At 45.2% G+C, this 126,213-nt stretch overlaps 3 protein-coding genes and 1 long non-coding RNA gene across 11 annotated transcripts; 2 read left to right on the top strand and 2 right to left on the bottom strand.

Moving 5' to 3' along the window:
* The first annotated feature begins 22,635 nt into the window (after positions 1-22,635).
* PCSK1N (proprotein convertase subtilisin/kexin type 1 inhibitor) lies at positions 22,636-28,620 on the top strand. Its single transcript, XM_073541328.1, has 3 exons — positions 22,636-22,789; positions 26,096-26,682; positions 27,064-28,620. Exons 1-3 carry the CDS (start codon positions 22,724-22,726, stop codon positions 27,359-27,361), a joined length of 951 nt encoding a protein of 316 aa, XP_073397429.1. The 5' UTR covers positions 22,636-22,723; the 3' UTR covers positions 27,362-28,620.
* Positions 28,621-47,337: 18,717 nt separating this feature from the next.
* LOC141046713 (LHFPL tetraspan subfamily member 3 protein-like) lies at positions 47,338-54,344 on the bottom strand. Its single transcript, XM_073541327.1, has 4 exons — positions 53,987-54,344; positions 51,470-51,858; positions 51,030-51,266; positions 47,338-47,480 (listed from the first exon to the last, which is right to left on the bottom strand). The coding sequence occupies exons 2-4, from the start codon at positions 51,846-51,848 to the stop codon at positions 47,458-47,460; spliced, it is 639 nt and encodes a 212-aa protein (XP_073397428.1). The 5' UTR covers positions 51,849-51,858; positions 53,987-54,344; the 3' UTR covers positions 47,338-47,457.
* Positions 54,345-56,859: 2,515 nt separating this feature from the next.
* Positions 56,860-92,694, bottom strand: HDAC6 (histone deacetylase 6). Of its 7 annotated transcripts, none has more exons than XM_073541319.1 (29): positions 92,657-92,694; positions 85,880-85,984; positions 85,623-85,748; positions 77,243-77,328; positions 75,872-75,956; positions 75,753-75,793; positions 75,157-75,253; positions 68,951-69,048; positions 68,433-68,537; positions 68,289-68,357; positions 67,933-68,059; positions 67,511-67,576; positions 67,372-67,431; positions 67,196-67,285; positions 63,642-63,748; positions 63,353-63,420; positions 62,981-63,170; positions 62,776-62,904; positions 62,428-62,596; positions 62,168-62,310; positions 61,283-61,351; positions 61,013-61,205; positions 60,775-60,924; positions 59,942-60,116; positions 59,308-59,867; positions 58,795-58,884; positions 58,567-58,713; positions 57,742-57,870; positions 56,860-57,533 (listed from the first exon to the last, which is right to left on the bottom strand). In XM_073541319.1, the coding sequence occupies exons 1-29, from the start codon at positions 92,663-92,665 to the stop codon at positions 57,468-57,470; spliced, it is 3,549 nt and encodes a 1,182-aa protein (XP_073397420.1). In that variant the 5' UTR covers positions 92,666-92,694; the 3' UTR covers positions 56,860-57,467. The 7 variants fall into 7 exon arrangements, with proteins under 7 accessions (XP_073397420.1, XP_073397423.1, XP_073397424.1 ...); XM_073541322.1 differs by having other exon boundaries at positions 58,588-58,713; XM_073541323.1 differs by having other exon boundaries at positions 58,600-58,713.
* Positions 86,442-112,465, top strand: LOC141046714 (uncharacterized). Of its 2 annotated transcripts, XR_012219634.1 has the most exons (4): positions 86,442-86,563; positions 86,677-86,713; positions 105,102-105,288; positions 111,888-112,465. It is a non-coding gene; the product is annotated as an uncharacterized lncRNA (long non-coding RNA). The 2 variants fall into 2 exon arrangements; XR_012219635.1 differs by lacking the exon at positions 86,677-86,713 and having other exon boundaries at positions 86,460-86,563.
* Positions 112,466-126,213: the final 13,748 nt, after the last annotated feature.

Raw genomic sequence — 126,213 nt, 5'->3', positions numbered from 1 at the left:
GCCACCACTAGGGGGAGCTCCCTGTACGCAGAGATACATAATAATCTTTATTTTTATATAGCGCTAACAAATTCCGCAGCGCTTTACAGTTTGCACACATTATCATCACTGTCCCGATGGGGCTCACAATCTAAATTCCCTATTAGTATGTCTTTAGAATGTGGGAGGAAACCGGAGTACCCTGAGGAAACCCACGCAAACACGGGGAGAACATACAAACTCCTTGCAGATGTTGTCCTTGGTGGGATTCGAACCCAGGACAACATCTGCTAGCCACTGTGCCACCCAGATACATAAGATTCTGTCTGCAGCCACCACTAGTGGGAGCTCCCTGTATACAGAGATATATGATAAGGTTCTGTCTGCAGCCACCACTAGGGGGAGCTCCCTACATACATATACATTGTGATCTTAATAACAAAACACTGCAGCAGATTCCCTCCTACTGGTGGAATTATGTATTTCCAGTGATGTAGCTGTAAACCACATCTATAAAGACACTAAGAATCAGCACAGACATTAATGGACCATTTCTATGATTACCGGACACATCTGCTAAACAGTTTATAGTGGTTGATTTCTTGTGTTGCATGCTCCGTCCCTGTGCACAGTGGGGGTTGTAGTGTTATTCCACTGACCATCAGATCAATATTTCCTGTTACATCAATGGAAAATAATTATTTCCCATACAGAATTGTAATGACTTGGGTGGAGACAAGCAAATCTCTGTATATTAGGAAGAGGTGACAGATCTGATCTCTGTATATTAGGAGGAAGTGACAGGTCTGATCTCTGTATATTAGGAGGAAGTGACAGGTCTGATCTCTGTATATTAGGAGGAGGTGACAGGTCTGATCTCTGTATATTAGGAGGAGGTGACAGGTCTGATCTCTGTATATTAGGAGGAGGTGACAGGACTGATATCTGTATATTAGGAGGAAGTGACAGGACTGATCTCTGTATATTAGGAGGAGGTGACAGATCTGATCTCTGTATATTAGGAGGTGACAGGACTGATCTCTGTATATTAGGAGGAGGTGACGAGTCTGATCTCTGTATATTAGGAGGAGGTGACGAGTCTGATCTCTGTATATTAGGAGGAGGTGACAGGACTGATATTGGAATATTAGGAGGAGGTGAAAGGTCTGATCTCTGTATATTGGGAGGAGGTGACAGGACTGATATCTGAATATTAGGAGGAGGTGACAGGACTGATCTCTATATTAGGGGTAGGTGACAGGACTGATCTCTGTATATTAGGAGGAGGTGACAGGTCTGATCTCTGTATATTAGGAGGAGGTAAAGGTCTGATCTCTGTATATTAGGAAGAGGTGACAGGTCTGATCTCTGTATATTAGGAGGAGGTGACAGATCTGATCTCTGTATATTAGGAGGAGGTGACTGGTGTGACCTCTGTATATTAGAAGGAGGTGACAGGACTGATCTCTGTATATTAGGAGGAGGTGACAGGTCTGATCTCTGTATATTAGGAAGAGGTGACAGGTCTGATCTCTGTATATTAGGAAGAGGTGACAGGTCTGATCTCTGTATATTAGGAGGAGGTGACAGATCTGATCTCTGTATATTAGGAGGAGGTGACTGGTGTGACCTCTGTATATTAGAAGGAGGTGACAGGACTGATCTCTGTATATTAGAAGGAGGTGACAGGTCTGATCTCTGTATATTAGGAGGAGGTGACAGATCTGATCTCTGTATATTAGGAGGTGACAGGACTGATCTCTGTATATTAGGAGGAGGTGACGAGTCTGATCTCTGTATATGAGGAGGAGGTGACGAGTCTGATCTCTGTATATTAGGAGGAGGTGACAGGACTGATATTGGAATATTAGGAGGAGGTGAAAGGTCTGATCTCTGTATATTGGGAGGAGGTGACAGGACTGATATCTGAATATTAGGAGGAGGTGACAGGACTGATCTCTATATTAGGGATAGGTGACAGGACTGATCTCTGTATATTAGGAGGAGGTGACTGGTGTGATCTCTGTATATTAGGGGGAGGTGACAGGACTGATCTCTGTATATTAGGAGGAGGTGAGAGGACTGATATCTGTATATTTATTTAAATCAAAATTGGCAATTATAAACTGTGCAAGAACAAAATGCCTACATGGCATATCAATTATTAAAATAATATAAAAATATCCCTGAGAGCGGTCAAATCATTTGAATCAATATTTAAATATTTTCTAAATATATAATGTATATATACAATTCATATCCTCATACCGCAATTATATATTAATAGAACATATATTAGTGAGCACATATATATTTGAAGTGATATTGTAAATATTTTGAATAAATATACCGCAAAATATCACACAAAAGAGTGATTACAACCACCAATAAACTGCACAATCTTCATATAAATGGTAATACAATGTGTAAATACTATTTAATATATTAAAAGTGCCATAATATTCGTATTCACAAGTAACTGTGTAACTGTGAAAAACCAAGGTGTGTGAACATTCAGTGATATGTGAGCTAATATAGACATGTGTTGCATACCAGCGATATAGTGACAGCCTCGAATGGTAATGCCAGGCACTCCCCAATGCGTGTTTCGGAACCAGCGTCCTTCGTCAGGGGGGTGACATACTTCTCAAATGCCCCAGTTTAAATAGGGATACATCAGGTGGAAAAAATAATGACCGGACGACAACGGCGCATGCGCAGCAGGGGCAACCCGGAAGTCCATGTACAGAGCGGCGTCATGTGACCTGACGCGTCAGGGAAGCCCCGCGCGTCATACACATAAAGACGCCCACTGCCATGGCTCCAGGAGCACATACCGCGCACGTCCGATCATGATGCAACCGCTATGATTACTCCGTGAACAAACACATATACGGAGTTCACGCTACAACTTGGCCATATTAATGTGAAACCAAAAATTAATATAAATAATGCAAACGTGCAATTGAGTAATAGATGTGTAAAGTGACACCAATGAGTGAAATCAAGAAAAATTACATTAAGTGAAATTTTATTATAATAAGTGATAACATAGAAAAGTGCAATGTATGAAAAAGTGCATATATATCAATATATAACCACAATGATATATATGAAAAATCTCAATATACCTAATAAATCGTATCCAATTTATATAATATATTCCATAATTAACTTATCCGTCTTCATATATGATCATTATTATATTCATACTTCATCATTATTGTATTCATAGAACAATCATTATGTAAATCTAACAATATACATAAAAATAAAATTAAAGAAAAGAGAAAATAAAAAATTTATACAAATAAAATAATAGAAAACAAAAGTATATAAAATAAAGTATAAAACAAATATAAAAAATGAAAAATAATAAAATAAAAAAAATATATAAATAAAAAATACAAAAATAAATATACATAAATTACATAATAATCACATCTCTCATGTTAAATTCACATGAATGGATCTCCTCAAATTCCTCAACAATTGATATTACAATATACTGTATAATATAATGATAGTCCACCATAGCCGTACATAAAGCACTTTTTATTAATAATAAAACTATTAAAATTCTTCACGATCCTTTTCAATTAATCTTGCGTATATGCAATATTTTCCAAACGATACACCATCATAATCTTGATCGCATTCTTCCACTAAAAAAACTAGAATAAATATAAAAAATAAAATCAATCAATAAAAGAAGTATATAAAATGCACATATATAGCGTATTTAAGAACTTCTTCCATGAAAATTCCCCCTAATATAGAAAGAATACACTCATGAAAAAATTCCCCGAAGAAACACCGGTTATAAAAATGGGACAAAAGATATATTTTCATTGACCCCAAATGGGGACACAGTATTTAATGTCCAAATCTACTTGGTCTCAAGTCTAGCTAAGGATGTGCTGACATTCCCTCCTCTCATTGTGGGTCTAATCATGTCAATCCCTCTCACTTTCAAAAGTGATGCATCAATTTGATATGTTTTGGCAGAGTTTTTAACACAGAAACATCCTGAATTTCTTTAGCTGCCAAAATCCCAAGGACATGTTCCCTTACTCTAACTTTTAGCTGACGAGTCGTCATGCCTACATAAATGAGTGAACAGGGTCATGTAGCATAGTATATTACAGCTTTGGATAAACAATTGATGGAGTGTTTGATCTTAAAAGATTGAGATTCATTTGCATTGCTAAACTTCTGTGCATTGATAATATTAGGACAGGCTACACAATGCACACACGACCTACACCCCAAAGGAGATTTTAATCCAGAAAGAAATGTAGTATTGTGTTCCCCAACATAATGACTCTTAACTATACCATCTCTTAAATTTCGTGACCTTCTGAAAGTAATACATGGGCGGTTCCAATGTATTCTGAAAGAATGGGATCAGCTTGTAAAATTGGCCAATATTTCTTAAGACAGCGTCGCAATGCATCTGCCTGTCCAGTATACTGAGTAATAAAACGGACAACTTTATTTGATTTTCGACTGTGGGTGCTATATAAAGCATTATGTTTCGTATATTTGGCTGTATTGTACGCTCTTTCTATAGAGCGTCTGCTGTATCCTCTTTCTATAAATCGAATTTTCAATTCCTTCGCCTGCCTTTCAAAATCCAAATCGTCTGAACATATCCTTCGTAGTCGTAAAAACTGACCTATCGGAATTGAATTAATCAACGCTGGTGGATGTGACGAGGAAGCTTGCAATACAGAATTGACCGCAGTGGATTTCCTAAATAAATCAGTCAGAAGACAATTGTGTACGTCTTTTTATTTTATCATCCAAAAAAATCAACTGTTTCATGATTATGGTGGCATGTCAGTTTGATATTTAAATTATTAAAATTTAACTCATTAATAAACTTATGTAGTGATTCTGAAGTGTCTTGCCAGACAAAAAAAGATATCGTCAATGTAGCGCGCCCAGAAAGGGACGCGCTCCATTGACAGCAGCTGGTCTGACAAAAAGAGGTCCCTCTCCCACAGCCCCAGGAACAAATTAGCATATGCGGCGCAAAGGAGGCCCCCATAGCTGTTCCCTGGAGCTGAAGGTAGAAGGACCCCTTAAAAATAAAAAAAATTGTGTCAATGTAAAATCTAAAAGATCAATAATAAATTTAATAAAATTGTGACAGTGAAGAATGTCGTAAAAAATAATTAACTGCTGACATGCCATCCACGTGGCGAATACTAGTGTATAATGATTCAATGTCGCACGTGACAAGAAAAGAATTTGAATCAATACACATACCATCTATTTTTTTTCAGAAAATCATTCGTATCCTTGGTATAGGATGGTAATGATACTACTAAAGGTTGCAGGATCGAGTACACATATTTGTTTGTTTTCCAAATAATTATTGCGACCTGATATTATTGGTTTTCCAGGTGGAACTGACATTTTTGTGAACTTTTGGTAATAGATAAAGGGTGGGAATAGTAGGTTCTTTAACTTGAAGTGCCAAAAACAGCTCATTAGAAATTATATCATTGTCCCTTGCATTTGAAAGGATTGCATTCAATTCTATTTGATATTTCACTAGAGGATTAAATGTCAATTTTTTATAGTATTTTGGATCATCTAGTTGACGAAATGCTTCTGCTTCATACATTGTTTTTGGCCAAACTACTATATTCCCACCCTTATCAGCAGGCTTGAAGATCACATCCTCCAGACCCTGAAGCCTTTTCAAACCATCTTTTCCTTTCTGATTCAAATTGTACTCACTAGGAAACCGAGGGATTTTTTTCGATTTCTTCTTTACAGTTTTGACAAAAATGTCAATTGTTGGACATGTAGATAATGGAGGAAATTTATTAGATCGTTTTTTAATGTTAGATGGAATCTTACCTCCAATAGGTGTATTGTGTTCAATTGCCAACTGCTCTAAATCCGCTAACGCCTCCTGTTCCGTTTCTGTTGGAAAATATTTCAAGAGATCTCCATCAGGAAAAAATCTTTTAAATAATAGCTTCCTCACAAACAAGTGTGGATCCTTTCTTGCGATGAATCTATCAAAATTTGAAGTCGGACAGAACATCAGTCCTCTATTTAACACACTAATTTCATCTACTGAAAAAATTTGAGTGCTTAGATTGATTACCTTAAATTGATCACTGTATATTACGAGGAGGTGACAGGTCTGATCTCTGTATATTAGTAGGAGATGACAGGACTGATCTCTGTATATTAGGAGGAGGTGACTGGTGTGACCTGTATATTAGGAGGTGACAGGACTGATCTCTCCATATTAGGAAGAGGTGACTGGTGTGACCTCTGTATATTAGGAGGTGACAGGACTGATCTCTCTATATTAGGATGAGGTGACGGGTCTGATCTCTGTATATTAGGAGGAAGTGACGGGTCTGATCTCTGTAAATTAGGAGGAGGTGACGGGTCTGATCTCTGTATATTAGGAGGAGATGACAGGACTGATATCTGTATATTAGGAGGAGGTGATGGGGCTGATCTCTGTATATTAGGAGGAGGTGACAGGACTGATATCTGTATATTAGGAGGAGGTGATGGGGCTGATCTCTGTATATTAGGAGGAGGTGACAGGTGTGATCTCTGTATATTAGGAGGAGGTGACAGGACTGATCTCTGTATATTAGGAGGAGGTGACAGGTCTGATCTCTGTATATTAGGAGGAGGTGACAGATCTGATATCTGTATATTAGGAAGAGGTGACAGATCTCTTCTCTGTATATTAGGAGGAGGTGACGGGGCTGATCTTTGTATATTAGGAGGAGGTGACGGGGCTGATCTCTGTATATTAGGAGGAGGTGACAGGTGTGATCTCTGTATATTAGGAGGAGGTGACAGGACTGATCTCTGTATATTAGGAGGAGGTGACAGGACTGATCTCTGTAGATTAGGAGGAGGTGACAGGTCTCTTCTCTGTATATTAGGAGGAGTTGACAAGGTCTGATCTCTGTAATATTAGTAGGAGATGACAGGACTGATCTCTGTATATTAAGAGGAGGTGACAGGACTGATCTCTGTATATTAGGAGGAGGTGACAGGACTGATCTCTGTATATTAGGAGGAGGTGACAGGACTGATCTCTGTATATTAGGAGGAGGTGACAGGTCTGATCTCTGTATATTAGGAGGAGATGACAGGACTGATCTCTGTATATTAGGAGGAGGTGACAGGTCTGACCTCTGTATATTAGGCCTGTTTCACACTTCCGTTTTTGACCATCAGTCAAAATCCGCCGGTTTTTGAAAAAAACGGATCCGCCGGTTTTTTTCCCCATTGACTTGCATTACCGGCGGATCTTGACGGATGGCCATCCGTTGGATCCGTTTTTTTGCGGATCCGCCAAATTTTTTGTGTCCGCCAGACATGCCTGGACGGACCCTGCAACGTTTTCTTTTGCTGCAGGATCCACATTTTACAGTGCGCATGCCCAGAGAAAGGATCTCTCTCTCTCTCCCCCTTCTCCTTCCCGGGCAGCGGTTCCTTTAAAATTCTTCATTCGGCGGATCCGTCAAAAAAAACGGATCCGGTGGCATCCGGTCACATCAGTTAAGAACAGATCCGCTTTCTGCCTTTTTGGCGGATTTTGACTGACACAAAAACTGAAGTGTGAAATAGGCCTTAGGAGGAGGTGACAGATCTGATCTCTGTATGTTAGGAGGAGGTGACAGGTGTGATCTCTGTATATTAGGAGGAAGTGACAGATCTGATCTCTGTATATTAGGAGGAGGTGACAGGTATGATCTCTGTATATTAGGAGGAGGTGACAGATCTGATCTCTGTATATTAGGAGGAGGTGACAGATCTGATCTCTGTATATTAGGAGGAAGTGACAGATCTGATCTCTGTATATTACGAGGAGATGACAGGACTGATCTCTGTATATTAGGAGGAGGTGACTGGTGTGACCTCTGTATATTAGGAGGAGGTGACAGGACTGATCTCTGTATATTAGGAGGAGGTGACTGGTGTGATGACTGTATATTAGGAGGAGGTGACAGGTGTGATCTCTGTATATTAGGAGGAGGTGACTGGTGTGATGACTGTATATTAGGAGGAGGTGACAGGTGTGATCTCTGTATATTAGGAGGAGGTGACAAGCCTGATCTCTGTATATTAGGAGGAGGTGACAGGTCTGATCTCTGTATATTAGGAGGAGGTGACAGATCTGATCTCTGTATGTTAGGAGGAGGTGACAGATCTGATCTCTGTATATTAGGAGGAAGTGACAGATCTGATCTCTGTATATTAGGAGGAGGTGACAGGTATGATCTCTGTATATTAGGAGGAGGTGACAGATCTGATCTCTGTATGTTAGGAGGAGGTGACAGGTCTGATCTCTGTATATTAGGAGGAGGTGACAGATCTGATCTCTGTATGTTAGGAGGAGGTGACAGATCTGATCTCTGTATATTAGGAGGAAGTGACAGATCTGATCTCTGTATATTAGGAGGAGGTGACAGGTATGATCTCTGTATATTAGGAGGAGGTGACAGATCTGATCTCTGTATATTAGGAGGAGGTGACAGATCTGATCTCTGTATATTAGGAGGAAGTGACAGATCTGATCTCTGTATATTACGAGGAGATGACAGGACTGATCTCTGTATATTAGGAGGAGGTGACTGGTGTGACCTCTGTATATTAGGAGGAGGTGACAGGACTGATCTCTGTATATTAGGAGGAGGTGACTGGTGTGATGACTGTATATTAGGAGGAGGTGACAGGTGTGATCTCTGTATATTAGGAGGAGGTGACTAGTGTGATGACTGTATATTAGGAGGAGGTGACAGGTGTGATCTCTGTATATTAGGAGGAGGTGACAAGCCTGATCTCTGTATATTAGGAGGAGGTGACAGGACTGATCTCTGTATATTATGAGGAGGTGACAGGACTGATCTCTGTATATTATGAGGAGGTGACTGGTGTGGCCTCTGTATATTAGGAGGAGGTGACAGATCTGATCTCTGTATATTACGAGGAGGTGACAGATCTGATCTCTGTATATTACGAGGAGATGACAGGACTGATCTCTGTATATTAGGAGGAGGTGACTGGTGTGACCTCTGTATATTAGGAGGAGGTGACAGGACTGATCTCTGTTTATTAGGAGGAGGTGACAGGACTGATCTCTGTATATTAGAAGGAGGTGACAGGACTGATCTCTGTATATTAGAAGGAGGTGACAGGACTGATCTCTGTATATTAGGAGGAGGTGACTGGTGTGATGACTGTATATTAGGAGGAGGTGACAGGTGTGATCTCTGTATATTAGGAGGAGGTGACAAGCCTGATCTCTGTATATTAGGAGGAGGTGACAAGCCTGATCTCTGTATATTAGGAGGAGGTGACAGGACTGATCTCTGTATATTATGAGGAGGTGACTGGTGTGGCCTCTGTATATTAGGAGGAGGTGACAGGTCTGATCTCTGTATATTAGGAGGAGGTGACAGGACTGATCTCTGTATATTAGGAGGAGGTGACTGGTGTGGCCTCTGTATATTAGGAGGAGGTGACAGGTCTGATCTCTGTATATTAGGAGGAGGTGACTGGTGTGATGACTATATTAGGAGGAGGTGACAGGTCTGATCTCTGTATATTAGGAGGAGGTGACAGGTCTGATCTCTGTATATTAGGAGGAGGTGACTGGTGTGATGACTCTATATTAGGAGGAGGTGACAGGTCTGATCTCTGTATATTAGGAGGAGGTGACTGGTGTGATGACTGTATATTAGGAGGAGGTGACAGGTGTGATCTCTATATTAGGATTAGGTGACAGGTCTGATCTCTGTATATTAAGAGGAGGTGACGGGTCTGATCTCTGTATATTAGGAGGAGGTGACGGGTCTGATCTCTATATTAGGAGGAGTTGACAGGACTGAACTCTGTATATTAGGAGGAGGTGACTGGTGTGACCTCTGTATATTAGGAGGGGGTTACAGGTGTGATCTCTGTATATTAGGAGGAGGTGACAGGACTGATCTCTGTATATTATGAGGAGGTGACTGGTGTGGCCTCTGTATATTAGGAGGAGGTGACAGGTCTGATCTCTGTATATTAGGAGGAGGTGACAGATCTGATCTCTGTATATTAGGAGGAGATGACAGGACTGATCTCTGTATATTAGGAGGAGGTGACAGGTCTGATCTCTGTATATTAGGAGGAGATGACAGGACTGATCTCTGTATATTAGGAGGAGGTGACAGGTCTGACCTCTGTATATTAGGCCTGTTTCACACTTCCGTTTTTGACCATCAGTCAAAATCCGCCGGTTTTTGAAAAAAACGGATCCGCCGTTTTTTTTCCCCATTGAGTTGCATTACCGGTGGATCTTGACGGATGGCCATCCGTTGGATCCGTTTTTTTGCGGATCCGCCAAATTTTTTGCGTCCGCCGACATGTCTGGACGGACCCTGCAACGTTTTTTTTGCTGCAGGATCCGCATTTTACAGTGCGCATGCCCAGAGAAAGGATCTCTCTCCCCCTTCCCCTTCTCCTTCCCGGGCAGCGGTTCCTTTAAAATTCTTCATTCGGCGGATCCGTCAAAAAAACCGGATCCGGTGGCATCCGGTCACATCAGTTAAGAACAGATCCGCTTTCTGCCTTTTTGGCGGATTTTGACTGACACAAAAACTGAAGTGTGAAATAGGCCTTAGGAGGAGGTGACAGATCTGATCTCTGTATGTTAGGAGGAGGTGACAGATCTGATCTCTGTATATTAGGAGGAAGTGACAGATCTGATCTCTGTATATTAGCAGGAAGTGACAGATCTGATCTCTGTATATTAGGAGGAGGTGACAGGTATGATCTCTGTATATTAGGAGGAGGTGACTGGTGTGACCTCTGTATATTAGGAGGAGGTGACAGGACTGATCTCTGTATATTAGGAGGAGGTGACTGGTGTGATGACTGTATATTAGGAGGAGGTGACAGGTGTGATCTCTGTATATTAGGAGGAGGTGACTGGTGTGATGACTGTATATTAGGAGGAGGTGACAGGTGTGATCTCTGTATATTAGGAGGAGGTGACAAGCCTGATCTCTGTATATTAGGAGGAGGTGACAGGACTGATCTCTGTATATTATGAGGAGGTGACAGGACTGATCTCTGTATATTACGAGGAGATGACAGGACTGATCTCTGTATATTAGGAGGAGGTGACTCGTGTGACCTCTGTATATTAGGAGGAGGTGACAGGACTGATCTCTGTATATTAGGAGGAGGTGACAGGACTGATCTCTGTATATTAGAAGGAGGTGACAGGACTGATCTCTGTATATTAGAAGGAGGTGACAGGACTGATCTCTGTATATTAGAAGGAGGTGACAGGACTGATCTCTGTATATTAGGAGGAGGTGACTGGTGTGATGACTGTATATTAGGAGGAGGTGACAGGTGTGATCTCTGTATATTAGGAGGAGGTGACAGGACTGATCTCTGTATATTAGGAGGAGGTGACAGGACTGATCTCTGTATATTATGAGGAGGTGACTGGTGTGGCCTCTGTATATTAGGAGGAGGTGACAGGTCTGATCTCTGTATATTAGGAGGAGGTGACAGGACTGATCTCTGTATATTATGAGGAGGTGACTGGTGTGGCCTCTGTATATTAGGAGGAGGTGACAGGTCTGATCTCTGTATATTAGGAGGAGGTGACTGGTGTGATGACTATATTAGGAGGAGGTGACAGGTCTGATCTCTGTATATTAGGAGGAGGTGACAGGTCTGATCTCTGTATATTAGGAGGAGGTGACTGGTGTGATGACTCTATATTAGGAGGAGGTGACAGGTCTGATCTCTGTATATTAGGAGGAGGTGACTGGTGTGATGACTGTATATTAGGAGGAGGTGACAGGTGTGATCTCTATATTAGGAGGAGGTGACAGGTCTGATCTCTGTATATTAAGAGGAGGTGACGGGTCTGATCTCTGTATATTAGGAGGAGGTGACGGGTCTGATCTCTATATTAGGAGGAGGTGACAGGACTGAACTCTGTATATTAGGAGGAGGTGACTGGTGTGACCTCTGTATATTAGGAGGGGGTTACAGGTGTGATCTCTGTATATTAGGAGGAGGTGACAGGACTGATCTCTGTATATTATGAGGAGGTGACTGGTGTGGCCTCTGTATATTAGGAGGAGGTGACAGGTCTGATCTCTGTATATTAGGAGGAGGTGACAGATCTGATCTCTGTATATTAGGAGGAGATGACAGGACTGATCTCTGTATATTAGGAGGAGGTGACAGGTCTGATCTCTGTATATTAGGAGGAGATGACAGGACTGATCTCTGTATATTAGGAGGAGGTGACAGGTCTGACCTCTGTATATTAGGCCTGTTTCACACTTCCGTTTTTGACCATCAGTCAAAATCCGCCGGTTTTTGAAAAAAACGGATCCGCCGTTTTTTTTCCCCATTGAGTTGCATTACCGGTGGATCTTGACGGATGGCCATCCGTTGGATCCGTTTTTTTGCGGATCCGCCAAATTTTTTGCGTCCGTCGACATGTCTGGACGGACCCTGCAACGTTTTTTTTGCTGCAGGATCCGCATTTTACAGTGCGCATGCCCAGAGAAAGGATCTCTCTCTCTCCCCCTTCCCCTTCTCCTTCCCGGGCAGCGGTTCCTTTAAAATTCTTCATTCGGCGGATCCGTCAAAAAAAACGGATCCGGTGGCATCCGGTCACATCAGTTAAGAACAGATCCGCTTTCTGCCTTTTTGGCGGATTTTGACTGACACAAAAATGTGAAACAGGCCTTAGGAGGAGGTGACAAATCTGATCTCTGTATATTAGGAGGAGGTGACAGGTGTGATCTCTGTATATTAGGAGGAAGTGACAGATCTGATCTCTGTATATTAGGAGGAGGTGACAGGTGTGATCTCTGTATATTAGGAGGAAGTGACAGATCTGATCTCTGTATATTACGAGGAGGTGACAGATCTGATCTCTGTATATTACGAGGAGGTGACAAGTCTGATCTCTGTATATTAAGAGGAGGTGACGGGTCTGATCTCTGTATATTAGGAGGAGGTGACGGGTCTGATCTCTATATTAGGAGGAGTTGACAGGACTGAACTCTGTATATTAGGAGGAGGTGACTGGTGTGACCTCTGTATATTAGGAGGGGGTTACAGGTGTGATCTCTGTATATTAGGAGGAGGTGACAGGACTGATCTCTGTATATTATGAGGAGGTGACTGGTGTGGCCTCTGTATATTAGGAGGAGGTGACAGGTCTGATCTCTGTATATTATGAGGAGGTGACAGATCTGATCTCTGTATATTAGGAGGAGATGACAGGACTGATCTCTGTATATTAGGAGGAGGTGACAGATCTGATCTCTGTATATTAGGAGGAGATGACAGGACTGATCTCTGTATATTAGGAGGAGGTGACAGGTCTGATCTCTGTATATTAGGAGGAGATGACAGGACTGATCTCTGTATATTAGGAGGAGGTGACAGGTCTGACCTCTGTATATTAGGCCTGTTTCACACTTCCGTTTTTGACCATCAGTCAAAATCCGCCGGTTTTTGAAAAAAACGGATCCGCCGTTTTTTTTCCCCATTGAGTTGCATTACCGGTGGATCTTGACGGATGGCCATCCGTTGGATACGTTTTTTTGCGGATCCGCCAAATTTTTTGCGTCCGCCGACATGTCTGGACGGACCCTGCAACGTTTTTTTTGCTGCAGGATCCGCATTTTACAGTGTGCATGCCCAGAGAAAGGATCTCTCTCTCTCCCCCTTCCCCTTCTCCTTCCCGGGCAGCGGTTCCTTTAAAATTCTTCATTCGGCGGATCCGTCAAAAAAAACGGATCCGGTGGCATCCGGTCACATCAGTTAAGAACAGATCCGCTTTCTGCCTTTTTGGCGGATTTTGACTGACACAAAAATGTGAAACAGGCCTTAGGAGGAGGTGACAAATCTGATCTCTGTATATTAGGAGGAGGTGACAGGTGTGATCTCTGTATATTAGGAGGAAGTGACAGATCTGATCTCTGTATATTAGGAGGAGGTGACAGGTGTGATCTCTGTATATTAGGAGGAAGTGACAGATCTGATCTCTGTATATTACGAGGAGGTGACAGATCTGATCTCTGTATATTACGAGGAGGTGACAAGTCTGATCTCTGTATATTAAGAGGAGGTGACGGGTCTGATCTCTGTATATTAGGAGGAGGTGACGGGTCTGATCTCTATATTAGGAGGAGTTGACAGGACTGAACTCTGTATATTAGGAGGAGGTGACTGGTGTGACCTCTGTATATTAGGAGGGGGTTACAGGTGTGATCTCTGTATATTAGGAGGAGGTGACAGGACTGATCTCTGTATATTATGAGGAGGTGACTGGTGTGGCCTCTGTATATTAGGAGGAGGTGACAGGTCTGATCTCTGTATATTAGGAGGAGGTGACAGATCTGATCTCTGTATATTAGGAGGAGATGACAGGACTGATCTCTGTATATTAGGAGGAGGTGACAGGTCTGATCTCTGTATATTAGGAGGAGGTGACTGGTGTGATGACTGTATATTAGGAGGAGGTGACAGGTGTGATCTCTATATTAGGAGGAGGTGACAGGTCTGATCTCTGTATATTAAGAGGAGGTGACGGGTCTGATCTCTGTATATTAGGAGGAGGTGACGGGTCTGATCTCTATATTAGGAGGAGTTGACAGGACTGAACTCTGTATATTAGGAGGAGGTGACTGGTGTGACCTCTGTATATTAGGAGGGGGTTACAGGTGTGATCTCTGTATATTAGGAGGAGGTGACACGACTGATCTCTGTATATTATGAAGAGGTGACTGGTGTGGCCTCTGTATATTAGGAGGAGGTGACAGGTCTGATCTCTGTATATTAGGAGGAGGTGACAGATCTGATCTCTGTATATTAGGAGGAGATGACAGGACTGATCTCTGTGTATTAGGAGGAGGTGACAGGTCTGATCTCTGTATATTAGGAGGAGATGACAGGACTGATCTCTGTATATTAGGAGGAGGTGACAGGTCTGACCTCTGTATATTAGGCCTGTTTCACACTTCCGTTTTTGACCATCAGTCAAAATCCGCCGGTTTTTGAAAAAAACGGATCCGCCGTTTTTTTTCCCCATTGAGTTGCATTACCGGTGGATCTTGACGGATGGCCATCCGTTGGATCCGTTTTTTTGCGGATCCGCCAAATTTTTTGCGTCCGCCGACATGTCTGGACGGACCCTGCAACGTTTTTTTTGCTGCAGGATCCGCATTTTACAGTGCGCATGCCCAGAGAAAGGATCTCTCTCTCTCCCCCTTCCCCTTCTCCTTCCCGGGCAGCGGTTCCTTTAAAATTCTTCATTCGGCGGATCCGTCAAAAAAAACGGATCCGGTGGCATCCGGTCACATCAGTTAAGAACAGATCCGCTTTCTGCCTTTTTGGCAGATTTTGACTGACACAAAAATGTGAAACAGGCCTTAGGAGGAGGTGACAAATCTGATCTCTGTATATTAGGAGGAGGTGACAGGTGTGATCTCTGTATATTAGGAGGAAGTGACAGATCTGATCTCTGTATATTAGGAGGAGGTGACAGGTGTGATCTCTGTATATTAGGAGGAAGTGACAGATCTGATCTCTGTATATTACGAGGAGGTGACAGATCTGATCTCTGTATATTACGAGGAGGTGACAAGTCTGATCTCTGTATATTAAGAGGAGGTGACGGGTCTGATCTCTGTATATTAGGAGGAGGTGACGGGTCTGATCTCTATATTAGGAGGAGTTGACAGGACTGAACTCTGTATATTAGGAGGAGGTGACTGGTGTGACTTCTGTATATTAGGAGGGGGTTACAGGTGTGATCTCTGTATATTAGGAGGCGGTGACAGGACTGATCTCTGTATATTATGAGGAGGTGACTGGTGTGGCCTCTGTATATTAGGAGGAGGTGACAGGTCTGATCTCTGTATATTAGGAGGAGGTGACAGATCTGATCTCTGTATATTAGGAGGAGATGACAGGACTGATCTCTGTATATTAGGAGGAGGTGACAGATCTGATCTCTGTATATTAGGAGGAGATGACAGGACTGATCTCTGTATATTAGGAGGAGGTGACAGGTCTGATCTCTGTATATTAGGAGGAGATGACAGGACTGATCTCTGTATATTAGGAGGAGGTGACAGGTCTGACCTCTGTATATTAGGCCTGTTTCACACTTCCGTTTTTGACCATCAGTCAAAATCCGCCGGTTTTTGAAAAAAACGGATCCGCCGTTTTTTTTCCCCATTGAGTTGCATTACCGGTGGATCTTGACGGATGGCCATCCGTTGGATCCGTTTTTTTGCGGATCCGCCAAATTTTTTGCGTCCGCCGACATGTCTGGACGGACCCTGCAACGTTTTTTTTGCTGCAGGATCCGCATTTTACAGTGCGCATGCCCAGAGAAAGGATCTCTCTCTCTCCCCCTTCCCCTTCTCCTTCCCGGGCAGCGGTTCCTTTAAAATTCTTCATTCGGCGGATCCGTCAAAAAAAACGGATCAGGTGGCATCCGTTCACATCAGTTAAGAACAGATCCGCTTTCCGCCTTTTTGGCGGATTTTGACTGACACAAAAACTGAAGTGTGAAATAGGCCTTAGGAGGAGGTGACAGATCTGATCTCTGTATGTTAGGAGGAGGTGACAGATCTGATCTCTGTATATTAGGAGGAGGTGACAGATCTGATCTCTGTATGTTAGGAGGAGGTGACAGATCTGATCTCTGTATATTAGGAGGAAGTGACAGATCTGATCTCTGTATATTACGAGGAGATGACAGGACTGATCTCTGTATATTAGGAGGAGGTGACTGGTGTGACCTCTGTATATTAGGAGGAGGTGACAGGACTGATCTCTGTATATTAGGAGGAGGTGACTGGTGTGATGACTGTATATTAGGAGGAGGTGACAGGTGTGATCTCTGTATATTAGGAGGAGGTGACTGGTGTGATGACTGTATATTAGGAGGAGGTGACAGGTGTGATCTCTGTATATTAGGAGGAGGTGACAAGCCTGATCTCTGTATATTATGAGGAGGTGACAGGACTGATCTCTGTATATTATGAGGAGGTGACTGGTGTGGCCTCTGTATATTAGGAGGAGGTGACAGATCTGATCTCTGTATATTACGAGGAGGTGACAGATCTGATCTCTGTATATTACGAGGAGATGACAGGACTGATCTCTGTATATTAGGAGGAGGTGACTGGTGTGACCTCTGTATATTAGGAGGAGGTGACAGGACTGATCTCTGTATATTAGGAGGAGGTGACAGGACTGATCTCTGTATATTAGAAGGAGGTGACAGGACTGATCTCTGTATATTAGAAGGAGGTGACAGGACTGATCTCTGTATATTAGGAGGAGGTGACTGGTGTGATGACTGTATATTAGGAGGAGGTGACAGGTGTGATCTCTGTATATTAGGAGGAGGTGACAAGCCTGAGCTCTGTATATTAGGAGGAGGTGACAGGACTGATCTCTGTATATTATGAGGAGGTGACAGGACTGATCTCTGTATATTATGAGGAGGTGACTGGTGTGGCCTCTGTATATTAGGAGGAGGTGACAGGTCTGATCTCTGTATATTAGGAGGAGGTGACAGGACTGATCTCTGTATATTATGAGGAGGTGACTGGTGTGGCCTCTGTATATTAGGAGGAGGTGACAGGTCTGATCTCTGTATATTAGGAGGAGGTGACTGGTGTGATGACTATATTAGGAGGAGGTGACAGGTCTGATCTCTGTATATTAGGAGGAGGTGACTGGTGTGATGACTCTATATTAGGAGGAGGTGACAGGTCTGATCTCTGTATATTAGGAGGAGGTGACTGGTGTGATGACTGTATATTAGGAGGAGGTGACAGGTGTGATCTCTATATTAGGAGGAGGTGACAGGTCTGATCTCTGTATATTAAGAGGAGGTGACGGGTCTGATCTCTGTATATTAGGAGGAGGTGACGGGTCTGATCTCTATATTAGGAGGAGTTGACAGGACTGAACTCTGTATATTAGGAGGAGGTGACTGGTGTGACCTCTGTATATTAGGAGGGGGTTACAGGTGTGATCTCTGTATATTAGGAGCAGGTGACAGGACTGATCTCTGTATATTATGAGGAGGTGACTGGTGTGGCCTCTGTATATTAGGAGGAGGTGACAGGTCTGATCTCTGTATATTAGGAGGAGGTGACAGATCTGATCTCTGTATATTAGGAGGAGATGACAGGACTGATCTCTGTATATTAGGAGGAGGTGACAGGTCTGATCTCTGTATATTAGGAGGAGATGACAGGACTGATCTCTGTATATTAGGAGGAGGTGACAGGTCTGACCTCTGTATATTAGGCCTGTTTCACACTTCCGTTTTTGACCATCAGTCAAAATCCGCCGGTTTTTGAAAAAAACGGATCCGCCGTTTTTTTTCCCCATTGAGTTGCATTACCGGTGGATCTTGACGGATGGCCATCCGTTGGATCCGTTTTTTTGCGGATCCGCCAAATTTTTTGCGTCCGCCGACATGTCTGGACGGACCCTGCAACGTTTTTTTTGCTGCAGGATCCGCATTTTACAGTGCGCATGCCCAGAGAAAGGATCTCTCTCTCTCCCCCTTCCCCTTCTCCTTCCCGGGCAGCGGTTCCTTTAAAATTCTTCATTCGGCGGATCCGTCAAAAAAAACGGATCAGGTGGCATCCGTTCACATCAGTTAAGAACAGATCCGCTTTCTGCCTTTTTGGCGGATTTTGACTGACACAAAAATGTGAAACAGGCCTTAGGAGGAGGTGACAGATCTGATCTCTGTATATTAGGAGGAGGTGACAGGTGTGATCTCTGTATATTAGGAGGAAGTGACAGATCTGATCTCTGTATATTAGGAGGAGGTGACAGGTGTGATCTCTGTATATTAGGAGGAAGTGACAGATCTGATCTCTGTATATTACGAGGAGGTGACAGATCTGATCTCTGTATATTACGAGGAGGTGACAAGTCTGATCTCTGTATATTAAGAGGAGGTGACGGGTCTGATCTCTGTATATTAGGAGGAGGTGACGGGTCTGATCTCTATATTAGGAGGAGTTGACAGGACTGAACTCTGTATATTAGGAGGAGGTGACTGGTGTGACCTCTGTATATTAGGAGGGGGTTACAGGTGTGATCTCTGTATATTAGGAGGAGGTGACAGGACTGATCTCTGTATATTATGAGGAGGTGACTGGTGTGGCCTCTGTATATTAGGAGGAGGTGACAGGTCTGATCTCTGTATATTAGGAGGAGGTGACAGATCTGATCTCTGTATATTAGGAGGAGATGACAGGACTGATCTCTGTATATTAGGAGGAGGTGACAGGTCTGATCTCTGTATATTAGGAGGAGATGACAGGACTGATCTCTGTATATTAGGAGGAGGTGACAGGTCTGACCTCTGTATATTAGGCCTGTTTCACACTTCCGTTTTTGACCATCAGTCAAAATCCGCCGGTTTTTGAAAAAAACGGATCCGCCGTTTTTTTTCCCCATTGAGTTGCATTACCGGTGGATCTTGACGGATGGCCATCCGTTGGATCCGTTTTTTTGCGGATCCGCCAAATTTTTTGCGTCCGCCGACATGTCTGGACGGACCCTGCAACGTTTTTTTTGCTGCAGGATCCGCATTTTACAGTGCGCATGCCCAGAGAAAGGATCTCTCTCTCTCCCCCTTCCCCTTCTCCTTCCCGGGCAGCGGTTCCTTTAAAATTCTTCATTCGGCGGATCCGTCAAAAAAAACGGATCAGGTGGCATCCGTTCACATCAGTTAAGAACAGATCCGCTTTCTGCCTTTTTGGCGGATTTTGACTGACACAAAAATGTGAAACAGGCCTTAGGAGGAGGTGACAGATCTGATCTCTGTATATTAGGAGGAGGTGACAGGTGTGATCTCTGTATATTAGGAGGAAGTGACAGATCTGATCTCTGTATATTAGGAGGAGGTGACAGGTGTGATCTCTGTATATTAGGAGGAAGTGACAGATCTGATCTCTGTATATTACGAGGAGGTGACAGATCTGATCTCTGTATATTACGAGGAGGTGACAAGTCTGATCTCTGTATATTAAGAGGAGGTGACGGGTCTGATCTCTGTATATTAGGAGGAGGTGACGGGTCTGATCTCTATATTAGGAGGAGTTGACAGGACTGAACTCTGTATATTAGGAGGAGGTGACTGGTGTGACCTCTGTATATTAGGAGGGGGTTACAGGTGTGATCTCTGTATATTAGGAGGAGGTGACAGGACTGATCTCTGTATATTATGAGGAGGTGACTGGTGTGGCCTCTGTATATTAGGAGGAGGTGACAGGTCTGATCTCTGTATATTAGGAGGAGGTGACAGATCTGATCTCTGTATATTAGGAGGAGATGACAGGACTGATCTCTGTATATTAGGAGGAGGTGACAGGTCTGATCTCTGTATATTAGGAGGAGATGACAGGACTGATCTCTGTATATTAGGAGGAGGTGACAGGTCTGACCTCTGTATATTAGGCCTGTTTCACACTTCCGTTTTTGACCATCAGTCAAAATCCGCCGGTTTTTGAAAAAAACGGATCCGCCGTTTTTTTTCCCCATTGAGTTGCATTACCGGTGGATCTTGACGGATGGCCATCCGTTGGATCCGTTTTTTTGCGGATCCGCCAAATTTTTTGCGTCCGCCGACATGTCTGGACGGACCCTGCAACGTTTTTTTTGCTGCAGGATCCGCATTTTACAGTGCGCATGCCCAGAGAAAGGATCTCTCTCTCTCCCCCTTCCCCTTCTCCTTCCCGGGCAGCGGTTCCTTTAAAATTCTTCATTCGGCGGATCCGTCAAAAAAAACGGATCCGGTGGCATCCGGTCACATCAGTTAAGAACAGATCCGCTTTCTGCCTTTTTGGCGGATTTTGACTGACACAAAAATGTGAAACAGGCCTTAGGAGGAGGTGACAGATCTGATCTCTGTATATTAGGAGGAGGTGACAGGTGTGATCTCTGTATATTAGGAGGAAGTGACAGATCTGATCTCTGTATATTAGGAGGAGGTGACAGGTGTGATCTCTGTATATTAGGAGGAAGTGACAGATCTGATCTCTGTATATTACGAGGAGGTGACAGATCTGATCTCTGTATATTACGAGGAGGTGACAGATCTGATCTCTGTATATTACGAGGAGGTGACAAGTCTGATCTCTGTATATTAGGAGGAGGTGACGGGTCTGATCTCTATATTAGTAGGAGATGACAGGACTGATCTCTGTATATTATGAGGAGGTGACTGGTGTGACCACTGTATATTAGGAGGAGGTGACTGGTGTGGCCTCTGTATATTAGGAGGAGGTGACAGGACTGATCTCTGTAATATTAGGAGGAGGTGACTGGTGTGACCTCTGTATATTAGGAGGAGGTGACAGGTGTGGCCTCTGTATATTAGGAGGAGGTGACAGGTCTGATCTCTGTATATTAGGAGGAGGTGACAGGACTGATCTATTAGGAGGAGGTGACTGGTGTGGCCTCTGTATATTAGGAGGAGGTGACAGGTCTGATCTCTGTATATTAGGAGGAGGTGACAGGACTGATCTCTGTATATTACGAGAAGGTGACTGGTGTGACCTCTGTATATTAGGAGGAGATGACAGGTCTGATCTCTATATTAGGAGGAGGTGACAGGTCTGATCTCTGTATATTAGGAGGAGGTGACAGGACTGATCTCTGTATATTAGGAGGAGGTGACTGGTGTGGCCTCTGTATATTAGGAGGAGGTGACAGGTCTGATCTCTGTATATTAGGAGGAGGTGACAGGACTGATCTCTGTATATTACGAGAAGGTGACTGGTGTGACCTCTGTATATTAGGAGGAGATGACAGGTCTGATCTCTATATTAGGAGGAGGTGACAGGTCTGATCTCTGTATATTAGGAGGAGGTGACAGGACTGATCTCTGTATATTACGAGAAGGTGACTGGTGTGACCTCTGTATATTAGGAGGAGATGACAGGTCTGATCTCTATATTAGGAGGAGGTGACGGGTCTGATCTCTGTATATTAAGAGGAGGTGACGGGTCTGATCTCTGTATATTAGGAGGAGGTGACGGGTCTGATCTCTGTATATTAGGAGGAGTTGACAGGACTGAACTCTGTATATTAGGAGGAGGTGACTGGTGTGACCTCTGTATATTAGGAGGAGGTGACTGGTGTGACCTCTGTATATTAGGAGGAGGTGACATGACTGATCCCTGTATATTAGGATTAGGTGACTGGTGTGACCTCTGTATATTAGGAGGTGACATGACTGATCTCTGTATATTAGGAGGAGGTGACTGGTGTGACCTCTGTATATTAGGGGGAGGTGACAGGACTGATGTCTGTATATTAGGATGAGGTGACAGATCTGATCTCTGTATATTAGGAGGAGATGACAGGAATGATCCCTGTATATCTGAGAAGTTGATGGCTCCTTTCCTCTCTATGGCAGTCATCTCCACTCTTGTCTGTAAATGAGGGGTAGGTGTAAGCTGCCTGTGTATTAGGGGCAGGTGGTCCGGAGGTAGGTGCACACCTTCCCGCAGGCTGAGCCCCCTCCCTTGCTTTCCTCGGATGCTGTGACAATGCAGCATGGGGGTGGTGCTCTCCCTCCCCCCATATTCTCCGTCAGATCCCGGTCCTTCCACCCAGCAGTAACAGCATTCTCGTATCAGGGCAGCGTCTTTCTGTCAGGATGGGCCCCTGTATCCTGTTGGTGGCTGTCACTGTCTGTCTGTCTGTCCCGGGCGCTCTCTGTAAGGTGAGTGTCTCTTTATCTGGGCTCATGTCTCCTCTCCATCTGTCCTTTTTATCCTTCACCTCTTCTCCTGCGTCTCTATTCCTCCTTTTCTGCTTCCATCCTCCTTTCCATTCATCTGTGTGATTGCTCCCTGGGGTCTCTTTGCGTCAACAATTCTTCTTCATCTCGGGTTCCATAAATTCCCCTGAGCTCCTGAAGGTGAGGAGTTAAGTTACCCATAGACCTCTGCTGAGGATCATGCAATGGTCTGCGGTCCCCATTGGACAGGACAGCACTGACTGACTGTTTTTGGAAATTCTTGGTTGCTCATAAAATTCACTAGCTCAGAATCCCCCGACCTCAGCCCATTGGGTGATCTGGGAAGATCAGAAGACCTCCCGCTGGTTGGAACATCTCCATGGCACGGCTATGGGCGGACGGCTTTACCCTCCTTATCGTATCCAGGAGACACGGAGTCGCTGCCCCATCCTCCTCTGATCATAGTGACCGTCATGATGAGACGTTTTAATGTCTATCATCTAATCATGTCATTACGAGATCCCCGCCATATGACTCAGCCCTACCCTCCAGCCTGGTGTGTGTATATAATGCCCTTAGAGCCCATACAGCTAGGTTACCTCATTATCAGTAATGACATTTTCTCCTGGGTCGGCTGGGATATTAGTCAGATACAGATATGCCAAGAATTACTGGGTGATTTGTGCTAATTAGAGGAAGCCGCCAAAAACAGAACTGGGGATCTGCTGGGGCCCTGCAAATATAGCGCCGTACCGTATTACATATGTATACTGCCATATTAGAAGATACATATAACACCATACTACAGATATATAGTGCCGTATTACATACATATACTACCATACTACAGATATATAAACACATGGGCCATGCACACAGTGAACAAGTCCGTAGGACAGTGTTCACACCACCAAAAGACTGAAACATATGAGCAGGATTCAGAAAGGTAATGTCCGATGTGGACACGCTGTGGAAGACGGCTTATGTGTGCACGGCCCACAAGGGAGGGGTGGAGACCTCCCTAATCTTGCAGAAACAAGAAACCAATTGAAAATAAACACATGGGCCATGCAGACAGTGAACAAGTGTGTAGGACAGTGTTCACACCACCAAAAGACTGAAACACAGAAAAACACAGTATAACAAACGTATAAAAATACTCTGTTGTAAAAAAATAACGGTAATATAGTAGAGATGGGCAAAAAAAGTATTTAGTGAGCCACCAATTGTGCAAGTTCTCCCACTTAAAAAGATGAAAGAGGCCTGTAATTGACATTTGGCAAGATTTATTTCTGCAAATTATGGTGGAAAATAAGTATTTGGTCACCTAAAAACATGCAAGATTTCTGGCTCTCACAGACCTATAGAGGCTCCCCTGTCCTCCACTCATTACCTGTAGTAATGGCACCTGTTTCAACTTGTTAGTATAAAACCATCTGTTCACAACCTCAGTCACACTCCAAACTTCACTATGGTGAGGACCAAAGAGCTGTCGAAGGACACCAGGAACAAAATTGTAGGCCTGCACCAGGCTGGGAAGACTGAATCTGTAATAGGCAATCACCTTGGTGTAATGAAATCGACCGTGGGATCAATAATAAGAAAATGGAAGACATGCAAGACCACTGATAATCTTCCACGATCTGGGGCTCCACGCAAGATCTCACCCCATGGGGTCAAAATGATCACAACAACGGTGAACAAAAATCCAAGAACCACACGGGGGGACTTAGAGAATTACTTGCATAGAGCTGGGACCACCGTAACAAAGGCTGCCATCACACACTACACTGCCAGCGACTCAGATCCTGAAGTGCCAAACGTGTCCCCCTGGTTAAGCCTGTACATGTCCTGGCCCATCTGAAGTTTGCCAGAGAGCATTTGGATTATCCAGAAGAGTATTGGGAGAATGGCATATGGTCTGATGAAACTAAAGTAGAACTGTTTGGTAGAAAAAAACTCGTTGTGTTTGGAGGAGACAGAATGCTGAGTTGCATCCAAAGAACACCATACCTATTGTGTAACATGGGGGTGGCAACATCATGCTATGGGGCTGTTTCTCTGCAAAGGGACCAGGACTACTGATCCATGTACATGAAAGAATGAATGGGGCCATGAATCGTGAGATTTTGAGGGCAAACCTCCTTCCATCAGCAAGGGAATTGAAGATGAAACGTGGATGGGTCTTTCAGCATGATAATGATCCCAAGCACACCGCCAGGGCAATGAAGGAGTGGCTTCGTAAGAAGTATATGAAGGTCCTGGAGTGGCCTAGCCGGTCTTCAGATCTCAACCCCATAGAAAACCTTTGGAGGGATTTGAAAGCCCATGTTGCCCGGCAACAGGCCCAAAGCATCACTGCTCTAGAGGAGATCTGCATGGAGGAATAGGCCAACAATACACCAACAGTGTGTGCCAACCTTGTGAAGACTTACAGAAAACGTTTGACCTCTGTCATTGCCAACAAAGGATATATAACAAAAGATTGAGATGAACTTTTGTTAATGACCAAACACGTATTTTCCACCATAATTTGAAAAATAAATCTTGCCAAATCAGACAATGTGATTTTCTGGATTTGTTTTCTCATTGTGACTCTCATAGTTGTGGTCTTCCTATGATGTCAATTACAGCCCTCTCTCATTTTTTAAGAGGGAGAACTTGCACAATTGGTGGCTGACTAAATACTTTTTTTCCCCACTGTATGTGTGTGTAACATGCAGTGTGTGTAAACGTGTGTGTCACCTACTGTGTGTGTTTAGCATCCACATTTATAAATACCGGTAGCGCAGACAGGAGTCCATAGGTGTAAACATCAGCAATCACCCAACGAACGAGCAAAATGCTGCCTATTCTTCTGGTTTATTGGATTGCTTATGCAGGAACAGAAATAATTGTTCTCAGCAGCACATTGCCGGCGCACAGTGCTTGCATAACAGTGCCATATAGTGTCCATATAACAGTGCTACATAGTGCATAAATAATAGCACCATATAGTGCTTAAATATTAGTGCCATACACTAACATTTCGTGTCCAATTCATTTGGCTCTGGGCCCTTCTCCTCAGTGTACCGTGATAGGATGACTTATTGTCCAGGTACACCTCTTTTCTGACTGTAAGCTCTTTAGGGCAGTAATGTTAGGTAGTTTATTTGTCATTGCTCTAAAATTGTTATACTGTCTCTCAGGGCTAAGTACTAAATGCATTTCTATGGGTTGTAACACAGCATGGCATAGAGCACAGAAACTCAGTGTTTTCTCTTATTGCCCTTTTGTTTCCACATCCAGCCTCTGGGTGTACTGAGCCATGATGATTTTGGAGTTGCTCGAAGGGTCAGAAGAAGCCTCCCTTATGAGGCTGACATGATGTCCTACATGCCCTCAGAATCGGTCCGCAACGAGCCTTTATATTCTGACCTAAGCCAAGCAATGCTTGCCAGATTGGCGGCCTACCCTCAAGAAGAACTTCTGGCCCAAGCCTTAGAGAGGATGGGAAACCTCCGAAGAGTTGAACCCACCCATGATAGCCCGTCCCTCCAACAGCTGGTAGAAGACGGGCAGAGGAGAGATAAGGAGGCCATGTATCTAGCCAACCTTCTGCACTTGTGGAATCAGATCAACAAGGGTAAGGCCTACATTGACCAACTTCAGGGTTTTCAAGGTCCTGTCCCATCAGACATATCAGAATATCAGAGGCCGTATCCAGACTATGACGAGACTGCATTGGTGGCCAGCCGGATGAGACCACAGATCTCAAGAAACCAGATGGCACAAAGTCATTACAGGCAGAATAGGGCCTATGAACGTCCAGCTTTACACCTTCAACCAGAAGAGACCAATGAAGATGGATATCCCATGGACGAGGAGATGTTAAGGTAAGAGTCAGTATACAAAGCACCAATACTGCCTAATTGGTGGCCATGGGTAGAGTGAGACTGCCCTGGATATCAGTCAGAAACTAATGATGCCACCAAGATTGGGCAGTGACATCACTGCCGCTGTCAGTGGAGAGGTTTAAAGGAGATACACATTTCATTATAATAATTGCTTCAAACTAGAGAGAATCAGGAGCGGGTGGTGCTGATCCGTTGGAAGGTTGTAACTTGTCCATATGTGTGTGACTGTATGTAGTATGTCAGGGACCACATGCAAGGAGAGAAAAAACTAGGCGTCATAGCATAAGGAGCAATGTTTCCCAGCAGCACAGAAATGTATGCACTGTTTTATTATGGTGTTTTTTTCCAATGGTTTCACAGGTACCTTGTAACTCGTGTCCTGTCTGCAATGAACGAGGCTGAAATGTCTCAGCGTCTACAGCCAAGTGTCCCTCGACGCATGCGGCGCTCTTTGGATGATGACCATGATGATGAGGACACACCAGCCAATCTGCTACGTGTCAAACGTCTGGACACCAACAACGCACTCCCTGACTACTCCACTAATGAGCTGCTCCACAGGAAGCGGATGGAAAGTAGCCTCGATATTCAGAGCCGTCCCCAACATTTTACTGATCAAAGGGTTACGGAACAACTACTGAAGTATTTCCCCGAATAACCGTCCACTTAACAACCAGCATCCTGCTCATTCTACACATAGAGTCCTCATGTGACACCACATACATACCTGCATCTGTCCATCCACCCATGGGTCGGATGCTGTGACTTTCTGCCATGTTGGTCTCCCGCTCAGTCATTGAACCAGACGACCACCATGGGGTCACAGCTCGTCCACTGGCTCGAGAATGTCCCGTGCCCAATAGAGAGAGCAAAAGTGGGCCCTCTATTCATCTTCCACCACAATGGCACTTATGAGTGAGCGTCATCTTGGCTTTTTATGAACCCCCAGTATGAAGAACCCACAGTGTTCATATTGAACATTTGATTAATTCCATTAGGTCATAGCCCAAACCCACCAGTCTCTAAGGATTGATAGACCACATGGACTGTCTTAAAGGGCAGCTCCACTTTTGAATTGCTGTCCATGTAAGTGAGAGTGATATTAGAGTAGGACAATATAGGAAAAAATTTAAAGGGGTTGTCCAGTGACCTTAGTGGAGATCTAGAAGCTTGATAAAAGGGTGTGGCTTTAAGATCAGGGATAAGTGGCATCATAACTGTTGCTGATAGCTCTCCGACCATTAAATATGAACACAACGCCCAGAATGGAGAATCCCTTACACTTCAAATTACTAATGTTTAGTGAAAATACTCCATAAGTGGAGTTACCCTTTAAATTGGCGGGCATTACATCTACTCAGACCAAGAAAAGAAGAATGTAAGAAACCATTGAAATCTTGTAATATTTATTTTCACATATCAAATCCTGACACAATCTCCCGAAAAGCTGCTGCAGGGGGTTTTAGTGCCCCCCCACATACACACACACACACACATCTGTCCTTGTACTACCAGCATAATACGGGCCTAATGGATCAAAACCATCTCCAGGGCAAAGTGCTCTTAGCGTCCACAGCAACCAATCAGGACTCTGCTTTCATTTTGTAAACTGCCTGGTAGAAATAAAACATGGACTCTGATTGGTTGCTATGGACAACATGGAACCTTAGATACATGAGGCCAGCTGTCTACAGAATGTATCTCCTCCCATATTCACAGCACTGGCCCCAGAATACCAGACCCATGTCTATATATATCTGCCCCCCCTACGTCCCCATCCATCGTCGCCCTGCTCTGTGTCCCTTTTAATGTGTGTTATTTTTCTATCCTCGCTTATCGCATAGATGTGCACAAAGCAGTAAAGAGACATCACTTATTGTATACTGCTCTGCAGGTAAATAAAATCGTGTATCCATACCTGGCTATTACTCCCTGTGACGCGGTACTACACATGTATATCATATATCATGCGCCGCCAACCCAAGACGTGTGCATCACAGGTAGTACGTGTAGGCCGGCAACCCAAGCCCAAGGCGTGTGCATCACAGGTAGTATATGTAGGCCAGCAACCCAAGACGTGTGCATCACAGGTAGTGCGTGTAGGCCGGCAACCCAAGGCGTGTGCATCACAGGTAGTACGTGCAGGCCGGCGACCCAAGACGTGTGCATCACAGGTAGTACGTGTATGCCGGAGACCCAAGGCATGCACATCACAGGTAGTACGTGTAGACCGGCGACCCAAGGCGTGTGCATTACAGGTAGGCCGGGGAGTATGCATCACAGGTAGTAGGTGCAGGCCGGTGACCCAAGGAGTATGCATCACAGGTAGTACGTGCAGGCCGGCGACCCAAGGCGTGTGCATTACAGGTAGGCCGGGGAGTATGCATCACATGTAGTAGGTGCAGGCCGGTGACCCAAGGAGTATGCATCACAGGTAGTACGTGCAGGCCGGCGACCCAAGGCGTGTGCATTACAGGTAGGCCGGGGAGTATGCATCACATGTAGTAGGTGCAGGCCGGTGACCCAAGGAGTATGCATCACAGGTAGTACGTGCAGGCCGGCGACCCAAGGCGTGTGCATTACAGGTAGGCCGGGGAGTATGCATCACATGTAGTAGGTGCAGGCCGGTGACCCAAGGAGTATGCATCACAGGTAGTACGTGCAGGCCAGCAACCCAAGACGTAAGCATCCCAGATAGTACGTGCAGACAGGCGGCCCAAGGCATATGCCTCACAGGTAGTACGTGTAGGCAAGCGACCAAAGGCGTGTGCATCACAGGTAGTACATGCAGGCTGGCGATCCAAAGAGTATGCATCACAGGTAGTACGTGCAGGCCGGCGACCCAAGGCGTAAGCATCACAGATGGTATGTGCAGGCCGGCGGCCCAAGGCATGTGAATCACAGGTAGTAAGTGCAGGCCGGCGACCCAAGGCATATGCATCACAGGTAGGTGCAGGCTGGCTACCCAAGGAGAATGCATCACAGGTAGTACGTGCAGGCCGGCGCCCCAAGAAGTAAGCATCCCAGATAGTACGTGCAGACAGGCGACCCAAGGCATATGCATCAGTGGTAGTACGTTCAGGCCGGCGACCCAAGGCGTGTGCATCACAGGTAGTATGTGCAGGCCGGCGATCCAAAGAGTATGCATAACAGGTTGTAGGTGCAGGCTAGTGACCCAAAGAGTATGCATCACAGGTAGTGCGTGCAGGCCGGCGACCCAAGGCGTAAGCATCAAAGATAGTACGTGCAGGCTGGCGACCCAAGGCGTGTGCATCACAGGTAGTACGTGTAGACCGGCGACCCAAAGCGTGTGCATCACAGGTAGTACGTGTACGCCGGCGACCCAAAGCGTGTGCATCACAGGTCGTACGTGTAGGCCGGCGACTCAAGATGTGTGCATCACAGGTTGGCCGGGGACCCACGGCGTGTGCATCACAGGTAGTACATGTAGGCTGGCAAAACAAGGCGTGTGCATTACATGTAGTTCGTTCAGGCTTGTGACCCAAGGCGTGTGCATCACAGATAGTACGTGTAGGCTGGCAACCCAAGGCGTGTGCATCACAAGTAGTACGTGCAGGCCGGCGACCCAAGGCGTGTGCATCACAGGTAGTACATGCAGGCCAGCGACCCAAGGCGTGTGCATCACATGCAGACGGGATCCAAGGCGTGTGCATCACAGGTAGTACATGCAGGACGGTGACCCAAGGGGTGTGCATCACAGGCAGTACGTGCAGGCCGGCGACCCAAGGCGTGCGCATCACAGGTAGTACTATGTGTCGGTCAGCGACCCAAGGCATGTGCATGTAAGGGGGTGAACAGGAATAGTGTCATCAGTCTGAAATACACTCAAGAGCCGGAACTATCCGGGCCGTCATCACTGTTGCAGGGGGGTGACTTGCCTGGGTGGGGAGAGCTCGAGCACCTGAAAAAAAAGGGCATAGGGCATGGGAGACTTAAAAGGAGTGGAGCGCGGGAAGGAGACTTGGCAGGAAGACGACTGCAGAGCAGAACGAAGGTTGACTCCCTCTCCTCAACTACCACCACTGACGCCAGCCCTTTACAGACTGTCCCCCTCTCATACCCTTTACCCAGTGCCCCTCCATGAACGAGACCTGTAACGGGTAGTGCAGCATATGTACCAACCTTTTCTGAACGTTGTGATTGTGTACAAGGCCTTGTCACCCCTGTGGCCTGTATGACATTGTGCTCCCGTTGTGTCGCGTCACAATTTAGTAACCCACAGAATCAACTGTATCCCCTATCCAACGGCCCGCAGTTCAACGGACCCAAGTTCGGTGCATCTCGTTTCTACACAGAAGAGCCAGAGACTTTGCTCACGGACTGCGACGCCGTCGGGAACTGTTCCAACCGCTCCCCAGCAAGAACCCCAATCGATAAGTAATTATCTTCACTTTTCCCTTCTTGTTGTGTTTATTGTATAGTTCACTATTTACTTTAACACCTCCCTGTGTAGAGGTTCCCTTGAACTCATATTCACAAATTGCTTAAGTAAACTTTTGTTAACCCCTTCTCTGCCTCCTGCTTTTTCCTGCATCCGACAAACCTTCATATTTTGGCGTAGTCGGCAGGATGCAGTCCAGCAGCACGGAGTCGGCAGAACAGGCAGCCGGGCCCAGGACCAGTAGCTCCTTGGGGGCCATGTTAAGCAATTTGCCCGAATTCACGGGGTCCAACACCATGTTGTGGAGCTGGACCGAGCGCACGAGAGGAATGTTGAGAATGCACCAGATGACTCACGCGCTAGAGGTTGAGGTGGCCATTATGGCCTTGGACGATGAGGCTAGGAACTACGTGATCCTGCGTGCCCCCCGGAACCGTGACACGTTGACCAAAGTACTGCAGATTCTGGAAGCAACCCACGGGGACTGCACTGACATAGGGGAACTTAGGACTCGCCTGTTTAGCCGTATGCAAAGGGAGGGGGAGATGGTGACACAGTATATGAAAGGACAGAGTGAGAATAGGGCAGACAGATGTAATGCTGCGTGATTTGTTGGTGACTGGGCTACAGGACGTCCTGACCTAACAGACCCTGAGGGAGCGGGTACGGGTGGACCCCCGCAACGCATTTGCTGAAATAGGAAGTGAGGCCCGCTTACATGAACAAGAGCAGAGGGAGACGGTCCCGGTAGGGAAGGTCCAGAGTGGGGAAGCAAAAGTGAATGCTGTCACTGAGCCCCTGGGTTGAAGAGAAGAGGAAAGAGCTGCTAAATATCCAAGGAGAATTGGCTCAGATGAAGGAGAAAGTAGAAACTGGTCCGAGCGCCAGTAATGAGGCCAGAAGGTCCTGCCGACAGAGGTCTGTCACCTGCTTCCACTGTGGAGAGATAGGACACATAGCTCAGGAATGTCCGTGGCGGGGCAGACCTCTCACGTAACAGTCGTTAAACTAGAGGGCTCCGAGCTTGGGGGAAGTCACCCGGAGCCAGAATGGAAAGGAAGGAGTAGTGAAAGTCCCACAAACCAAGTGTCCACGTGCCCGCTATTCTGGGCTGAATTTGAAAGGCGAGCAGTGCGATGTGGATGCAAGTTTCTCTGTGCTTCGACTGCTTCGTGCCGCTCAAGCTCAGGAGTCATCCAGCCTTGGAGAAACGTTGGCATAGGTGGCAGTGCCGAACACCGCTAAACTCACCCTACCACCGTGGCAAACCGTACTGACCCTGCCTGTTTGAGCCCACGCCCCGCTGAAGGGAGTGGAGGTACAGTTAGAACCTCCTTTAGCTGAACCACTGCCAGCCGGACTTTTGGTGGCACAAACTCTGGCCGTTGTGCAAGATGGAACCGTACGTGGGCGGTCCCCATCGTGCTGGTACGAAAGAAGGATGGGACATTGAGGTTCTGTGTAGACTATCGTAAGCTTAACGCCTGCCTCAGATTGAAGAGTCCTTGTCCGCTTTGAGGAAAGCCAAATTCTTCTCGACGTTGGATCTCACTAGCGGGTACTGGCAAGTGCCCATGTCAGAGAAGGACTGGGCAAAGACTGCTTTTATTCTACCCATGGGACTCTTCGAATTCAGCAGGATGCCCTTCGGCCTGGCCAACGCTCCTGATACGTTCCAACGTTTGATGGAGAGGTGCTTAGGAGACCTGAACTTTGAGACCACGCTCATATACTTGGATGACATCATAGTGTATGCTTCCTCGTTTGAAGATCACCTGCGGAGACTAGAGCAAGTGCTGAGCCGCCTGCAGAAATACGGACTGAAGGTGAAACCCCAGAAGTTCCCTTGTTCCAAACTCAAATTGAGTATCTAGGTCACGTCATTTCAGGGGATGGCATAGAACCATCCCGGGAGAAGATTAAGGTAGTCCAGGACTGACCAACCCCTGAGACTGTGAAGGACGTCCGACCGTTCCTACCGACGGTTTGTGAAGAACTTTGCCTGTGTGGTGCAGCCCCTGCTGGAGCTCTTGAGAGGGGTACCCCCGAATGCAAAAGGCCGGCCCATCAGCTTGGAAGAGAAACAAGAAAAAGCGTTTCAGGACTTGAAGAAGGCGCTGATTGAAACACCGGTGCTGGCCTACGCGGTCTTTACTGTGCCATTCATTCTCCACACTGACGGGAGCTTACACGGGTTGGGGGCTGTGTTGTCACAGGTGCAGGACGGGAACAAGAAGGTGATCGCTTACGCTAGTTGGTCCCTTCACGATTCCGAATGCAACCCTGACAACTACAGTTCTTTCAAGCTGGAGTTGGTGTGGGCTATGACGGAGAGGTTCGCAGAATACCTGGCCGGCTCGGAAGTGTTGGTGCGCACCGATAATAATCCGTTGGCGCATCTGGAGAACGCTAAGTTAGGTGCCCTCAAACAATGCTAGGTAGCCTGGATGGCGAAGTTTCAGTATAAGGTCGCGTACAGGAGGGGGGCCAAAAACACCCACGCTGATTCCTTGTCCAGAGCGAGGAATGCAACACCTAAACAGAACCATGATGAGATGCTAGAGGACGATGAAGTTTCCCGATTTCTAAAGACTGCTGGGACGATGGCAGCTACGCTGGACCAAATTTGGACCTCCCCGTGCGAAGGAGTGTTGGGAAGGTCCAGGGACGAGTGGGTCCGCTAACAGCAGGAGGACGGTGAACTTGCTCTGTTTCGACAACGGGTGACGGTGAAACAATTGCGCAGACAAGAACAAAGAAGCACTCTGACTCCTGAAGCACTGAAAATACTTCGACAGTGGGAGCGACTCCAAATGAGAAATGGTCTGTTGTGTTGTAAGGTCCAGCTACAGAAATAATTGGGAACCTCTTGGCAGGTAGTGATCCCCGAGACAGTGCTGTCCAAAATCGCAGCAGAAGATCACGAGAGAGGAGTCCACTTTGGTGCGGAGAAAACTTTCCAATGGCTACAATGTTTTGTCTACCATCCTCGCTTGAGAGCAGCGGTTGAGGAAGCTTGCAAACTCTGCTGGACATGTGAATTGGCCAAATCTCCAGAGCGAAGGGCCCAGGCAGACTATTGTGACATCAGCGCCCCTGGAACTGCTGACTGTTGACTACTTGACCATCGGACCGGCGCACCAGGGAAATGACCGCTGTCTGGTAAAGATTGATTGTTCGCTGTGGTAACACCCACTCGAGATCAAATGGCAGAGTCGGTGGCGCATGCCATCTGTAAAAGCTTTATTCAGGTCTACGGATGCCCGCCACGGATTCACTATGATCAGGGAGCCTGCTTCTTAGGGAGAGTCATGGATGAATTACAACAGATCTACCAGTTTGACCGGTCTCACACTACACTGTACCATCCACAAGGAAATGGGGCCTGTGAATGATTCAACTGTAGCCTTATACAAATGCTGAGAACCTTTGGAGGAGGATCGAAAGTCTCTGTGGCCTGAGTATGTGTCTGAGCTGGTATGGATCTATAACAATCGAGTGCACCAGACCACCGGTTTCACGCCCTGCTCTGTGTTGTTCGGCTGCGAAGGGAAAGAAGTCACGTAGCTGGTATTGGACCCGGGACAGGCCTACCCATGGACAGGGTTGTCTACCTGGGTTTAAGAACATCGCCATCATATACAGACCCTACATCGACTGGTGCAAACTCGACTTCAGAAGCTGGAACATCCTGAGAGACTCCCTCTGCGAGGGACAGATCTTTCAGTCGGGGATCGGGTGTTGGTAAGGGAAAAATGTCCACGGGACAAACTGGAGAACCGATGGGAGAGTCGGCCATACCGAGTGAAGCGTCGGGTCGGCGGAAAATGACCCATCTATGAAATTCAACCAGAAGGAGAAGGAGAGGGGGGTGCCCCCACCCGGGTAGTACAACGAAGTATGCTCCGTGTGCATCACAGGTAGTACATGTAGGCCAGCGACCCAAGGCATGTGCATCACAGGTAGTACGTGCAGACCGACGAAACAAGGCGTGTGCATCACAGGTAGTATGTGCAGGCCGGCGACATTTCATGCTCTCGGTCTCAGTGGACCACTCTTCACACTTATCATTCTCATTTCAGGGTCCGAACGACTTTCTGATACTTTTTTTTTGCTGCATGTTTTTCGAAGGCCAAAAAAATGATTCTGCCATTTTTTTCTAATTTTGCTTTCACCGTCCTGGATGAATATTCTAATATTTTGTCAGTTTGACACTTAAGCCTGCGGCAACAACAAAATTGTTCTTTTTTGTATTTTATAGATGGGAGTTATAAGAATGTAATACATGGCTGACATCGAGACCTTCAGTAGGCCACTGGCTGCCATGACAATGCCATTGGCATCCCATTTGCAACTCTTACATGCCACCGTACCTCCCAACTGTCCCAGATCTAGTAGGACAGTTCCAAATTGGGGAGCGGTCACCCCCATGAGGATTGGGTATGTTGGAACTTCAACTGCTGTTCTGTCCTTAGGACACAGACACAGTTTAACATAATAGAAGAGCAGGAACTGATGGATCTCTGCTACATCATTCCGTTCATGTAGAGATCAGACAGACCTTCAGGTCATGTGTCTGGGCAGCAGCTCAGTCGCTGAGGAGCAGGTTAGTGGGATGCTTGTATGAAGACCACTATGGGGGCATTATACGGTGTGTTGGGGTAATGTACTGTGGGAGCATCATATTGTGTGGGGGCCATCATACTGTGTGATGGGCCTGTATGGACATGATAATGTGTGGGGAGCATTATACTTTGTGTGAAGGGCCATCATACTACGTGGGGGGCTGTGAGGGCAGCATACTGGGTATGGGGCATGTGGTGGCATGCTTCTTCGTTTAGATTCCTGTTTATTATGTGTGTCTGTATGCAGGTAATCAGTCAGGACAGGTGGGGAGAGGTTGTAGGAAGAAATCACCACTTCAGGGTCTGCAGCTTCAGTCAGGAGAGGAGGAAGCACAGGACACAGTCCTCTCTTCTGTGCTCTGTCCCAGGGATGACTGCTGAAGGCCCTGGGCTCAGGGGTGGGGAAATTCAGGCTTGTGGACCGTTCACGGCCCTCGATGACCTCTTATCCGGCCCCAGGGCAGATTCCCAAGGATTGCAGTGCTTGGGCCGGCAGCTGTATTTTGATGGCCGCCGGCCCACTAGTTTCTTCTTGCTCTGCGCACGCAGCATTCATGACTGCAATGAAAGATTACATCCTGATACCAGTGCCAGGATGTACTTTATGGGGGGAGTTATGGCGCAATCTGTGCGGCCCCCAAAGGATGATGTAAATATCCAAATGGCCTTTAGCAGAAAAAGGTTCCCCACCCCCGCCGTAGCTGATCCAGGAGACTCTGCATGAGGCCGGGGTCACACTTGCGTGTGTGATGCGAGAAACTTGTGCATCAATACACGGCACTGCCGCCGGCAGTAATGTGAGTGCGCCATATAACGGTATTGTGAGTACAGTATATAGGAGTAATGTGTGTGAGGATACAATATAACGGTATTGTGTGTATAGTACATAGGAGTAATGAGTACTGTATGTGTGTACAGTATATCGGAGTAATATATTTCAGTACACTATATACTGGTATTATGCATGTACAGTGTAAAGGTCTAATATTAGTGTACACTATATCAGTATTATATGTGTACAGTATACAGGAGAAATGTGTGTGAGGCTACTATAACGCTATCATGTGTGTACAGTGAACCATCAGAGCACGCTAGGGTTGTAAATCCAAAAGTTAGGAAAGAAAAATTAAAAGAGGTAGGAAGTAACCGACTTTACCGACCTTCTGACAAAAGATGAAGAACAAAAGCAATATGTCCTGCAAGTTGTAAGCAAATGCCGAGCATTATATTCTGACGTTTCAAAAACTACTTTAACAAAAGCTCTAGAATAGTTAAGGTAACTATGTAAAATTATCAACTCATGTAGGTTAGCGTGCTCTGATGGTTCATCTGTGCTACTGAGCAATTTATTAGCCATTAACAACTTTTCATTGTCTGTAATGGTGGGATCAAAAAACGATAATCCCACCAACTCTGCATTCAAATACCACAAATGGTTCGAAAATTTGGTCAGGGCTATTTCTGCAATGTTGTTGTCACATTCTTTATAGTCTAACAGACTATGCAAAATACCTAAATCTTAAAATACCTCAATTTGGATTTTTTCAAACTTTGAGCGACGAGCGGCACGGGTTAACGTCGTTTGATCGAGCTCAAATTTTGGCTATCTCAATATCTGGAAAGGGGAATCGTTTTGTGGGGTCCAGACGAACAAGATTCTGACATTTTTTCCCCCCCATATGAGATCCGGTCACCCTACAGTATATAGGAGTAATGTGTGTGAACATACTATATAACGTTATTGTGTACAGTATATAGTAGTAATGTATGAGAGTACACTATGTAATGGCATTTTGTGTATAGTATATAGGAGTAATGTGCCTGAGGATACTATAGAATGGTATCATGTATGTATAGTGGTATATGCATGTGCATGATATATATTAGATATATTTAAGAATAGCTTAGTTACTCACCGATAACGGTATTTCTCAGAACCCATGACAGCACCACGGAGACAGGGGATCCGCCCTTCAGGGACAGGAACCTACAGATAAAAAGGGCGGTACCTCTCCTCTGCCTTCAGTTGGTTACAGAGCATCAGAGGGTCTCCAGGTTAGTTAGACAACAGAAATATATACACAATATTATAATACTGCTTACTTATCAAAGCACCGTGCCTAAACGGAAACACTCTACTAACAGTAAAAACATGCTCACCATACTCATGAAGGGGAGGGGAATAAACGGGTACTGTCATGGGTTCCGAGAAACACCGTTATCGGTGAGTAACTAAGCTATTCTCTCTCACCCATGACAGCACCACGGAGAGAATTACAGAGATTGGTAGCTTAGGGAGGGACCACCGCCTGAAGGACCCTTCTCCTGAAGGTCAGGTCAGATGTAGAGGCTAGATCTAATCTATAGTGCCTAAAAAAGGTCGAAGGTGATGACCAGGTGGCCGCCTTACAGATTTGTTCTGTTGATACCTCAGATTTTTCAGCCCATGAGGTCGCCATTGCCCTTGTGGAATGAGCTCTCAGCCCTTCTGGGATGGTATTCCCGCTGGATGAATATGCCAGGGCAATCGCATCCCTTATCCACCTTGCCAGGGTACTCTTGGATGCTTTGAGCCCCCTCCGAGGACCCTGGAAACACACAAAGAGAAAGCCTTCCTTCCTACACTTTTTGGTGGCCTCTAAGTACTGTACTAGGCACCTTTTAACATCTAAAGTGTGGAATTTTTCTTCCCCCTTATTTTTTGGATTTGGGCAGAAGGTAGGAAGGACTACCTCCTGGGACCTGTGGAAATGTGATGATACTTTAGGTAATTAGGCCGGGTCAGGTTTTAGGATGACTCTATCCTCTAGAATTTTTGTAAAAGGAGGCCTTGCTGACAAGGATTGAATATCGCTCATATCGAGCTGATGTTAGTGCCACAAGAAGCACCGTTTTAAGTGATAGGATTTTTAGGGGTGCCGAGTGAATTGGTTCAAACGGAGGCCCTGTCAGTGTTGAAAGTACAAGATTCAGGTCCCATGATGGTATCCTTTGACTGGCTATTGGCCTAGATCTGGTTGCTGCTTTAATAAACCGTGCTACCCAGGGGTCACCTGCCACATCATGGTTATAGAGGGCGCCTAACGCCGCTATTTGTACTTTTAATGTGTTGACCGCCAGACCCTGTTCTAGGCCCTTTTGTAGAAATTCTAGGATCTTATCAATCTGAACCCCGTCCTGAACCTTTGCCCTAGAAGTGGATAGAAATTTTTTCCATGTTCTGCCGTAAGCTCTCATGGTAACCGGTTTCCTACTTTTTTGTAGTGTAGTTATCAGGTTCTCTGAAAATCCCCTGTCCCTCATCAGTGCCCTCTCAAATTCCATGCTGTTAAATGGAGGTTCGGTGCCTGAGGATGTAACACTGGGCCCTGCGATAGCAGGTCCGGGAGATCCGGTAGGATCCATGGGTCGGTTACTGAGAGCATTCTTAGCCAGGAAAACCAGGTTCTTTTGGGCCAGAAAGGGGCTATCAGTAACATTCTTGTCCCGTCCTCCCTGACTTTCTTTAGGACCGCTGAAATGAGCATGATTGGGGGAAAGGCATATGTTATGCTCCCATGGACACAGAGTCTAAGCGCATCCAGAGTTAGAGGATTCCCCCTGGGATCTAGGGAGCAGAAGGCGTCTACTTTTTTGTTTTTGAAATCGGCAAACAGATCTATGTCTGGGGTCCCCCACATTTTTACAATCTGCCGAAAAATGGACCGCTTTAGTACCCATTCCCCCTGTCGTAATTGAGTGCGGCTCCGAAAGTCTGCCCTCTGATTCTCTGTACCGCGGATGTGTATGGCTGTCAGAGATAGCAGGTTTGCCTCTGCCAGTTTGAGGATTTTGGCGGATGTGTCCATTAGGGCTTGGGACCTGGTTCCCCCCTGGTGATCTATATAGGCCACTGTGACTCGATTGTCCAAAAGAATGCGGACATGGTGATTTTGGATCCGGGGTAGGAAGTGTGTCAGGGCATAGCCTACTGCTAAAAGCTCTTTTTGATTTGAGGAGGCTTTTAGTTCTTGATTTCCCCATACGTTCTGAGTCACCTCGCTGTTCATGTGCGCTCCCCATTCCGTGGGACTGGCATCCGTTTGTCACTATGTGTGTTATCTTTGTTACCCAGGGGATCCCTTTGGACAGATTTTCCTGGTTTCCCCACCAAGCTAGGGAATGAATAGTTCTTGAATTTAGGATATTGCGACCCTCTAGGTGTCCCCCTATTGCTGCCTGGTTGGCCAATACGTCCCACTGGAACTGAGCCCATTGAACTGCTGGCAGGCAGGCAGATAGGGAACCCAGCAGTGACATAGCCTTGCTAAGGCTATGTGCACACGCTGCAGATTCACCTGCGGGTTTTTTCCCGCGGAACCGCAGGTAAAGTGTCCTGCGGTTTTGCCCTGCGGTTTCACACCTCTACTATGTTAAAGGTGTGAAACCGCAGCGGAATCCGCAGAAACAATTGACATGCTGCGGAAAAAAAAAAACCCGCAGTAAAACCGCGCGGAAAAAAACGCAGCGTGAGCACAGCAGTTTTGAAAACCCATAGGGTTACATGGTACTGTACCATGTCTGCGGAACTTCTGCGGTTCCGCAGGACCAAAACTGCAGCGGAACCGCAGCAAGAACCACAGCGTGTGCACATAGCCTTAGTGTCATGGAGGGATTTTGGATTGCTCTTGCTGTAATTTGAGCGATCTTCTCCTTTTTGTGGTCTGGGAGGTGACATTCCTGAATGTTTGAGTGTAGTGTAAAGGCCCTTTTACATTTAGCGATGCACCAGCGATCCAACCAGCGATCCGACCCGGTCAGGATCGCTGGTGCATCGCTAAATGATCGCTAGTGAGCTTTCACACAGAAAGATCTCACAGCGATGCAGCAGCGACGCAGCGCACGATACTTACCATTCACACACAGCGATCCTGCGTCCTCCCGCCCGCCTCCACCCGTCGCTGGACGTCACAGCAGGAAGTCTCAGCAGGAAGCGCCCGACGAGAAATGGAGCCCGACATTCTCGCGCGATCAGCGATGGACAGCGGGGGAGCCGGTCGTTGGTAATTATCACACATAGCGATATCACTAGCAATATCGCTATAACGTCACAAAACCGGTGACGTTATAGCGATATTGCTAGCGATATCGCTTAGTGTAAAACCCCCTTTAGGCCCTAGAATTCCTGTACCCTGCTGGGCTCCAATCTTGATTTTTTTAGATTTAGAAGCCAGCCTAGGTCTTGAAGAGTGTTCATCACCCTGTCTCTCTGTTCCCTGCATTTTTGAGACGAGCTGTCCGCTATTAGGAAATTGTCTAGATACAGGATTATTATTATATCTTGTTCCCTTATACGAGCCATCATTTCCGCTACTATTTTGGTGAATACTCGCGGGGCTATCGATATTCCGAATGGCAGGGCTCTGTACTGGAATTCTTTCACCTTGCCCTTTATTGAGACGGCTAACCTTAGATATTTCCTGGAGTCTTTGTGGATAGGGACGTGATAGTAGGCATCGCTGAGATCCAACACCCTCATGTAGCAGTTTGGGAACAGGACTTTGGTGGTAGACTTGATCGACTCCATTTTGAAGCTCTGATTCTTGACGTATTTGTTTAGCTTTCTCAGATTTATAATTGTACGAAAGGTGCCATCTGGTTTGGTTACTAGAAAGAGGGGGGAGTAGAACCCTCTGCCCATATCCTGCAGGGGAACCTCCTGGAGGACTCCTTTTTTTACTAGTATAGAAGAACTTGGCACACACACAGATGATTGCAAGTGAAAAGGGGGTATTTTAATAAGATACAGTAAACGTTTCGGTCACAAACGACCTTCGTCAACGTACTGAAAGCAAAGATAACAAAGGTTTTTTTTAAATTAAACAAAGTATATACAATATAAATAATCTTGGGTACAAATATGCAGAAATTGACAATGTGCCGTGTACCAATAACAATTATAGCAGAAAAACGTAATGTAAGAATTGTTGGTGAACATAGATACCCTAGAAGACTCAAAATTATATATATACGCACGTACCTATAGTGTACTGACTGCACTTGTATACAGGGCAACCTGTTCTATAAAGAGAAAATGTTATATTCTAGATGTTCAATATGAGTGCCCATATCTGAGTCACCTTGTGCCCCTAATATCAAACGGTGCTACATACCATAAGGGAAAGATGCTAGAAGCATAAATGGTTAATTAGTCTCCTTGTAAAAGAGCCTGAAAAATAAGAGGTACTGAAGTGATCTATTTGTGCCAATCGAGTGGACTACAATCGAGTGACTCGCTCCCAGGTAACAACCCGCTTGTAATTAACCTGTCGTCCAAAAGCCTTAGCATAGCGGAACATCGGCTACTACAAAAGGGCCTCTCCTTTTGCCCTAGTTATAAATTTAACACCTTCAACCTTGACATGGACCTACAAAGATTTTATAGATTGCTTAGACTAAAATTACAATTTTCTGATGAGGACAAAAGTATTGGTCCTGATACCATTTCATCTGACATGGTTATTTCTTCAGACAGTCTAGGCCTCAGAAATAAAAGCAATTACAGGCCCCCTCTAGGTTCCCATGCGTTAGAGACGTTTATCTCTTTTATTAACGGTACATTCGAGGGACTGAGGGATGACATCAATAGGGGTAAGGTTTACTTTCCCAGGAACATGTCAGGTTTGGATCAACAAGCATTAGGCAATTTACAGGATAACAAGGACATAATTATCAAACCCGCGGACAAAGGGGGAGCAGTCGTAGTCCTTGACAAATCAGTGTATTTAAAAGAGATACACCGTCAATTGGGGGATAAATCTACATACCAACTGTTAAGAGGGGATCCCATTCATGAGATAAAAAACCTCTTTCAGGAAATTCTCCTGAAATATATCAACAGAGGAATTCTAGACAAAAAAAACTTGTCAATATCTCACAAAAGATTATCCCATTACCCCAGTATTTTATGTACTACCCAAAATATATAAAAGCCTGGACAACCCTCCTGGTAGACCCATTGTGGCCTCCACAGACTATCTTTTCGCCTGTTTCAAAATACCTCGAAAAAATCCTAACCCCCTCATAAGACGTACAACTTCCTTTATACTAGATACGGGAGCATTTCTTGACCAAATACATAATCTAGGCCAGATACCTAATGAAGCCTTATTGGTCACATTTGATATCAAAGACCTTTACACGTCAATACCACACACGGAAGGTCTAAGGTCAGTACGTAGACTATTGGAATTGTCACATTTCTATCCAGAACAGGTGAACCTATGCTGTGATTTACTTTCTGTCCTCCTTACAAAAAATTATTTTTTATTCGAGGACACTTTTTATCTACAAATCAAAGGTACAGCTATGGGCTCAAATACAGCGCCCCCGTATGCCAACTGTTACGTGGCACATTACGAGGAAGACATAATTTATATGGATGACCTTTTCCGCACACATGCAGTGATGTGGAAAAGGTACATCGATGACATATTCTGTATTTGGGGGGGTAATTTAGACACATTAAACTGTTTCTTTTCTCGCCTACGCTCCTCCTGGCCTGGTTTAGATTTTACGATGTCTTATAGTTACCGAGAGATCAATTTCCTGGATACCCTTGTCATCAAGGATGAAACTGGCAGCCTTACAACCGACATCTATGTCAAACCAACTGATCGGAATAGTCTGCTCCATTAGGAGAGCTTCCATCCCACTAAAATGAAAGACGCCATACCCAAATCTCAAATGAAAAGGGTTGAAAGAATACTGGCCAATCAACAAACTCGAGAACAATGCCTGGAGGAGATGCGCCAAAAATTTGTTGAAAGGGGATACCCCAAAAAATCCATGGCACCTCCTACCACCTCACTGAAATCAAATACAAACCATCGTATCCCCTTTGTTCACGATTATCACCCCCTGGCATACCGCCTCCACACTAGCATACGTAGACATTGGCATCTTCTCAGCACGGCACATCCAAACATCAAGGAATTCAAAGAACCCTTCCTACCCTGCTTCAGACGCCCACGCAATATACGTGACCATTTAATAAGAGCTGATATTGGCTCATCACAACCCCCCAAAAAACAGCGATTCCTTATGAATCCTAAATTTGGTACTTTTCCTTGCCTACAATGCACACAGTGCAACAATGTACTCAAAGGCAACCAATTCCTTCATCCTTACACTGGCAAAAGATATGACATCAAGGGTTTTTATACCTGCAACACATCTTTTGTAGTATATTTGATCAAATGTCCCTGTGGACTACTTTATGTAGGAGAAACCACACAGCCTATCAAAGACCGGATTTCCAAACACAAATCCACAATCAGGTGTAAAAACTTACTTCTCCCCATCCCATTTCATTTTATCACAGCAGGCCATAATATTGCTCAGCTAAAATTTCAAATAATAGAGCAGGTTCACACACCACACAGGGGAGGTAATCGTATTTTGCTACTTAAAAGAAGAGAGGCATTCTGGATCCATGAGCTGAATACATTAGCACCCAAGGGGTTAAATAGGGAGTATGACGTGCAATCCTTTCTATCATCATAGATATGAGTCCCGTGAAATGGCTGTCTATTGTGATTTTTATCCTATGAATGCAATGTGATTGTGACACAGATATAATACATATCACTAATGTCATTAATCTTTATTACAGAATCCTCGGAATTGAACTCTTTCCTAGTAAAACAAGGAATCACAATGATCACCCTTCCACTCGATCAGCACAATTCGAGAGCACTTGTACCGCTGCACTAAATCACAACCTGATACATCAGCACGCTAAGTATACCAGAGCCTGAGTTGGTAATCCATGATTGATAGATATTGCACACGCCCATTGCCCACGTCTTTCCTGTCTGTGGAACACACTGAACGGCATCGCTGGACCGCACGCCAAGGCACTTCCGCCTTAGCACTTCCGGTTAGCGGCGATTATTACCGTGTATATAACACAGTCTGTGCGCACTCCTCACACCACTGGGGACAAGCGGTGGAAACCGCGTCTAGGCTATTTACCGAACCACGTTATCACCAACGGTAAGGTGACTTGTTGCTGACATACACTTTTAACTGGCAGCATGGCGCAAATAGATCACTTCAGTACCTCTTATTTTTCAGGCTCTTTTACAAGGAGACTAATTAACCATTTATGCTTCTAGCATCTTTCCCTTATGGTATGTAGCACCGTTTGATATTAGGGGCACAAGGTGACTCAGATATGGGCACTCATATTGAACATCTAGAATATAACATTTTCTCTTTATAGAACAGGTTGCCCTGTATACAAGTGCAGTCAGTACACTATAGGTACGTGCGTATATATATAATTTTGAGTCTTCTAGGGTATCTATGTTCACCAACAATTCTTACATTACGTTTTTCTGCTATAATTGTTATTGGTACACGGCACATTGTCAATTTCTGCATATTTGTACCCAAGATTATTTATATTGTATATACTTTGTTTAATTTAAAAAAACCCTTTGTTATCTTTGCTTTCAGTACGTTGACGAAGGTCGTTTGTGACCGAAACGTGTACTGTATCTTATTACAATACCCCCTTTTCACTTGCAATCATCTATGTGTGTGCCAAGTTCTTCTATACTAGTATATGGATTGGGATCCTACTTGTGCACCCACCACTTTCTAGTTGTGCTACAACGTTTTCATACATAACAGTATAATCCTTTTTTTACTAGGCCTAGGACCTCGCATTCTAGCGCTTCTTGTTCTCGCGTACTGGATCTCAGCGGCGTTGTTACATATTTTTGAGGCGGGAGAGAGAGAAAGTCTATTCTTAGGCCCCCCTGGATTAGGTTTATTCACGAAGATCACTTACCCCAAAAAGGTGCGCGGCTGCAGGTACCGGTTCGGGAGACTGAGTCAGGTCCTGTATAGGCTGATCTCCTGGTGGCGTTTTGCTCCTTGCCGCTGACGTACTACGCCGCTGGAGTGACTGCTGGAACGGCCCTCTATGTTTCGTTCCTTTTGTCGGTGGTGGTGGTGTTGGTGGTGCTGCTGCTGCTTCAGCTGCTGCCTGGCATGCTGCCCCTGTTGTTGGTCGCTATCCTCCATTATTAAGATCGCTTCCAGCCAGGAGTTTCTGCGCCTCACCCTTTTTAAAGTTGCCGCCCCCGTGACGTCACCGCTCCCCCTGCATCGCGCTGGTCGGGGAGCGCGCTCCTGCGCATGCGCCTTGCTCTGGGACCCGGAAGTCACTCCTCTACTTCCGGGGCAGCGGCCTTCTTGGTACTCTCTGTACCATGGCGCTGCCCACGCTCCACCGGGTCCCGATGAGCCCCAATCTCCTTTCCGGAGCGGCGACTCCGGCGTCTCTCCCCCCGCTCACCCGGCAGCCCGCATTGGCCCCAGCGGTGGCGGCTTCGGGCACCGTTCCTGCCGCGACAGGGGCCTCCCCGCTGCCGATTACCGGACAGGCCGGCCCCGGACTCCTTGGATACGCAGGTACGCTGTACTGTGGGTCCCTCCGTCAGGGACAGGAACCCAACTGAAGGCGGAGGAGAGGTACCGCCCTTTTTATCTGTAGGTTCTTGTCCCTGAAGGGCGGATCCCCTCTCTCCATGGTGCTGTCATGGGTGAGAGAGAATATGTTGACATTTCCTTTTGTGCATATTCCAAAGCAAAACCTTGCATTATCCGTCTTCCAAAGTTTTTAATGGGAAATCCACATTTGCTATTCCAATGTCTGGGGGGGGGGTTATACTGTATTGGTGGAAAATCACACTGCGTGTGGGGGATTATACTGTGTTGAGAGGCTGTGGCGGCATCACACTGTGTGTGGGGGGCATGAAAGCAGTATCATACTATATGGGAACACCGATGGGTCTTATCAGGAGCAATATTTCCGTGTGGGTGCATATAAAGAGAGGGGTGAGGTTAGGGAAGTGACTTAGTCAATAACTGATGTACCTGCTCCACAGTATTTCACCCTCGTTCTCTCTTTCACGGGATAGAGATTTTTTTTTTGTAAGCCTCAGCTCCTTTTTCAGCTCGGGTCTCTGGATTGATCTAGCAGATATACAACTGTTGCAGAGTATGCAGACCCCAAAACAGACCACCTAAACTAATTTCACGCTTGAACCTCCAAACAAATAGAAACCTCAGAACCGGCGCAGCCAAGGACAATGAATGTCCTGACTACGGCATCACCTTCTCTTCCACCCTTTTTTCATCTGGTCTCAGCGTTTTGGCTAGAGTAGTGACGTCACATCACCACTGCAGCCAATCACTGAGCTCTATGTAGACAGCATAGGCTGCTGCGCTCAGTGATTAACTGCAGTGGTGAACTGCCAGTCCACATGATGTGACTGCTGCAACCAAAGCACTGAGACTCTAGCAGCGGTGGAAAGCTGGCAGTGGACCAGGGATGAAATAACTGGCTTTTATTATTATACGTATATAAAAGTGTTTAGAATCCACTTTTGTTAGAGTGGAAATCCCCTTTAAGCTCCGCCCTCGTTCTACATAGGAATGACCATTTTATTGAAATCTGCAGAAGCCCCGTCTCTTTGTGGGACCGTGTGGAGGAAAACAGGACTGTTGGGCGACAGGACATCTCCAGTGGATATAATTCACTCTGCGCACTGATGACACCGAAGAAACAATTTAATATTACAAAATAAAAAACATTTTTACATTTTCGGCACAGATATCGAGAAACACTGAAAATCCAAAAGTGGCGGCTCATCCATATGGTCATGTCAATCATCAGGGGGTGTCCGAAATGAACCCTGAAAAAAAAAAAGAAAAAAGGAGGATAACAATAAGAAGAACACAGATATCCTGGGCTCCTAAATGGTGAAGTCATCTATTACATATCGGGAATTATGGATCCGTGTATAGATAAGTGAATGAGCCGTTCCATGCCCCGGGAAAGTTTGTGGCTGCACCTGCGGAGGCTGAAAAGTGGTCCCAGAGTATAAGTCCTGGAGACTCTTGAATATAAATAGATAGAGGACGAGTCAAGGACTAGTGGACATAAGCTGGTGACATTATATTTTAATGGCCCTCGCTCCAGACGTTCCTTCTCTGCTGAGTCACCGAGATCTAATTATTATCTATTCCGTGTGGTGAATAATACAGCCAGCCTCCGAAAGTGCAAGGACAGCAAAGGAAGATGGAGGGTATCACAGAGGAATGAAAATTAATTACAAGGACAATAATAGGACTCATACAGGCTCTCAGCGAAAGACCTGACCATTTACTATAATACTACCCCCTATGTACAAGAATATAGTTACTATAATACTGCTCCCTATGTACAAGAATATAACTAATACTGCCCCTATGTACAAGAATATAACTACTATAATACTGCTCCTATGTACAAGAATATAACTACTATAATACTGCTCCCTATGTACAAGAATATAACTAATACTGCCCCTATGTACAAGAATATAACTACTATAATACTGCTCCTATGTACAAGAATATAACTACTATAATACTGCTCCTATGTACAAGAATATAACTACTATAATACTGCTCTTTTATATACAGGAATATAACTACTATAATACTGCTTCCTATATACAAGAATATAGCTACTATAATACTGCTTCCTATGTACAAGAATATAACTACTATAATACTGCCCCCTATGTACAAGAATATAACTACTATAATACTGCCCCTATGTACAAGAATATAACTACTATAATACTGCCCCTATGTACAAGAATATAACTAATATAATACTGTTCCATATGTACAAGAATATAACTACTATAATACTTCCCCTATGTACAAGAATATAACTACTATAATACAGCTCTTTTATATACAGGAATATAACTACTATAAAACAGCTCTTTTATATACAGGAAAATAACTACTATAATACTGCTTCCTATGTACAAGAATATAGCTACTATAATACTGCCCCTATGTACAAGAATATAACTGCTATAATACTGCCCCTATGTACAAGAATATAACTACTATAATACTGCCCCTATGTACAAGAATATAACTACTATAATACTGCCCCTATGTACAAGAATATAACTACTATAATACTGCCCCTATGTACAAGAATATAACTACTATAATACTGCCCCTATGTACAAGATTATAACTACTATAATACTGCTCTTTTATATACAGGAATATAACTACTGTAATACTGCCCCTATGTACAAGAATATAACTACTATAATACTGCCCCTATGTACAAGAATATAACTACTATAATACTGCCCCTATGTACAAGAATATAACTACTAGAATACTGTTCCATATGTACAAGAATATAACTACTGTAATACTGCCCCTATGTACAAGAATATAACTACTATAATACTGCTCTTTTATATACAGAAATATAACTACTATATTACTGCTCCTATGTACAAGAATTTAACTAGGATAATACATATACTGGGAGACCCTCTGCGGTACACATACTGGGAGACGCTCTGCGGTACACATACTGGGAGACGCTCTGCGGTACACATACTGGGAGACGCTCTGCGGTACACATACTGGGAGACGCTCTGCGGTACACATACTGGGAGACGCTCTGCGGTACACATACTGGGAGACGCTCTGCGGTACACATACTGGGAGACGCTCTGCGGTACACATACTGGGAGACGCTCTGCGGTACACATACTGGGAGACGCTCTGCGGTACACATACTGGGAGACGCTCTGCGGTACACATACTGGGAGACGCTCTGCGGTACACATACTGGGAGACGCTCTGCGGTACACATACTGGGAGACGCTCTGCGGTACACATACTGGGAGACGCTCTGCGGTACACATACTGGGAGACGCTCTGCGGTACACATACTGGGAGACGCTCTGCGGTACACATACTGGGAGATGCTCTGCAGCCCTTTGGGGAAGTTACTGCGCTAATTATTGCTATAAATGAAAAGATGAACAAACAAAACAGGAAGTGAAGGGGGAAGACGTTCTATACGCGCATTTCTCCATTCCTGGCCACGGTTTGTGGCAACCATTAGGGAGAGCTTGCTGCACGATTACAATAAACCCTTTAAAGACTGGGCAATATTTTTTTTGTGTGTGAATTTTTTTATTTCTTCCCCTTCGTCTAAAATCCATAACTTTTTCTTTTGCTTTTCTATCCCCATGCCTACATGACGGCTTGTTATTAGCGGGACAAGTTGTAGTTTTCAATGACACCGTTCACTTTACTGTATAATGTACTGAAAAGCCAGAGCCATAGTGAAGGAATGGCGCTGAAAATTCTGCCAGTGCCTTGTTTTGTACCAGTCAGTACGCTTATGGTGATAGGAAACTTCTGTAGCTTTATCTTTTTTTCTATTTTACTACGTTAAAAATAACTTGCAAAAAAAAAGTATCTTTATGGCTCACAGAATACGGCGACCAAATTATTTTTTTAGTTTTATTTGGAATCATTTCAGGGCTTGCTTTTTGCAGGGTCAGCTAGAGTTTTGGGTTATTTCGGAGCCATAGAACTTTTTTCTCTTGATATTTTCACCCCCATTTTGTCCTTGCTCTTTCCCTACACAGTGCATCGTCAGGGGATTGTATAATTGCTGGTCCCCTGTGATCGTGTTGCAGGGTGGCCATGGATGCCCACCGTCACCCTCATGTTTCTAGCCTCCGAAGTGATGCTACTGTGATTGACAGCAGCATCTAAGAGGTTAAACTGCCGTGATGGGAGCTGGCTCCGATGAGACGTTTCTCTGGGGTGGCGGCTGTATAACGCAACTGGCACCCGCACTCTATACAGTGATCTTGGGGTTAAAGTACTTCATTAAGGGGGCATTCTGTATCATTGTGGGCGAGGTTTCCATAGCGGTCAAACTCCTTTAATTATTCTCTTAGGCTACTTTCACACTAGCGTTTTTTAACGCAGCGCATCGTGCGCGTACATGCGCATGCGTCCTGATCCCCTATCTTTAACATGGGGGCGCATGGTCTAGCGTTTGCACGCGTTCGTATGCGTTTACATGCGCATGCATTATTTTGTGGTGTGCGCCCAGGCGCAACCTGTTGCATTTTTGGTCCGTCCAACCTGTCTCAAAAAAACGCATGCGCACGCCCGCGCACGGAATGCGACTAAATAACACATTACAGCCTATGGGAATGCAGACGTGCGCATGGACATGCGCACGTCAGCGTTTAAAATCGCATGCGTTTTAAGAGTCACTATGGCTACAAACTGGTTAAAATGCATGCGCATAAAATAAGCAAACGCATGCAAAACGCTTGATGCGTTTTTTGTATGCGTTTGGACTGCGCACGCAGCGCAAAAAAACGCTAGTGTGAAAATAGCTTTACCTTTCTTGCCGGGTTTGACATCACTGGGGTTCAAAGCATCATGACGCTTCCCGAGGGTGAACCCCAAAATGGACAGAACCAGACAGTCGAAGGTTCCCAGTATGGCCAGAATAAAGCCCCAATGCACCGAGCAAGTGCCCAGCTGGTATCGGTCTGAGCGGTGGTTACAGAAAGGGCGCACAGCGGGTGAGTCCCAGCCGTCTGGGAACAGGATGCAGGCCAGAGCCTGGCAGAAAGCTGTGGATAGAAGCAGAGAGAATCAATCCAGGCGCAATTAACAACCATTTTACACAACCTCTGCTTGCTGTCAGTGAATGAACACAGTGTGTGCGCCGGCTGAGGGTGTGTAACACTCGTATCCAGTCTAGACAATCCTCCGCAAGCTCCATAATAGAAATCTGCCCCTTGTCCTGAGTGTGAGAGCCCAACCCGGCCATTACCAGCGGTCAGTTGCAGCCAGGCGCAGAGTTTGTAGATGCTGCCCGAGTGACAGAACCACAGCAGGACGATGGAGGCCAGGCTGAGCAGGACCAGCAGCAGTGCCCCCAGCATGAAGCCGGCTGCTGTCTGGAACGGTGGGAGAGGTTCCAGGACGCCATCGGGACCCCGACATTCTGTACCCCAATCTGACTCCTCGCACACCTGGTACAGTCCAAAATGTCCACTGCCCTCTCCGCCTAATACCCAGGTCGGCTGCAGGAGGACAACAATCTCCAGGATCCCAAGAAACAGGGTGCAGGACGCCCATAAAACAGTGACCGCCCGACCGTTCTGGACAAAAGCTGTATCGTATAGATGGACGTGTCCAGGGGGATCCATGGGGGGGGACCTAGAGGGGCAGGAAAAATCAGGAAAGGATTTTATATCAGGTATCTAAATACAGAATACGTCTCGTACATATACATTTCTGATCTAGAACCTCCTCTTTACATGATCCAGAACCTGCCTCTTCCTGTATAGTTACATGATCCAAAATCTGTCCCCCTCCTCTATACAGTTGCATGACCTAGAACCTGCATCCTCTATAGTTACATGATCAAGAACCTGCATCCTCTATACAGTTACATGACCTAGAACTTGCATCCTGGATATAGTTACATGATCCAGAACATACATCCTCTGTAAAGTTACATGACACAAGACCTGTCCCCTCCTCTATAGTTACATGATCAAGAATCTGTCCCCTCCTCTATAGCTACATGATCAAGAACCTGCATCCTCTATACAGTTACATGATCAAGAACCTGCATCCTCTATACAGTTACATGACCTAGAACTTGCATCCTGGATAGTTACATGATCCAGAACATACATCCTCTGTAAAGTTACATGATACAAGACCTGTCCCCTCCTCTATAGTTACATGATCAAGACTCTGTCCCCTCCTCTATAGCTACATGATCAAGAACCTGCATCCTCTATACAGTTACATGATCAAGAACCTGCATCCTCTATACAGTTACATGACCTAGAACTTGCATCCTGGATACAGTTACATGATCCAGAACATACATCCTCTGTAAAGTTACATGATACAAGACCTGTCCCCTCCTCTATAGCTACATGATCAAGAACCTGCATCCTCTATAGTTACATGATCAAGAATCTGTCACCTCCTCTATAGCTACATGATCAAGAACCTGCATCCTCTATACAGTTACATGACCCAGAACCTGCCCCCCCTCTATAGTTATGATCCATAACCTGCCTTCTCTATACAGTTACATGATCCAGAACCTGCCTCCTCTATAGTTACATGACCTAGAACCTGTCTTCTCCTTTAGGCAGATACATCAGCAAAAACCTTCCTCCTCTGCTCTACAGACTAATCAGAACCTGTCTTTACCACTATACTCAGTGGCATGTAAATATTTGGGCACCACTGGTCAAAATTGCTGTTATCTTGAAAAGCTATCACGAGTTATCTATGCAAAGTTATCTATGCATGCTCGTGTGCTAACCGAGTGCCTTCGATGTGCTTGAAAAATATGTTTGAGTCCCCACGGCTGTATGCTCGCGGCTGTTCGACAACCACAACACATGCAAGTGTTGTCTAACAAACAGGCCATCCCTGCATGTGTTGCGGCTGGCTACCATAATTTTGAGCATGCCGCAGACTCAGTTAGCACACGAGCATAGATAACACCTTATCCCAGCACGTTCACACATGACTAATTACGCTACAGATACCCGTGCTAGATCCGGCCTCACATTGAGATAAATTTGTAATCTAGAACCTGTGTACTTCCTATGGATTGCCAAAACAAAATAAAAACACGTTTAGAAATGGTCTGCACTGCCGGAAAGAAGTCTCCTGCTGTGACATTCGTAGGTTCTGTATTGTCCACTACGGGTTTCAGTGCCATACCGGCGTCCTTATTAGGTGTAAAAACCAGGTTCAACCTCATAAAGATGCTAGAACTCCCCCTCCTCACTACAAATACCCAATCTAGCACCTATCCCTTTATTATAAATGCCTGATCCAGAATCTAACTCCTTCCTCACTACAAATACATGATCTAGAACCGACCCCTCATTTAGAGCCTAATCATTTTCACAACTAACTGATCTAGAACCAACCCCTCCAAACTACACTACCTGATCTAGACCCCACCCCTCCTCACTACAACTACCTTGATCTAGCACCTATATATTCATTACAAATGCCTGATCAAGAATCTAACCCTTCCTCACTACAAATACCTGATTTAGAACCCCCTCCTCTAGAACCTAATATCCTCACTATGACTACCTGGTCTAGAACCCATCTCATCACTACAAATATGTGGACACCTGAACTACTATGAACTGATATCTAATCTAGAAACCTCCATACAAGTCATTATCTTTTCTCTCCGGCTCCCTCCATACAGCAAGACCTGACCTAGAACCTTCCCATCAGCGGTAAGGTGCTGCACCCCTACATCCAGCACATCTGTGTGGGCACTGGTACTCACCTGCTGGTGCCTCCAGCCTTAGGGCATCAGTTCTGCAGGAGTCTGTGGGCAGCAGCGGATTCTCTCCTCCCCTTCTCTGCAGAACACAACCTCCCCCTCTGCCTGCAGTGATTCCAGCAGATATGGCAGCCATGCTTACCCTGGGAACTAGACTGATGTATTAACCCTTTACAGATGCAGCTACGATCTCTTTCTAGATAGCTCACATTAGTATAGATTGCCTCTACTCCAATACATAAGTGTTCTTCTGCTCATCATATATTGCATATGAAATCCTCTATGCAGCTCACTGTCCTTATACAAACACATGGCTGCTGCTTTTATATTAAAGAAGCCCTCCTCCTCCTCCCATCAAAAGTTTTATCCCCCTAATCACCATATTATATACCATTGTGCACTCACAATTGCTCATTTCTCCTTTCTACCCAGATAATTCTCTTTTCCATTAGGTCTATGACTTCTCATGATTAAAGACTGACTAGCTGAGTCCTTATAAGCTCAATGCAGAAACAAGGTCAGTTTATAAGTCACTGCAAAAGTCCCTGATGAGAGGACGAGGGGAATGATTTCTGCACGCACAAGAGACTTCCTGTTTCTACATAGAGTAGAGAATTTACTGTGTAGAAAGGCAAAATGAGCAATTGTAAGTGCACAGTGCTATATAATATGGTGACAGCAGTATATTAAGCAGATAACTTTGATGGACGTGCTTCTTTCAAGGCTTGTGGTATGTGGTCACATCTGTGTCCAGTTATTGCCCTATACAGAGTATACAGTTATATACCTGCTCCAGCATCCCCATGACAACGCTTCCTGGCCTGTTCACCACCCACATCAACGTCCATAGATCACGGAAAGCATATGCATGCAACGTCCTCCCATTACTCTGCAGGACGATGGTGCGGATATTGTCGATCAGGCGGTGGATTACACATCACAACAGATTTCTAGTTCATATGACAGAAGCCATGGAGCCTGGCCTTACTGGTCTGCAGGGAAGATGGGTGTCCAGGCCCCAGGTGCTGTCAGGTAGGAACCACCCTGTAATGACTTCAAGGAGTAGCAGAGCAGAGTGATGACCGCACTTCTCATGATTGCCAGTAGGTGTTCTCTGAGGGCAGATATTTATGGGGCAGTGTCCCGTTATATCACAGGGGCACGGAGTCACTGCGCCCTCCTAAAGCTGCCTGTATATGGCCTGATCTCAGCGCTGAGCCTACAGGGGGACTGATGGGATCAGGTTATTTCAGCATCTTGTCTGGATTAGTCAGATAATGCTGCTCCATCATAGACAATGGTGCCTGTCGGCTGAACGGGGCCATGACGGTCACTCTGTTGTCCTGCTGTGGTTTTTTGGCAGATACTACCCACGGCAGACAGAGATTCACCATAGCTAGGAACACCCCCACAAGATCTGCCATATACCAGGACCATGCCACACGACCTGCCGTATACCGAGAACATGCCACAAGATCCACCATATATCGGGAACACCCCACAAGACCCGCTGTATACCGAAACACCCCACAAGACCCCCCGTATACCAAGAACACCCCACAATTTCCTCTGTATACCAGGAACATCCAACAAGAGCCATCGTATACCACTAACACCCCACAATATCTGCTGCATACCAGGGACACCCAACAAGCCCTGCCATTTCCTAGGTACAGCTAACAAGACCCACTCGTATACCGGAAACACCCCAGAACAGCTTCCATATACCAGGAATATCCCAAAGAGCCACAATATACCGGGAACACCCCACAAGATCCACCATATACCGGGAACATCCCAGAAGATCCACCATACACCGGAAATACCCCACAAGACCTGCCGTATACCGGGAACTCCCCACAAGATTTGCTGTATCCCAGGAACATCCCAGAAGATCCACCATACACCGGAAATACCCCACAAGACCTGCCGTATACCGGGAACACCCCACAAGACCTGTTGTATATCGGGAACACCCCACACGATCCTCCTTATACCAGGAACACCCCCACAAGATCCACTATACACCGGGAACACCCCACAACAGCTGCAATATACTGGGAACACCCCACAACAGCTGCAATATACCGGGAATAGCCCACAAGACCTGCCGTATACCGGGAACACCCCACAAGACCTGTTGTATATCGGGAACACCCCACACGATCCTCCTTATACCAGGAACACCCCCACAAGATCCACTATACACCGGGAACACCCCACAACAGCTGCAATATACCGGGAATAGCCCACAAGACCTGCTGTACACCAGCAACACTCCACAATATCCGCTGTATGCCAGAGAAATCCAACAAGCCCTGCAATTTCCTGGAAACAGCCCACAAGATCCACCGTATTACCGGGAACAGCTTCCATATATCGGGAACACCCCACAATATCAGCTGTATACTGGGAACACCCCACAAGGACCCCCAGTATACAGGGAACACTCCTTAACAGCTGCTGTTTTGGACATGTTCTCACCCAGTTTCTCACTGTGGTCCTTTTCTGTTGCTCACTTTTGCTACTTGGCATCACTTTTTCCACGTCACCTGGCAGTGGTTTTTTTTATGGCTGATTGGTGATGGAGATTTCAAACATCCCGACTTGTAGAGTCACATCAGAGGAAAGAAGAAGCGGCACAAGTACACAGGAGACATCATAGAATAAAGGGAGAGGAGCAATGTCACAGGGAACGTCCACTAAGCTCCGAACCTGCAGCCGCACAGGCAGCGCCGACATCCTGGTGCAGCCTCTCCTAGAACAGGATCAGCGCCATCTAGTGGTTGTGGTAGGCTATAACCCACGGGTTGGTCCTCTGAGTACGGTGATAATAACATGTGACACGGCGCCAATAATACACGACACGCCGTCACTTTGTGTCCGATTAAACTTATAAATTTATTAAATAACCAAAAAGGACGCAGAGACGGGGAAGGGTCAGTGTCATACCGCGACGCCCAGCTGACGTCTATAACAGATATGATACCTATCTCTTTAAAGGGCATATTAAGGTATCAGCGCCTCTTCATGATCACAATCTCTGCTTGCTGTCAGTAAATGCTTTTTTGTTAAATCCCAGAGGAAGCTTTGTTATAGTTTTCTCCAGTCGTTGTGCACTAAACGCATTAAGCAGCACAGATCTCTCTCCAGCGCTGACCTTTTGTTACAGTGTATCAGTGCAGGGAAAGCTTGTAACATTGACCTTAGATTGTGTAGACTGGATGACACTAACAAACCCTCAGCTGTATGAAATATTAGGCATGTAATGGTCTGGCTGCCATTCACTGACAGCAAGCATATTACAAAGCTGCAGAACTTTTCATGCACAGTTTGAGGCAAGATTTCAGTATCTGGACAGATAAGTAAATAGTTTAGCTCCTCTGTATAGCAAGGGGTTAATAAGTAAGGAGGGTGGTGGTGGGGGAGTACACAGTGATCGGCAGCGGCTGTGGCCCCTCCTGACCGCTGCTCAACATCTGCTTTACGCTCCGGGCATTTCCTCCCCAAACTTGCAGTGGTAAGCGGATTGCTTTGCTGGAATGAGAACCTGCAGGAAACAAAGACAAGAGCGGCTCAGAGCTTGCGCTCAAGTGAACGGCTTCATGTGAAGGTGGAACAGGTGCAGGACTCGTCACAGCGCCAGGTGTGCTGTAACGTGTCTGACCCAATGCTTCTACGCAGGATCAGCGGCGCCAGTCGTCGGTGGCAGCTGCTTATTTCCCCCCACAATTAGAATAGTCCCCAGGTGCACTCACCTCATTGTGGATGTAGGCATCACAGCCGTAGCACCAGACAGAGAGGTCGGAGAAGCTCAGCACCATGCTGTGGCCGGACGAGGCTCCGTGAGTCATCATATGCTGCGAGATGTACCTTCCACACAAAACCTGCAGGACACACAATGGTGAGAAGCACCCATCCGGACCCTCGGCACCTTCTCATCCCACAAACATTATTTGCTGAAAAGTTCTGCAAGTCTGAATCTAAATCTCTGCTGTCAATGGATGCGGTCTCTTTTCATTCACTGGTGGTTATGTTCCCCTAGTGCTTCTCACCCAACCAATTTCTAGCCTCCAGAACACCCTGACACACTGTAGCAAACTACCAAGAACCAAGGGACATGTGTACGGGCCAGACTGGTACCCAGGACAGATCCGATCCTCTGCAAGGCGAGCGCCGGAAAGCCACGCTGTCCCGACGGTTTGTTACAATGTATCGGTGCAAATTACAAAAAATATTGGTTTATTGAACTCACAGAGGATCTTCTCCTTTGGAAACAACTGTAGCAAACACTCAGTTGTGAGCAGTAAGGGTCAGAATGTAGTCTCAGCTTTGCAATGTAATTAGGATTTTATTAATAATAATAATCTTTATTTTTATATAGCGCTAACATATTCCACAGCGCTTTACAGTTTGCACGTATTATCATTGCTGTCCCTGATGTTGTCTTTGGTGGGATTTGAACCTAGGACCCCAGCGCTGCAAGGCTGCACTGCTAACCACTGAGCCACCGTGCTGCCCATTTTATTCAATGACAGCAAGCAGAAAATCTAGTAAACGGGAACGCCACCATTAACCATCACCTGGTAACACGTGAGACAGACCCAGTTCTCCACCTGTGTGCCACACACTGCGCATGGCTCCGTCACGTCCAGTCCACCAGAGGGCAGTGCACGCACCGACTCCAGGTGAGGACACCAGGGCAGGGGCGTCACAGAGAATAGCTCCCCCTGCCAACAAAGAGGAGAGGTTGTGTGACCCTGGCGGCTTTCCCAGCTGTGGCACCAAATAACAAACAGATCCCAACTTACAGAGAATCCAGGGCACGGGTCTGCGTCTGCTTCATAGGACGGGAAACAATCCCCCCCGGCAGAGTCAGCAAGCGGCACCTTATCTGCAAACTGGAGAGAATGGATCAGGTAGTGACAAATTATACCCCTCAATGTATGTGTGGGGTGCGCAACCCCAAGAAGCAGAACTAAAGGTAAATGGCCATCTGACAACTGATCTTAGCAGCATTTATGGATCCTCAATACGGTTGTCAGAAGCAGGAGGGCACCCACGTGGACTTACGTAGATGAAGGATGAATGTGGATAAGCATACCTACGCCTGGAGGTGACACTGATGGAGGCTCACCCCTGTAATGTGATGCCTCTCACTTCTGAACTAGTTCTTAAAGGGGATGTCCATTACTTAAAGGGGACCGCTCAATGAGAACTAATTGCATGGCGAGATCTATGCAGTCCACGGACTCCAGATACCTTGGTGCACAATGCAGGTGATTGTGAGGCCACTCTACCATCTCCACATGGGCGGACTGTACCTGTGCTCCTGCAGACTGTCTCCCCATCGAGGTCTTTTTCCTTGCTCCTCCGACTGGGGCGCTGTCACCATCAGGAGACTTGACATCTCCCAAGTGCAAGTTTCTTAAGAGATCCTCCACCGAGCCCCCGGCTGCAGGCGTGGACTTCTGTTTCTCCGGGGTCTTGTCGGACATGTGCAGCTCTATGACCAGCTCCAGAGTGTCTCCATCATAGGACTGATCAGGTCCTGCTTCCATGTTCTTGTCCTCCTCATCCAGTCGTTCCTGAAGAGCAGGACTGGAGACAAGACCCACCTTCATAGACTCCACAATGTCCCCTCCAAGTTCCTCCTTTGTCCTGGTGTCTGCATCCTGGATCACAGTAGTTCTGCCTCTTGGTGAACCACCTCCGGCCATCAATGGCGACTGTTCTTGTAGGAAGTCCTCCAGATCCGGCTTCAAAGGAGACGTCGTGGACACAATCGGCTTTCCAAGACTGCCATGATGGGGTGACGACAGACCGGGCTCCACGTTCTTATGTGGTGACAGGACTTCTGCCTCGGATGGCACAGAAGGTTCAGCTGAAAAGACACCAGAAGGCATGAGGCATGGTGGTAATGTCCAATCTGGTCCTCCTCTCTCTTCCATCACTCACCATTTATCCGCAGGGTACGCCAATACTTCTGATGTACCCCTAGCACACTGGAGATGGCACGCAGGGCGGCAGGACGTGGGGCGTGCAGGTCAGATATGATGGGAGGGGGATCACCCAGCAGCGTCCGGGTACACATGGACATGGAGTCAGAGATGGATGTCAGGTTGTATCCACCCTAAAAGCAGAGAGTTAATAAGGGTTGCGGACCCCCCTACTCCGTACAGTTATGGAGGACTCCGCAGGTCTAAGGCTACTTTCACTCTAGCGTTTTTTAGTGCTGTGCATCGTGCGCAATAGAAACGCATGCCAAAAACGCATCATGCGTTTTGTATGCGCTTGCTTATTTGATGCGCATGCGTTTTAACCAGTTTCTAGCCATGTTAACTCTTAAAACGCATGCGATTTTAAACGCAGGCGTGCGCATCTCCATGCGCACGCCAGCGTTCCCATAGACTGTAATGTGATTTTTTTTGCGCATGCGTTTTTTTTTTTTTACACAGGTTGGACGCACAAAAAATGCAACAGGGTGCGTCCGGCGCACCTAGGCGCACACTACAAAAAAGCGCATGCGCATAATAACACGCGCAAACGCTAGACCATGTGCACCCATGTTAAAGATAGGGGCTCAGGACGCATGCGCATGTACGCGCACGATGCGCTGCGCTAAAAAACGCTAGTGTGAAACCAGCCTAATTCATTAATAGGACTATTGTAATATCACACTTCTCCTGTGGTGCTGCTGCTGCATGGAAGCTTAACACTTATTGCAAGGGGATCGCTGCTTTTCTTGCACAATGATTATCATTGAGGATTTCCATTGGCCGAGCACTTACCTCAAGCACTAGCACCACTTTGCCCCCAGCCAGGCCCATCAGGAGATGCGTCATGTGGGCATAGCCCTCCGGACTGACACGGCAGCCTCCGAGTGGGTCTCCGCGGGCGGCATCAAATCCCGCAGAGATCAAAACAAGTTGTGGGTTGAACTGAAGATGAAGGAGGGGGAAGATGTCAACTCTTATCAGAAAACTTGTGATACGGTTTGTACCTCCTTCCACCATTGTTCTTCCTCACCTCATAAGCAATGGGCATAACGATCCTATGGAAGGCCAGCAGGTACTCCACGTCACCCATCTTTCCACCATTCCAGGGGATGTTCACGTTGAATCCTTCGCCTGGGCCGCTTCCTACCTTATTGAACGCGGCGTCATCAGAGCGCGGGAAGAACGTGCCGTCATCATACCGGTGGAGTGATACATACAGGACGCTGGAGGAGGGTAACGAACGGTGAATCTCGGGGGTAGAGATCTACACTGAGCACTGGACAGCGGGGCCACAACTCACCTCGGGTCATCCTGGAATATGTGCTGAATCCCGTTCCCATGGTGAATGTCCCAGTCCAGAATCATCACCCTGAAAGGAGAGAACAGAGAAGATCAACCCTAAAAGGAGCAGTACTACTGTAATGAAGGACAATTAAAGGAGGGTCTGGATTAAGATAAAGCTTCAAGGGATTTTCCACATTAAAAAAAAAAACAAAACACTTTTTGATTGAGGTGTGCTTGTCTAATGCACAGTATCACCTCTACCGGTCAGCTGTACCCTGATCCAGGCAGCAAGTATTCAGTTTGCCTGCACTGCCCCCCATAGGTACAATTTGGTATTACACGAATCTCACTGAAATCAATGGGCTGACCATGTAATGCATGGACATGCTGTGTCCTGCAGACACTTCCCTCGCTGACTTTAATGTAAGAGAGCTGATCTATTCCTCATCTTTTTTCAATCTCTTTGCTCGAAGTCAGTGACTGGAAACTCAGGGAGTTATAAAACCCTCCTCACTCATTGACAGCAGGTGGAGATCTTGGCATTTGTGAGGAACTGAAACAATAGGATACAACAATGCAGACCTTATACACCATGATTAAAGGGATGTTCTCATGAATACAGTCCCCTTCCTAATGACCTATTAAGGTACATGGGCATCAGAAAGAGAGGACTCCAATCAAAATGATGATCCGCTCTAGTCTGTTCTGGAGATCTCGGGCTGTCCTCATTCCGCAAGGACCACCCTTGAAAAGCTGCAATTTAAAACTATTACCGCTGTATATGAAACGCCTGACTGGTGTGGGCACTGCCATGAGTGAGTGGTACCTTGCAGGCATTCTGCAAGGGGCGACTCTGAAACTTCCCCTCTAAGCCTTAGTTACATAAACCTTTAGACTTTACCTTAGCGGAGGCTCTGAAGGGATCTGAAGACTTTGGGCATATCGTGCCGCCAAGGCAACATTGTTAAAGAAGCAAAACCCACATGCGGCGCCCGGCTCGGCATGGTGCCCGGGAGGGCGAACTATGCAAACTCCATTTTGGACCTGTACACAAAGCAATACGTGATGCAGAGGGGGCAGCCACCAGGGGTGACGGGAGGGGAGGGGACCAGCAGAGGTGCATATTATGTACGAGGGGTCATCCAGACAATAGGGTCTCACCTCTCCCTTTACTACGGCCTCCACCACACTGAACGAGGAGCCCGCAGCCAGGCAAGCGCTGTGATAGGACCTGTTGTTGATGTAGATAGAGTTGTACTCGGAGCCCACCCTGTGCAGGTCCCTCGGTTTCATTTGAGAGCTTTTCTCAATCTTCTGTATGTAGGGGAGGCTGCAGGGTAAGGACAGAAAACATGACCCTTAAATACCTGACCAATAGGGTCCCCAGCAGACCCAATAATGACATTACCGGAAGCATGGTAGGACAGGGCTTCCCATTACAATGCGTCTATCCTTCTTGCTGACAGTTTCCCTTTAATGCAGGATACCAGTAGGTTGCCATGCACCTACCTATGGCACATCTGTAGCTCCTTAGTAGTTGCCATGCGATGTGGGAGCCGCGTGCAGCGATCTACCAGCCCCATCTCCTTGTGCCGCTTGAATATCCGAGCAATTCTCTGCGGGAGCTCGGGGTGACCACTGGAAAGAAGGACGACCTTAAACATGGTGGCGAGCACAGGGGTGAAGTGTACAGCACATCATGGCATCACTTCACCTGTCCCACATGTTGTAGTGCTCCATCATCTGCTCGTCGTACACCAGCCCAGTGCGCGACACCGGAAGCTTCCTCATCACTTCCCGCATGGCGGTATCTAGAGTCACCGTCAGGTCTTCCCCTAACTCCACGACACTGTTTTCCTCTGTGGTCACTTTATTACTTCCACTCTCCAGTTTTAAGGTTAAATCTAGAGCAAAAATGAAGATGTAAGGCAATGATAATGGTGGAGGAGCCATTCTGTCTGGATACGCGGGTAATGGCGGGGGACCAAGGAAAGGGGACAACTTCTCCAGAACACAGATGTGCTCAGAACGATTGTTACCCTCATCACAAAATCACAGGCCTTCTTAAAAGGCAAAAGTAACTTACCCTGACCCTGCAGACACCGCCAGTACTTTCTGTGGACAGAGATGGCGCCAGAAATGGAGTCCAGAGCACTGTGGAAATCAATGGTGATCAGTGACTGTCAGCAGGTGCCCCGCCCCCACACCCGCGACCATAACGACATGCGTCACATGATCTGTATGGAGGCCTGATAATCTCGAGATCATACAGTAGTTCTACCTGGCTGGTACTATCCCTGAGAGAAGAGTTTCCTAAAGCATCTCCTAAACACTCTACAGGTGGGAGAATTCATCCTGAACACAGAACTGCTCACCTCTCGCAGGGTCTGAAAGGCTGACGCAGGTGCGGGCACGGATCCCCAAGCAGAATCTTCAATGAGGAGCAGGCACCTTCTGCCAGGGAACGATGGTTGTAACCTCCCTGTGAAGAACGGACCAAAAGATCTACAGCAAGCAAAATGTTACCATGGTAATCCATCACACTACCTGCCGAGAGCTACACCCAGAACTATACTCCAGAGCTGCACTCACTATTCTGCTGGTGCAGTCACTGTGTACGCACATTACTAATCCTGAGTTACATCCTGTATTATACTTCAGAGCTGCACTCACTATTCTGCTGGTGTAGTCACTGTGTACATACATTACTGATCCTGTACTGATCCCGAGTTACATCTTGTATTATACTCCAGAGCTGCAGTCACTATTCTGCTGATGCAGTCACTGTGTACATACATTACATTACTGATCCTGTACGGATCCTGAGTTACATCCTGTGTTATACCCCAGAGCTGCACTCACTATTCTGCTGGTGCAGTCACTGTGTAAATACATTACTAATCCTGAGTTACATCCTGTATTATACTTCAGAGCTGCACTCACTATTCTGCTGGTGCAGTCACTGTGTACATACATTACTGATCCTGTACTGATCCCGAGTTACATCCTGTATTATACTCCAGAGCTGCAGTCACTATTCTGCTGGTGCAGTCACTGTGTACATACATTACTGATCCTGTATTGATCCCGAGTTACATCCTGTATTATACTCCAGAGCTGCAGTCACTATTCTGCTGGTGCAGTCACTGTGTACATACATTACATTACTGATCCTGAGTTACATCCTGTATTATACCCCAGAGCTGCACTCACTATTCTGCTGGTGCAGCCACTGTGTACATACATTACTGATCCTGAGTTACATCCTGTATTATACCCCAGAGCTGCACTCACTATTCTGCTGGTGCAGTTACTGTGTACATACAACCCCTGGCAAAAATTATGGATTCACCGGCCTTGGAGGATGTTCATTCAGTTGTTTAATTTTGTAGAAAAAAAGCAGATCACCGACATGGCACATATCTAAAGTCATTTCAAATGGCAACTTTCTGGCTTTACGAAACACTAAAAGAAATCAAGAACAAAAAATGTGGTAGTCAGTAATGGTTATTTTTTTAAACCATGCATAGGGGAAAAATTATGGAGTCACTCTGTAAATTTTCATTCCCAAAACTAACACATGCATCAAATTAGATCTGCTCGTTAGTCTGCATCTAAAAAGGAGTGATCACACCATGGAGAGCTGTTGCACCAAGCGGACTGACATGAATCCTGGCTCCAACATGAGAGATGTCAATTGAAACAAAGGAGAGGATTATCAAACTCTTAAAAGAGAGTAAATCAAAACGCAATGTTGCAAAAGATGTTGGTTGTTCACAGTCAGCTGTGTCTAAAATCTGGACCAAATACAAACAACATGGGAACGTTGTTAAAGGCAAACATACTGGTAGACCAAGGAAGACATCAAAGCGTCAAGATCGGAAACAAAGCAATATGTCTCCAAAACAGGAAATACACAACAAAACGAATGGGAGGAAACTGGAGTCAACGTCTGTGACCGAACTGTAAGAAACAGCCTAAAGAAAATGGGGTTTACATACAGAAAAGCTAAACGAAAGCCATCATTAACACCTAAACAGAAGAAAACAAGGTTACAATGGGCTAAGGAAAAGCAATCGTGGACTGTGGATGACAGGATGAAAGTCATATTCAGTAATGAATTGCGAATCTGCTTTGGGCAAGGTGAAGATGCTGGAACTTTTGTTTGGTGCCATTCCAATGAGATTTATAAAGATGACTGCCTGAAGAGAACATGCAAATTTCCACAGTCATTGATGATATGGGGCTGCATGTCAGGTAAAGGCACTGGGGAGATGGCTGTCATTACATCTTCAATAAATGTACAAGTTTATGTTGATATTTTGGACACTTTACTTATCCCATCAATTGAAAGGATGCTTGGGGATGATGAAATCAATTTTCAAGATGATAATATATCCTGCCATAGAGCAAAAATTGTGAACACATTCCTTGAAAAATGACACATAAGGTCAATGTCATGGCCTGCAAATAGTCCGGATCTCAATCCAATTGAAAATCTTTGGTGGAAGTTGAAGAAAATGGTCCATGACAAGGCTCCAACCTACAAAGCTGATCTGGCAACAGAGAAAGTTGGAGCCAGACTGATGAAGAGTACTGTTTGACACTCATTCAGTAGATGCCTCAGAGACTGCAAGCTGTTATAAAAGCCTGAGGTGGTGCAACAAAATACTAGTGATGTGTTAATTTTTTCCTCAGAATTGAGTGATTCCATAATTTTTCCCCTATGCTTGGTTTAATAAAGTAACCATTACTGACTACCACATTTTTTGTTCTTGATTTCTTTTAGTGTTTCGTAAAGCCAGAAAGTTGCCATTTGAAATTACTTTAGTTTTCTGCCATGTCTCTGATCTGCTTTTTTTCTACAAAATTAAACAATTGAATGAACATCCTCCAAGGCCGGTGATTCCATAATTTTTGCCAGGGGTTGTACATTACATTACTGATCCTGAGTTACATCCTGTATTATACTCCAGAGCTGCACTCACTATTCTGCTGGTGCAGTCACTGTGTACATACTGTACATTACTGATCCTGAGTTACATCCTGTATTATACCCCAGAGCTGCACTCACTATTCTGCTGGTGCAGTCACTGTGTACATACATTACTGATCCTGCACTGATCCTGAGTTACATCCTGTATTATACTCCAGAGCTGCACTCACTATTCTGCTGGTGCAGTCACTGTGTACATACATTACATTACTGATCCTGAGTTATATCCTGTATTATACCCCAGAGCTGCACTCACTATTCTGTTGGTGCAGTCACTGTGTTCATACATTACTGATCCTGTACTGATCCTGAGTTACATCCTGTATTATACCAGAGCTGCACTCACTATTCTGCTGGTGCAGTCACTGTCTACATACATTACTGATCCTGAGTTACATCCTCTATGATACCCCAGAGCTGCACTCACTGTATTCATACATTACTGATCCTGTACTGATCCTGAGTTACATCCTGTATTATACCCCAGAGCTGCACTCACTATTCTGCTCGTGCAGTCACTGTGTACATATATTACTGATCCTGAGTTACCTCGTGTATTATACTCCAGAGCTGCACACACTATTCTGCTGGTGCAGTCACTGTGTACATACATTACATTACTGATCCTGTACTGATCCTGAGTTACATCCTGTATTATACTCCAGAGCTGCACTCACTATTCAGCTGGTGCAGTCACTGTGTACATACATTACATTACTGATCCTGAGTTACCTCGTGTATTTTACTCCAGAGCTGCACTCACTATTCTGCTGGTGCAGTCACTGTGTACATACACTACATTACTGATCCTGTACTGATCCTGAGTTACCTCCTGTATTACACCCCAGAGCTGCACTCACTATTCTGCTGATTCCTATTAGCCTGCTGGGAGTGCTGACTTTGGGTAAACACTGTGTCTCTACCCTTTCTCACCTCCAGAGAGAGCACGAGCCTTCCTTCAGCCAAACACATGAGCATGTGGGTGAGGTGTGCGAAGCATGCTGGGGTGGCGGACATCTCCCCCTGCAGGAGATACAAAGTATTACAATATAAATCAGTGGCCCCAGGACAACACTACATATAGTTCGCACCATCTTGTCCCTCATTACCTTCGGATCTCCAACCACGGAGTCATATCCGGCTGCGACCAACACAAGCTGAGGCTGGAACTACAAAGAAAAAAAAAATTAAGTTGTCCATAGAAAGTTAATTACACTAGTTCTGATCCCCCCATTCCTATGTACCGACCTCGTAGGAGACAGGCAGGAGGAGGTGCAGGAAGGCTGTGATGAAGTCTGGGTCACTCATTCCAGTCTGTGGGGTACACAAAGCATTAGGGGTTGGGATGGGCACGGTCAATGTCAGAGGAAGGCCCGCTCCTGGCCGAACAACCGCGGTGCTCCTGTGGTGGAGGCTCCAGGTACTGCAGACAGTCCCATAACACTGAGCTGCAGTACCAGGCACGGCCACTACTAACATTAGGGCGCTGTGACTCCGGCACAACGAAGGGGAACCAACTGCTCGCTGTCATATGCTCCGCTAAACCGCGGTGAGGATGGAAGTAGGACCCTTACCCACGGGATATTGATATCCTATTTTAAAGATAACCCCTTTAAGGGCATCCCCGTCAATGTCAATATGCGCAACTATGACCACAGCCTCATTCATACCTTATTCCAAGGCACATTTATGTTATATTGCTCGCCCCTCTCCTTCCCCACAGCAGTGCTGGAAGACTCCACCAGATGTGGCCAAAATTCTCCATTTTCATAGCGATGAATAGAAAAATAAAGGACACTAAACGGAGGACGAGAAATGAGGTCAGGAAGGGACAATTCAGACTAAACGTATGGCGGTTATTATGCGCCAATCCCAGCACAAACGGTTACAGAATAAACTTCTGTCTGCAGCTACCACTGGGGGGAGCTCCGGAGCAGCCTGTATACAGTGTCACCATTCAGCTGAGTGTGTGCAGCCAGCTCCCTCTAGTGGTGGTCAATGAAATAATACCAAGCCACATACACACCTGGGGTCGCTCTCAAATATAAACTGTGTGCCTTGTCCATGATGAACGTCCCAGTCCACAATGAGGACCCTGGAGAGGAGAACACAGGTCAGAGTCTGACGCAGGGGACTAGGTCTAAGTGTCATCAAGCCTCCCCGCACTCACCGCTTCACCCCGTGCTGGCGCTGAGCATATCTGGCAGCAATGGCTAGCTGGTTAAACATGCAGTAACCGTTCATCTGGTCCCTGAAGGCGTGGTGCCCTGGGGGACTGTGAAAAGGAAAAGCAGACATACTTGTAAAGGGGTGTACAGACTTTTGAACCCAACATTTTTATTGTGGTCATCCAAAATAAAAAATTGAGCAACTTAGACAAAAAAGCCTACTCTAATACAACATACAGCTGTGTATACAGCCCTGGCGCAGACCTATGTGTCGCCATAGTTACAGACTACAAACAAGCCCTGAGTAGTTGGTTATTCCACTCCTTATATGTCATCACCTGCAGACAGTAGATGAGATCAGGAAGTGACAACGCGGAGATCGTGTGCAGTCTGTGACCACAGAGACGGGCCAGCAGAAGAGGCAACCTTCAGATTATCGCCTTTATTAATGGCTTCTCAGCATGTGAAGTGTATTCTCCACCAATAACATTACACATATTAGTACATCATCATGGCTTACCGCACCACCGCCAAACCGTTACGGATCTCCCGGCTCACCACCTTATCCACTAACTGCAGCACAGAGCCGGCGGCCACACGGGAACCAGAGAAGGACAGCTAAGGGGAAAGTCAGAAAAGCACTGATTATAGGGAGCTCAATACAATGGAGTGTAAGATGGAACTTGCCACATCGCTAATCCACCCTCACAGTCTGAAGAATGGGGAGCGCAGCTCTGGAGTATAAGGCTGTGTTCACACACAGTTTTTTTTCGCGGTTTTTCCCGCAGATTTGCCAAAAAATCCGCGAAAAAGAAGCTTCCCATTCATTCCTACGCATTTAGCAGTTTTTGTGCACATTGATAATAATAATAAATTGTATTTCTATAGCGCTGACATATTCCGCAGCACTTTACATTTCACAGGGGATTTGTACAGACAATAGACATTACAGCATAACAATAATCACATACAGTAGATTATAACAAATACCAAGAGGAGTGAGGGCCCTGCTCGCAAGCTTACAGTCTATGAGGAAAGAGGGAGACACGAAAGGTGGGTGGTAACAGTTGCCCTGATTGTATGGACCAGCCATAATGTTAAGTGTGTGACAGTACAGACACAGAGGGCTAATGGATGCATAAAGCATGTTGGAACATGATGCGGGGAACCTGGTTATGGTAAAACTTTTGGCTCTGCCACACAGGGATAGATTAGGTTAATGTGTTGAGGCGATAGGTCAGTCTGAATAAATGTGTTTTCAGGGCACGCTTAAAATTGTGGGGATTGGGGACTAATCGTATTGACCTGGGAAGTGCATTCCAAAGAATTGGCGCGGCACGTGTAAAGTCTTGGAGACAGGAGTGGGAGGTTCTGACTATTGAGGATGCTAACCTCAGGTCATCAGCAGAACGGAGGGCGCGGGTAGGGTGGTATACTGAAACAAGGGAGGAGATGTAGGGTGGTGCTGAGCTATGGAGGGCTTTGTGGGTGAGGGTAATAAGTTTGTACTGGATTCTGGAGTGGATGGGTAGCCAGTGTAGTGACTGGCACAAGGTAGAGGCATCGGTGTAACGGTTGGCGAGGAATATGATCCTGGCAGCTGCATTCAAGACAGATTGGAGAGGGGAGAGTTTGGTAAGAGGGAGACCGATTAGAAGAGAGTTACAATAGTCCAGACGAGAATGAATAAGAGAAACAGTAAGAGTTTTTGCAGAGTCAAAAGTAAGAAAAGGTCGAATTCTAGAAATGTTTTTGAGGTGCAGATGACAAGAGCGAGCCAGTGATCGAATGTGGGGGGTAAAGGAAAGCTCGGAATCAAGTATGACCCCAAGACAGAGGGCATGTTGCTGGGGAGTAATAGTGGAACCACACACGGAAATGGCAATGTCGGGTATAGGTACATTAGTAGCGGGAGGAAACACAAGGAGTTCAGTCTTTGACAGGTTCAGTTTCAGATAGAGGGAGGACATGATGTTAGACACAGCGTTTAGACAATCGCCGGTGTTTTCTAGAAAGGCTGGCGTGATGTCAAGAGAAGAAGCGTATAATTGGGTGTCATCAGCATAGAGATGGTACTGGAAACCAAATCTACTGATTGTCTGACCAATAGGGGCAGTGTACAAAGAGAAGAGGAGGGGGTCTAGAACCGATCCTTGAGGAACCCCAACAGTAAGGGGAAGGTGAGAGGAGGAGGAACCGGCAAAAGATACAGTAAAGGAGCGGTCGGAGAGATAGGAGGAGAACCAGGAGAGAACGGTGTCCTTGAGGCCAATGGAACGGATCATAGTGAGGAGGAGCTGATGATCCACAGTGTCGAATGCTGCAGAGAGATCCAAGAGAATTAGCATGGAGTAGTGACCATTTGATTTAGCTGTTAGTAACGTTGAAGCGTTTTTTTACCGCAAAAAAAAACGCATTGCGGTAAAAAACGCAGCATGCTCATTAATTTCGCGGATTTTTCCGCGTTTCTGGCTTGTTCAATGCGTTTTGAAAACGCGCAGGAAAAAAACGCATCAAAAACGGCGCGGAAAACACGAAGACAAAAAAGGCGCGGTTTCTGGGAAGGGAGTCAGGATTTTGAGCAGAAATTTTCTGCTACGTGTGCACTTAGCCTAATACAGGATGTAACTCAGGATCAGTAATGTAATGTATGTACACAGTGACTGCACCAGCAGAATAGTGAGTGCAGCTCTGGGGTATAATACAGGATGTAACTCAGGATCAGTACTGTAATGTATGTACTCAGTGACTGCACCAGCAGAATAGTGAGTGCGGCTCTGGGGTATAATACAGGATGCAACTCAGGATCAGTACAGGATAAGTAATGTAATGTATGTACACAGTGACTGCACCAGCAGAATAGTGAGTACAGCTCTGGAGTATAATACAGAATGTAACTCAGGATCAGTACAGGATCAGTAATGTAATGTATGTACACAGTGAATGCACCAAAAGAATAGTGAGTGCAGCTCTGGAGTATAATACAGGATGTAACTCAGGATCAGTAATGTAATGTATGTACACAGTGACTGCACCAGCAGAATACTGAGTGCAGCTCTGGGGTATAATACAGGATGTAACTCAGAATCAGTACAGGATAAGTAATGTAATGTATGTACACAGTGACTGCACCAGCAGAATAGTGAGTGCAGCTATGGGGTATAATACAGGATGTAACTCAGGATCAGTACAGGAAAAGTAATGTAAAGTATGTACACAGTGACTGCACGAGCAGAATAGTGAGTGCAGCTCTGGGGTATAATACAGGATGTAACTCAGGATCAGTAATGTAAGTTCACAGTGACTGCACCAGCAGAATAGTGAGTACAGCTCTGGAGTATAATACAGAATGTAACTCAGGATCAGTACAGGATCAGTAATGTAATTTATGTACACAGTGACTGCACCAGCAGAATAGTGAGTGCAGCTCTGGGATATAATACAGGATGTAACTCAGGATCAGTACTGTAATGTATGTACTCAGTGACTGCACCAGCAGAATAGTGAGTGCGGCTCTGGGGTATAATACAGGATGCAACTCAGGATCAGTACAGGATAAGTAATGTAATGTATGTACACAGTGACTGCACCAGCAGAATAGTGAGTACAGCTCTGGAGTATAATACAGAATGTAACTCAGGATCAGTACAGGATCAGTAATGTAATGTATGTACACAGTGAATGCACCAAGAGAATAGTGAGTGCAGCTCTGGAGTATAATACAGGATGTAACTCAGGATCAGTACAGGAAAAGTAATGTAAAGTATGTACACAGTGACTGCACCAGCAGAATAGTGAGTACAGCTCTGTTTATAATACAGAATGTAACTCAGGATCAGTACAGGATCAGTAATGTAATTTATGTACACAGTGACTGCACCAGCAGAATAGTGAGTGCAGCTCTGGGATATAATACAGGATGTAACTCAGGATCAGTACAGGATCAGTAATGTAATGTATGTACACAGTGACTGCACCAGCAGAATAGTGAGTGCAGCTCTGGGATATAATACAGGATGTAACTCAGGATCAGTACAGGATCAGTAATGTAATGTATGTACACAGTGACTGCACCAGCAGAATAGTGAGTGCAGCTCTGGGATATAATACAGGATGTAACTCAGGATCAGTACTGTAATGTATGTACACAGTGACTGCACCAGCAGAATAGTGAGTGCAGCTCTGGGGTATAATACAGGATGTAACTCAGGATCAGTACAGGGTAAGTAATTTAATATATGTACACAGTGACTGCACCAGCAGAATAGTGAGTGCAGCTCTGGAGTATAATACAGGATGTAACTCAGGGTCAGTAATGTAATGTATGTACACAGTGACTGCACCAGCAGAATAGTGAGTGCAGCTCTGGAGTTTAATACAGGATGTAACTTAGGATCAGTAATGTAATGTATGTACACAGTGACTGCACCAGCAGAATAGTGAGTACAGCTCTGGAGTATAATACAGAATGTAACTCAGGATCAGTAATGTAATGTATGTACACAGTGACTGCACCAGCAGAATACTGAGTGCAGCTCTGGGGTATAATACAGGATGTAACTCAGGATCAGTACAGGATAAGTAATGTAATATATGTACACAGTGACTGTACCAGCAGAATAGTGAGTGCAGCTCTGGGGTATAATACAGGATGTAACTCAGGATCAGTACATGAAAAGTAATGTAAAGTATGTACACAGTGACTGCACGAGCAGAATAGTGAGTGCAGCTCTGGAGTATAATACAGAATGTAACTCAGGATCAGTACAGGATCAGTAATGTAATTTATGTACACAGTGACTGCACCAGCAAAATAGTGAGTGCAGCTCTGGGATATAATACAGGATGTAACTCAGGATCAGTACAGGATCAGTACTGTAATGTATGTACACAGTGACTGCACCAGCAGAATAGTGAGTGCAGCTCTGGGATATAATACAGGATGTAACTCAGGATCAGTACTGTAATGTATGTACACAGTGACTGCACCAGCAGAATAGTGAGTGCAGCTCTGGGGTATAATACAGGATGTAACTCAGGATCAGTACAGGGTAAGTAATTTAATATATGTACACAGTGACTGCACCAGCAGAATACTGAGTGCAGCTCTGGGGTATAATACAGGATGTAACTCAGGATCAGTACAGGATAAGTAATGTAATATATGTACACAGTGACTGTGCCAGCAGAATAGTGAGTGCAGCTCTGGGGTATAATACAGGATGTAACTCAGGATCAGTACATGAAAAGTAATGTAAAGTATGTACACAGTGACTGCACGAGCAGAATAGTGAGTGCAGCTCTGGAGTATAATACAGAATGTAACTCAGGATCAGTACAGGATCAGTAATGTAATTTATGTACACAGTGACTGCACCAGCAGAATAGTGAGTGCAGCTCTGGGGTATAATACAGGATGTAACTCAGGATCAGTACAGGGTAAGTAATTTAATATATGTACACAGTGACTGCACCAGCAGAATAGTGAGTGCAGCTCTGGAGTTTAATACAGGATGTAATGTAGGATCAGTAATGTAATGTATGTACACAGTGACTGCACCAGCAGAATAGTGAGTACAGCTCTGGAGTATAATACAGAATGTAACTCATGATCAGTTCATGATCAACAATGTAAAGTATGTACACTGTGACTGCACCAGCAGAATAGTGAGTGCAGCTCTGGGGTATAATACAGGATGTAACTCAGGATCAGTACTGTAATGTATGTTCACAGTGACTGCACCAGCAGAATAGTGAGTACAGCTCTGGAGTATAATACAGAATGTAACTCAGGATCAGTACAGGATCAGTAATGTAATTTATGTACACAGTGACTGCACCAGCAGAATAGTGAGTACAGCTCTGGAGTATAATACAGAATGTAACACAGGATCAGTAATGTAATTTATGTACACAGTGACTGCACCAGCAGAATAGTGAGTGCAGCTCTGGGATATAATACAGGATGTAACTCAGGATCAGTACTGTAATGTATGTACACAGTGACTGCACCAGCAGAATAGTGAGTACAGCTCTGGAGTATAATACAGAATGTAACTCAGGATCAGTACAGGATCAGTAATGTAATGTATGTACACAGTGACTGCACCAGCAGAATAGTGAGTGCAGCTCTGGGGTATAATACAGGATGTAACTCAGGATCAGTACAGGGTAAGTAATTTAATATATGTACACAGTGACTGCAACAGCAGAATAGTGAGTGCAGCTCTGGAGTATAATACAGGATGTAACTCAGGATCAGTAATGTAATGTATGTACACAGTGACTGCACCAGCACAATAGTGAGTGCAGCTCTGGGGTATAATACTGGATGTAACTCAGGATCAGTAATGTAATGTATGTACACAGTGACTGCACCAGCACAATAGTGAGTGCAGCTCTGGGGTATAATACTGGATGTAACTCAGGATCAGTACATGATCAGTAATGTATGTACACAGTGTCTGCTCCAGCAGAATAGTGAGTGCAGGTCTGGAGTATAATAAAGGCTGTAACTCAGGATCAGTAATGTAATGTATGTACACAGTGACTGCACCAGCAGAATAGTGAGTGCAGCTCTGGAGTATAATACAGGATGTAACTCAGGATCAGTAATGTAATGTATGTACACAGTGACTGCACCAGCTGAATAGTGAGTGCAGCTCTGGAGAATAATACAGGAATTGCAAGAATTTACCACTGTATATGAAGTAGGCAGAGACTCACTGGGTGCAGGTAGACCGAGTCATATTTGTCTGATAGTGCTCGCAGCTCTTCCTCTGTCATTTTTTGTGTGGATTTCATTAACTCTACATATTCTTTGCTGAAAATTAATAAACAGGAAAAAAAATAAAATTCATGCTTTAGTTTCCTTTGTTCTAATGCTGCTTTCACATTTGTGTCTGTTTGCGCAGCGTTTCAGCCGCAGCAATCCGCATGCGTCATGTTTCCCTGTCGTTAACATGGTGTACGCAGGGACAAGCGTTTGCATGAAAACGCGTATGCATGGGTCGTTTCGTGGTGCGCAGCGTGGTCCGGCAAACGCATCATGTTGCATTTTTTGAGGCGTCAAAAATCCGTCAAATATGCGCATGCAGATGAATCTGTAAAAAAAGCATTACTGTCTATGGAAACGCATGCGTATGCAAGGACATGATTACGCATGCGTTTTTCACATAATCATGTCCGGGAAATGAGACACGCTCCGTAAACATGCGTTTGTATGCATTTTGACATGCGTTTGCGCATGTAGACGATACGCTGCGCACACAAACGCTAATGTGAACCTAGCCTTAGATTGGCAAAAATCACTTATCTCATACCTGTGAACCAGCAACAGCTCCTCCTCCGATGCTTCCCGCGCCTGCAGAGATAGTCACATGGTCACTGTAATGTCTCTTTCTTTCTAATTGAACTTCACTGACCAGACATCACCACTCACCGGCACCGACGTGCAGCGCTCCAACAGCCCATACTCCACTAGTTTTTCCTTCACAGCCAAAAGACGAGAAGGACACTCAGGAAACCTGGTAAAGAAGGAATAAAATGCATGGCCAAAAAGTTTATAGGTGAAATGCTGTATGTGCACTCCACTAGGGGGAGCACACTATATACTAATTATACACTGAACTCAAGGATAATGTAGAATTCAGTGCGAGATCCCCCTAGTGGTGGCTGCTGACATAATCTAATGAAATATCTCCCTCTAGTGGTGACTGCACACTGAATCTTATCATGTATCTCTTTATACATGGCACGCCAACTAGGGGTGACGTCATACAAAATATCATGTACTGTATCTCTGAATGTAGGGAGCTCCCCCAAGTGATGGCTGCAGTCAGGATCTTATCATGTAGCTCTGTATTCAGAGAGCTCCCCATAGTGGTGGCTGCGGCCAAAATATCATCTATCTCTGAATATAGGGAGCTCCCCCAAGTGATGGCTGCAGACAGGATCTTATGTATCTCTGTATACTGGGAGCTCCCCCTAGTGGTGGATGCAGTCAGGATCTTATGTATCTCTGTATGCTGGGAGCTCCCCCTAGTGGTGGCTGCACTCAGGATCTTATCATGTATCTCTGTACAGTGAAATCCACCTACTATTGGTCGCTGCAGACAGCATATTATCATTTAACGCTGTATACAAGGAGCTCCCCCTAGTGGTGGCTGCAGACAGGATCTTATGTATCTCTGTATACTGGAAGCTCCCCCTAGTGGTGGCTGCAGACAGGATCTTATGTATCTCTGTATGCTGGGAGCTCCCCCTAGTGGTGGCTGCACTCAGGATCTTATGTATCTCTGTATGCTGGGAGCTCCCCCTAGTGGTGGCTGCACTCAGGATCTTATGTATCTCTGTATACAGTGAAATCCACCTAGTGGTCGCTGCAGACAGCATATTATCATGTAACGCTGTATACAGGGAGCTCCCCCTAGTGGTGGCTGCAGACAGTATCTTATCATGTATCTCTGTATATAGTGAAATCCACCTAGTGGTCGCTGCAGACAGCATATCATTTAACGCTGTATACAGGGAGCACCCCCTTGTGGTGGCTTCTGACAGAATTGTATCCTGTATCCCTGTATACAGCGAGTTATCCCTAGTAGTGGCAGCAAACAGAATCTTATGTATCTCTCTATACAGGGAGCTCCCCCTAGAGGTGGCTGCAGACAAAACAGCTATGCAGCTGACTTGCAGAAGAACAGGCCTTTTCACACATACAGACATATTAATAGATTCAGTCATATAGAATGTTGGATCTAATTGCAACATAGCGATAAAAGGAGAAGAAATACAATCATGTGCAAAATATTACTTATCATCCCAGAGACAGAAGAATTCAGTCATTCGGTCGTCATAAACCAGGCCTGTTCCTACTGCAGGAAGCTCTGTACCCAGGTGCTGGGAGGGAAGAGAAGAAATATATTCACAAGACGTGAACATGTAAGACAGGTCATCAGATAACCTAGGGGGCTCCACTGAGCGGATACCACTCCTGCATTTCTAATCCCATACAGAGTTACATCCTGTGCTTTACTCCAGAGCTGCACTCATTCTGCTAGCTGTTATTGGAAACAGCAAGTGTTTAGTCAGACACAGCCATACCAACTTGGATACGCTTATATAAAGAAATAGTCAGTTCTATGACTCATGGAAATCACCAGAGAAAGCTCTGCGCAGACAATCTGCAATATCAAGAACATTTCATCTCTCAAGCCTAATAAAAAGTGACTGCACCAGCAGAATAGTGAGTGTAGCTCTGGAGTACAATCCAGGATGTAACTCAGGAACAGTAATGTACAGTCATGGCCAAAAGTTTTAAGAATGACACACATATTAATTTTTACAAAGTCTACTGCTTCATTTTTTCTAATGGCAATTTGCATATACTCCAGAATGTTATAAAGAGTGATCAGCTTAACAGCAGTTACTTGCAAAGTCAATATTTGCCTAGAAAATGAACTTTATCCCCCAAAACACATTTCAACATCATTGCAGCCCTGCCTTAAAAGGACCAGCTAACATCGTTTCAGTGATTGCTCCATTAACACAGGTGTGGGTGTTGATGAGGACAGGGCAGGACATCAATCTGTCATGATTAAGTAAGAATGACACCACTGGACACTTTAAAAGGAGGCTGGTGCTTGGCATCATTGTTTCTCTTCTGTTAACCATGGTTATCTCTAAAGAAACATGTGCAGTCATCATTGCACTGCACAAAAATGGCCTAACAGGGAAGAGTATCGCAGCTAGAAAGATTGCACCTCAGTCAACAATCTATCGCATCATCAAGAACTTCAAGGAGAGAGGTTCCCTTGTTGCCAAAAAGGCTCCAGGGCTCCCAAGAAAGACCAGCAAGCGCCAGGACCGTCTCTTAAAAGTGTTTCAGCTGCGGGATCGGGCTACCAGCAGTGCAGAGCTTGCTCAGGAATGGCAGCAGGCAGGTGAGTGCATCTGCACGCACTGTGAGGCGGAGAGTCTTGGAGCAAGGCCTGGTCTCAAGGAGGGCAGCAAAGAAGCCACTTCTCTCCAGGAAAAACATCATGGGCAGACTGATATTCTGCAAGAGGTACAGGGAGTGGACTGCTGAGGACTGGGGTAAAGTCTGATGAATCCCCTTTTCGATTGTTTGGGACATCTGGAAAATGGATAATTCGGAGACCAGGTGAGCGCTACCACCAGTCTTGTCTCATGCCAACTGTCAAGCATCCTGAAACCATTCATGTGTGGGGTTGCTTCTCAGCCAAGGGAATGGGCTCTCTCTCAGTCTTGCCTAAAAACACAGCCATGAATAAAGAATGGTACCAGAATGTCCTCCAAGAGCAACTTCTCCCAACCGTCCAAGAGCAGTTTGGCGATCAACAATGCCTTTTTCAACATGATGGAGCACCTTGCCATAAAGCAAAGGTGATAACTAAATGGCTCAGGGAACAAAACAGAGATTTTGGGACCATGGCCTGGAAACTCCCCAGATCTTAATCCCATTGAGAACTTGTGGTCAATCATCAAGAGACGGGTGGACAAACAAAAACCTTCAAATTCAGAAAAAATAAAAGCATTGATTTTGCAAGAATGGACTGCTATCAGTCAGGATTTGATCCAGAAGTTGATTGAGAGCATGCCAGGGAGAATTGCTGAGGTCCTGAAGAAGAAGGGTCAACACTGCAAATATTGACTTACTACATTAACTCATTCTGTCAATATAACCTTTTGTTACTCATAATATGATTGCAATTATATTTCTGTATGTGATAAAAACATCTGACAAACACACATAAAAACCAGAGGACAGCAGATCATGTGAAAATATAATATTTGTGTCATTCTCTAAACTTTTGGCCATGACTGTAATGTGTGTACACAGTGACTGTAATGTGTGTACACAGTGACTGTCACTCCACCAGCAGAATAGTGAGTGTAGCTCTGGAGTATAATCCAGGATGTAACTCAGGAACAGTAATGTAATGTATGTACACAGTGACTGCACCAGCAGAATAGTGAGTGCAGCTCTGGAGTATAAAACAGGAGGTAACTCAGGATCAGTAATGTAATGTATGTACACAGTGACTGCACCAGCAGAATAGGGAGTGCAGCTCTGGAGTATAATACAGGATGTAACTCAGGATCAGTAATGTATGTACACAGTGACTGCACCAGCAGAATAGGGAGTACAGCTCTGGAGTATAATACAGGATGTAACTCAGGATCAGTAATGTATGTTCACAGTGACTGCACCAACAGAATAGTGAGTGCAGCTCTGGAGTATAATACAGGAGGTAACTCAGGATCAGTAATGTAATGTATGTACACAGTGACTGCACCAGCAGAATAGTGAGTGCAGCTCTGAAGTATAATACAGGATGTAACTCAGGATCAGTAATGTAATGTATGTACACAGTGACTGCACCAGCAGAATAGTAAGTGCAGCTCTGGAGTATAATACAGGAGGTAACTCAGGATCAGTAATGTAATGTATGTACACAGTGACTGCACCAGCAGAATAGTGAGTGCAGCTCTGGAGTATAATACAGGAGGTAACTCAGGATCAGTAATGTAATGTATGTACACAGTGACTGCACCAGCAGAATAGTGAGTGCAGCTCTGAAGTATAATACAGGATGTAACTCAGGATCAGTAATGTAATGTATGTACACAGTGACTGCACCAGCAGAATAGTGAGTGCAGCTCTGGAGTATAATACAGGAGGTAACTCAGGATCAGTAATGTAATGTATGTACACAGTGACTGCACCAGCAGAATAGTGAGTGCAGCTCTGGAGTATAATACAGGAGGTAACTCAGGATCAGTAATGTAATGTATGTACACAGTGACTGCACCAGCAGAATAGGGAGTGCAGCTCTGGAGTATAATACAGGATGTAACTCAGGATCAGTACAGGATCAGTAATGTAATGTATGTACACAGTGACTGCACCAACAGAATAGTGAGTGCAGCTCTGGAGTATAATACAGGATGTAACTCAGGATCAGTACAGGATCAGTAATGTATGTACACTGTGACTGCACCAGCAGAATAGTGAGAGCAGCTCTGGAGTATAATACAGGATGTAACTCAGGATCAGTAATGTAATGTATGTACACAGTGACTGCACCAACAGAATAGTGAGTGCAGCTCTGGAGTATAATACAGGATGTAACTCAGGATCAGTAATGTAACGTATGTACACAGTGACTGCACTGTTGTGAGCTCATTTTCTCGTTCACCTTTGATGTCCGATGAACTCCTTCTGCTGGTGAAAGGACGTGGTGAAACTGTTTTGGATGGGAGAAACCTGTCACCTGAACAGGTGGATTGCGATTGGACATCCGGAATCTCTGAGTGGATATAAGGCAGCCGACGCCCTGTAGGGTTGCTGGTGATTTCTCTGCTCTGACCTCCAGTTCAGTTCCTGTCTTCTAAAGCTAAGTTTTGCTCTGTTATTGTTCCATGAGATTTTGTCTGATTTGCTTAGTTTTGTGTTCTGCCAGCCCCGGCTGGGGCTCTGCTGAATTTCAATTTTTGTCCCTGATCGGTTAAATCTCTTTTGCTCTGTCTTCAGAATATATCGGAGTGCTGATATAGGGATTTAGAAGTCTAGTGACTTAAGAGCCGTTTTTCCTATCAGACGTGTTGGGACATTTTTGGTAGGGTTTTTGCGGATTGCAGCCAGCATCTTTTCTGGGGCCTATCTAGTTAGTTGGGCCCCATCGTTTGCTCTGCCTGTCTTTCTGTCTGTGTTTGTGTTTTCATCTGTTTTCACCGACAATACATGTTGGGGGCTGTCTATTGCTTTGGGGTCTGCTCTGGGGCAGTTTAGATTTCCCCTTTCTTTAGGCTTATTTAGTTCTCCGGCTGTGAAGAGGCGTCTAGGACCACCGTAGGAACGCTCCACGGCTACTGTTAGTTGTTGTGAATAGGATCAGGGGTCTGCAGTCCGCTAGCTACCAACCTCTCCAGTTTTCTGGACTTAGCTTGCATTTTTGTTTTTTCCTCCTCCGGTGACTCATTCATAACACTGCACCAGCTGAATAGTGAGTGCAGCTCTGGGGTATAATAAAGGATGTATCTCAGGATCAGTAATGTATGTACACAGTGACTCCACCAGCAGAATAGTAAGTGCAGCTCTGGAGTATAATACATGATGTAACTCAGGATCAGTACAGGATCAGTACAGGAACAGTAATGTATGTACACAGTGACTGCAACGGCAGACTAGTGAGTGCAGCTCTGGGGTATAATACAGGTTGTAACTCAGGATCAGTAAGGTAATGTATGTACACAGTGACTGCACCAGCAGAATAGTGAGTGCAGCTCTGGAGTATAATACAGGATCAGTAATGTAATGTACGTACACAGTGACTGCACCAGCAGAATAATGAGTGCAGCTCTGGAGTATAATACAGGATGTAACTCAGGATCAGTACAGGAACAGTAATGTATGTACACAGTGACTGCAACGGCAGACTAGTGAGTGCAGCTCTGGGGTATAATACAGGTTGTAACTCAGGATCAGTAATGTATGTACACAGTGACTGCACCAGCAGAATAGTGAGTGCAGCTCTGGGGTATAATACAGGATGTAACTCAGGATCAGTACAGGATCAGTACAGGAACAGTAATGTATGTACACAGTGACTGCAACGGCAGACTAGTGAGTGCAGCTCTGGGGTATAATACAGGTTGTAACTCAGGATCAGTAATGTATGTACACAGCGACTGCACCAGCAGAATAGTGAGTGCAGCTCTGGAGTATAATACAGGATCAGTAATGTAATGTACGTACACAGTGACTGCACCAGCAGAATAGTGAGTGCAGCTCTGGAGTATAATACAGGATGTAACTCAGGATCAGTAAGGTAATGTATGTACACAGTGACTGCCCCAGCAGAATAGTGAGTGCAGCTCTGGAGTATAATACAGGATCAGTAATGTAATGTACGTACACAGTGACTGCACCAGCAGAATAATGAGTGCAGCTCTGGAGTATAATACAGGATGTAACTCAGGATCAGTACAGGAACAGTAATGTATGTACACAGTGACTGCAACGGCAGACTAGTGAGTGCAGCTCTGGGGTATAATACAGGTTGTAACTCAGGATCAGTAATGTATGTACACAGTGACTGCACCAGCAGAATAGTGAGTGCAGCTCTGGGGTATAATACAGGATGTAACTCAGCATCAGTAATGTAATGTATGTACACAGTGACTGCACCATCAGAATAGTGAGTGCAGCTCTGGGGTATAATACAGGATGTAACACAGGATCAGTAATGTAATGTATGTACACAGTGACTGCACCAGCAGAATAGTGAGTGCAGCTCTGGAGTATAATACAGGATCAGTAATGTAATGTACGTACACAGTGACTGCACCAGCAGAATAGTGAGTGCAGCTCTGGAGTATAATACAGGATGTAACTCAGGATCAGTAAGGTAATGTATGTACACAGTGACTGCACCAGCAGAATAGTGAGTGCAGCTCTGGGGTATAATACAGGATGTAACTCAGGATCAGTAATGTAATGTATTTACACAGTGACTGCACCAGTAGAATAGTGAGTGCAGCTCTGGGGTATAATACAGGATGTAACTCAGGATCAGTAATGTAATGTATGTTCACAGTGACTGCACCAGCAGAATAGTGAGTGCAGCTCTGGGGTATAATACAGGATGTAACACAGGATGTAACTCAGGATCAGTAATGTGTAAACAGTGACTGCACCAGCAGAATAGTGAGTGCAGCTCTGGGGTATAATACAGGATGTAACTCAGGATCAGTAATGTATGTACACAGTGACTGCACCAGCAGAATAGAGAGTGCAGCTCTGGGGTATAATACAGGATGTAACTCGGGATCAGTACAGGATCAGTAATGTATGTACACTGTGACTGCACCAGCAGAATAGTGAGTGCAGCTCTGGGGTATAATACAGGATGTAACTCAGGATCAGTAATGTAATGTATGCACACAGTGACTGCACCAGCAAAATAGTGAGTGCAGCTCTGGGGTATAATACAGGATATAACTCAGGATCAGTAATGTATGTACACAGTGACTGCACCAGCAGAATAGTGAGTGAAGCTCGGGAGTATAATACAGGATGTAACACAGGATCAGTAATGTCATATATGTACACAGTGACTGCACCAGCAGAATAGTGAGTGCAGCTCTGGGGTATAATACAGGATGTAACTCAGGATCAGTAATGTAATATATGCACACAGTGACTGCACCAGCAGAATATTGAGTGCAGCTCTGGGGTATAATGCAAGATGTAACTCAGGATCAGTAATGTATGTACACAGTGACTGCACCAGCAGAATAGTGAGTGCAGCTCTGAGGTATGATACATTACTGATCCTGAGTTACATCCTGTAATGTATGTACACAGTGACTGCACCAGCAGAATAGTGAGTGCAGTTCTGGAGTATAATACAGGGTGTAACTCTGGATCAGTAATGTATGTACACAGTTACTGCACCAGCAGTATAGTGAGTGGAGCTCTGGAGTATAATACAGGATGTAACTCAGGATCAGTACAGGATCAGTAATGTTTGTACACAGTGACTGCACCAGCAGAATAGGGAGTGCAGCTCTGGAGTATAATACAGGATTTAACTCAGGATCAGTACAGGATCAGTAATGTAATGTATGTACCCAGTAAATGCATCAGCAGAATAGGGAGTGCAGCTCTGGGGTATGATACAGGATGTAACTCAGGATCAGTCATGTATGTACACAGTGACTGCACCAGCAGAATAGTGAGTGCAGCTCTGAGGTATGATACAGGATGTAACTCAGGATCAGTAATGTAATGTATGCACACAGTTACTGCACCAGCAGAATTGAGTGCAGCCCTGGAGTATAATACATGATGTATCTTAGGATCAGTACAGAATAAGTAATGTAATGTATGTACACAGTGACTGCACCAGCAGAATAGTGAGTGCAGCTCTGGAGTATAATACAGGATGTAACTCAGGATCAGTACAGGATCAGCAATGTAATGTATGTACACAGTGAGTGCACCAGCAGAATAGTGAGTGCAGCTCTGCAGTATAATGCAGGATGTGACTCAGGATCAGTAATGTATGTACACAGTGACTGCGCCAGCAGAATATTGAGTGCAGCTCTGGAGTATAATGCAGGATGTGACTCAGGATCAGTACAGGACCAGTAATGTTATGTATGTACACAGTGACTCCACCAGCAGAATAGTGAGTGCAGCTCTGGAGTATAATACAGGATGTAACTCAGGATCAGTAATGTATGTACACAGTGACTGCACCAGCAGAATAGTGAGTGCAACTCTGCAGTATAATGCAGGATGTGACTCAGGATCAGTAATGTAATGTATGTACACAGTGACTCCACCAGCAGAATAGTGAGTGCAGCTCTGGAGTATAATACAGGATGTAACTCAGGATCAGTAATGTATGTACACAGTGACTGCACCAGCAGAATAGTGAGTGCAGCTCTGGGGTATAATACAGGATGTAACTCAGGATCAGTACAGGATCAGTAATGTATGTACACAGTGACTGCACCAGCAGAATAGTGAGTGCAGCTCTGGAGTATAATACAGGATGTAACTCAGGATCAGTAATGTATGTACACAGTAACTGCACCAGCAGAATAGTGAGTGCAGCTCTGGAGTATAATACAGGATGTAACACAGGATCAGTACAGGATCAGTAATGTAATGTATGTACACAGTGACTGCACCAGCAGAATAGTGAGTGCAGCTCTGGAGTATAATACAGGATGTAACTCAGGATCAGTAATGTAATGTATGTACACAGTGTCTGCACCAGCAGAATAGTGAGTGCTGCTCTGGAGTATAATACAGGATGTAACACAGGATCAGTACAGGATCAGTAATGTAATGTATGTACACAGTGTCTGCACCAGCAGAATAGTGAGTGCAGCTCTGGAGTATAATACAGGATGTAACACAGGATCAGTACAGGATCAGTAATGTAATGTATGTACACAGTGACTGCACCAGCAGAATAGTGAGTGCAGCTCTGGAGTATAATACAGGATGTAACTCAGGATCAGTAATGTAATGTATGTACACAGTGACTGGACCAGCAGAATAGTGAGTGCAGCTCTGAGGTGTAACGCGGGATATAACCGTTATGTTTGCATATATTGACGATGCGTACTCTAAGTATATATCTGTTACTCACCAGTCCGTCCAGCTGGTCACAGAGCTGTCTCTCTGGGGTCTTCCTCATGTGGTAGCCTCTCCTCTTTACCTCTTGTAGACCAGGACCACCGGTGGGGGATGGCTGCCCCTTCTTTCCAGGCTTCTTCTAGGAAATGAAGTCAGTAACGAGGTGAGAGAGGTGACGGTACACAGCGGCACATAACCCGATGTGCTGCCATATAGTGCACCACAGTGCGGGACCATCGTCATACGGCATGAAGGGAAGGCAGGACATACCGAGCTGGAGGGTCCGGTTGAGCCGCCTGTTCCTCGTCTTCTGGGTGACGTCCTTTCTGGAGGAGAGGCCATGGTCTCCTGGTCGCAGCCCCTGGACCTGCAGGACTGAGCGAGGAGATGGGTGAGGAGGTGGGAGGAATGTCAGCTGCCAGGGTCCGGGCCGGACTGACGGACCGTGGCCCCTCTCGCCCTGTACAGCGGGCGCACACCTCACTGTACACAGCCGTTATTCAGGAGCCCAGGGTGCATCTCTCCAATGGGCTGAATCCACCTCTGCATTCACTGTCCCTCATGCTTTACACTGCCGCTCTGCCATACCGTAACGCCGATATGATTAGGGCAGCGCTGACACCAACGTCTTGCAGTCAGGTGTGTACAGTGGCTAGCGACAGGGCGGTACCGCAGCGCAGATCCCGGCGGCTGCTGCACTCACTACTAACCGATAGTTTCAATTTTTTCAAAGTCCTCCGTTCCCGGATAGATGACGTCACTTCCAGACCGCGTGATGCTAACCACACCCCCTCCCCGTGCTGTGGTGACGTCACGCAGATGCGGATCACTCCCAAATGTTATTATGCGTCTTATTGTATGATGTGTTATTATATATCACGTGACCTGAAATATTACTACATACGTTATTATATTATCAATGACCCCATATTTTACTACGAGTTATATTATCAGGTGAGCTCATATTACTACATGTGCTATATTTTAAGGTAAGCTGATATTACTAGATGTGTTATTATATTGTCAGGTGACCTTATATATTACTACATGTGTTCTTATATTATCAGGTGACCTTATATATTACTACATGTGCTATATTTTAAGGTAAGCTGATATTACTACATGTGTTATTATATTGTCAGGTGACCTTATATATTACTACATGTGTTATTATATTGTCAGGTGACCTTATATATTACTACATGTGTTCTTATATTATCAGGTGACCTGATAATATTACGACACGTGTTATATTATTACGTGACCTCATATTACTACACGTGTTATTATATTATCGCATGTCATATATTACTACATGTGTTGTTATATTCTCTCGTGACCTCATATTACTACACGTTATCACATAATATCATATATTGCTACATGTTATATTATCACATGATCTCATACATTACTACATTTGTTATTAAATTATCAGATGATCTCAGATATTACTACATGTGTGATACTATCACGTGAACTCAGATATTAGATTATTACATGTATTAATATACTATTATCACAGATTATACAGTATTACATAGCTTATATATTGTTATATATCAAGTATTACACATATTTTCTGATATATTATGTACTATTATTTTATATCTTAAAATTGTTGTCTATTACTATCTTGTTATCATATACCAGACAGATTATCCCTTATATTATTATATGCACATCATAAGATCTCATGCATTGTTTGATCCAGGTTCATTTCCTATCTCATACTTTCTTATATACTGGTTATATAATTCCATATATTTTTACACCAGTGATCGCCCCTGTATATTTTTACAGCCAGTGTTCACCCCTGTGTATTATTACACCAGTGATTTCCCTTGTATATTATTACAACAATGATCACCCCCATGTATTATGACATACCTGTGATAGCCCCCTATGTTATTACACATCATTGATTGCCCCGTATATTTTTATACCAGTGTTCACCCCATGTATTATTACACACTAGTGATCACCCCACCCCCATATATAATTACACATCAGTATTCTCCCTTTTATATTATTACACCAGTGATCTTCCCCTTGTATTATTACACCATTGATCGCCCCATATATTATAACACTAGGGATCGCCCGTATATTATCACACCAATGATCTGCCCTGTGTATTATTACACATCAGTGATTGCCTCCATAAATTATTACACCAGTGATCACCCCCATATATTTTTACACATCAATTATCGGCCCCATATATTAATACACCAGTGATCGCCTCTGTATATTATTACACATCAGTAATCGCCTCCATAGATTATTACACATCAGTGATTGCCCAAATATATTATTACACCAGTGGCCTCCCCCATATATTACCTTAGTGTTCTCCCCTTTTTATTATTGCACATCAGTGATTGCCCATACATATTATTACACGTTAGTGATCTGCCCGTATATTATTACACCAGTGATCTCCCCTGTATATTATTACACATCAGTGATCTCCTCCAGTGTATTTTTACACACTACTGATCACTCCCATATATTATACTAGTGATCTCCCTGTGTATTATTACACATTAGTGATCACCCGTACAATACACCAGTGATCTCGCCCAGTGTATTTTTCCACACTAGTGATCACCCTTGTTTATTATTACACAAGCGATCTTCCCTGTGTATTATTACACATAAGTGATTGCCCCAGTATATTTTTACACCAGTGATCTCCTCGTGTATTCCTACACACCAGTGTATATATTACGCACCATTGACCGACCCCTATAATGTTACACAAGTGATTGCCCTTGAATATTATTACACACCAGTGATCGTCCCGTATATTATTACACATCAGTAATGGACGTGATATTGTCGAGGTAGCTATTTTGGGAGGGCTAAATTAACCCTTCACGGTTGAGCCAGTGATGTCCAAATTATTCCAGTGTTGCTAGCAACTCAAATGACCACACGGAGACGGGGTCTCTGTACGGGAGGATCGAGGCAGATCACCAAGACCCTTTATTTTAGTCACTTCTTTTATAATCTTTTGCTTAATTATGCAAGGTTCTCATCTACCAATAAAATCATTTCACTTTGTAAGCCAATAATATTGCAAGAAAACCGGAAACTACATAAATGTCCGTCATAGAAAGTAGTATAATGGCATATTCTTCAGAATTGTACACCCCCGCCTCCCTTATCTTTGCACTGATGGGAACAGTCTGTTTTCATGACAGCCCATGCCAATTACAAAAATGTATCTTACAGCAACAAAAACGGAGAAACGAAACCTTCAGAGAATGGATAAAACGAAGCTTCAACTCTGATTTTAGTATTAACCCTTCACAATATTACTACACCAGTGGTCGTTCCCATATATTATTTCACATCAGTGATTGCCCCGTATATTTTTACCCTAGTGATCGCTCCCGTATATTACCCCTGTGTAGTACACACCTGTGATCACCCCTCGTATATTATTACACCAGTGATCTCCCTTTTATATTATTACACATCAGTGATCGCCCCCGTATACTATTACACATCAGTGATTACCCCCGTATATTGTTAATCCAGTGATTGCCCCCGTTTATTACACATTAGTAATTGCCCCTGGATATTATTACACCAGTGATTTCCCCCGTGTATTATCGCATACCTGTGATCACCCCTATGTTATATTACACATCAGTGATTGCCCCCGTATATTTTTACACCAGTGTTCATCCCCGCTGCCATCCGTAGAGACTGTGAGCATATACAGTCATGGCCAAAAGTTTAGAGAATGACACACATATTATATTTTCACATGATCTGCTGGCCTCTGATTTTTATGTGTGTTTGTCAGATGTTTTTATCACATACAGAAATATAATTGCAATCATATTATGAGTAGCAAAAGGTTATATTGACAGTTAGAATGAGTTAATGCAGCAAGTCAATATTTGCAGTGTTGACCCTTCTTCTTCAGGACCTCAGCAATTCTCCCTGGCATGCTCTCAATCAACTTCTGGATCAAATCCTGACTGATAGCAGTCCATTCTTGCAAAATCAATGCTTTTATTTTGTCTGAATTTGAAGGTTTTGTTTGTCCACGCGTCTCTTGATTGACCACACGTTCTCAATGGGATTAAGATCTGGGGAGTTTCCAGGCCATGGTCCCAAAATCTCTATGTTTTGTTCCCTGAGCCATTTAGTTATCACCTTTGCTTTATGGCAAGGTGCTCCATCATGTTGAAAAAGGCATTGTTGATCGCCAAACTGCTCTTGGACGGTTGGGAGAAGTTGCTCTTGGAGGACATTCTGGCACCATTCTTTATTCATGGCTGTGTTTTTAGGCAAGACTGAGAGAGAGCCCATTCCCTTGGCTGAGAAGCAACCCCACACATGAATGGTTTCAGGATGCTTGACAGTTGCCATGAGACAAGACTGGTGGTAGCGCTCACCTGGTCTTCTCCGAATAAGCTGTTTTCCAGATGTCCCAAACAATCGAAAAGGGGATTCATCAGAGAAAATGACTTTACCCCAGTCCTCAGCAGTCCACTCCCTGTACCTCTTGCAGAATATCAGTCTGTCCATGATGTTTTTTCTGGAGAGAAGTGGCTTCTTTGCTGCCCTCCTTGAGACCAGGCCTTGCTCCAAGAGTCTCCGCCTCACAGTGGGTGCAGATGCACTCACACCTGCCTGCTGCCATTCCTGAGCAAGCTCTGCACTGCTGGTAGCCCGATCCCGCAGCTGAAACACTTTTAAGAGACGGTCCTGGCGCTTGCTGGTCTTTCTTGGGAGCCCTGGAGCCTTTTTGGCAACAAGGGAACCTCTCTCCTTGAAGTTCTTGATGATGCGATAGATTGTTGACTGAGGTGCAATCTTTCTAGCTGCGATACTCTTCCCTGTTAGGCCATTTTTGTGCAGTGCAATGATGACTGCACGTGTTTCTTTAGAGATAACCATGGTTAACAGAAGAGAAACAATGATGCCAAGCACCAGCCTCCTTTTAAAGTGTCCAGTGGTGTCATTCTTACTTAATCATGACAGATTGATCTCCAGCCCTGTCCTCATCAACACCCACACCTGTGTTAATGGAGCAATCACTGAAACAATGTTAGCTGGTCCTTTTAAGGCAGGGCTGCAATGATGTTGAAATGTGTTTTGGGGGATAAAGTTCATTTTCTAAGCAAATAATGACTTTGCAAGTAATTGCTGTTAAGCTGATCACTCTTTATAACATTCTGGAGTATATGCAAATTGCCATTAGAAAAAATGAAGCAGTAGACTTTGTAAAAATTAATATTTGTGTCATTCTCTAAACTTTTGGCCATGACTGTACGTGACGTGTGCCAGTTGATCCCTGCAGGACAAATTGCCAAACGCTCTGGGCTCATTTAGTTCTGCGCACGTGCCGCCTAATAGAGACCGAATGAGTGACCATGAATTGTTTCCTGACCCCCCGGTGTATGTTTACCGAGCCATGTTGGGCTCAGATGATGCTGCGGCCTGTACCCCTTCTGTTACATCAGCATATGGAGTGAGGAACCCGCAGTAGATATCAGAGACTACCCGCTGCTGCCAGGACCTGGACAGTTGTCGTCTATAGGACTTCTATCACGGAGTGACTGACCAGTGTGACACGACCCAACGATTGGTTGGTCACCAGGGAAACTATAACAACGGTGGGCCCTCCTGCACTCACCTGAGGATGTGCCCTGATCTCACTATCGTCCTCATACAGGTTCTTTCAGCCCGTTGCTGAGCAGGATACCTAATCCCTCACTTGCCCTGCTCCTATCCCTAAGTAGGGAACTGGCAGGTGACAGCACTCGTCCCACCTCTGCACTAGTACAACACACAGGGGGAAGTGACAGACACCAAAGGGACAAGGTAACAAAAATACAGCACTTAGCTTTCTGCTGCACCGCTGCAAAGCTCCACACCGCAGATATCAACAGCAACAGGACTCGTAACACCAAAACGTGGCCGGCACCAGAGAGCTGCTTCTGCTAGGCTGGTCTCCAGAAAGGACCTGTATCACCAACCAAGGTCGGACTGGCCCATCGGCGAACCAGAGGATACTCCGGTGGGCCCTGGCACCTGCTGGCATACAGGGCCAGCAGTTGCCTAGGGCCCCTGCTGCTCCAGGGGCCCCCAGCCAGTGGTGTGTCGCTAATAGCAGCACTGCACGCCGCTGCTATGGGGGCCCTGCCAGCTGAGCAGCAGCGGGTGACAGGATGCAGGAGCCCCTGTCCCCGCTGCTAAAGAGAAATGAATATTTACTGCTTCTCATGCCCACATGGGCGTGGGAAGCAGTGAATATCATTTCACTCTCAGTGTCCACTCCGCACTCCCCCAGGGGCCCCGCCCCCCAGCCGCTATGCGGCAGTGAGGGCCGGCGCCGCCCTCAATTGTAATGGGAAAGAGTGCGTCAGATGACATGCTCTCTCCCATCAGTCCGCTCTTCTTCTGACTCACAGCCGGTGCGCAATGACGTCACCATCGTGCACCTGCTGTGTGTCTGGCAGACAGGACAGCTTCTGACACTGAAGCCGGGATCAGCGTGGGAGGGAGGAGGAGAGGCGAGTATTGTGATTTGTTTTTTTGATATCTCTATCTAAATAGAAAAGACAGATAGCAGCACAAACTGGAGCAGACTTTGGGTGCAATAGTCCTGAGTAATGCGGTTGTCCAACGCAAACTATAAATGGAAAAAAACCAGGCAGCACTCTAGTTCCAGGAAAAATGTGAACTTTAATCCAGCGCCAAGTGGTGCAACGTTTCGACCTCACAGCACGGTCTTTGTCAGGCACAGTGTTACCATAAAATAGTGCACTTTTTAAACATATCTCTTCAATTTACCAATATACAAAAATTAGCATATATTAAAATCATAATCAAAGTGTATAAAAAATTACATTACAGTAAATATAAGAACCATCATAGTGTTTACATATATAAGGTGCATGTTAGAGAGCAAAATATATATCTAACCGTACCTACAATCATTTATACAGCTAGATTAGCAATGATTGAAAGATGTGAATTCCTATGTGATATTTAAAATGCAAAAACATTATAAATCACCTGGAACATTCAGACCCATGTTGTAGTTCCACCATAACAGCATTCTCAGAGCACAACTGAGCATGTCAGTAATCCGAGACTCCTGATTGGCCACGCGACAGTGATGTCAATGCACACGCTCACTAGGCACTTACACGCCCCACTCCACCATTACAAGTGCTGGCAACTATGCCCACACAGTATTTCATAAAAATAACAGCATTTGTTCACAAAAGAGATAAGTCTCAATACTTACATGGAATGGAGCACTTGTAGTGATCGTATTAAGTGATGAACTGGACACCCAAAACATTCATACCAATGGCTGTGCATAAGCCACAAGCACTACACCACATGCCCCCTAGAGGACAGAGGCGGGGTACCAGCACACAGCCAGCAATCACAGAGGGGATTAACCCCCCCCTGCGTCACTACTATGGTCCGTCCGGGCATTTCGGCGGACGCAAACAAAATGACGGATCCGCACAAAAACGGATCCAACGGATGGCCATCCATCAAGATCCGCCGGTAATGCAAATCAATGGGGAAAAAAAACGGATCCGCCAAAAAAAATGGCGGATCCGTTTTTTTTAAAAACGGCGGATTTTGACTGATGGTCAAAAACGGAAGTGTGAAACAGGCCTTATGCACAGCCATTGGTATGAATGTTTTGGGTGTCCAGTTCATCACTTAATACGATCACTACAAGTGCTCCATTCCATGTAAGTATTGAGACTTATCTCTTTTGTGAACAAATGCTGTTATTTTTATGAAATACTGTGTGGGCATAGTTGCCAGCACTTGTAATGGTGGAGTGGAGCGTGTAAGTGCCTAGTGAGCGTGTGCATTGACATCACTGTCGCGTGGCCAATCAGGAGTCTCGGATTACTGACATGCTCAGTTGTGCTCTGAGAATGCTGTTATGGTGGAACTACAACATGGGTCTGAGTGTTCCAGGTGATTTATAATGTTTTTGCATTTTAAATATCACATAGGAATTCACATCTTTTAATCATTGTTAATCTAGCTGTATCAATGATTGTAGGTACGGTTAGATATATATTTTTGTACCCTAACATACACTTTATATATGTAAACATTATGATGGTTCTCATATTTACTGTAATGTAATTTTTTATACACTTTGATTATGATTTTAATATATGCTAATTTTTGTATATTGGTAAATTGAAGAGATATGTTTAAAAAGTGCACTATTCTATGGTAACACTGTGCTTGACAAAGACAGTGCTGTGAGGTCGAAACGTTGCACCACTTGGCGCTGGATTAAAGTCCACATTTTTCCTTTAACTGGAGCGCTGCCTGATTTTTTTCTATTTATCTATCTCTATATCCATATCCATCTATAGCATTATACCCTATGAGGAGGCAGCATTATATTCTATGAGGGGGTGCATTATACCCTATGAGGGGGGCAGCATTATATTCTATGGAGGGATACATTATATTCTATGAGGGGCTATATTCTATGAGATGGCTGCATTATATTATGAGTGGGCTGCATTATACTATATGAGGGGGATGCTTTATATTCTATGAGGGAGGCTACCCCAACTCCTGCTACATAATTAAGATTTGTACTACCTTATATTATACCTGGATATCAGCATGTTTTACTGCGCAATTGGCGGTCTTGTATTTATTTCTATGTAGCTACATAGTGGGCCCCAAGAATGATTTTCTCTGGTGGGCTCAAGGTGTTCCAGTCCAACGCTGTCACCAACAGTCAGCTGATGCATCAGGTGACCTTTGAAAGGATGTGGGATTGGTCACCAGCAACATCAGCTGACACAGCAGCACTGCAGTAACACCAGCATGCCAGCTGGGAAAAACTGCATTTAACCCCGCTGGCCTGTAAGGAAAAAAGTTTTAATGTGAGAAACCAGATCTGTCACAGATCCAAAAATAGATAGTGACAACTTCACTGGACCAACCTCACGCTGGTCGTTGCTGGCGCCATCGTTTGCGGTGTGGTCCCTACTGCCTGAGGACCGCCTGATGGGATAAGTTACACCTTACTGAGCTATACTGTTGCCACATTACTTTAAATCAGTATATCCTGCTCATCTGAACTACCTGTCCCCCCCCCCATTAACCTTTTAAACTCCCTGCGAGAAGTGTACCTTTGTTAACCCTTGCTCTATCTCCTGGATGTCACTGCATCCCATAACCTGCTCACATATTATTGCACATCAGTGATCGCCCCGTATATTACACCAATGATCTCTCTCATTTGTTATTGCACATCAGTGATCTCCCCTGTATACTTTTACACCAGTGATCTCCTCCCATGTATTAATACACCAGTGCCCACCTTGGTGTATTATTACACATCAGTAATCTCCCCCCTGTATAGTATTACACCGGTGATCGTCCCCCTATATTATTCCACATCAGTGATCTACTGCAGTGTTTTATTACACACTACTGATCCCCAGTATATTATTACACCAGTGATCCCCCTGTGTATTACTACACATCAGTGATTGCCCCATATATTATTACACACCAGTGATCGTCCCCTTATAATTCACCAGTGATAGCCCCTGTGTATTATTATACCAGTGATCTTCCCTGTGTAATATTACACCAATGATCTCCCCCATGTATTATTACACCAGTGATCTTCCCTGTGTATTATTACACGAGTGATCACCCCATATATATTACACCAGTAATCGCCTGTATATTATTACACCAGTGATGTGCCCTGTATATTATTACACACCAGTGATCTGCCCTGTATATTATTACACACCAGTGAACACCCCGTATATTATTACACGAGTGATTGCCCCCTGTATACAGTGGGTACGGAAAGTATTCAGACCCCTTTACGTTTTTCACTCTTTGTTTCATTGCAGCCATTTGGTAAATTCAAAAAAGTTCAATTTTTTTCTCATTAATGTACACTCTGCACCCCATCTTGACTGAAAGCAGAAATGTAGAAATTTTTGCACATTTATTAAAAAAGAAAAACTGAAATATAACATAGTCATAAGTATTCAGACCCTTTGCTCAGATACTCATATGTAAGTCACACGCTGTCCATTTCTTTGTGATCCTCCTTGAGATGGTTCTACTCCTTCATTGGAGTCCAGCTGTGTATAATTAAACTGGACTTGATTTGTAAAGGCACACACCTGTCCATATAAGACCTCACAGTGCATGTCAGACCAAATGAGAATCATGAGGCCAAAGGAACTGGCCAAGGAGCTCAGAGACACAATTGTGGCAAGGCACAGATCTGACCAAGGCTACAAAAGAATTTCTGCAGTACTCAAGGTTCCTAAGAGCACAGTGGCCTCCATATTCCTTAAATGGAAGAACTTTGGGACCACCAGAAGTCTTCCTAAACCTGGCCGTCCAGCCAAACTGAGCAATCATGGGAGAAGAGCCTTGGTGAGAGAGGTAAAGAAGAACCCCAAGATCACTGTGGCTGAGCTCCACAAAAGCAGTGAGGAGATGGGAGAAAGTTCCACAAAGACAACTATCACTGCAGCCCTCCACCAGTCAGGCCTTTAAGGCAGAGTAGCCGGACGGAAACCCCTCCTCAGTGCCAGACATATGAAAGCCGACATAGAGTTTGCTAAAAAACACTTGAAGGACCCCCAGACTATGAGAAGTAAGATTCTCTGGTCTGATGAGACAAAGATGATGGTGATAATTCTAAGTGGTATGTGTGAAGAAAACCAGGTACTGCTCATCACCTGTCCAATACCATCCCAACAGTGAAACATGGTGGTGGCAGCATCATGCTATGGGGGTATTTTTTGGATGCAGGGACAGGACGACTGGTTGCAACTGAAGGAAACATGATGCGGCCAAGTACAGAGATATCCTGGATGAAAACCTCTGTAAGGGAGGGACGGGACTGTAGTCGTGACCTGAATTCCGGTGGCAGCTGTGTCCAGTCCTTCCCCCTACATGAAACAATACTATGCTCCTCGTCACACCTTAGAAAGCAACGGGATATAAAACGATAATATAAAATATTATTTCCAATAAACATATAATAATCAAAAAATCATGTATATCCCTGAAAGGCTGGATGGCAAACCATCTGGATAATATACATAAAAAAGCCAATTGGAATGGAAAAACAAGCTTAAAAAAGGCAGGAGAAATACAAAAGCACACAGATCTCTCTATATAAAAATGAATGCATGTATGTGTGTATCACCAACCAATCACGAAGCATCTTTCATTTCACCTGAGCTGTTCAAAAGAAGCTCAGCTCTGATTGGTTGCTATGATCAACAGTTTTCCTTGCAAACAATCACTAAGCATCTTTCATTTCACCAGAGCTGGTTAAAAGTAGCTGAGCTGTGATTGGTTGCTATGACCAACAGTTTTCTCACTGCATGACAACACCTCAGCTGACACTGACATGGTGGGAGAAATCTAGCATCCCCAGGAACATAAGTTCCCAGCCATTGTCTGCCCCCCAGACAGGAGCACAGAGCACATGACAAAAATGAATCCCCCCTCCCGAGGATCATTGGTATGCAAGTTAGGGCAAATCCACTCAGCGTTTTGGTACTGACCCCAGGCCTTTCGTAAAGGGATCTCCGGTATTGAAGGCAGGGCAAATCCATCCAGTGCTTTGATTCTGACCCCATGCCTCTCTTAAAGGGATCCTCGGTATGGAAGTCAGGGCTATTGCCTTCAAATGCTCTGGTACTGACCCCAGGCTCTCTTAAAGGGATCTCCTGTATGGAAGTTAGGGCAAATCCCTCAGCGCTCTGATTCTGACCCCAGGGTTCTATTAAAGGGATCATTGGTATGCAAGGCAGGACAAATCCATCCAGTGCTCTGGTTCTGATCCAAGGCTTTCTCAAAGGGATCCCCGGTATGGAAGTTAGGGAAAATCCACTCAGCACTCTGGTTCTGACCCAAGGCCCCTCTTAAAGGGATCCACGGTAAGGAGCTGAGGGCAAATCCAATCTGCACTTTGGTACTGACCCCAGTCCTCTCTTAAATTGATCCCCGGTAAGGATGTCAGGGCAATTGCCTTCAAATCATCTGGTACTGACCCCAGGATCTCTTAAAGGGATCTCCTGTACAGAAGTTAGGGCAAATCCCTCAGCGCTCTGATTCTGACCCCAGGGTTCTATTAAAGGGATCACTGGTATGCAAGTCAGGGTAAATCCACTCAGCGCTCTGGTTCTGATCCCAGGTTTTCTTAAAGGGATCTCTGGTATGGAAGTTAGAGTAAATCCCTCAGTGCTCTGATTTTCACCCCAGGGTTCTATTAAAGGGATCATTGGTATGGAAGTCAGGGCAAAACCACTCAGCGCTCTGGTTCTGATGCCAGGCCTCTCTTAGAGGGATCCCTGGTGTGGAAGTTAGGACCGTTCCACTCAGCGCTCTGGTTCTGACCCCAGGCTGACAGGATGATGTGGGATATTAGGGGTAGTAGTCCGGTGGCTCTGGCTGACGGGATGATGTGGGATATTAGGGGTAGTAGTCCGGTGGCTCTGGCTGACGGGATGATGTGCGATATTAGGGGTAGTAGTCCGGTGGCTCTGGTTGATGGGATGATGTGGGATATTAGGGGTAGTAGTCCGGTGGCTCTGGCTGACAGGATGATGTGGGATATTAGGGGTAGTAGTCCGGTGGCTCTGGCTGACGGGATGATGTGGGATATTAGGGGTAGTAGTCCGGTGGCTCTGGCTGACGGGATGATGTGGGATATTAGGGGTAGTAGTCCGGTGGCTCTGGCTGATGGGATGATGTGCGATATTAGGGGTAGTAGTCCGGTGGCTCTGATGGGATGATGTGGGATATTAGGGGTAGTAGTCCAGCGGCTGTGACGGGATGATGTGGGATATTAGTGGTAGTTGTCTGGTGGCTCTGGCTGATGGGATGATGTGGGATATTAGGGGTAGTAGTCCGGTGGCTCTGGTTGATGGGATGATGTGGGATATTAGGGGTAGTAGTCCGGTGGCTCTGGCTGACAGGATGATGTGGGATATTAGGGGTAGTAGTCCAGTGGCTCTGGCTGATGGGATGACGTGGGATATTAAGGGTAGTAGTCCGGTGGCTCTGGCTGATGGGATGATGTGCGATATTAGGGGTAGTAGTCCGGTGGCTCTGATGGGATGATGTGGAATATTAGGGGTAGTAGTCCAGCGGCTGTGACGGGATGATGTGGGATATTAGTGGTAGTTGTCTGTGGCTCTGGCTGATGGGATGATGTGCGATATTAGGGGTAGTAGTTCGGTGGCTCTGATGGGATGATGCGGGATATTAGGGGTAGTAGTCCAGCGGCTGTGACGGGATGATGTGGGATATTAGTGGTAGTTGTCTGGTGGCTCTGGCTGATGGGATGATGTGGGATATTAGGGATAGTAGTCCGGTGGCTCTGACTGGATGATGTGGGATATTAGGGGTAGTAGTCTGGTGGCTCTGGCTGACAGGATGATGTGGGATATTAGGGGTAGTAGTCCGGTGGCTCTGGCTGATGGGATGATGTGGGATATTAGGGGTAGTAGTCCGGTGGCTATTTAACGGGATGATGTGGGATATTAGTAGTCTGGTGGCTCTGGCTGATTCGACGATGTGGAATATTAGGGGTAGTAGTCCAGTAGCTCTGGCTGACGGGATAATGTGGGATATTATAGTGAATGTGGCTATGCAGAGTGGGCGGGGCTATACACTCAGAGATATATATATATATATATATCATTATAATTTGTTATAAATAACCGTAGTTAGTTACTATGCCCGGGCAGCACCGGGCTCTTCAGCTAGTGTGGCAAAAAAGTATACATATCGTAAAAAATGCATATATCGTATATATACATACACAGGGGTGAAACTAGCCTCTCTGCTGCCTGAGGCGAACAGCAAAATGACGCCCCCCCCCCGCACACAAAGTAAATTTTTATATCTATATTGTAAAACAGAGTACAATAGTGGACATTTTGATTTAGATAAATAGAAAAAAGGGTGTCCAAACACAAGGATGTCAGCGCCATCACACGCACATACAAGAGCAACACAGAAGTATCCAGAACAAGGGTCATAAATGGCAATAAAAGGCCTGGCACAGGGCCGGACTGGGACAAAAATGCAGCCCTGTCACACAAATCCCACCAGCCCACAAATTATAACACTCCTCACCCCGATCAGTGAATTTTTTGCTATACTTTGTTGTCTCCTCATCACTCTCTTAAAGGAGTTATTTGAAGAGCCACATGTGAATGGCGCCACAGTGCGTTTGATTGACCACAGCTCCATTTACATGGTGCTCTTCAAAGCTACGTTTCCCAGGATCATGGAGGTCCCAGCGGTCAGATCCACAACAAACAGAAAGTCATCCCCTATCCCCACATAATGCTCCATACAGTATTATGGGCCCCATATATTACTGCATACAGTATTATGGGCCCCATATAATGCTCCATACAGGATATTGGGCCCTATATATTACTTCATACAGCATAATGAGCCCCATATATTACTTCATACAGTATAATGGGCCCCATATATTACTTCATACAGTATAATGGGCACCATATATTACTTCATACAGCATAATGGGCCCCATATAATTCTTCTCACCATACCCCGCTGCTCTGGTCTCAGTGTATTCTGATCCTCCTCACTGCTTGGCACAGGGACATCATTAACTTTATGTATATAATCGTCCACTTGGACTGATAGTAATAGTTATTTGTTTGTACCCTGTTGTCTGGGGCTGGCCCACTTAATGGGGGTGCTCAGGGCATATGATTATACACCAGTAAAAAGTATGAACGGCTCAATGTGACCAGTGCCACCTAGTTTCCTACCTCTCTTATTCTACCGGTACTGTGGGCACACTGACTGGTACTGAGGAAAATAAAGAAAGAACAGAGAGAGAAAGAAAGAGAAAGAAGAGAGAGAGAAAGAAAGAGGGGAAAGAGAAAGAAAGAGGGGAAAGAAAGAACAGAGAGAAAGAGGGGACAGAAAAAAAAGAACAGAGAGAGAAAAAAGAAAGACAGGAAAGAAAGAAAGAAAGAACAGAGAGGGAGAGAGAAAGAAAGAGGGGAAAGAAAGAACAGAGAGAAAGAAAAAGAAAGAGGGGAAAGAAAGAACAGAGAAAGAAAGAGGGGAAAGAAAAAAAGAACAGAGAGAGAAAAAAGAAAGAGGAAAGAAAGAAAGAACAGAGAGGGAGAGAGAAAGAGGGGAAAGAAAGAACAGAGAGAAAGAGAGAGGAAAGAAACAACAGAGAGAGAAAGGGGAAAGAAAGAAAGAACAGAGAGAGAAAGAGGGGACAGAAAAAAAGAACAGAGAGAGAAAAAAGAAAGAGGAAAGAAAGAAAGAACAGAGAGGGAGAGAGAAAGAGGGGAAAGAAAGAACAGAGAGAAAGAGAGAGGAAAGAAACAACAGAGAGAGAAAGGGGAAAGAAAGAAAGAACAGAGAGAGAAAGAGGGGACAGAAAAAAAGAACAGAGAGAAAAAAGAAAGAGGGGGAAAGAAAAAACAGAGGGAGAGAGAAAGAAAGAGGGGAAAGAAAGAGCAGAGAAAGAAAGAACAGAGAGAAAGAAAGGGAGAACAGAGAGAAAGATTAGAGAAAGAAAAAGATTGCAGAGAGAAAGAGAGGAAAGAAAGAAACAACAGAGAGAGAAAGGGGAAAGAACAGAGAGAAAGAGGGGACAGAAAAAAAGAACAGAGAAAAAAGAAACGAACAGAGGGAGAGAGAAAGAAAGAGGGGAAAGAAAGAAAGAACAGAGTGAAATAAAGAACAGAGAAAGAGGAGAAAGAAAAAAAAAGAAATAGTGGACAGAAAAAAAGAACAGAGAGAGAGAGCAGAGAGAGAGAAAGAGGGGAAATAAATAAAAAAAAAAGAAAGAAAGAGGGGAAGAGAACAGAGAGAGAGAAAGAAATAGATGAAAGAAAGAACAGAGAAAGAGAAAGAAAGATGGGAAAGAAAGAGAACAGAGAGAAAAAGAACAGAGAGGAAAGAAAGAGAAGCGAGAGAGCGAAAGAAAGACTGAGGGGAAAGAAAGAACAGAGAGAGAGAACGAAAGAACAGAGAGAGAGAGAACAGAGAGAGAAAGAAAAAGCAGAGAGAGAAAGAAAGAAAGAAAGAGGGGAAAGAAAGAACAGAGAGAGAAAGATAAAGGAAGAGGGGAAATAACAGAGAGAAAGGAGAGAGAAAGAGAGGAAAGAAAGAACAGAGAGAGAAAGAAAGATTCTTTAAAGATACTATAGCAGCCCAGCTCCCATTGTAGTGCCCACCTGAGCCTCCCAATGCAGGACATATCATGATCTGCTCACATGGCCGGCATCCCCGAGTCCAAGGCAATCCCGCTGTCCACGCTGTCGGAGGACATGGTGATGTATCTGAAGCATTCTCTGAAGTGCCTCCATGGTTCCGTCACAATTCCCTCCCGAAATTACCTCATTTCTGGTCAGCTTCTAGCACATCACTTCCGGTGGAACGTCATGTGCAAACTTTAAAGTGCTCCTCGGGGCTCCGCCGTGTACTCCTGTGTCCGCGGGAAAAGTAAGCTCCCAGCCGGGGCAGACTCTCTCAAAATCGGGACTGTCCCGCTGGGAGGTATGGATGCTCCCCACCATACACCTTGTACACGTATGGCTCCGCACACCTCATACACATACAGTTCCGCTTTTTATGCCTCGCACACACATGGCTCCACTCCGTAAACCTCGTACACATGCTGTTCTGCTCCGTACACCTTTTACACACGTGGCCACGCTCTGTACACCTTGTACACACATGGCTCCACTCCGTAAACCTTGTACACATGCGGCTTTGCTCCATACACCTCGTACACACGCGGTTCGACTCCATACACACGTGGCTCCACTCCGTACACACATGGCTCTACTCCGCTCCGTACACACACAGCTCTGCTCCGTACACTTCGTACACACAGGGCTCCGTTTTGTAAGCCCCATACACACACAGCTCTCTCCGTACAACCCTTACACACGTGGCTTCGCTCCGTACACCATGTACACATGCGACTCCGCTCCGTACACCCCGTACACACGCGGCTCCGCTCCATACACCCCATACACACGCTGTTCCGCTCCGTACACCTCACACACGTGGTTCTGCTCCGTACACCTCGCACACACACTGCTCCGCTCCATACACCTCACACACACATGGCTCTGCTCCGTACACCTCGTACACATGCGGCTCTGCTCCTTACACCTCGCGCACACACACAGCTCCGCTCCATAACTCGTACACACACGGCTCTGCTCTGTGCACCTCCTACACACACAGCTCTGCTACATCCACCCTGTAAACCCCTCCTGACCCCACACACAACCAGCACAGCAGAGTCTTGCTTACACTGAGGTCCCTGATCATGTGACCTTGACTCCTCCCCTCCTGTGACCTCATCACAGGTCCTGTCACTGTGGCAGAGAATAGAACATAGCGGCAGGGATGGAGATGATCGGTAGACTGAGGGCTGATGCACACAGGCCCTGTGATGAGGTCAGAGGAGGGGAGGAGTCAGGGGTCACATGATCAGGGGGCCCTGACTCCTTCCCTCCTGTGACCTCATCAATTACAAGCCTTTGCACGCTCCTAGCAGCACCAGCGTGCAGGCTAAATTGTAGGTGCTGCTGGTAGCAGAGCCTCATTATAGGTGCGGCCCTGTATATACATGTAGATCCATGAATCACACATGCATAAAAACACAAAAACAGCAAATATAAAATAACCGCCAATAAATATGAATATAGAAAGCTCAATATAACGCCACAATATATAAATAAATACATCCTATAGTGGAATACATAAATGAATACATGAGCAGTATATATTAATAATACCATAATAAATTAATCTGCCAGGTGAACACTTATAATATAGCCTAAAAATTAATAATGTATACAATGTATGCATATATTTTAAATTCAATTTAGTATGGTAAAAAATAATGAAAAGTAAAGAAAGCCCATTATAAATAATAACCTATAACAGGGTCACAGCATAACACACAAAGGCGCTGGACCACATATAGTTAATAATACACAGGGTACAAATGGCTAAGTATACCTGGAGGAAATGGCGAAGTGGAGAAAACCGCGCCCCAACGCGCGTTTCAGATTGAAATTCTTTGTGCAGTACCCGCCCGGACCGGACAGTACTAGACTGCTTCCCAGTTCCTCCCAGGCCTGACCTCACTATAATGGCATTTCCTTCAGCCTGTTTCGCCCCAAACATAAATTCATCAATCACTACGTTTGGTGGCCCCCGTGAAGCATCCGGCCCGTCTGTACCGACCTCATCGAAGCTCCAACTCCTTTCATCTCTTTAGTCCAGCCAACTTCTGCCCTAAAAGCATTGGCCAAGGTGGTAAGATGCCACATCTTCCATTTCCTGTTCTGACCCACTGCTAAGGCATGCAGTGGCCGTGGGTAATGTGGGCAATAATGACTTAACGTTACGTGACTACCGAGCTGTGTGGGCCTACAGCCCATGTGGACACCTTAACTCTCAGCAGCCCCTCCTACAATTAACCCTCTTAGAACCTCTTATCAGGCCCCACTAGTATACCCCCATCTAGTGGCCCACAACATAATTACAACTACCTGGTTTAATGGGGAAACTATACACTAAGAGTGCCCTCCTCAAATATCCCAAGGAGGATGCACTAGCTTTCCCTGACTGTACATATACAAAGAACACATAATATGTAAGCAATATTATAATACAAGAATACTAGGCAATATATACAGTTTTCTATACAATGGTAACACATTCAAGTGGCAATACCATAAGCAATGAGCGGTAATACATAGTTATACATGTAGAAGTACCGTAAGCAATTATCATAAAACACATCTGTAAACATGAAGAACCGGAAGACAATCAGAGGGAAGGGAAGCATGAAAGACAATATATATTTAACCCCTTACACCACTTCCAGAGTGTACAATATTATAGAAAAGTGCCTCACATAGAGTAAATGATCCCTTCAAAGAAAGACTGTTAACCAATAGAAACAAACGAAGGTATATTGATCCCAATATATGCAATTTTATTGAGTGAGTATAACAAATACAATGTGACAAATATCAACAATAAATAACCTACATGGATATTAGGGGATGAATGCTAGGTAATAATACCTGTAAGGAAGGGCTAGCTACAGATCATGAAAAATCATGACAGACGTTAGGGCCACACAAACAGCAGTATATCATACATAAAAATAGAAAAAAATAAAAATAGAAAATTCTAGAATCATTATATGTGTGATTACTATTTAGCTGCATACAGGAATGAGCATGACAAGTAACTACATGTAAAACCCATTATTAGAATCACAATATAGTTTATGCCCACTAGTATATGCCAACTGAAATACTCTGCTCCAATATGATGCTATGTTAGTATATATCTATCTTCTAATGGTATCCTATGTCAAATGTTCCATATCAAATTCATTGTAAATTACCTGCAGTCTCTTCCAGGACTGACTTCAGAACAACTCTGTGGCCATTCTTGACTGGCCCAGCCAGAGCCCTGACCTAAACCCAATTGAGCATCTCTGGAGACCTGAAAATGACTGTCCACCAACGTTCACCATCCAACCTGACGGAACTGGAGAGGATCCGCAAGGAAGAATGGCAGAGGATCCCCAAATCCAGGTGTGAATAACGTTGCATCATTCCCAAGAAGACTCATGGCTGTACTAGCTCAAAAGGGTGCTTCTACTCAATACTGAGCAAAGGGGCTGAATACTTATGACCATGTGATATTTCAGTTTTTCTTTTATAATAAATTTGGAAAAATTTCTACATTTCTGTTTTCAGAAATTTCAGGCAAGATGGGGTGCAGAGTGTACATTAATGAGAAAAAAAACTTTTTGGAATTTACCAAATGGCTGCAATGAAACAAAGAGTGAAAAATTTAAGGGGGTCTGAATACCAGGGCTGTGGAGTCGGTAAGCCAAACCTGCGACTCCGACTCCGACTCCTCAATTTCCCTTACACCGACTCCGACTCCAACTCCGACTCCGACTCCACGACTCCGACTCCGACTCCCACACATATTGCTTATATTTAAGTGAAAAATTTATTGTAGTACAATGTGAACCTCAGACATTTAATCATTTTTATGATCCAATAATCAAGATATTTAGATAGAACAGAATATATATTGGTGTACTACCCGGTTTTCATTCTTTTTGGTACAGATACGATATGGATAGACAGATATGGATAAATGGATAGATAGAGCAGATTTCTAATCTGCTTTTGCTATTGAGTAACATTATCTATGAGCTCAAAAACCTTTCAGGTGATGCAGTTTTTTAAAAAGATGATCAACTTTTGCAGCTGAAAAACGTATCCTCAAAAAACACAGGAAAAACGCTGTGTGTGAATGTAGCCTTAGATCAGGAATATAACAGCCATTTATAGGACATTTCATAACTTTCCCAAACTCCTATGAAAAAATATTCAGCACATCCTGCATTGAATTACTGTACCCAATTTATTATATATTTTAGGAGTCGGAGTCGGTCCATTTTATACCGACTCCAACTCCGACTCCGACTCCACCAAAATGAGCACCGACTCCGACTCCGACTCCACGACTCCGACTCCGACTCCACAGCCCTGCTGAATACTTTCCGTACAGGCTGTATAATTACACACCAGTGATTTCCCAGTATATTATTACACACCAGTGATCATCCCCTATATAATTACACCACTGATACCACATGTGACGAACGGGGGTCCCGCTGCCACCAAAACGCGACGGACAGCGGACCCTGTGTCACCAATATGTCACAATCCCACCACTGACACAGGTGTATCAGCGGACGGAGGGACGCGACACACTGCCGGCACACGGCTATCACAGGCACAGTGGGGGCTTATCTTAGTTATCCCACCACTGGCATCATGTGACAAAAATGCAGCAAGCTAACCTTGCTCTAACAATTTACCGCAGGGGGGTTATTTTGGATGCCCCACCACTGCTAACAACCTTCTAAGAACTGCGGGGATTTATGTATATCCCACTTTCTCAGTTCCATGCTGCCACCATCCACGCTTTTCTTAATCCACAGAGTTAAATTAAGAGAGTCCGTGACAAACCCTTGAAATCAGTAGCGATTATCTAAAAGAGGCGTATAGTTTCTTAGAGAGCATGGAGACAAACTAATAGATTTTATCATTTATTCCCAAAAGGGCAGTAATTATACAGATAAAAGTTGCTATAAAGTTGAGATATTAAATATGTACAGATACAAGTATAAAACAAAAATGGATGAAAACAGAAAGTACACTCACGGTTGCTTATGACACTTTAGGCATCCCATGTGGCTGGGGGGAGGGACGCTTAACCAAACGTCCCCACTTATCGGCACGTCTCTCTGGCATGAGGACCTCGGCTGCACTCAGTTCATTGTCCCCTCGCATCCCTTATGGTCTAGGCTGTGTGACCTCAGCAAAGGGGACCGGCTGGGGAGGTTCCACCCCCCCTTCCTCTAAGTTATGATTTGGCTACAAAACTTAGAATAACTATATCTAAACGAGAAAAGCCCGTACCAACACACATAGGGCATCATCGTTTGTGATTTACCGAATAGAATCCGAAGACACCAAGCATGCTATACTTAGGACCCTCCATTTGGGAGCAATCCATTTATCAGTTTCTGGAGAGGTTATAACTGTGAAAATTAGGAATTAATAAGCTGGCTTCGTGCCCTTCGCAGAAATGTGGGTTTTATATCTCTGCTGCGTATGGTTTTTGCGGTATGACTTGTTTTAATACTTCCCATAGTTGCATTCAAACCTCGTGGTTTTAGACAAAGGAATATTCTTTTTCACTCAGCTTAATTAACATCCCTTGCAGGGGGAGGGGAGGGGGACTTTGACAGGAAATGTCCGGCATCATGCTTCAGATGCAAGCAGGGAGCTGATAAGACTTGGGGGGAAGGGGCTGCTGCAAGCTGACAGTGTACAATGTAACTCAGCTGCTGGAAAGGGGAGAGTTCTAGAAATATCATACTTTACTTCAACATACAGATCTCAGACATTTTACATTACACCACATATATTATTACACATCAGTGATCGTCCCCTATATAATTACACCACTGATGCCACATATATTATTACACATCAGTGATCATCCCCGTATATTATTATATCAGTGTTCTCCCCTTATAGTATTACACATCAGTGATTGTCCCCTTATGTTATTACAGTGGTCACCCCCTTATAGTAATTCACCAGTGATAGCCCCTGTGTATTATTACACCAGTGATCTCCCCATGTATTACACCAGTGATCACCCCGTATTTTATTGCACAACATTGGCCGACCCTTATATTATTACACAAATTATTGCCCCTTTATATTATTACACACCAGTGATCACCCCATATATTATTACACATCAGAAATCAACCTCATATTATTACACCAGTGATGGTCCCGTATATTATTACACAACAGTGATCTCCTCCAGTGTATTGTTATACACTATTGATCCCTCCCATATATCATTATACTAGTGATCTCCCTGTGTATTATCACACACCAGTGATCTCGCCCAGTGTATTATTACACACTACACAAACCAAGAAAAAGACCATTGCATAAAAGCCCGTGTACATCCATGAAAATTGAAACATCTTTATTATCACAAAAAAGCACAAGCAAAGTTAAAACCAAGTAAAATTACAATATCGACACCCAGGGGCGCACCTACCATGAGGCAAGTTGAGCACTTTGCCTCAGGCGGCGGTGCGTCCCTGAAGAGAGGGTGGCAGAGCTGCACACCACATATATTGCTGTTCTGTGTGCACAGGACCTGTGATGAGGTCACAGGAGGGGAGGAGTCAGGGGTCACATGATCAGGTGCGTCAGTGTATGCAGGACTCTGCTGTGCTGGTTGTCATGGTGTTGGTTAAGGGGATGTTTATGTGTGGGGTCAGGAGGGGTTTACAAGGTGGATGTAGCAGAGCCATGCGTGTACGAGGTGTATGTAGTGGAGCCGTGTGTGTACGGAGCAGAGCCGCGTGCGTACGGGGTGTGCGGAGCGGAGCCGCGTGTGTACAAGGTGTACGGAGCAGAGTCATGTTTGTACTTGGTGTGCGGAGCGGAGCCGTGTGTGTACGAGGTGTACGGAGCAGAGGCCTTTGTGTGCGGAGCTGTGTGTGTACGGGGTGTATGGAGCAGAGCCATGTGTGTACGGGGTGTACGAAATGGAGCCCTGTGTGTACGAAGTGTATGGAGCTGAGCCGTGTGTGTACGGGGTGTACAGAGCAGAGCCACATGTGTATGGAGCAGAGCCGCAAGTGTACGAGGTGTACGGAGTGGAGCCGCGTGTGTACGAGGTGTACAGAACGGAGCCATGTCTGTACGAGGCATGCAAAGCTGAGTTGTTCGTGTATGAGGCGTATGGAGCGGAGCCATGTGTGTACGAGGTGTACGGAGCAGAGCCACATGAGTATGAGGAGTTCGGAGCGGAGCCACGTGTGTTCGAAGTTACAGAGCGGAGCAGCGTGTGAACGAGGTGTATGGAGCAGAGCCGCATGTGTACAAGGTTTACGGAGTGGAGCCATGTGTGTACGAGGTGTACAGAGCGTGGCCGCATGTGTACAAGGTGTATGGAGCAGAGCCACATGTGTACAAGGCTCATGGAGTGAAGCCATGTGTGTACTGAGTGGAGCCGTGTGTGTGTGAGGTGTACAGAGTGGAGCCGTGTGTGTACAAGGCATACAAAGCGGAGCCGTGCATGTACGAAGTGTATGGTGTTATGAACGGGTCACCGAGGAGGATAACAGTTCCAGGCCAAGCCACAGAAAACCAGAGAGGTTGGAAACTAAGCGGATTGCAGACCCCTGATCCTATCCACACAACTAGCTGTAGCCGTGGAGCGTATCTACGATGCCCTAGACACCTCGGCACGGCCGGAGAACTAACTCAGCCTACAGCAAGAAAGGTGAAATCTAAACTGCCCCGGAGCAGACCCCAAAGGAATAGACAGCCCCCAAACATATATTGTCGGTGATACAAGATGAAAACACATACGCAGGCAGGAAAATAGACTGAGCAAATGATGGGGCCCAAACTGACTAGACTGGACAGGAAAGGAAAGACACTGTCTGCAATCACGCAAAAAACCCTGAAAAATCTATCACGTCTGATGCACAAAAAACACTGAAGTTGCATGAGTTCGCCCCCACTATATCAGCACTCTGGTATATACTGAAAGCAAGGCAAAAAGAGACCAATGTAACAGGGGACAAAACAAATTGACACAAGCAGCAACATAAGGGCGATGATCCAGCACAGCCCCAGCTGGAGCAAGCTGACCCGCACAAAGCAGAGATAGACAAAACCAGATCAAATGCAAAAAGATTAGCAAATAAGCCACTTTGAACCATGCAGGAACAGAGCAGGAGACATCAGACCTCAGAAGGCACAGGAAGAAAATCACCAGTAGGGATTGAAGGAAGTCAGCTGTCTTAAATACACCAGTCAGAAACCCCAGCTCTCCACTCGTCATCATCATTATCAGGTGGCAAGCCTCTGTCAATCTGACCAGCTCCATTACCTTCAGTAACTACCAGAGGGATCCCAGAAAGAGAATTCACAACAGTACCCCCCCCTTTAGGAGGGGTCAACAAACCCTCTTCCACGCCACCAGGTCGGTCACGATGGGTCCGATGAAAAGCACGAACCAATCTTTCGGCATGAATGTCAGAAGCAGAGACCCAAGAATTATCTTCCTGGCCATAACCCTTCCACATGACCAAGTACTGGAGTCTCCGTCTAGCCAAACGAGAATCCAATATCTTCTTTACCTCACACTCCAAATTACTTTTAACCAATACAGGGTCAGGAGGCGCCGCTATGGGAACTACTGGCTCCACAAACCTCTTCAACAAAGATTTATGAAAAACGTTATGAATCTTAAACGTAACTGGAAGAGCCAAACGGAAAGAAACGAGGTTAAGGATTTCCAAAATCTTATAAGGTCCAATGAATCTTGGCTTGAATTTTGGAGACGCAAACCTTCATAGGAATATTTTTTGAAGACAACCAAACCATATCACCCACTTTAAACCGGGGATCAATGGTCCTATGCCGGTTGGAAAACCGTTGGGCCTTTTCCTGAGAGTGGGACAACTTATCCACTACTTGTCCAACAAGACAGATGAAGTTATGCCATAAAAATATATAGCCTTTATTAATGCATTTTACCAAAAACATATAAAAACCACTTAAAAAGAGCTACAAGTCCATAAGGCCTTACAAGGAAATACAAATATAGACTGCCACACGGCAAACACCAAAAGAGAGCAAACAAGTCATAAATATAGACTCCTATAACAGTACAATGACTGGAAAATTATATATATGTAGATTGCGCCAAATAGTGTATATTCAAAAAACACTGCAAGAGTAACATAAGTATGTGAAAAATTCTATAAAGAGTAAGTATAGTAGCTAGTCAGTTACTGGTGTCGAAAGTGTATATATAATATATTATACCCTAAGTAGGGAAATATCCCATATGGTTAGCGGTGCCAGTTGTGTTAGATGTTTAACCTATTAAAGCATAGTCAGCAATGGCTTAAAATACTGAAAGATACAGCATGCGTATAAGTCATTGACATATAGGCCCTCAGAGTAAAAAGCCAGCGCACAGTATATATGTCTTAACAAGAATGTAATAGTGCGCAAGCAGTGATCCAAAATATAATCTGTAGTGAGAAAAAGAACTCCATATGAGAGAAACTGCCAGCTGACTATGATGTAATTATATACCGCCAGACTATGACCAGGTCATGTCCGCTACCCATAAAGTGCAGAGTGCATACAAAACAAATACAACCTTGTAAGGCGCAGGTCCCCGACGCATGTTTTGCTCTAGCTTCGTCCCAGGGGGATGAGTAATGCGGCTGCTATTCCTATGTGTCCTTAAATACCCCTAAAATTATGAATAATCACCTCACCACCAATAATGGCACGCCGAAACACTTTAAGGTATTAGATGAATGTAATCCAAAGCTATTGAAAGTAATAGGTATTGAGAAGATCTATATGGATCAGAAAGGTGGCAACATAAGAAAAATACTGGCACAGGTACAGGCACAATGGATATACAGAATAGATTCGATACAACCTAGAGGCCTTAATGAGGTTTTGAGCTTTGCCCCCTTCCTTTAATGTGGTTTTTAGTCTGTTTTTAGAATTTTAATATGTAGTTCATTTTTCAGATTCCATTATTGGTGGTAGTTTGGGCTACATGGGAAAGCTGGAGTGGTGATGGTCTGGGCATCGAGGATGGACCTATGGATGGATATTCTAGAATTCTGCACCGGCTGGAGAAAAGATGAAGCATTTGAAGGACTAAAATATGTTGGGACTTATGTAGTCCTTTCTATTAAGCCTCCCAGGATGGTCTCTACTATGCTGACATATTCTTTTGTGATTATTTATTTAGATTAGTATAATTGCATTAAGATATTTCTCTTGTGTAATACTGTTGGTACACTATTTACTTTGATGTATAGCTGCATATATGTTTCTTGTGGGTATCATCCTTGTTGCCTTTATATTATGTAGAAGAAGCCAGCTATGAAATGACATATAATGTATGGGGTAGTTTACGTATATATACATACATATCTCTTTTTCATGTAGTACTATAATCTGTGTCTGTTATGATGTCCGATTAACAATTATGGACTAGGCAGTATATTTTGTATGTATAGCTTTTCCATATAGAATATTGCGCTGTATCATTTGACTGGAGTTTTACTATATATTGTATATTATATTTGGCATTACACTCTTTCATGTTATTGTGTTCAGCGCAGTACACACTGGTATGCCTTTTTCAGCCACTGCTGTGGGGTAGTGTTACGCCACGGGTGACGGGGGCAAGAGTGGACCCACTGGACCGTAATGCCGAACCCTCCCCGTGCGAGCTCGCCAGGTGGAACCAACCCCTATACAGGAACTGTTAGGGAGCAGGCACAGGGAGTTCAAGCGCCACGGCAGCCAGGACCAGGGGGTCGGCTCAAGAAGATGGCCGGATGATGCAGAGCAGCCGAGGATCCGGAGAGGGGTCCGGGATAACCAGAGTCCGGTGGGAGGAGCTAGTAGAGAGCAGGATGGTGGAGGGAAGCGGGAGGCCTGAAGGAGACGGGGCTGGAGCAGGAGCTGAAAAGTAAAGAACAAACAGCGGGTTAGCAGGGAACAATGACGGGAAACAACGGGGACCAGAGGGTAGCGAGCGGGAGCAAGCGAGGCTAGTGGTAGCGAGCAGGGCCTGGACACAAGAACTAACTCAATAGTCAGGCACCTCCACTGAAGGAGGGCGGCCTGAAATAACTGGTGGATGCCTCTGATAGGTCAGAGGGGCTTCCGGGTCAGGTCGCACCAGAAGGCACAAGAGCTGCAGGGACAAGCGGCCTGGCCCTCCGGCGCATGCGCAGAGGCACAGTGCCTGCTGGAAAGCAGGAGGACAGGAGGCGCGCTCCGGAGCGGACAGCATGGCGTACCCTGAGCGAATGGGGGTGCGTGGAGAGCCCCCAACAGAGGAACCCGGACCGGTGGCGGTGAGTATAGGACCGGGGGCGGGACCAGCAGAGGGGCCAGGGGCAGCGCTAACAGTTAGCGTCCGTCCGGTTTGCCTTTGCGGCTCCTCTGTCCTAACACGTCGGATGGGGGTGTGGCTAGGCGGCCGGTGGCGTGATCACGCAGTGTAGTGAGTTGCTATGGGGTCGCGACGCCTGGGGCAGCTATCTGCTCCTTCCCTGTCTTGACGTGTCAGATGGGGGAGTAGCAGAGTCGTGGGCGGGAGCGCTCTATGGCGGCATCACACGCCGGACACTGCACACTTGTGAGGTGATTATTCATAATTTTAGGGGTTTTTAAGGACACATAGGAATAGCAGCCGCATTACTCACCCCCCTGGGACGAAGCTAGAGCGAAACACACGTTGGGGACCTGCGCCTTACAAGGTTGTATTTGCTTTGTATGCACTCTGCACTTTATGGGTAGCTGACTGTTACGGCGGCGGAACACTCTTAAAAAAAATATAAATAAGCTTGTTCGCCACCCGGGGTCCACCGTGCGGCAGGTGTAATAACCGCTGCTGAAAAAGCAGAGCACCAGGACGGTAATGTGCACAGGAAGAACTGAACCTGGTGCACGAAAGCAAGCTCTGTTAAAAGACTCACAGAGCTGCGCACATGAACACAAATACCAAAAAACGCTGGGTCTGTATCAAGTTCACAGACACTCAGCGGCACACGTGCGGTAGCCAAAGCCGGAGTAGTTAAGAACAGCACCACACCCGAATGGACTTACCGTAAGTAGGCGTGTGCACGGCGTCGCAACTGCAAACGCCAAAAGCGGGCTGCAAGCGCGATATAGCAGGCGTGAAGCAGGACGCTGGCTGCTGCAACTGGCGGCGCTCGAGTGCACTGGCGCTAGCGCGCACACTGGCTGTATCCCAATCACTCACACATTCGTATTATCAGAGGGAAGGGGTTTCTTAATAAGTCATTCACCAGTCCAAGCATCCATCACCAAACACACAGCAGCAAGTATGGAAAATTCTAGCGCATGGCATAGCGGCCATGCGCACTTTTTATAGCGTACGGGACCTGCTGGAAATCTTCAGAGCCCCGAGCATAAACAATCAAATCAGGAGCAGGACCTGAGCACCTGACTCCTGAACTCCAATGAGAGCTAGTCCCGTGAGCATGCTCAGAAGCAGAGAGAAAGGACTTAGCCTCTGGAGACAAATGTGAGAATCTGGGTTGCTGCATAAGCATAGAATGACCCAGATTCCTAACACTGACATGACTTGGTCATAGTCTGGCGGTATATAATTACATCATAGTCAGCTGGCAGTTTCTCTCATATGGAGTTCTTTTTCTCACTACAGATTATATTTTGGATCACTGCTTGCGCACTATTACATTTTTGTTAAGACATATATACTGTGCGCTGGCTTTTTACTCTGAGGGCCTATATGTCAATGACTTATGTGCATGCTGTATCTTTCAGTATTTTAAGCCATTGCTGACTATGCTTTAATAGGTTAAACATTTAACACAACTGGCACCACTAACCATATGGGATATTTCCCTACTTAGGGTATAATATATTATATTTACACTTTCAACACCAGTAACTGACTAGCTACTATACCTACCCTATATAGGATTTTTCACATACTTATGTTACTCTTGCAGTGTTTTTTGAATATACACTATTTGGAGCAATCTACATATATATAATTTTCCAGTCATTGTACTGTTATAGGAGTCTATATTTATGACTTGTTTGCTCTCTTGGTGTTTGCCATGTGGCAGTCTATATATGTATTTCCTTGTAAGGCCTTATGGACTTGTATCGTATCTCTTTTTAAGTGGGTTTTATATGTTTTTGGTATAATGCATTAATAAAGGCTATATATTTTTATGGCATAACTTCGTCTGTCTTGTTGGATATATTGTTGTATTGAAGTGCCATTAATTTAGGCTCACCCTTTCTTGGATATATTATCCATTACTTGGTCCCAAATCTGCTGCATTCGCTCAACCACAGAATCCACACTTGGGCAGGCCGAAGATTCCATCTGCCCTGAAGAAAATCGAGGATGAAACCCAAAGTTACAGAAAAAAGGCGACATCAAAGTTGCAGAACTAGTCCTATTGTTTAGCGCGAATTTGGCCAAGGGCAAAAATGAGACCCAGTCATCCTGATCAGCAGATATGAAACATCTCAAATAGGATTCCAAAGTCTGGTTTGTTCTCTCAGTCGGCCCATTGGTCTGAGGATGAAATGCAGAGGAGAAGGATAACTGAATTCCCAGTTTGGAACAAAAAGCACTCCAAAATCTGGAAACAAACTGAACTCCTCTGTCCGAAACAATGTTCTCAGGAATCCTGTGCAAACAAACCACCTGTTGTAAAAACAAGGGCACCAACTCAGAAGAAGATGGCAACTTTGGGAGTGGTACAAGATGGACCATCTTAGAAAATCTATCACAGATCACCCAGATAACAGTCATTCTCTGAGAAACAGGAAGATCAGAAATAAAATCCATTGAGATATGGGTCCATGGCCTCCTGGGCACCGGCAAGGGCATCAACAAACCACTAGAACGAGAACAGGGCTTGGACCGAAAACAAGTCCCACAGGACTGCACAAAATTCCTGACATCACGAGATAAGGCAGGCCTCCAAAAAGACCAACTCACCAAATCTCTGGTACCAAAAATACCCGGATGACCAGCCAACGTGGAGCAATGAACTTCAGACATTACTCTTTTCCTCTAGTGGTCAGGGACATACAATTTTCCCATAGGGTAACGTTCAGGTTTGTCCTCCTGAAATTCCTCCAGGACACGTCTCAAATCGGGTGAGATGGCGGAAAGAACTGCACCCTCATTTAGAATGGCAGTAGGCTCGGTCACATCAAGAGAATCAGCAAAGAAACTCCTAGAAAGGGTGTCCGCCTTAACATTCTTAGTGCCCGAAAGAAAAGAAACCACACAATTAAAACGCGTGAAAAACAAGGCCCACCTAGCCTGTCTGGGATTCAAGCGTTTAGCTGATTCAAGATAAATCAAATTCTTGTGGTCGGTGAGGACCACAAATTGATGTCTAGCTCCCTCCAACCAATGTCTCCACTCTTCAAATGCCCATTTCATGGCCAACAATTCCCGATTCCCCACATCATAGTTACGTTCAGATGGGGAAAATTTTGGAGAAAAGAAGGCACAGGGATTCATCTTAGAAGTCACCTGATCTCTTTGGGACAAAACGGCTCCTGCACCAATCTCACAAGCATCTACCTCCACCTGAAATGGGAGTGAGACATCAGGTTGCCGTAGAACTGGAGCAGAAGTGAATCTCCGCTTGAGCTCCTGAAATGCCGAGGCTGCCTCTGGAGATCAATTCACCACATCAGCGCCCTTTTTGGTAAAATCAGTCAATGGTTTAGCAATAACAGAAAAATTACTTATAAATTTACAGTAGAAATTAGAAAAACCCAAAAACTTCTGGAGAGCCTTCAAAGAAGTGGGCTGAACTCAATCATAAATGGCCTGTACCTTGGCCGCGTCCATTTCAATAGTAGACGGGGACAAAATGAATCCCAAAATTTAAATCCACTGTACACCAAAAAGACACTTCGATCCCTTAACATACAGAGAATTTTCCCTCAAAATCCGGAACACAGTCTGGACATGTTCCACATGAGAATCCCAATCACTGGAAAAGATCAAAATATCATCCAGATAAATGATCAAAAACTTATCCACAAAGTCCCGGAAAATATCGTTCATAAAAGATTGGAAGACAGAAGGGGCATTAGAGAGCCCAAAAGGCATCACCAGGTACTCAAAATGTCCCTCTGGGGTATTAAACGCCATCTTCCATTCATCCCTGTGCTTGATGCGAATCAGATTATACGCCCCCCTGAGGTCAAGTTTGGTAAACCAACAGGCACTTTTAACTCTGGAAAATAAATCAGAAATCAGGGGTAACGGGTACTGATATTTAACAGTGATTTTGTTACGGGAACAAGTCAATACATGGCCTTAATGAACCATCTTTCATGGCCACAAAAAAAAACAGCACCTAAAGGTGAAGAGGATGGTCTGATATGACCCTTCTCCAACGACTCCTAGATATAAGATCGCATAGCATTATGTTCGGGTACCGATAGGTTGAAAAGCCGACCCTTGGGAAATTTACACCCGGGCATTAACTCAATTGCACAGTCATAACTCCTATGAGGATGCAAAGATGCAGACTTACTCTCAATAAATACATCAGAAAAATCAGACAAATAGTCAGGAATATCATGAGACTGGGGAGAGGTGGAGAAAACAGGAGTGTCACTAAGAACACATTGACAACCCCAACTCACCACAGACACAGATTTCCAATCCAGGATTATGAATTTGCAACCAAGGAAAACCCAGAACAATAATATCATGCAAATTGTGCAACACCAAAAATTTACAATTCTCTTGGTGGTCTGGGGCGACCTGCATTATCACCTGGGTCCAAAACTGGGGTTTAATCTCTGCCAAAGGAGTAGCGTCAATACCCCTCAAAGGGATAGGAGTCTGCAGGGGTATCATGGGAAAACCACAACGTTTGGCAAAGTCAAAATCCATCAGATTCAAAGCTGCTCCTGAATCAACAAAAGCCTTAGCTGAAAATGTAGACAAGGAGCAGCAGATCAAGGTAATTGCCAAAAGGAACTTAGGCTGTACACTGCCCACCGCAAATGCGTGAGCAAAACGCTTTTCTCGTTTAGGGCAGACAGAAATAGTATGAGAGGCGTCCCCACAGAAAAAACACAACTTATTATGCCTTCTAAACTCCTGACGTTGCGCCCTAGACAAAACCCTATCGCATTGCATGGGTTCAGAAGTTCGTTTGAAAGGCGACAACGCCTCTCGTGTAGTTTTACGTTCACGTAAACGCCGATCAGTTTGAATGGCCAATGACATAGAGTCGTCAAGACCAGAGGGGACAGGAAATCCCACCATAACATCTTTTATGGTTTCTGCCAAACCCTTCCAAAAGAGAGCTTCTAGGGCATTGTCATCCCATTTAGTGAGGACCGCCCACTTTCGGAATTTTTGACAATATAACTCTGCAGAATCCTGACCCTGGTTCAATGCCAATAAGGTTTTCTCAACTTGATCAATAGCATTAGGTTCATCATACAACAACCCCAGGGCTTGAAAAAACGCATCCACATTAGCCAGAATAGGATCTCCAGGTGTCAAAGAAAAAGCCCAATCCTGGGTATCGCAGCGCAGCAGGAAGATGATAATTTTAACCTGCTGCACAGAGCTACCCGATGAGCTAGGTTTCAAAGCAAAAAATAATTTACAATTATTTTTAAAATTCAAAAATTTAGACCAATCCCCAGAAAACATGTCAGGAGTAGGGATTTTTGGTTCAGCAGCAGATGATTGAGCGAGATAGGCAGAAATTCCCAACACTTCAGCAGCGAGGTGCTCAACACGATTAGACAATTGCTTAGTAATATAGTAACATAGTTATTAAGGTTGAATGGAGACTTTAAGTCCATCTAGTTCAACCCATATCCTATCCTAACTTGCCCTAACATGTTGATCCAGAGGAAGGCAAAAAAAAACCATGTGGCAAACAGTAAGCTTCACATTGGGGAAAAAAATTCCTTCCCGACTCCACATACGGCAATCAGACTAGCTCCCTAGATCAACGTCTCCATTTAGACAAAAAATATCCTCCTACGGCCTCAGAAAAAAAAAAAGAGGAAAAAATATACAAAAAAGAAAATTCTGACATTTTTTTTTTTTAAATTCTTTCCTTCTTACCCTAGAGTCTACAGTTTGGCTGGTGATTCTGTTATGAACGGGTCACCGAGGAGGATAACAGGACCAGGCCAAGCCACAGAAAACCAGAGAGGTTGGAAACGAAGCGGATTGCAGACCCCTGATCCTTTCAGTAGCCGTGGAGCGTACCTACGATGCCCTAGATGCCTTGGCACGGCCGGAGAACTAACTCAGCCTACAGCAAGAAAGGTGAAATTTAAACTGCCCCGGAGCAGACCCCAAAGGAATAGACAGCCCCCAAACATATATTGTCGGTGAGACAAGATGAAAACACATACGCAGGTAGAAAAATAGACTGAGCAAATGATGGGGCCCAAACTGACTAGACAGAAGAGGAAAGGAAAGACACTGTCTGCAATCACGCAAAAAACCCTGAAAAATCCAACACGTCTGATGCACAAAAAACACTAAAGTCGCACGACTTTGCCCCCACTATATCAGCACTCTGGTATATACTGAAAGCAAGGCAAAAAGAGACCAATATAACAGGGGACAAAACAAACTGACACCAGCAGCAACATAAGGGCGGTGATCCAGCTCAGCCCTAACTGGAGCAAGCTGACCCGCACAAAGCAGAGATAGACAAAACCAGATCAAATGCAAAAAGATTAGCAAATGAGCCACTTAGCTGAACCATGCAGGAAAAGAGCAGGAGACATCAGACCTCTGAAGGCACAGGAAGAAAATCACCAGCAGGGATTGAAGGAAGTCAGCTGTCTTATATACACCAGTCAGAAACCCCAGATCTCCACTCGTCATCATCATTATCAGGTGGCAAGCTTCAGTCAATCTGACCAGCTCCACTACCTTCAGTAACCACCAGAGGGATCCCAGAAAGAGAATTCGCAACAGTATGGTGGGGAGCATTCATACCTCCCAACTATCCCGGATCCAGCGGGACAGTCCCGATTTTGAGAGTCTGCCCCACTGTCCCGGCCGGGAGCTTACTTTTCCTACTGACACAGGAGTACACAACAGAGCCCCGAGGAGCACTTGAAAACTTGCACATGACGTTCCACCGGAAGTGATGTGCTGGAAGCTCACCGGAAATAAGGTAATTTCAAGAGGAGATTGTGACAGAACCATGGAGGCACTTCAGGGAATGCTTAAGATCCATCACCGTGTCCTCCTCCTACAGCGCGGACAGCGGGATTGCATTGGAATCGGGGATGCCGGCCATATGAGCGGATCATGATATGTCCTGCACTGGAAGGCTCAGGTGAGCACTACAATGAGAGCCGGGCAGCTATAGTATCTTTATAGAATCTTTCTCTCGCTCTGTTTCTTTCTCTCTCTTCTTTCTTTCCCTCACTAATCTTTCTCTCTGTTTCTTTCTTTCTCTGTTCTTTCTTTCTCTCTGTTCTTTCTTTCTTTCTCTCTGTTCTTTCTCTCTCACTCTGTTCTTTCTCTCTCTGTTCTTTCTTTCCCCTCTTTCTCTCTCTTTCTGTTTTCTTTCTTTCTTTCTCTCTGTTCTCTTTCTTTCCCCTCTTTCTTTCTTTCTTTCTTTCTTTCTCTCTCTGTTCTCTTTCTTTCCCCTCTTTCTTTCTCTCTGTCCTTTCTTTCCTTCTTTCTCTCTGTTCTTTCTTTCCCCTCTTTCTTTCTCTCTCTGTTCTTTCTTTCTCTCTGTCCTTTCTTTCTATTTTTTTATTTCTCTCTGTTCTTTCTTTCCCCTTTCTTTCTTTATTTCTTTCTTTCTTTCTCTCTGTTCTTTCCTTCCCCTCTTTCTTTCACTCTCTGTTCATTCTTTATTTCCCCTCTTTCTTTCTCTGTCTGTTCTTTCTTTCGTTCTCTTTCTTTCTTTCTCTCTCTGCTCTCTTTCTTTTTCTTTCCTTCTCTTTCTGTTCCTTCTTTCTCTCTGTCCTTTCTTTTTCTTTCTTTCCTTCTTTCTCTCTCTCTCTGTTCTTTCTTTCCCCTTTCTTTCTTTCTCTCTCTGTTCTTTCTCTCTGTCCTTTATTTCTCTTTCTTTCCTGCTTTCTCTTTCTTTCCTTCTTTCTCTCTCTCTGTTCTTTCTTTCCCCTCTTTCTTTCTCTCTCTCTCTATTCTTTTTTCTGTCCCCTCTCTTTCTTTATTTCTCTCTCTGTTTTTCTTTCATTCCTTCCCCTCTTTCTCTCTCTGTTATTTCTTTCCCCTCTTTCTCTCTCTGTTCTTTTTCTTTCCCCTCTTTCTTTCTCTCTGTTCTTTCTTTCCCCTCTTCCTTTCTCACTCTCTGCTCTTTCTTTCTCTCTCTCTCTGTTCTTTCTTTCACCTTTCTTTCTCTCTCCTTTCTTTCTCTCTGTTCTTTCTTTTCCTCAGTACCAGTCAGTGTGCCCATAATGCCAGCCACTGTGCCCTCAGTAACAGTCAGTGTGATCAGCAGTGCTAAATGGGTGCGGTTGGGGCATGGATATGGGTGTGACTAGTTGTGAAATGAGTGTGGAGAGGGGCGTGGTCTAAAGTTTGTCTTGGCACGCTGCGCGTTCCACACCCTTTGTCTCTCTTTCCCTTCTTCAAAAGTTGGGAGGTATGGTTAAAACCGCCAGCCAATCAGAGGCTGGCAAATGACGTCAGAACGCATATTGCCAGCAGATGACGTCATTGTCATTCGCCGGCGAGCACGCGCTTGAAAAGCCTGGAGGCCGGGAGCATTGCCGCAGGAGCTCGGCCAGGTAAAGAGAAAGGTTTTTTTGTTTTTTTTTAAATTGAAAGCGACAAACCGCAATGTGTTTCACCGACAGGATGGAGACACATGGACCATGTGTCTCCATCCTGTCCGGGGCAGAATGGAGCATAGGGGCAGAATGGAGCATGAGGGCAGAATGGAGACACGGTGGTCAGGATTGGCAATGCATAGGGCAGGATTGGAGACAGATGGGGCATGATTGAAGACAGATGGGGCATGATTGGAGACAGATGGGGCATGATTGGAGATGCAGGGGGCAGGATCATGTGGCAGGATGGAGACAGATGGGGCAGGATCATGGGGCAGGATGGATACAATGGAGACAGATGGGGCAGGATCATGGGACAGAAGGGGCAGGATCATGGAAAATATGGGGAAGGATGGGACATCACATGGGGCAGAATGATTACTCATGAAGGCAGGATGGGAGAACATATGGCTGGAGCCATGAATTTGACACACGGGCCCAGGATGAGGGATATTATTACCATACCGGCTAATTAAGGGATTATCTGTGTAGCAAGGTGGATATTAAAACTTAACCTTTATTAGGTAAAATTGTAAAAAGCCAAATTAGTCAAACAACAAAAACAAAGGGGTACCACAGTGAAGGAAGTGCCCTATAACCGACAAACAGAAAAGGTGGGGTTGTTAAAAAGGTACTACTGGCCTCTCAGATCCTCAATATTAATCTGACCTGATGGCAAAATGACTATGTATGTGATATTATTGATCATTTTAAAATTTGAAAAATAAATAAAAATATACCAAAATTGTATTGGATATTTTAACAAATGTTTAATAGGATAGAGTAGAGTAGGGCCCAGCCAAAAGTGTCTACCTTGTCGTGGTGGCGGCTTAAAAAATCTTTTGGCCAAAACAAAAGCTGATGGCTATATGTGTTATCTGGTGATAGGAACTGTTAATGTGTGATAGGTGAGAAGTGGCGTTTTTCCAAGAGAGAGGGGTGGGACTATGGACAGTTCGAGGGGTGGAGGCAGGGCTGGGGTGGAGCCTGGGCGGAGTTTCAAGGGGGCCCCGAAAATGTTGCCAGTAAGGGGCCCAAAATTCCTAGTGGCAGCTCTGCCTGTATGCACACGGGCAATGTTTGCTCCCAGGAAGGTGGTGAGCCGGGACAAAGCGGGAGGAATCTCCATTGTTCTTACAGCATTTGTTACACTTGACGGTTGGGTATTCGAGATTCCTGTTGTTGTTTTTTTTACCCCCTCATTCACAAGGCTACCCTCAGCCCATAATTTCCCCCAACTAAAATACCATAGACTGCCACAAAATTGACTCAACACCGTATTTGGATAAATTGGCCACAGCAGCTATTTATTAAAACATTTAACATAACAGTTTCTTTAAACGTTATTCAAAAGGGGGTGGTCCTAGAGGCCCCAAATTGTAACCGCCTCAGGTTCCAGTCTCATAATAATAAACTTGGCCTCCAGGTTGAGTCCTGCCTCTAGCCGCTAGGCACCAGCTCAGAGACACTAAGAGACTCACCCGGCCACTATCCGTCATGAATTCCCAGTGATCCAACATTTCCACGTAATCCACCGAAGGGGGAGTCCAGGACCTTAGAGATCCCCCCCCTCCAAGCCGCCAATTACTATCACCAGCAACCTCGAGGACCACCTCCCCCACGCCACGCTGCTATGACAAGTGATACATAAACGTTAGTACTAACATGGATGAGATTACTATGAGTTAACTGCATATCAATGCCACTTTCAAGGGCGGGTGGGTGGGAGCTTGTGCTCTCTGTGATAGCGGAACCTAAAATGGTTGCCCTATAAAATGTCTACCCCTTTTATAGTAATCCCCTTATCCCCTCCCTTAACCCCCGCCTACTACCCCTCAGGCCTATCAGATATCCACATTCAAATTCCTTAACCCTTACTAATCTGTCCCTCTTAACAAGTATCCTATCCTCTAGTGCCTCTCATCCTCGTCATGCTGTCCTCCCTTTTAAGGCCTGTGACCTCCCAGTACGGCCTCACTTGACTGTTGGGTATTCGAGATTCATGTTGGTTTTTTTTACCCCCTCTTTCACAAGGCTACCCTCAGCCTGTAATTTTCCCCAACTAAAATACCATAGACTGCCACAAAATTGACTCAACACTGTATTTGGATAAATTGGCCACAGCAGCCATTTATTAAAACATTTAACATAACAGTTTCTTTAAACGTTATTTCAAAGGGGGCGGTCCTCAAGGCCCCAAATTGTAACCGCCTCAGGTTCCAGTCTCATAATAATAAACTTGGCCTTCAGGTTGAGTCCTGCCTCTAGCCGCTAGGCACCAGCTCAGAGATACTAAGAGACTCACCCGGCCACTATCCGTCATGAATTCCCAGTGATCCAACATTTCCACGTAATCCACTGAAGGGGGAGTCCAGGACCTTAGAGATCCCCCCTCCAAGCCGCCAATTACTCGAGGACCACCTCCCCCACGCCACCCACACAAATGTTCTGAACCCTCAAACATTTGTGTCCCGCCACACCTTCAAGCCTTTTTCGATGCCTTCTTGTACCGCCAGGCACCACAAGTCCAAACCAACCGCGTTCAGATGAACCCCATCATTTCTCCAAAAAATTCCTTCTCCCTATTCTAAATCAATGTAACGCACCACAATTGCCCCATTCCTCACCATAAAACGGGACACAGCCCTATTTAATTTGATCCTGGCTTTATTAACAGCGTGTGCCGACCTTGCCCCCAACCACACTTTCCTGGGCACGATGTCCGACCAAATTACAAGCAGTTTGGGAAACATGGACCAAAGTCTTAACATATCAAATTTAATGTCGCTAATTAAATCCCAATGGATAAAATGAAAGTGGTCTCAATGGAGCGCTGGCGTGAGCCACACCAGTGGGGAGGACGGTTGATGACAAGCCCAAGGCAGCACCAGCCGCAGACCCTCGTTGAGGGACAGTAACTGTAGAGCAAAGAACCGCGGTCAGGAGGGCGCCAAGGACAAGAGGGAAGTCTGTTTGATGTCTTTATTCCACAACGCGTTTCAACAGCAGGATGCTGTCTTCCTCAGGGGGAACCATGTACATTAAAAAGCACCACCTTACAACCTTTTCCTTCCACATCTGTCTTAGAAGATCTCAGAAATATCTCCAGCCTATCGCCATATACATCAGCGTCCTGTCTAAGCAACCCCCCTGTACGGGACCTGGAAGCACTGATCAGCTCCCCCAACCGAAAAGCCCCAAAAAAAGGCTAGAGAAAAAGCCACTTTAAACAGAACTACCTCGCTATGAGAATAGCAAACATCAGCCAATTGCTCGCACAGTACCAAAAGTACCTCGTAGGATACAGGACGTTTCCAATCGGACACCTTCCACCCTTTACGCCAACCTTTCAACACTTGAAGTACCAAAAAGGACTTTGTCAAGTCCCGTAATCCACGGAACTTAAAGCCAAAGGCCAACCCTGACAAGAAATTATTTAATTTTGGGACCGACCAACCCGATTCCCAATTGTGTCCTAATAACAACAGCAATTTGCTCTCATCTTCTAAGCCCACCCCAAGTCGAGACTTCCACTCCTCCCAGATACCCCAAGACCTTGAATAGTGAGACCACGTTCCAGCTGCCAAAGATCTGGATAGCAAATTTCTTACTGCCCCAACAGAAGTTTCCATAATTCTTCCGGGCACGCCAGCCCCGTGGATTCCACCAGAGGCGCCAACTCCCGAACTTGGTCCCACTGCGAACAAGAAAGAGCTTCAAGAATGGGGTAATTCACTTTTGGCCTAACCTCTGCCGTAACCCATAAATTTAAACTCAGGCTCACCCATACTATATACTGAAGAACTCTTACCAAAACCTGATCAGGTGACGACAGCGAATTTATAGCTCTCATCGCCCCTAATGACTCACAACCAAAGCAAATCTTCTTATTCTGAACACTCCTTCCCCACAACGATAGCGCCACAGCGATAGGGAAAACGTCACAGAGAACCTGATTGGCCGACCAACTCTTTTCAACCCAACTCGCTGGCCACTGCTCCACCAACCACATGCCTTGAAAAAACAAACTGAAACCCCTCTCTCCAGCTGTACCAACAAAAATGCCCAAATACTCTGCAGACACCACCGATACAATCCAGATTGATTTTCTATTGTACGACTCCAAGAAAAGTGACCAAACTTTCATATCGTCCTTCAACTCCATCTTCAGCCTGATAAAGTGTGAAGGAACCTTAACTCCAGTTGTAGCTAGAGACAACCTCCAGCAAAACGGTCTCCCCATCGGCACAATTCGACAAGCAAAGTTTAATTTGCCTAACAAAGATTGGACCTCTCTCAAAGTCATTTTCTTCAGACTGCAAACTCGAGTCAATACTGCTCTCATGTCCAGCAATTTATCCTCAGTAATTCTGCATTCCATAGTGACGGTGTCAATTTCAATACCAAGAAAACTCAGTGACGTAACTGGGCCTACCGTTTTTTCGGACGCCAAAGGGACCCTGAACTTTTTGGCCACACCCTCCATTGTAT

Source organism: Dendrobates tinctorius, unplaced genomic scaffold, assembly GCF_039654945.1.
Source record: "Dendrobates tinctorius isolate UK_male_01 unplaced genomic scaffold, ASM3965494v1 ptg000120l, whole genome shotgun sequence".
Taxonomy (NCBI): Eukaryota; Metazoa; Chordata; class Amphibia; order Anura; family Dendrobatidae; genus Dendrobates; species Dendrobates tinctorius.
Note: the sequence above shows the minus strand (reverse complement) of the source record. Positions and strands in the feature narration are given on the sequence as shown.

Excerpts from the sequence above, each read along its gene's own strand:
- PCSK1N (XM_073541328.1), top strand. The coding sequence starts at position 22,724 with ATGGGCCCCTGTATCCTGTTGGTGGCTGTCACTGTCTGTCTGTCTGTC. Across the intron at positions 22,790-26,095 it reads TCCCGGGCGCTCTCTGTAAG|CCTCTGGGTGTACTGAGCCA; the intron begins GTGAGTGTCTCT and ends TTCCACATCCAG. Across the intron at positions 26,683-27,063 it reads ATGGACGAGGAGATGTTAAG|GTACCTTGTAACTCGTGTCC; the intron begins GTAAGAGTCAGT and ends ATGGTTTCACAG.
- HDAC6 (XM_073541319.1), bottom strand. Across the intron at positions 63,421-63,641 it reads CCTTTCAGACCCTGCGAGAG|TGCTCTGGACTCCATTTCTG; the intron begins GTGAGCAGTTCT and ends TGATTTCCACAG. Across the intron at positions 59,868-59,941 it reads GCGTACCCTGCGGATAAATG|CTGAACCTTCTGTGCCATCC; the intron begins GTGAGTGATGGA and ends GTGTCTTTTCAG.
- LOC141046713 (XM_073541327.1), bottom strand. The coding sequence starts at position 51,848 with ATGGATCCCCCTGGACACGTCCATCTATACGATACAGCTTTTGTCCAG. Across the intron at positions 51,267-51,469 it reads CTGGCTGCAACTGACCGCTG|CTTTCTGCCAGGCTCTGGCC; the intron begins GTAATGGCCGGG and ends TTCTATCCACAG. Across the intron at positions 47,481-51,029 it reads TGTCAAACCCGGCAAGAAAG|GGTTCATTTCGGACACCCCC; the intron begins GTAAAGCTATTT and ends TTTTTTTTTCAG.